At 38.2% G+C, this 144,179-nt stretch overlaps 3 long non-coding RNA genes across 43 annotated transcripts; 1 reads left to right on the forward strand and 2 right to left on the reverse strand.

The window, feature by feature from the left end:
• The first annotated feature begins 11,696 nt into the window (after positions 1–11,696).
• On the forward strand, positions 11,697–83,457 carry LOC149182346 (uncharacterized). 41 transcript variants are annotated; one of them, XR_016257094.1, is made up of 11 exons: positions 11,699–13,783; positions 13,915–14,017; positions 14,148–14,303; positions 15,350–15,502; positions 68,531–68,616; positions 68,902–69,277; positions 79,944–80,807; positions 80,959–81,685; positions 81,910–82,057; positions 82,277–82,373; positions 82,515–83,457. It is a non-coding gene; the product is annotated as an uncharacterized LOC149182346 (long non-coding RNA). The 41 variants fall into 41 exon arrangements; XR_016257077.1 differs by adding an exon at positions 78,020–78,332 and having other exon boundaries at positions 11,697–13,783; positions 81,910–83,457; XR_016257089.1 differs by adding an exon at positions 66,816–66,903 and having other exon boundaries at positions 11,698–13,783; positions 15,367–15,477; positions 81,910–83,457.
• A 54,894-nt stretch (positions 83,458–138,351) lies between these two features.
• Positions 138,352–140,887, reverse strand: LOC149182347 (uncharacterized). Its single transcript, XR_016257604.1, has 4 exons — positions 140,751–140,887; positions 139,072–139,203; positions 138,698–138,784; positions 138,352–138,483 (listed from the first exon to the last, which is right to left on the reverse strand). It is a non-coding gene; the product is annotated as an uncharacterized LOC149182347 (long non-coding RNA).
• Positions 140,888–141,281: 394 nt separating this feature from the next.
• LOC149182348 (uncharacterized) lies at positions 141,282–141,920 on the reverse strand. The gene is made up of 2 exons (XR_016257605.1): positions 141,515–141,920; positions 141,282–141,385 (listed from the first exon to the last, which is right to left on the reverse strand). It is a non-coding gene; the product is annotated as an uncharacterized LOC149182348 (long non-coding RNA).
• Positions 141,921–144,179: the final 2,259 nt, after the last annotated feature.

A 144,179-nucleotide genomic window follows, 5' to 3' on the forward strand; every position in this document is an offset into this window, starting at 1 on the left:
CCAATGCCAAAGTGCTCCAAGAAACTCTAAGTGTCCAAGAGTGAGAGAGAGAGAGGGAATAATGAGAGAGCTCCAAAAATCAACTGACAAAAGGTTACCAACTGATCCTCATAAACCTTTCTATGAATGAGGCCTCTATTTTCTTCATTTTCCTCCTCACATGCAACCTGTGATCTTTCACCTCCTTTCTCTCCTAATTTCCATTATTTTCATAAATAATTGTGCCAGAAAGGCCATTCTTCCTTTCCAAAGCCTTAGCCATTGCCTTTTCCAATTTCCTTAACCATAAACAACCAAATGAACACCCCCTAGGATGTCTTACCCAACATTCAACTTGGAAATAGTGTCCCATCAACCGTGGTTATTGTTTTTAACTTTTATTGTAATTTTCACCAGGGTTGTTACAGAACCCTCTGCCTTGGGGGACAACGTCCTCAGTGTTTAATCACACATATACCTCAACAAACCACTGGAAATAAGACATACCGCTCATGGAGCTTTATAACATAGCTTGATGCAGTATTTACAATGATCAACCCTGCTAAGTTCCAACCCAGATGACATCATAACAACATGATAACATAACCACATGATAACATAGTAACATGACAACATAATCATAATGACATGACACCCATACCGCTTATTGGATATTTATAACATAACTCATGACGATATTTACATCCATATACATATGTACACATAGCAACATCACCAAAATATATACCAAAACATATACCAAGACACCATATCAAAACATATACCAAAACAGCATATTAAAATTGCTTTGCCTCAACCGGAAAACAAGGATACATGGCCTGCATCTGATCCGTCATGTCCCATGTAGCTTCATCGGGCCCAAAGTGCTTCCATTGCGCCTTAACTTGCTCGATTTCTCAGTTCCAGAGCATGAGTACCTTTTTTCTGCAATATACACTGAGGCTCTGGCTGGAATTCTCCATCTGGTTCCACCTGCAATACAGGCCAGTCAATCACATGATCAACATCTTTAACATACTTTTTTAGAAATGATACATGGAAAACATCATGGAATTTCACTGTTGGAGGCAGTGCAAGTCGATAGGCTACTGGCCCAATCCTCTTAATGATATTGAAGGGTCCACAAAACCGTGGTGCCAACTTCGCACATGATCCAATTTGCAAGGAGCTCTTCTTCGATTTGATGCGCAAGTACACCTATCCCCAACTTGGAACTCGTTGAACAACCTGTTCTGATCTGCATAGCTCTTCTGCCTATCCTGTGCTGCCTTTAGATTCTTCTTTATAACCTGCATTTCTTATTCCATGTCAACCAACATATCTGGTCCAATCAACACCCTGTTAATAAGATCACTCCAACTGATAGGAGTATTGCAACTCCTCCCATACAGTGCCTTGAAAGGACTCATCCTCAATGATCTTGATAACCATTGTTGTATGCAAACTCAACCAAGGGTAGATACTCCTCCCACTTCCACTACATACTCCTCCCGCTTCCGCTATTGATGCATCACATACATCCTCAACATGTCCTCTAATATCCTGTTGACCCTCTCTGTCTGTCCATCTATCTGTGGATGATAAATTGTGTTGAAGACCAACTCTGTGCCCAAAACTGCAAACAACTCCTTCCAAAACTTGGAAGTGAACTTTGCATCCCTGTCTGACACAATTTTCTTCAGAACACCATGTAGCCTAACCACATCTCTGATGAATACCCGTGCCACATCGCTAGCTGAGAATGTAGACTTCACTGGAATGAAGTGTGCAACCTTTGTCAACCTGTCCACAACAACTATGATGGAATCATGTTGTCTCACTGTCCTCGGCAACCCTATGATGAAGTCCAAGGAAATAACCTCCCATTTCCATTCTTGAATGTCGATAAACTATAGCAGTCCACCTAGATGTTTAGACTCTGCCTTCATTCGTTGATAATCAAAACATCTAGCCACATACTCTGTTGCATTCCTCTTTAGATCCAGCCAATAATAAAATTTCTTCACTGCAGTCAATGTCTTTTGATAACCTGGGTGGCCTGAATACGGTTTCACATGAAACTCTCTCAAGATCACCTTCTTGAACTCACTCCTATCTGACACATATATCCTATCTCTGAATCTGACCAATCCATCCGCTGTAAGACAATAATCCATACCCTGTGCACTTGCACCTATACCTGTGTATGTACCTGTGTTGCCACATGTACCCATACCACTACATGTACATGCATGCACCTGTACTTGTACCTGTAGTATCGCATGTAATTGTACCAACACCATGCTGCAACCTGTGCACAATCTCCATATACCTAACATCCCGCTAACTTGCCTATAAGATCCTATCCTGTAAGTCTGTCCCATAGGAGCTCATAACTGCCAAGTGATTTACCTGTACCTACCTGCTGAGAGCATATGCCACCTTGTTCCCTTTTCCTTTAATGTACTTGATCTCAAAGTCAAACTCACTGATTGTGGCCAACCATCTATCCTGCTTAGTGTTCAGATTGGGATGGTTAAACAAATACCTCAACCCAATGTGATCACTCATCAGTACAAACCTCTTTCCAAGACGATAGTGTCTTCACATCTTCAATGCATGTATGATCGCTGCTAACTGAAGATCATGTGTCAAGTAGTTCTGCTCATGCTCATTCATCTTTCACGACTCATAGCATACCACCTTTCAATCCTGCATAAGGACTCCATCGAGTCCTCTCTTGCAAGCATTTGTGTGTACTACAAACTCTTTGTCCGGATCTACAATATGTAGCACTAGTGCATGTGCCAACAACTGCTTAAGCCGCTCAAAGCTAGCCTCACACTCCTCCGTCCATTCGAACTTCTTACCTTTCCTCTACAATGATGTGATAGGATAAGTAATATGTGAGAAGTTCCTGATTAACCTCCTATAGTAGCCTGCCAACCCCATGAAGGATCTCACCTCATCCACATTCTTAGGACCTACCCACTCCATGATGGCTCTTATCTTCTCTGGATCTATTGAAATTCCCTCTTTGGAGACAACATGCCCCAAGTAATGTACCTCAGTCTGAAATAAACTACACTTGTTGAGCTTATCATACAACTTATGCTCCCTCAACAACCTCAACATTACTGCTAAATGCTCGACATGCTCTTCCTCATTTTTAGAATATACGAGTGTATCATCAATGAACACAATAACAAACTTATTCAAATACAGACACAACACACTATTCATCAAGCACATAAATGTAGTTGGAGCATTAGTTAAGCCAAATGGAACTACAACAAACTCATAATGGCCATACATGGTCCGAAAAGTGGTCTTGTAAATGTCCTCCTCTTTGATGCATACCTAATGGTATCCAGATCTCAAGTCGATCTTAGAGAACACTTCTTCTCCCTTCAACCGATAGAACAAGTCATCAATCCTCGGTAATGGGTACCTATTCTTGAGAGTCACTTTGTTCAAGTGCCTATAGTCAATGCATAATATGAGAGTTCCATCTTTCTTCTTCACAAACAATACTGGTGCACCCAAAGGTGATACACTTAGCCTAATGTATCCCTTGTCCAACATTTCCTTCAACTGCAACTTTAGCTCGACTAACTCAAGTGTGCTCATCCTGTAAGGTACTTTTGATGCTGGAGTTTCCCTTGGCACTAACTCAATAAAAAATTATACCTCCCTATGAGGTGGCAACTTTGTAATGTCCTCAGGAAATACATCTTGAAACTGTTGTAAAACTGGGTACCTGCTCAACACATCGACATCCTAAACCTCCTTACCCTTGTCACTAGAAATGTGCACTGCAAATAATGTACACCCTTTCCTACGACTACGCTTTGCTTGCATAACTATCACCATCCTAACTGATGTGGCTTTCTTCTTACCCTGCAAGACTCTTGGTTCTTCATTGTCATCAACACACTCAATGGCTTTGTCACAACAACCTACATTGGTTCTATGAAAATACAACCAATCCATGCCCAACAACATACTATACAATCCCAACAGTAATACATTTAGATGTGTTGCAGTAGGCACACCAGTCAAATCAAATGCACAATCTCTTACCAAATTATGAATTCGCTTCTTTGTACCTGTATCCAACTACAATAATCAAGATTTTGCATGTAATTCCTTACTCAAACCATGCTTATCCACCATTCTAGTACTAACAAAACTATAATTAGATATAGAGTCAATCAAAATAGAAATAACTTGATCACAAATCTTACTGTCCATCTCAATGATAGATGCCCGGTGCTCTTCCTGTCTGTTGTCCACGACCGCATAAATATGACGAATGCTCTGCCCTACATCCCTAACAATCCACACATCATGTGCACTATATATCTTAGGCCTACCACCCTGATGTTGAAGACAATCTCTCCTAAGATGTTCCTCACCACATGTTCAACACTCCAACCGATCAGTGCCCTCACCCCTATGCTGCTGCAGCGATCGATGTCCCTGTCTATCTGCATTAAGCTTCTTTTGCGGTGCCATATTTTCCTTCCCATCTGCATTCTGAGGCGTTGTTCTCTTAGGCTACCTTTTCCTTTACCTTTGTCTTTCTCTTTTCTTCCTTGCTAAGATTCATTCTTACCTTTGATTGTTCATAACAATGCTTCAATTTCCCAATGACTTCCTCAAGTGACCGAGGCTCATCATACTCAATCTGATCTCTAAATTCTAATGGAAAACCACTGACAAATCGTTGAACTTTAGCCTTCTCATCAGTAAGATACGATACATACCTCAATAACTCTAGAAACTTGGTCATGTGCTCTTTGTCTGCCATTGACCCCATCTTTAGCTCATAGAATTTTGTGGCCTTATTGTCATAGTACCTTTCTGACAAATACTTCTTCCTGAAAAGCCTCTTGAATTCCCGCCAACCCATGTCATCAATCTTGATGTCTCTGACCTGCTTAACAACTTCCCACCAAATGTCTGCTTTACCTTTCAAGTTGAAGATAACTATTCTGGCCTTCATATTATCTGTGTACTCATGCAACTCAAAGAATTTGTTCATCTCAAGTATCCAAGCCTTTGCATCTTCTGATTTCTTCACATCTCCATCAAAAGTAGGCGGCTTTGTTGTCTTAAATTCATTTGGAAAGTATCCCCCATCATTCCTCCTATAAGGATGATAACGATGACGATCATGATGTCTATCAGAACTAGAACTAGAATAGTACCTGTACTTATTGCCCTTCCTATCCAAAGTGTCTAACGACCTGCCATCTCTCACCGTGTCAGATATATCTGACCTATGTCTACTGGGAGACCTACTGCCATATGCTCCATTAGTTTTGTCCTCCTGTACATGGTTGATTCGAAGAGACCCTTGTTGCTGCAATTTTGACAAACGCTGAAGAAGTATTGCATTAACATTTGCTTGCTTCTCTTGTGCCTGTATGATCCTGTCATTATTTGCCTTGTAAATCCCTATTTCTTCCTTCAAATTGCTCAATGTAACTGCCAAATTGGAAGAGTTCCCAATGCCATACTGCTCTTCGCATTCATTGGGACAGTCCTTGTAGTCAACCATCTTGCTAGCCATTTTATATTTCTTTCCTGCAATGCATAATATGTCAGATAAACCAAATCACAATAAATCAATGTACCTTAGTATAATTTGGGGAGGATACATTGTCTGAAATATCAACAAATCAACGTGATACATGTATAACATAAACATAACAACATATAGACATACACAAATAAATGCATCAACACATAAACATCATTCTAGTTAGGGTCCAGTCATCAATGCAAGGCCATATCAACAATGCATGTTATGACCTCATGCATGACAACAACCATTACTCCATTGTACACATTGCCACATGCACCCATCAATTGGCACAAACAATGCCTAATCAACTACACATACACATAAGCGATCAATTCTTGTAATCAACCTACAAGACTGATACATGTAATCAAACATACAAGAATGCAACCTAACATACAAGGATGTAATCAAGTGACATATAATCAACGTGTAAGCGACATGTAACAATATGTAACCCATCATATACTCATGACAAATTCATTCCACAAAATCAACATCAAGTTCCACATGACAACATCACTACAACCATGATCAACATCACGTAAATGCAACAAGCACATGGAATGCAAGTGTAAGAGACACACATGCAACTTACATGCATGCATGACCAACACACATTGCCAATCTAGTCTGAGGGGTGAACCATGCTCTGATACCACTCTGTAACACCCTTCTCCCACATCTACCCAAGTAACCAGCCAAACGGGGTAAACATGCAACGAGAGGCTACTATGATTGAATTCGACCTCATATGTGACCTTAAGGAAGTGGAATCGACGAAAACATAACACACAAACATTCAACATCAGCTTCAGGACCCTCAGGAACTAATCCAACACTGTAGACAACTTGTGCTTGGGTCCCACTAAGCTTTTGGACAATTTAAGCCTTATTCGCTCTCATGCTATAGGCATGACAACATCCAGAAATCCATAGTCCCTCTCACTGGCTTGTTTGCCAGCCTTTAGAGACTCATTTTGCCATTTTTGTGCCAGTGTCCCCGGGATTTGAGCCACTTTTTCAGGCCCATAGCCCAGGTCACTGCATAAAATGGAATGATAACTTAAGATCGGTAAATGAATAGGGAAACAATGATGTGAAAGCAATAAGTTAAAAAAGACCTTAACCAAACCCCTACTAGCCACGATAGGTATTTCGTCAAACATATCAACATGTAACCTACAGGTGTAAACAATATAATTAAGTGTAGGGATCTCATACTTATCTGAGAATCGCTATGAGCCTTTGTTCCCTCATGTCATTTGTTTCATTATCATCTATTAGGTCAAATATACATTATCCATTCATTTACAAGTTAAAACATGCTGAGATCCATACATAATTGTTGTCATAGAACATACATATAACTGGCATAATAACAACATAAATACCATAAATATATCAGCCATAAAAACCACATATACATTAGTACATTTACACATGAAGACCAAGGGAATGAATGTCTCATTAATGAATGCAATAAACCAACCAAAGATGGGACTACCATGTTCCACCCGACCATAGATTGGCTGAGCCAAGTCTCTCTTCAGCCAATCACCCCTGTGCCATATTCCAAGCATGAGCATGGGACTCATAGAACACACCAAAAACACCAAACAAACATGGATTCTATCGGAGTTCTCCACCTACACCGTGAGGAATTTGAGTGCCTCCCAGTCTCTCAGGATTTATCGTAATCCACAATCCGATCTAGGGATCACTAGGCCTTACACTGAGACACACTCTCTAGGCTTTATCGTACATCCCATCCCGGGACTACTAGGCACAACAGAGAGAAATCCAGCTCTTGGCTTTATCGTATATCCCGCCATTCATCGACAAGGATTCCTAGGCCCACCAAGGCACACAATCCTGGCTTTACCACAACCCAAAGTCTGGCTCAAGGGTTACTAGGCCAGGGGCTTTACCGTGATCCACATTCCGGTTCAGGGATAATTAGGCCATGTGTTTGTCATTTTAGAGATCCTCCACGCTTAGCGTCGAATCCATCCGGCCATCCCAGTTCAAACGAATATGAGAATCCATCTCATCAAAGTTATCAGGAAATGGCTAGGCTAGGTTGAAGAACACTGTGACACTTGGCGAAACCCATGTCACGATAGAAAAGAACCACATGCAAATAAATGCATGCCAAATCTAGTAAGGAAAATACACATGTAAGTCGATACCTGCAATGAAGCCTACTACAATTGCTTGATCCTACCTTTCCCTGCTTGATATTTGCTTCCTCTTGCCTTCTTTGCCTTTCTTTTTCCAATGCCAAAGTGCTCCAAGAAACTCTAAGCGTCTAAGAGTGAGAGAGAGAGAGAGACAGAGAGAGAATAATGAGAGAGCTCAAAAACTCAACTTACAAAAGGTTACCAACTGATCCTCAGAAGCCTTTTTATGAATGAGGCCTCTATTTTCTTCATTTTCCATTATTTTCCTTCATTTTCCTCCTCACATGCAACCTGTGACCTTTCACCTATTTTTTCTCCTAATTTCCATTATTTTCATAAATAATTGTGCCCAAAAGGCCATTTTGCCTTTCCAAAGCCTTAGCCATTGCCTTTGCCAATTTCCATCGCCATAAACAACCAAATGAACCACCCCTAGGATGTCTTGCCCAACATTCAACTTGGAATAAGTGTCCCATCAACCATGGTTATTGTTTTAACTTTTATTGCATGAAATTTTCACAAGGGCTGTTACAATTATTAGTATTTATTTCCAATGTTGTCCACTACAAAGTGAGAAGGGCTCATTATTGTTTTGAATAATGAATGATTCTGAGTTTGATTTCTAATTAAATTAAATTAGAAATCAAATATATATGCAATTTTTTTTTTTTAAATCCAACTAGATTCAAAACTAAACTTTGGTAAGGTGGATATTAGTTACAAGTGTCATGCTCATGTTCATTGCAAGAGAAAGTAGAAAAGCAAAAAGTCAATAGGCTCCCGCACGTGGTAGTCTTGAAAGTAAAAAGCAAAATAACCGAAATTCAAATTTAAAGCAATTCATAAATTAAAAACAAGTCATAAAATATGGAAGGATTACAGAGGGTCTTGCTTTGTTTATGTAGTGTCGATGGAGCTTGAAAAGCTTAAGAAAACCAAAAAAGTCGTGAAAAGTATCAAGCTCTAGAACACTGTTAAAACACTGAAAAAAATAATTAAGTTGGAATTTGGGGACGCACAAGTTGGAGGTCGGCCAAGCGGGCCACACCTCCGGTAGGCGTTGCCTCAACCTCTGATTGGCCGAACTAACATTCTGCACCACAGGTCAGGAGGTTGGGTGGGTTGGGGGTTGAAGCTGACCACGACCCAACGTTATCACGCTGAGGTGGAGGGCAAACCCTGACCTAGGTGGAAGGTTAGGGGTTGGGCCTCAAAATCAAAATTAGATTGTGTGTTGGTTGAAATGAGGCCGATCTTTGACTAGTCCAACTAGCTCACCAACACGTGGCCCTATCCTAGTGACGACGCTGCCAGTCAGTTGCCACTTGGGCCACTGGATGGTTGCCACGTGGAGGCCATGATGATGTGGCAAGGTGTCAAAGGGCCTATCTTTGAGGGGTTGTATCTTTCAATCTGTGAGTCAGATTGAGGCAAACCTTATATTGTTGGAATCGTCTTGATGAGATGGACACAACGATGTCATCTATTTGAAGTTCTAATGAAGCTGGAAAAAGTCAAATATTTAGGTCTCGTTCCCATAGTTGTACCTTAGGAGTTGGATCTGAGTAGTAACTAACTCCTTCTAACTCTGGTTGGGCCTGGGGTTAGGAGAGGGTGTCAAAGAAATTATTACCTTAATCCTCAAATAAGCAATGTGTATGAATAATATAATATGATGAATATATCTTCTATCTAAATTTCCCATTATTATAATATTAAAGACTATACTAGTATCTTATGTGGATTTTCATACAAGATAGACATCAACCTTATTACCTTAATCCTCAAACAAACAATAAGAATAACATAATGTGACAAATATCTCTTCAATCTAATTTTTCCATTATGATAATAGTAAGTTTTAGTAAAGACTCTACAAATGCCATACATTTGATTATAGTGAAAATAATAAGCATAAACAATGACAATATCTTATGAAAACGTTTTCTAATATTTAATTATACATAAACACCATCACCTCTACAAGCTATGACAATATTTTATATACAATTATGGCTCTTTTCCAAATTTTTATATAAATTTTGCCATTATGCACAACCTAAATATAAACATTATTACTTTAATTATGTGTAAGAATGAATGACATTATGACATTTCATTATTATACAATATTGTAAGTGTCTATATGAACGAATGTATGATATTTTAATGTCCCACTAGACTAAAAATCTTTTTCTTGTTCTTATTATGTAAATGCCATAGATTTCTTTAAATAAAAATAATAACAATCATAAACAAAACCTATGCACTTTTTTATTAGTTAAGTTTTATGTAAGTGAAGTCCTTTAAACAACTATTAAAATGGACAATATGGTGGGACATATCATCATATCTAAACTAATCATCCATATATATATAAAATAGACATTTTTTTTAAATAGTTAGTTACATCTATATATATTAGATATTTTTTTAAATAGTTAGTTACATATATTTATCATAAATTTTATCACATATAAATAAGAGTAATTTACATGGTTTTGTAAAATATGAATAATAAAAAAATATATAAATAATTAAAATTAATATGAATATAATTTTTTAATTTAATTAAAAAATTTATGCAAAATAACATTATGTATAAAGTAATAGATAATACTTAAATATATCTTTTATATCTAAAAGTTATTATATAATAATAGATAAAATGTAATTTTTTTTAATATATATTATAATAGATTATATATATATATGGTAAGTGATTATAACTTTTAAAAATCATATATCTACCTTCTAACTCATAAAAAACACATATATCCACTGCATTCTAACCCATCAAACTCATAAAAAAAACACATAATATCTATTGCATTCTAACCCATCAAATTCATAAAAAAAAGACATAATATGTACTGCATTCTAGCCCATCGAATAATTCTAACACATTAAATAAAAGTTGTCTTTAGTGCGACTTTTTGAAGATTCCGGTGACTGAATCCGTCAGAAAAAATTGAGCTGAAATTTTGATTTGTGTTATTTAAACTCCTTTTTTAACTGCATATTTGGATTCAGCACACTAAAAAACCCCTAAGACACTTTGATTGTGTGAATTACCCATGAAGATTGTGATTTCAATAAATTGCGGCCGGATTTTAGAGAAATTTGACCGGAAAAAGCCACCAGAAAAGCTTCCAAAAAGTCGCACTAAAGACTACACCTTAAATAAACAGTCACATTTGTTAAATTTGGGTGAAGAACAAGGCATAATCTTTATTGGCACTTGGCCATACTATAATTGCACTTTATTAAATTTTTGGTAATCGTTCCGAGGAAAAAAATATTCACGCTAGTTTAATTTTTGGTAATCGTTCCGAGGAAAAAAATATTCACGCTAGTTTACAATGATCCGTTTTAATATATAATTATATTATATTTTATTGTGTGAGGTTTTTAAAGATAATAAGGAAAATTATGTAGATAGCTAGTTCTGCAATAATTTACCTAGTAAAGAAAGTTTGTTTAAATATTGAAAATATTTATTGTAAAACTTCGCAAAATAAATCAAACCAAAAAAACAATCTATCTCATAAATTATTTTACGGTAAACATTAATTTTATTTTTCTTTCTTTCTATTTCCAATGTCATCAACTACAAAGTCAGAAGGGCTCATCCTAGTTTTGAATATGAATGATTCGGAGTTTAATTTCTAATTAAATTAAATTATAAATCAAATATATAAACAATTTCTTGAATTTTAAATAGGCAAAATTTTCAATATCCAGCTAGATTCAAAACTAAACTTTGGTAAGGTGGATTTCAGTTACAAGTGTCAGGGTCGGGAAAAAGCATAAAAGCAGAAAGCCAGGCGTGGCAGTCTTGAAAGCAAAAAGCAAAAAAACTGAAATTCAAATTTAAAGAAATTCGTAAATTCAAAAAGAATCATAAAATATGGAGGGTGTCGCATTATTTGTGTGCTGTCCTGTCCATGGAGCTGTCAGCTGGTGAGCTTTTATGATTCAGACGTGCTGCAAGATTGGCAAGAACGCAACACGAGAACGAGAATGTCTTGTCACGTTCCGCTAGAGGTTCAATCCGCCGCCGCTCGAGTACCGAGTGACATACATTTAAGAAGCGGAAGAGTACCAAGTCATATTTTATTCAATATATCAAAGGAAAAAAACCCTGCCGTCGCGAAGTGCAAGGCGGATGACTTAGGAGCTTTCAAGGTATCCATGGTCATGGAGGCTTTCTGGACTCGCAGAGCAAAGTTGATTCGAATTATTTTTGAAGCTTCTGCAGCTATTGTCAAGTAGATTTCAAGGTATTCATGGTCATGGAGGCTTTCTGGACTAGCAGAGCAAAGTTGATTTGATTTATTTTTGGAGGTTCTGTAGCTATTATCAAGTATTTGGATGGAGATTTCACGGTATCCATGGTCATGGAAGCTTTCTGGACTAGCTGACCTAAGTTGATTCGAATTATTTTTGAAGCTTCTGTAGCAATTATCAAGTAGATTTCAAGGTATTCATGGTCATGGAGGCTTTCTGGACTAGCAGAGCATAGTTGATTTGATTTATTTTTGGAGCTCCTGTAGCTATTATCAAGTATTTGGATGGAGATTTCACGGTATCCATGGTTATGGAGGCTTTCTGGACTCGCTGATCTAAGTTGATTCGAATTATTTTTGAAGCTTCTGTAGCAATTGTCAAGTATTTAGATGGAGTTTTCAAGGTAGCCATGGCTATCTAGGCTTTCGGGACTCTCAGAGTTGATTTGAATTATTTTTGAAGCTTCTGTAGCCTGTCCTAGCATTAGGTAGAAGCCTGGCCTCCGGTCATAGGTGGATGAAGCCCCTAAGAAATCTCTCTTTCCTCGCCTCCTGCCTGCCTATAGAAAGCGAAGCGGAGGTCTGTGGGAGTGCAAAAGATAGATGTCTGGGCAGGTGCGCTGTAGTTGTGTTCGACATCTGCCACATGCGATTTATTACGGTTAGTGCATACATTCTTTCTGTCTCCTTCCTTCTAAAGAAAGCTTGGTTGAGCGTTAAAGCATCTTTAGTGATCGTGGTCGTGCTTCTGTCTTTTGATATCGAGTAATTTATCCATCCGTAGCGAAGACAGTCGCGGAACGAACGCGATAAACCGCCCGGGACGCTTCTATCAACACCTAAGAATTCGATGGAGATGAGTGACTAACATCGGACTGATTTAAATACCTTGAACAGTTGTTTTGTTTTTGCTCTGTTTGGTTTTGTTTTTTCCTTTGCTTAATTTTCTTTTAAAGCTTTTTGCTGGCCTTCTTGTTTTTTTCCCTCTCACTGTTAATTTGTTGAGTTGTATTTTATGTGAGAATGGCTATGAGATTTTATGATTTGTTTGATAATTGTTGTTCCTGTTTGTTTGTTTTTTTGTTTATCCTTATATTTTTCTCATCTCTGATCATGTTATGGTTTATTCTTTGTTGGATTTTGGTGGTAATAACATTAGGGAAAGCCTTAAGAGCCTGTAAGCTTATGGTTGATATAGCGAGTGAAAATGAACGGACCTTGCTTTTTTTCCTCCTTCATCAAGGAGCTAAACAAAAGGCAAACGAGAGAAACGACGATAGATAGATTCTTTATAGCTGCTAGACAATCGGTAGGTTAACCTTGAGGTGGCTCCACCCTTTTCTGGTTCTGCTTGGTCCATTTTTTTTCTAGCTCTGCTTGGTCTGCGATCAATAGGGTTTTCCAAGAGACATGTTATCATCTCCTCCCTGTGGGGAGTGTTAACCGTTTGGAACCATGTTTTCGGATCAGGGCACAGAGCTAACCTCTGTCTTAGCTACTGAGCGAAGCGCAGGCCGATAACTGTGGAAGCCCTTTATAAATCATATAGTCAGGCGGCATGAGAATTCGTAAGTCTTCCAAACCAAAGTATATTTGTTTTGGACATGAGGAGACGGATAAAACCCGTAGGCGGAGTTCTTTGATTAGTAACGCGGATACCGAAGATTGAGTGTCATATCCGGGTGTATAATTCACAGAAGCAAGGTCAGTTCGAATAAAGACAGTACAAAAATGAAAAAGAGGTATGTTTGTTACATTTGCTGTACATTATCATATCATGTCTGTTTATAAATGTAGACTCATTTTTAATATTTGCTATTCGTTTATGCACTGATTGTAATACAACACTGATACTGATTACAATACAATGCAGGTGAAGGAAGGCGGAGAATGTGGAGGATCTTTCATGATAATAATATTTTTGTGAGAGAGGCAGGGCATTGTAGTAGAACCCAAAGGTAAAGACAGAGGCAGGGGTGAGTACTCTTTCTTACAAAATTTGTCTTATCTTTTGCTATCAAATCGTCCTTTTAACTTACTTAACCATGCATGCAATTATTCCTCCTGTTGGCTTTCGTGATTTTGTGATTTCTGGCTTTTGCGTAGGATTGCAGTTACTTGGGTGTTTCATGATCAATAAAGGCTCTACAAACCAACTCAAAATGGGAAGCTCCTTTCAAACATATTATCATGGCAGAACATCAGGACTATCTTCACTAGCATTGTATCATTGCACAGGCGCTTATAGCCGAGAAAATCAAGGTGCAGGGAATATCCTCTTCTTAACCTAGGATTAAAACCATAAAAATTTTCCAACGGCTTAAAATAGATATGGTTTAGGATTTCCTTTTGTATTTGGATCTTACTTGATGGCCATCAAATTGACAGTAATCACGACTATAAATTTATGTCAGAGGCAAACATCGTTGTAGGAGCATATTAATTCAATAATGCATTTCTTTCTAGGTCTTTCACCTAGACTGTAAAAGCACTTTTCACTTAACTTGCAAATTTAAGTATTTAGTAAGTATTCAAGGTCGTCTTTAGTATTTCCCATAAAATTTATTTGGTCTCTGTTTAACACGAGACAAAAGTTTTTCTGTCCCTCTTCAAAAGTTATCTGAAAATTTGTGGTAGTTGGTTAATATTTTTCATAATATTTAGGTTTCCTTCTGTAACATATTCATATGATATTCTAGGTTTTCATATAAAATCTCTTGTAGTTTCAGCTTTTTGTTTTTCATATGCAATTAAAATTTCTCATAAGAAATGAGATCTTCGTTTGATGATTTTGATATCACCTTGGATTTCCATATGTTATGCATTTTGTGAGAGACAAACATGGCAATTATTAATTTATGCACTATAGCTGCAAAAGTGTTGCAAAAATGTGGACAATGGAAGATGAATTATACATGTATTGTGTACAACCTAAAGGAGTCATGTCATATCAAATCAATGTCATAAGGTGTTCATTTGAAATAACTCATAAGATTTCTGATCACTGAATGGTAGTTTTCTTTGGTCTCTATTTAAAACTTCTTGCAAGCATTTTTAGGTCTTTCTTCAAGAGTTCTCGCAAGATCATTGGCTGTTATTTAAGAATTTTCATAATATTTTTGTTTCTTATGGACTTTCTCATAAGATTTTAGGTTTTTGTATTAAATTTATTTTAAAATTTCTCATAGATTTTAGGTTTTTGATTAGAGTTTCTCATAAGAATTTTGATAGGACTTCAGATTCTCTTACTTCTTGAATTTCTGTTTTATATTTTACGAGATAAATGATTATTGATTTATGTAATGTAGGTTCAACGCTTTTGAAGGTAGAAGATAGGTTATACATTAATTGTGTAGCTTCAACATGAAGGACGGCATATCAAATCAACCTGATTGATTAGCTAAGCAGTGGCCTCAAAACGACTCATTGCATGGAGGTTGCTTATACGATTCTCATTCCAGGTTTTTATTTATTTTTCTTCGAATGTTTACTGTGCTCAAAATAATATTCATGTTGAAATCCATGGCATAAAGTTTAAACATAACATATATTCATACTCTATTTATAGGAGCAAGTCATGAGCATATCTAATTGTTTGACCTACTAGTCTTAATTAACAGATGAGTTGTTAGTCTTTTCATCAGTTAATCTTATATAGCTGCCATACAGATGTCAACGAACCCAACTAACTAGAGGGTGTGATTTCATGTTGACATTAGATAGAGTCAAGTCTTTTATTATTTATTCTAACACTTCCCCTTCATGAAAAACTTGTATTATTTTATGGCTAGCTTGATACAATTATTTATCAATGTCCGTATAAACAAGCATATGTCCACTAGGCTATATGCGTTTCCAGCTGCTATACTTTCTATTTCTCTAGGAAAACTTTTCAACTATGTGGTTCATCAACATTTTAACTACCCATTGGAGTCATGTGTTTTTTAAATGTATCTTTGATAGTGGTTTTCTGAGAATATCTATTGACTGATCTGTTGAAGGACAATATTCTAACTTGATTCACTCCACTGAAACCTATTCTATCCATCCCAATTTGTTTTGTCCTCTCATGGAAAATTGGATTCTTTACCATCTTCAACACACTTTATTATCACACTATAGAATTGTAGAAGAAAGGTGCAGTTTTATAATTATACTTAAATGGTAAGAAGAAGATGGATTCACGTGCCATACATTCTCCATGATAGATCAGCCATAACCAAGAGCAAAAAACATAGCAAGAGGACTGAATTCTTTGTGGGGTCCTTGAGGCAAAGAATATATGGAAGCACTTGAAATGAGATTATTTTATAAATGAGGAAGTTAGTGTATATATACCACTTGAAGTAGACTAGGTTGGCCTTTACCCAAAATAGAATAAAATACAATGAAGTAAAATGGTGGGTTTAACAACCCACTGGTCAGTCCATTATGGACCTCAATTACCCACATAGTGGGCTAGCACGTGGCCACAAGTGAATATTAGCCACATATTCTCAACGGACCCTATGAAGGAGAGTAACCTTAAAGTGAATATAAAAACCACTATCCTTAGACCTCTTGAGCTGTACCAAAGTATAATGCAAATAAAGAGATTCACAACACAACCATCTGAGTAATTCAGGATTACTATTATTTGATCACTGTTTCAATTTGCATGTTGCACATTGACAAAACAATTATTTGAATACTTTGGGATTAACCTTATTGGCTTTTTTTGTTCCATTTCTTAAAATTTGAAATGTTCACATTTGCATGTTGTATAAATCCTCGTTTCTTTTTCTTTTCATGTCAGTATTGTCCTTGAGTTTGGACTAGATGTTCTATACCATCTGCTTAGTGTTAGTCTGAAGAGTCCATCTCAAAAGTTGTTGATTTTGTCAAAGAAACCCTATGTCCTAGGCTTCTTTCTTTTTTTGAGCCCAGCTGAACTAAGCCCCACTCAAACTTCTTTTACGTTGGTGGTTGATAAACTAAGATAACATCTTTAGTCCTTTTTAGTAGAGGATAATTGAAAAGTAAATAATCACTATAATCAATAAAAGCTTTCAAATATTGCATAAGATGATTAAAGGCATATTTGCATCTTCTCCTGGAAAATTAGTGATGTAGGCAACTTGACAACACACTGCTTCAAACATTTTACTGTTGTAGAAAGTAAGTTTAGAAAGGGAACTTGTGTTATTTTTATTAGTGGTGAAGGGTATGAAATAGTTTTTCCCTTATTTAAAAATAACATAAAATAGATGCATACCAAATGTGATACTCTTTCAGTGGAGATTGTGATATAAAATATAATACTGCACCCTTTTGGGCAATTTAGATGTTCATTGGAGATGGTGCCAAACTTTTTTGCAATGCCTTTCAACTTTCAAAGGAGAAAGCTCCTTGTATTATCTTTATACACGGGGTTGATGTGATTGGAACGAAGTGTTTTGACAGGTTTTTTATTCTTTTATTTGCTTCGTTTCCCTCGTGTTCTTGGTAAAGCAACATTGAAGTTTGTTATAGAGTGGGCATGGTCATTGGTAATGCATATCCTATAGAAAACTAATGACAAACCTAAATATGTATTTTCTCAAGTGTTTATGTCTGCTTTCTAACAGCTCTTTGACCCAAGTCATAATATTGAAAATAATTGTTGTTGTTCATGAAAATAATTGTTGAGGATTATTGGACTCTATTTGTTTAGTTGGATAATTGGATTACTCCTGGTTTGCAATGATATGTTTCTGTTAATAATTGCATTCGATGGTAGCATAATGTTTACGCAATTAAAATGAGAGAGAGAACCATTTAAGGACATGCTTCAAATTTTTGAAATCAAATATTTTATCTATGGAGTGAGTTAATATTCATACTCCCATAACTAGGAACTAATGAGATGCCTACTTAATTTAAAGTCATAATAAGCTGACTTTATTCCAAAATATACTTTCTGAGTTAACTGTGTAAAGCACTAGATATGACCTTTAACTATATTCTCAATGACCATATTATATACAACTGCTTGTTGCAAAATATGACCAACTTATCTTGAACAAGGTATAAGTAGGAAACTGATCAATGATAGAGTAATGTTCATAATTTTCCATTTTGATGTCTTTTCAATGCACAGTATATCTCTTTTTAATGCTATCACAACACAAGATAAAGTTGGTTGCAAAATTTATATCCAACATGGTTGATAACAACTACAAGTCATCTACTGTCTCTTCATCCATTCACTCATTAGCCGGATTGGAGTCAGCAATGGCTGAAAACTTCAGCCCTCTTACTATTTAGTATGATGCAAAATCTGATTTTTCCTCTAGTAACTACTTTTTTCTCTTTCTATGGCTCGGTAGTACAATATATGATTGTTGAAGACTCAGTCCCTTTGAGCTTGTCATGCACTTTAAGAGTCCTACTTGTCCACCACACCTATGGTTGAACTTCACTACTATTTACATTCATTTTGTGTTTAGAAATAGGGTATGTCAACAAAGGTTGAACACCTTAAGACAAACACACACAAATCAAAGATTAAAACACTAAGATTGACATGGTTAAATGCCTTAAATAGGGAAATAGTGCACAATGGGCGATTAAATAATTCAAAAAAATTCATATGACCCTTTTAGAAGAAATCATCAAGAAATGACCCTCCATGTCTTTTCGTAGAGGTCATGAACCAATTGAGTGTTAAGCCATGGAATTTTATAGAGGTCATGGACCAAGTTTGACTTAACCTATCTCTTAGTACCAAAATATCCTAACATCCCCCTCATTTGAACAACTCAGGATATGATTGAAGGATTTACAATAGTGACAAAGGAAGGAGGCAAGGTTTATGTCGCATGAATGACAACTTTGTGGAATTTGAACATAGACTATGGTTTAGGAGCTTGGATTTTAGGAAGGGATTTGTGAAAATGTTAGCAACTTGATCATCTATATGACAATAGAGCACTTCAAGGATACATTGTTGAAGAAGCTTCCAAAATGATTAGTATTTGTAGCTCAATGTGCTTGTTGTGTTGATGTTGAATTTGCTCTTTGTTAAGCTTTATGCCATTCTGAGAGTTGCACTAAAGCACGGTTTTATGTTGTTGCTTAAATAAAAAATTGAAAGGATTTGTGTAAGCCAAAGTTCATGATTTGTACGGACCATTGTTAAATACATTGCTTTTGTGGAAGAAAGAGAACGTACTTCAAGGATGCACTACATTTGGAGCTCACAAATGTAGTGCATTGTTTGGCAAGCTGAATGGCTCTCTTACTATGGCACCAGTGTGTGGTTGGACATGTTAAATCCAAACTCTGAAAGGATTTATGTAAGCCAAAGAGCTTCCTCACTTATAGGGACATGACTATTTGATGTGCTTTTGTGAAAGAAAGAGAGGGCATTTTGTTTTTTGCAATCCCAAGTGGTAGGTTTGGAACCAAGGTTGAAAACTTATCTTTTAGCAGACTCAAGGTCATCAGTGTTGCCAAACTAGTTGGACTATGTAAAACCAACCAACGATACAATGCTATATACCAAACCAAACTATACAATACGTGGGATAGTATTAAAATATCCTCTTTGTTTCTTTCAAATGGTTTTGTAGGAATTTTGCCTATATTGGATGAAGAAATCAACAATGAAGGAGATTTTGTTATTTTTTGGTTTCTTTGAGCGTTTCTCCTAGGAAGTGTTAAAATATATATTCCAACAACCTAGGTAAATTACTTCCCTATGATTTCCTCACTAAAAAAATAAGTTAAATTGAATTCTTTAGCTCATAGAATAAAATACATTTGTTTGAGATTTGACTTTGAAATAAAAAATCACCAGAACTATAGAAAGCCAATCTCCAAAATGCACACATACACTTTTAACCTTCAAATATCAACTTTTTATTAAAAATTACTCCAAGCTTACAAGGGCTACAAAGCTCATCTCCAAAATGCACACATACACTTTTTCCCTTCAAATATCAACTTTTTATTAAAAATTACTCCAAGCTTACAAGGGCTCTTGAATTGGGAAAATAACCCACTAAGAAAATATGAAAACTTCAACGAAAACTCGATTGATTTTGTGCAACTTATGGCCTGTACAACCCTACCATATATGGTTGAAAACCCTCTTGCTATCGTTGTTATCTGCACGGATTGGTATAGCCCATTATGGTTGCAACTTGCGGTGTACGGCTTGCATATGTCTGTACATCCTGTGTATGGTTTCATGGCCTGTGTATTGTTGTATGGTCCATGGGCTCCCTTTTGCCGCTGTACGACTTGTACGATCCTACCAAAACTTGTAATTGCTACCCAAATCTATGCCCGAAATTTGTATAACTGTCCCTCTCTTTCTTTGGGTTGTATGGCTTCCTGAAGTTGCCTCTGCACTGCAGCAATGGTTGAGAGTCATTCAAATCACTAATTTAATTAATTACATTTTGTTAGACTTTCCTAACTCAATAATTAAAAAGACTCTTCACTTTAATAAGTGAATTACAAAGGTAAGAAATGTCCTTTGTGGATGACTTCAACACGTCCGACACTAGACTTGTGAGGAAGTTTCTCTTTGATATTATAAACATCAACAATCCTTCTTAGTGAAGAAGGAACTTCTTGAGGAATGTACTTTCCCTTTGGTCTTGGCACAATGTCTTAGTCCTTCGAGCACAATATGGAAGAAATATGCGTAGTCCATCAAGCACCAGAAAAACATTACCATAGGGGTTTGAATATCTGCTATAAAATTGAACTAGGCTTCCCTTTTAGAGTCCAAGATTTGATACAATGTTAAAATCCATATTCCAACAATCGAGGTAAATAATTTAAATTGAATTCTTCAATTCATAGAATAAAATAGACTTGCTGGAAATTTAACTGGAAATAAAAAATTAGTGGAAGCATAGTGAACCAATTTTGAAAATGCAAACATAAATTTCTGCCCTTCAACTGTTAGTTTTTCTTTAAAAATGACTCCAAGTTTATAAGGGCTCCAAACTTGGGAAAATAGCCCCTTGAGAAAATATAAAAACTACAAGCTACACCCAAAACCTAACTGATTTGGTGCATTGTACGACCTGTACAACCCTACCAAATTTTGTTGAAAATCCCTCCTACTACTACTGTCACCTACATCGGATAGTACGATCTTGTATGACTGTGGCCTCTCTCCTTGCTGTACAAAGTGTAGGACCCACATACAATCTGCACGACTTGCATAGTGCTATACGTTCCACGAGCTTTCTCTGTCGCTGTATGACCTGTACAACCTTGCCAAAACTTCCAGCTGCTACCCAGATTTGTCCCCAAAATTTCTACAATCGTCCCTCTCTTTTGCTAGGTCATACAACCTTCTGAAGTTGCATTTGCATCCATTGTGTACAACCCCATCAATTTTTTGGAGCTGAATTAATATTCTTTTGTTGCAGCCTCCTAAAGTTGCCTTTGCACCTGCTGTGTATGTCCCCTTCAATTTTTTTTCTTTCAATAGAACATGTAGCATTTTCATTAATAAAGCTGGAAACGAGCTAGGTCCCTTATAGTCATGGAGAGCATGCTCTCATAATTGTTCAACAAATTAACAAGCAGAGAGACCCTATTGCTACCTGTGTTATTCACATACATACTCTTTACATATTTTATACTATAAACCTTCCAAAAACTCCATAATACACTACTGTTGACAAAACATAGATTTTAACAAGTATGAGACAATTGCTACCCTCAGCTTCTAGGGTTGACGTCTCCTAGAGCCTTGTCAGGAGGCATGACTGGTTCTTGGTTTGCGCCTGCCCCAGGATCTAGGCCACGATTTGTAGTGCCAACGACACCATCAACTTGAAGAGCAGAGCCATCACCGAAACCAGAAACTTCAGGGTGGCTGTCTCCACCTTTACTTCAATATTTTCTTCATTATGACTTAGGTTCACAATGTTTGTATTCAGGAGTTCCATGGTTTTGGAGCAATTCCATATCTGAGACCAAACAACTGAGCATACAATACTGCCATGTTTTGGTTGACTTCCTTCACAATTTCCTTGATAACTTGCTTACAGGAGCTATCAACCATATCCCCTATATTCCCACTGTGCCCATACTCCACAGCGTCACTGCTACTTCTATTGCTTGCTGAGGTCATTTTCTTGGCTATTCTCCCCTGCACTAGCAATATCCTATGGTTTATCGGCCTCAACCAGCAACTATAAATAAGCGCTTGGTCCTTTCCGACATTCCTTCCTATCTTATAGGCCATAAATAAATATCGTCTTTGCACCATGGCGAAGCCACTACCATCCATCTCCATCACCGCCGAATCTTGCTTGGTTCGAAATGCGATGGTACTAACCCTGCCCTCAGTTGAATCCATATTAAATATCTAGGCAAATAACCTAGGACTAAAAGGCCACAAGTTGTGGTTCATGGACTCCTTGCTCCCGTGTTCACACTTGTGAAATAACTTCCTATCAACCGCCCCCTCTCTCGATGCACTGCAGTGAAACTTCATAGTTCTCTCCATCTTAACTACCTGTTTATTCTTATGTAGTCTCGTACTCCAGTTATATTGCACAGATCTTGTGTTATTAAACAACATTATGGGATATGACATATATCGCATATATTGTTAATTCATATAGAACCTTGCTCTAACGTCGCACCAATGTTGGCTTGCATGTCTGCCAATTGGTTATTGGCTTGTTTTACATGGAAAATTTTGTAATTTTCAATTTTCTTTAAGAGATACATTATCCTTATAAGAATTGGAGAGGTTTTAGACTCAATGAGGTTCTCATGCTTGGCGAGGCTCAAACATTTTTGGATAATCACCAAAGTATCACCAGCAATGATTAGGTTTCTAATGCCCTTGGAGACACTGATTTTCAAGCCTTGCCAAAGAGAGAGAGCTTCTGCTTGATTGTTTGTGGCATTGCTGAGTACCCATGCGAACTTTAATTCAGTCTTTTCTTCAAGGTTTAAAAGCACCCCTCTCGCTCCAGCTTCCCTGGGGTTACCTTTCGAAGCTCCATCAAAATAGAGTTGGACCTGACCAATATTTCTTTGCCATTCAACAAAAACCTCCCGGATTAGTCTTATACAGAAGGAAGGGATGACATGAGATTTTGAACTTAGAGCTTGGGAATTGGAACTGGAAATTCTGAGCCACTCTTTTTCATTAGAAGTTAATTCGTTCACGTCCGAATCATCAAACCCCCTAGAGGAAATCACCTCGAAAAGAAGCATCATTCCTTTGATTGTTGTAGATTCTGGAACACAACATTTATCTTGAAAGATTGCTTGGTTTCGACAGAGCCAAATTGACCAGTGAAGATATTTGGGAATCGCCATCCAGCAACGCTTTGAGAGAGAATTCGAGGAGAAGGGGAATTTGTGCTTCCAATGTATGAACATCTCGTTCCAATCCTCAGCAATGGGAGGAGAGTATACCTAGGGCACTAAAGCGAACTTCCAGGTTTCCACAGAGAAAGGACATTGGCAAAAAAAGATGCTTGATAGTTTCCTCCATTTTACCCCATAACACACAGTTTGAGGTACCATGTATGTTCCTTTTCCTTAAGTTTTTTGCCATAAGGATTTTCTTGTGCACCATTTCCCAACAAAAGATATTGACCTTAGGAAGCCCATCCCTGTTCCAAGTCTTCCCACAGATTTTTGAGGGAGGGGGGGAGGACTTAATGAGAAGAGCGTAACCATCTTTGACTGTATATTTTTTACTCTTGCCTCCCAGCCATACCCGACTGTCCAATTTGCTTGTGATGATAGGCGCAAACCCATTTAGTCGATTGATCATGGAATGCCAATGATTCAACAAATGGATGGGCAGGTCCAAAGCCAACCACCCACACCACAAACCTTGGTCTTTGGTCGTCCCAGTAGGATATGTCCACAAGACGATTACAACCATGCTCTTCCATCCACTTAGAGAATTCCACAAACTCAGGACTGGAGACGAGGTTGGACAGGGGATCTTACCACAAGTGAATGCGTTTCCCATTCCCTGGCTGCCAACCAGATGTTCCATCATGAATGATGACGAAGCTTTACACAATATCCATATTTTTGAGCCTTTGCCTTCCCATAGTTCTTCTCTTGGTCTCATAAGATGATTTTTATGAAAATATTTTATTGTAAAAGCCTTTTTTCCACCACTCATTGGAGTCCGAGAGGAGTCTCCAAACCAATTTTCCCCCAAGAGCCAGGTTCATAAGTTCAAGGTCCTTGATTGCTAATCTACCTAAACTCTTTGTTTGTCTCACCAAATTCTAGTTGACAAGGTGGAATTTGTGGTCGTTACTTTTGCCCTCTTGCCATAAGAACATCCGAATTAGCCTGCTTATTTGTTGATTTATATTCTTTGGTGCTAAAAGACCATTTCCCAGGTACACCGGGAGAGAGGAAAGAACAAATTTGATGAGAATAACTCTCCCCACCAAGTTGAGCCACCTTACTCCCCAGGAATGCACTCTTTTCCTTTGTCCCCTTCAATTTCTAGGAACTGGGTTAATCTTCTTTTGTTGTTTATTTCATTAGACCTACACATTTAGTCAAAATCCTTATCACTTTCTTTGTGTCTCAACTGTGTTACTCTTAACACTCTTTATGGATCACAATGTTTTTTCCTTTCAGTTTGTCTTCTTTTATAGCATTGTGTTGAATCTCTTAACCCTAATCTCTAAAGTGATTGACAACTGAGATTAAATCTCATCCCATTGGAGATCAATGTTTGAGATTCTTCTAAATCACTAATGTAATGAAATTACAGTTTATTAGACTTTTCTAATGCAATAATTAAAATGACTGTTCACTTTAATAGAGTGAATTACAAAGGTAAGAATGGTCCTATGTGGATGAATTTCACACGTTTGATGCTAGACTTTTGCGGAAGTTCCTGTCTGATGTTACAAACATCAATATGACACTAGACTTGTGCGGAAGTTCCTGTCTGATGTTACAAATATTAATAGGAAGAGGGTGCATGAGTGTTAGAGGTCATTCCTTGTAGAATGGGTGTATTGTGCAGAAGATATCTTACACCCCTCTTAACAATTCCTTACACTATTGAGTTTGGCCTCTTACTTTTGGACATCTTACTTTATGACATTCTATGACATTTCACTGATTCCTTTTACACAATGAGGACAACTTTATTACAGATTCCTTACACCGTTATGGTACAGTTTTAATAGATTCCTTTCATGCAAAAATGTGTAAAGAGTTATAATTTGCAATGAAGATCTGTAACCACTTTTCCCTCTTGTGAAGTTTGATTAGACGAGGGAGGGTGCACTAATTGTTGAATTTCCACAACCTTGGGTCTAGGATAGAATCTTAAAATCTATGACGCTACCAAACCAAGAATCTCAACGATGCTACTTGGCACAACATAATATAAACAACAATGAATCACACATGCACATAATATGGACTACTTTTTACATTTTTCAACCCAACTTCGTTATATTAAACAGCATATAGTACAACATTCTAGGGCTCCTGTACCAGGGATAATGGCCCTCATACATCCACTAGTACAAGAATACAAATTGGGGCTTGGTGTCAGTCCATTGACAACCAATCTGCCCTCAACAAGATACTTTGACCATCTGGCTAATGAAGTCGACTCTCTCAGTTCCCCTTGGTTGTACCCTGGTACAAGAATACAAATTGGGGCTTGGTGTCAGTCCATCAACAACTAATCTGCCCTCAACAAGATACTTTGACCATTTGGCTGATGAAGTCGACTCTCTCAGCTCCCCTTGGTCATACCCTGTACTTGCTCGGTCCTGCGGCTTCTGATCTGCACCTCCTGCCTCTATCAATGTTCCAAGTCCATCTGGCCACTGAATCTTGACTATCGACCTGCTCACTAGTTGTGCCTTAGTCCATCAAGGCATCAACACATCGAGACTCTTGTCAAGTTGTTCACAGCTCCACTTGTGAACAACTCTCACCCACTACTGCTCCTCAGCTACTCAAGGACTTCAACCCACTATGGTCTTCCTACGCTTCATTGATGAAGACCAACATAGGGCACGAAGGGCTGCCACATATCACTGCAAGATGTCCATCTCCCAAAATGAACATGGGCTAGGAGGACTACCCATCTTCTGTTGTAGATGTCCTTCTCCACACGCAAGTCTCGGGCTCCACAAACTACTCTTCTGGTTCGTCAACCCTTGAGCTCAACAACTGCCACTCTAGCAACTATCTTTGTCCATCAAGGTGTTGCACACTGGGTTCCAACTTGGACACTATCACGCTGTCCTCTAGTAGACCATAAATGCCCAATCATGTCTGCACTTGGTCCACTCTCATGCTGCCCTCCTATAGTCCCCGAATGGCCAATCCATGCTGTAGCATTTGCACCTAGCTAGTGCATCCCCACACCTAGGAGACCCTTCTATTGGTTGCCAACAACCTTCTCCACATCTTCCCTTTTCTCTGCAATAGAGGAGCTATTGCACAAATCTAGGCTCCAAAATTCATTGTGAAACTGCCCATTGGTTAGGCCTTCTAACATGCCACGTCAGCCCTACCTCCTTGGCTTCCATAGTCTGTAACAAATCTGTCCACACTAGGACACCTACATCACTCCATAGCGGGATCTTCTCCTAGTTGGAGTTCCTTCATGCCAAGGCAACTCCAACAAATGGCTTCCAACAAACTGTAATGTAAACTGATCCAAATACTGGTCAAAACTTTGACCCAACACACCTCCAAACGCTGCTCCAAATCTACTTGCACACTGCTGTTTGTGACTGTTCTGGTTAGGGCACTTAGGGCACACTGCTACAGCCCTAAACTTCTCCAATAGTCCACAAATAGCTCCCTAGAAAACTGCGGTTTAGGCTGGGAGATACACTCCTCCACGCTGAAGGTAAGGGCTAAAACCAACCCTTCAAATAGCCCACGCAAGCCTTGCTGCTATAGTATGACCTGCGGCCTACCACACAACAGTTCTGTTGCAATACACTGCCCTCAAAACACTGCCACAGTCCATCCACAATCCTCCAAAACAGCCCCAAACAAACTTGTTTCTAGCCCTTAAGGCCTCGGCCTAGCAGCCAATAAATTCAGCCTCCAACAGCAATCTTCAGTCCCTGTTCTTGCCCTAGAACAGTCCTCCAACCCACGCTGCCCTAGTCTCCCTTGCTGCAGCCTCAAAACAGAGATCTCCATTCCTCCACGAGCTGTCCTCAAGGCATGCATTGCACGAAAGGATGAGAGAAATGACTCTCCATCACCCTCTATTTATACTAAAGAGAGGGGCTCCTTCCAACATCACTCTAGGGCTGTCCAACTTGTCAAGAGGCTTATTTAACCCAAGCTGACCTTGACGCATATGGTGTAAACCCACTCATGACATTCAAAAATTCATAACTCCTTAACGACAACTCGGAATCGGATGATTCTCGTTGTGTTAGAATCATCTTGCCGAGAGCTATCATCCTCATCCATCACATGTTGAAAAGAGATATCATCCTCATCCATCACATGTTGAAAATTCGTCATGGTTTTGGCCCACACATCTATAGGTGCAAAACCCTAGGCTTGGGTTCTAAGCTGACAAGCCTACTTGTGGCGCTTTGACCTCCAACCCTCGAACACTAGGGGTTGGAGTACCTTCCAAGCTACACAAATCAACACTAATTAGGGTTATATTTTCGTACATGTGAGAGGTACAAACATATAGTGGGAGTGTTGAGGCATGATAGAAGCCATTGTAGTCAGCCTTTGACAGCATTGTAATCCTTATATTTTGTTAATGAGAAGATAATGGTTTTTGTTACAGAATTCCAGCTTGTTGTCCATTATATTCATGCTGCAGAATTCTTACATCAGAGTTCCATCTTTCATAGGACTGATCTCATCTATTGATGTTGTGGCAAAACTTCTAACTCTTCCATTTAACACCTTTGTTTATACAGATCTAAAGCATTGTGTGATGTTTCAATCTCTCTGTTTTAATTGTAGGACAAATTCTTTGAGTGCAGAACTGTGTATCATGTGGATGCAAATTTACAACAGAGGTTAGGGTGAGTATGAGTCAAATATAAAAGTATACCAACTAATTGGTATACAAAGTGATGTCCACTCTGGGTAAGGTTTAAATGGCAGAAAATTTAAAAAGGCAAAGAAGATCACATCTATACTTGGGTTGGGAAAGATAATTCCCTTCATGGGTTTGCAAAACTTAGAAGACAAGAAAATAATTCAAGTGTCCTATGTCTGTCATGTCAAATTTCTTCTTGATGCTAAATTTCACATGGGTTATAAGCTTGGTGTCGCTATTTATAAGGTAATCAACGTAAATTCAACATATGATAATATGTTCCCTGACTTACTTGGTATAGATATTATGGTCTAAGTGACATCTAGAAGAGTCCTAAGTCTGTTATATCAAATTTCTTCTTGAGGCTAAATTTCACGTGGGCTATAAGTTTGGTGTCACTATTTATGAGTATAAGGTAATCAACATAAAGTAAACATATGATAATATGGTCTTTGACTCACTTGGTATAGATATTATGGTCTAAGTGGCATCTAGAAGAGCTGGAGTTTAGAAGGAATCTGTCCATTTTTTCATCCAAAGCTTGAGGAGCTTGCTTGAGGCCATAGAGGGATTTCTTGAGGCAGGGGACAAGACTTGAGTCACTCGAAAGAAATCTAGGAGGTTGGTCCACACGTTTGATGCTAGACTTGTGTGGAAGTTCCTGTCCGATGTTACAAACATCAATAGGACACTAGACCTGTGCAGAAGTTCCTTTCTGATGTTACAAACATCAATAGGACACTAGAGCTGTGCGGAAGTTCCTGTCTGATGTTACAAACATCAATAGGAAGAGGGTGCACGAGTGTTAGAGGTCATTCCTTGTAGAATGGGTGTATTGTGCAGGAGAGATTCCTTACACCCCTCTTAACAATTCCTTACACTAGTTTGGCATCTTACTTTTGGTCAATGTAAGGTTATGACATTCTATGACAGTTCACTGATTCCTTTTACACAATGAGGACAACTTTATTACATATTCCTTACACCGTTATGGTACAGTTTCGACAGATTCCTTTCATGCAAAAATGTGTAAGAGTTATAATTTGCAGCGAAGATCTGTAACCACTTTTCCCTCTTGTGAAGTTTGATTAGATGAGGGAGGGTGCACTAATTAGGGTTATATTTTCGTACATGTGAGAGGTGCAAACATATAGTGAGAGTGTTGAGGCTTGAGAGAAGCCATTGTAGTTCGTCTTTGACAGCACTGTAATCCTTATATTTTGTTAATGAGAAGATAATGGTTTCTGTTACAGAATTCCAGCTTGTTGTCCATTATATTTATGCTGCAGAATTCTTACATCAGAGTTCCATCTTTCATAGTACTGATCTCATCTATTGATGTTGTGGCAACACTTCTAACTGTTCCATTTAACACCTTTGTTTATACGGACCTAAGGCATTATGTGATGTTTCAGTCTCCTGTTTTAATTGTAGGACAAATTCTGAGTGCAGAACTGTGTATCATGTGGATGCAAATTTACAACAGAGGTTAGGGTGAGTATGAGTTAAATATAAAAGCCTACCAACTAATTGTTATACAAAGTGGTGTCCACTCTGGGTGATGTTTAAATGGTAGAAAATTTAAAGAGGCAAAGAAGATCACATCTATACTTGGGTTGGGAAAGATAAATCCCTTTATGGGTTTGCAAAACTTAGAAGACAAGAAAATAATGAAAGTGTCCTAAGTCTGTCATGTCAAATTTCTTCTTGAGGCTAAATTTCACATGGGTTATAAGCTTGGTGTTACTATTTATAAGGTAATCAACGTAAAGTAAACATATGATAATATGGTCTCTGACTTACTTGGTATAGATATTATGGTCTAAGTGACATCTAGAAGAGTCCCAAGTCTGTCATATCAAATTTCTTCTTGAGGCTAAATTTCGCATGGGTTATAAGCTTGGTGTCACTATTTATGAATATAAGGTAATCAACATGAAGTAAGCATATGAAAATATGGTCTCCGACTCACTTGGTATAGATATTGTGGTCTAAGTGGCATCTAGAAGAGCTGGAGTTAGAAGGAACTGTCCATTTTTTCATCCAAAGCTTGAGGAGCTTGCTCGAGGCCATAAAGGTATTTCTTGAGGCAGAGGACAAGACTTGAATCACTCTAAAGGAATCTCGGAGGTTGGTCCTCATGAAGTTTTTATTGTAAATTCCGTTTAAGAGAGTGGATTTAACGTTGATTTGATGGACCTCCCATCAATGTGATGTATCAAATGAGGGGAATAGAATTCATGTTGGCAACTGGGGAAAATGTTTTGTTGTAGCCAATGACTTATACCTGTGAAAAAACTTTAGCAACTGATTAGGCCTTGCATTCGTACACACTATCCTCTGCAACACACTTATTAGTGTAAACCCATTTGCATTTGGCAAGTTTTCTTCCTTTTGGAAGAGGGACTATATACCAAGTATCCTTTGCCATTGAGTAAGGAAATTATTCATTCATTGTTGCATCTTATTTCTGGATGGCCATAAATGTTTTTGGAATACGAGTCTCTAGAACTTGAGCCAAAAGAGACAAGGCTTGTTGGAACTATGAATGTGTTAGGTCTTGATAGGGAGGGTCATGGACTAGATTATTGCCTACTTTCTTATTTGTATGGATACATTGAGGGAGTTGTCGAGCTAGTGTAGGGTTGATAGACTCATTTGGAGGACGTGGAATTGGGTTTTCACTCTCACTGTGATCCATCATAGAAGAAAAAGGATTATAAGAAGAAAAAACGTCAGTATAAAAGAAGTAAAAGCATTTGTCAGAGGTGGCTCGTAGGTCGAAGATTGCACTAATATTAAATTAGGCATGCAGTTTGGCAGACTTAATCTTACTATCTCTTGTAACAATGACTTTTTATTGATTAGATACAAGAAGTTGATAACCTTTTTGAATTTTCATATTCTAAATAACCAATAAAAATGCACTTTTCAGTTTTAGGCTATAAAGTTTTTCTTTGCTCCCTAGGGATGTGTGCCTCAGTTTCATCGCTAAACATATGGAAGTGGATTACATCCTTTCTAATGATTCTCCATGCTTTGCTTGGTGCCATATTTTTAAAATCTCAAGTGAGAGTGCAATTACCTATGTAGTTGTCATAATTTATAGTCTCCAAAAATAAGGACTTACTATCTTCGATTGGAGCATGCAATTAGCTATTCAATCAGCTATTTCCTTCAAGTGTTGTTCTGGGATTTTCCAAATGATCGACCCATTGGGAGAGGAGGAAGGGCACTTGAATCTTAGGGGGGTGTTGAAATGGCAATGGGGCCTTTTGGTCATCAATGGGAATGATATTTGATGCATTAGGTCCATTAGATATTCTCTTTGTTAATGAGACCCATGCGAGTCCCCACTATTTCTCAATATTCTTGGGTTTCATTAGTTTTCTATTTGCAGTTAGGAGATGAAGTGCTCTGCTGGCATTTGAGGTTCAGATGGGATAGCTTGTTTAATTAGAGATTCTCTTCGAGGCAGTGTCACTATGGTAGCTACTGACAAGTTTGCAAGATTCACGTGGATTCAAATCAATGGTTTAATTCTTCTTTCCAAAGACATTTACTCTAAGTTTTCTACTTGTCCCCAACATTTTCTTATTTTGCCATTTATAGTGATTCTGTTTGGGACCCTTATCTAGACTTGTTAGCTGACATAATTCAATGCTTGTGATGGGTGATCTCATCCTCGTGGATATTTCAATTTGTGCACCACAGATCGCCAACTTCCTTTCCATGTCAGTCCTAATGCTAGATATTGGAAGGGTTCCAAGGTAACTAGATAATGCACACTGTCACCTCATGGAACCTCCCTGGACTTCACAGTAGTGCTTTCACACCACAGGGGAGAATCCCTCTGCAATCTCAAAGCAAACTGTGAGATTTAGGTACCTGGAATGCTGTTATACTGTATTATTTGCTTGCTGTAAATTGAAATAATAGACCTGTAAAACACTAAAACAGCAAACAGAATCAGAGATTTACCCCTAGGGACAAATTTCTATGTTGGGAAATGTGCAAGTCTGTGGATATGACACAGAAATCCTCCTTAGAAAGGACAGGTCTGTGTATGAGAATGTAAAAAACATAAATTTAAAGAATGGAAATTATAAATCATGATTGCAGTGCATTGAATTTTAGGTGTTATGGAGTTAGAAAATTGATTAAGAGGGAGTAATATCAAATGTTCATTGTTAACTGATCCATGGACTGAAGTAAATCGAAAGACATAATCATTAGTCATGTATGGCCGCCAAATAGATATTACTTTATTTCCAATGTTGCAAGTATAAAGTTTGGGGGAATATAAACTACATTTACAAGACTTCCAATGCGTGTCAAATCTCTTCTGCAGCACATTCTCACACATAGTTGAGGAATGGATTTACATGAACTAATTGGGAATAACTACCTTTCACTGAAAATTTATGGACCTTCACATTCACTCTAGTGATGATGGGGGTGTGGAGTTGAGAACTCAGGAGAAAACAATCACCAATAATAAGATCCAACCCTTCTCGTCATTACCCTTTTTGCCTTTATAGAGTAGGCCTAAATGTTTGCAAGGTAACATAGCTTTTCAAAATAGAATAAATCTTCCTAAATGTCAAAGAAGGCTCTTCAAAGGGGGTGTATGACTTCTAGAAGAGGAAGGTGCCACTTTAGTGTACTACATATTTTTTTACAGTTTGCATGTTATATTATTTGAAGTAGGGTGTCTAAATGTGCCATGGTTAAAATCGCTAAATTTATCTAGAAATCTTGCTCTATGGTATGCAAAATTATTTCCCTGAATCCTTTAAGAGAACTTGAGTTGTACACCTCTTAAATTTAAATTATCCCTAAAAATGAAGCTGCTAGGGTTTGTAAGTAGATGCCCTCTTCAACAAAGCCATCTTCATTGAATTTAGTGTACTTTTGTACTACATATCTTCTATAGTTTCATTTTATATTGTTTGAAGTAGGGTTTCTACATGTGCCATGGTTAAAATTGCTAAATTTATCTAGAAATCTTGCTCTATGGTATGCAAAATTATTTCCCTTGAATTCTTTAAGAGAAATCTAAGTTGTACATCTCGTAAATTTAAAATATCCCTAAAAAGGAAGCTGCTAGGGTTTGTATGTAGATGCCTTTGTCATCTCACCCTCTTCAACAAAGCCATCCTCGTTGAATTTGCGCTAGATGACTCCATTGCCTATTTAGATCAAGGCACAAGTCTAGGTGGTGGGGATCAAACCATTTACTTTTTCTAAATTCTCCCTCCTCTCATAAATTCTAGATATCCATGTTAGGGTTAGGGTTTCTATGAAATATTGCTAAAAAGGTAATTTTGTTTGACATATCATTGCTCTCTAAGTAGGAATTGTATTAAATAATTGTCTAACAGTAAAATGTAACATTTATTGCATGTTAAAACCCTATTTCTAGGACATGGTTTGCCCATCAAAACTCCATTGCAAAACTTGAACTCTGCATATCTAATCGATAGTCTTGATCGGTTGATCCTTTGTTGATTTATCATTGAAAGACTTTATTCTAGCTGTTGTATGACATTGCATGCCTTATTATTGAAAATGTTGTAAAACCCTAACTTGTAACATACCTATATTTTGTTTAATTGGTCCAAGGATAGAGTGCTTGAGCTTTGGTGAAGATCACATTAGCCCTCTAGGCTATGTCAATACGTTATCCTAATCATTAGACCTTACCTATCACCTTGAACTTTGGTTATTGAATATCCTTTAAGTGATCTATGGGGAACTCTCCCTTGTGGTTTTAATACCACTAAATAGCTAGAGAAAGGTTGTTGAGGTGACAATGGCAACCAATCTCTTGTTGCTTTGAGGTTTGGATTTGTCTAGTGAGGCTTTGCATTAGGCCCGCTAGATTTTATGGTGAAAATACCTATATGGCTACAGTACCGATGGGTTGTTAATGAAAAATGACAAACTTTGTAATGTTGAGTTCATCATGTATAATGTCGACAAACATATGATGGAAGTTGACACTTGGATTCATGTAGATGGATTTGGTGTTAATAGGTCCAAGATTGTGCTTTGTATCTAGAAGATACAACTTATGGAAAGCACTTTGTGCAACATGAGCCATTGATCTTGAACAAGCTCCTTTTGTTCTTAAATTCTAGCCACTTCACACACCTTTCATGGTGGGAGGTTACTGTGCTAGAATAGGTCATGAATAGTTAAACATTGCTCACTTTATACCATTTATACGACACCTCTTGGTAGCCCCTATCTCCTTAGTTAACCATGCCTTTCTTTCCTCTTCCCTCCTCGCTAATCCATCTCCTCTCCCTATCCCACTCTTGCTAGGGCAACCTTGAACTATTATTCTTTTAATGATGGGAACCCTTAGAACTTCCAAGAACACCTTCGTTAGTTATGATTACAAAATTAGACTAAAAGCCCTAAAAATAATATAAAATATAATTACAAGTTGGATAGGTCACAAGTAACGTAATTACAAGTTGGATAGGTCACAAGTTGACTCCTAAAGATAGCTAACTCAATGATAAAACATAAAAACAAACCTTTTTTAACCCACATGTGATGTAAAAGGCCTCCAAGGGTGACGTCATCCTCTAAAAGGTGCGTTTCTCATCAAAATGTGCCATTCATCATCAAACCATCCCAAAAAAAAGCAGTGTCCATCAAGGTGGTGTAATGCCAGGGGGATTTCTGTCATATCTTGGGGTACATCAACTCTTTGTCGTGCAATGATGCACTTGATGATCGAGGCCCATGACTTGGTGAAATCATTTAGGGTTGTCCTTACCATCTTTCATCTGTCAAAACCTCCCCAACTGTTGTAAGTTCATTAGAAACTTATGTGATTTTGTTGAGATTAGTGGTCATGTATATGATTTGGTCATCTTGGTGTTCTTGAGCTTCTCTCTCGACAACATCTTCCTGCTGGTGTTATTACTCTAGTATTGCTTTGTCAATGTAACTCACATCTCCCTTGTTGTATTCTTCTCGGATAGGTGAGTAATCACATGATCCTTCACCACATCGAAGATAATTCTCGTCCTTTTGGTTATAGGCAGCTAGTTTTGCAACATTTTTAGGCGGGGTGAGTTTGTTATCAACAAACTCCCACATGCCATTCTCCATCAGAATCAATGAAACCCTCACCTTCCAAGGGATGATGTTAGATGCACCCTCCAACTTGTCCTCAAACCTCAAATTGGTTGCTTCCATCTCCAAATTAGATGTTTTTTCTAAAAAAATTGCTACTGGAAATTTAGATTTTCTATTGTCGACGCTGCCCTATTCCTTGTTGCACTTGATAGCCCGTGAGCATTTCCTTCATGACTTGTGTATTTTTGGCTATCGACGGTGGTTAGCGGTTGTGCTGACCCACCTTTCCCTCACGACTTGTTGACGAATGAGCGGGTTGTTGGCTAGAAGTCCCTTTACTGTGTTGTCCCTACTCTAGGTGCTGATTTTGTATGTCTTTTCATTTTAGCTCTGTGCACGAGAACCCTCACGTTGTTTTCTTCGCAGGCTTGGTTGGTCCATGGAAAACTCAACATTATGACCCAAACACCATGTTGGAGAATGTAACTAGTTTCGGTCTTCATAATGTCTTTTTTAATTACGACATTGTATATATTTGTAAAAAGAGAAAAAGGAATATTGTTTTAATCATGGGTTTCATGCTCAAATTGATTTGTCATTAGGTCAAACATGTTCTTTAGGCTTCTAGGGTTTGTCAAGTCAAGAAAGTCTTTGTCATATGTATAAGAGCCATTTGGGGTATTTGTAACAAGAAAGAGAAATTATTTTGAATCTAGAAAGTCAATTTGACCTCCAAGGTCAAGTCGGCCCTACGTAGGAAAAGTCGGCCTAAAAGAGGCTTAGTTGACCTCATGAAGAGTGTATATATAGCATGAGTCTTCGACTTATTTTGAGTACTTCACAAGTTCGATCTGCAACAACAAGAGCGAAGGACTAGGAAACAAGAAGAAAGACGAAGTGAATGAAGAAGATCTGAAATCTAACCTATTTCTGCCCACACGTGCGAAAGTCTAGGGTTTTTGTGTGAGTTGCAGGGCTGAGAATTGCAGGCCAAAGCTGTAGACCTGAATTGAGGGCTGAAACTTTGATTAGCAAACTTTGAAGAGGTTGACCTTCGTTGACTTTGGAAAACTTTGTCTTGTTTGAAGAAGATCAGTTGGAGGGCTGACTTGGTGCTTAGAGGAGGTCTTGACTTTGGTCTTTGGGTCATGGATTTCTCATTTGATTTGATTTTATAAGAAAAGGAGATTCTTTTTGGGTTTTCCCCTTGGAGGGGTTTTTCCCTAGCTTGGAGCTTATCTTTTATGTCCATTGTCTTTTATGATCTTCATAGTTTATGCTCTTGATGTTTGATGTAAATAATCTAATAAAGAATAACAAGAATAACATAAGCTCACAAGATTTTATCAAGGATAAGGAGAATTGTTTAAATAACTGCCCTACTTGATTCTCCAACATGGTTTCAAAGCTAAGGTGAGAAGAAGGCAGCTTGAAGATCATTGTTGTTGGCAGAAGTGAAAGACATTCATTGAAGGGCATCATTTGCAAGAAGGACACAAGGAAAGACTCTTAGAAGAATTTAAGGAGGGACATAAGAGAAGGATACAAGGAAGTCTACAAAGAATCCAAAGGAACATTTTGAAGAAAGATTTCTACTCCATTAAAGGCTTTCTATCTTGAAAAAAAATATTGATCTCTCTCTCTTGGAAGGCTATCATTTTGAATACTCGTTGGAAGACATCTTTGTAGGAAACATCATACAAGGATAAGGAAGGCAAGGAAGCATCAAGAATCCTGGGAACATCATCCACTCTTTGGAGCAACTTGAAGACACTATTGTTGAAGGCATCCTAGAAGTCATAACTCTAGGGCATCTTTGAAGTCTTCTGAAAGATCTTGAAAGCATCAAGATAGTTGAAGGTATCATCAAGAAGGACACTTGTTTGACAAGTACCATATTGTTCTCCATGTCTTAGTATACAAATCAAATGACTTCGTTTTGCAAGGAAAGCAACAAGCTTGTTGGATCAACAAACTTCGTAGCATGGAAAAAGAGGATTGTTTTAGTGCTCACAGAAAATGAAGTCATGGAATATGTTCTTGGAGAAGACTCAACCATAAAAAGAAGACTCAAGAATTAGCAAGATACAAGAAGGGAGAAGTGAGGGCACAAAGGATTCTTATTGAATCCATAAAGGATCCTATCATTCCCTTTGTTGCTGATTTGAGTACATCTAAAGTTGTTTATGATAAGTTTTTGAAATTGTACCCTATAAGTACATTAGGTCAAAAAATATCCTTGAGGAATCAACTATATAAAACAAGATGTCAAAGAATGAAGATATGTCCACATCTTACGAAGATCTCACAATTGAGGGACTAGTTGCAAGGGCTTGGGGAAGTCATTTCTGATTTAGAGATGACCACTTGTATATTAAATGCTTTTCCACTTGAATGGAGCAGTTTTACAACTAGTGTCTTCTCAAGAAAAGATACTACTCCCTTTGATGAACTATGGGCTCTATTTTTCTTGAACAAACAATGATAAAGGCAAAAGGATGACATTGAATTGAATGAAAAGTCTCAAGCTGTATAAAGATCTTTGAATAAAAAAAGGCTTGACGGTCTACATCCACCAAGGACTCAAGTTGGGGACCACATGACGAGTCTCGGGGGGAACAAAGAATAAAAAGTCTCAATGGCTTCTTGTGCATGTTGTTGAGCACGGTTCCTGCCTTGAGGGCCTCGACCACCTCCTTCCCTCTAACTGCGCGCATATATTGCCTCAATGGCATATTGTGCGGAGGTGTCACTCTCTCAACTTTCACAGAATTGTAGATAGAGGAAGTTGAGACAGATCTAGCTAAATCAAACTTACTAATGAAAAAATGCAGACAATCCCTACGGTGTCAACACACACCTAAATAATACCTAGGTTGAAGAATAACTCACTCTATAGGTCTGAAAAAATTTCAAAATATCGACTCTAATCCACAACGAGGGAGCCGATATTGTATCCAAGCAAAAGATCCCAACAATTGAGGCGAATTAACCCACTTTCACACAAATTGACTAGGCAAAAAGGAGGAACAAGAAGGCCTTTGCCAGGGCATCCAGTAAAGTACCAAAGTTTTCGAACCAACTAATTATCGTGGCCTCCGACCTCCCACCACCCTGAGAGACTAGTACAATAAAAACTAGAGTAATGAGGCTAAACCACTTAGCGCCACACCAGTTGACAAAACGCGAGAGGAAATAGAAATACCATTATCAGAATGATCACGAACAATAGTGCTAGCGAATCCTGCTTCTTTCCACTAGCATGAGAATCCATCTCTTGCCAACAACTTTCGTCTAACAACCCCCCACTTTGCTGTATTCCACTCCTCCTCAACAACTCCCTTGAAGTTAACTTCCACCCTACCAAACTTGCTTTCACACAACTAGGCAATTTGCTGCAACCCTCAGACGACACACTCGTTTTCTCCTTGACAACAACATTGTTAGAATGTTCCTTAAATGGTTGAGGCACATCAATAATGGAAAAAACCTCGCATATTCCTTCTTGCAGCGGGGGTTCAAGTTTTTTTCCCTTGCTCAAACATTGGTGATCCTCCTCCTCTAAATGGACATCCTCTCGCCCTTTGCACCATATTAATTTTGCTTTAGGTGCTCGCTTACTTGTGCATGCATGGGGCGAGCCATGCCACCTCATTCATAAATTCCCATCTCCTCGACAGGGTGGCGAGCTCACCCCCCAGTCCACATCTTTGCCCCACTAGCCACCCCCATCTGGGATTAAGTAAATTAAAATATTAAGAAAATATATTTTTACAAAATCAAACAAAATGTAGTGAATACATATTACAAAATTATAGAAACCCATATTTATACAAAGAATGTATATACTATCTTAATTATTTCACATTTATTAAATAAATTAAAATATTAGAAATATAAAAAAATAATGCTTTTTACATAATAAAAAAAATAAATCAATAAACATGTTTCATTATAACAAACATCTATTCCATCCAATAATTTTTGATGTGTTTTAAAAATAGTTCAAAACACGTTTTAATGATCCAAAATGTAAAACATGCCAATTCCATTTACCATTGCATTTTAAAGTTTTTATATTATGTTAATTGTTTATCTCAAAATAATTATGTATTTTGTTTCCGCCCAAAATGAATGGTAAGTCGTGTCATTCTTAGAATTAGAATTTGATGACGTGTAATATTCCTATCAGAATATTTGGCTAAAATTTTCAACAATTTGTTCCAGAAACATACACCATAATAAAGCACAACATAAATAAAATTGCAAATGTAAACATAAGTAGAATTGCAACAACTTACCATAAACACGAGACATATGCAGTGAAACTCAACTTGATTTTATTAACTGGAAAATGATTACATGCTAATACAAATAGCTGGAAAATAGTTGAGATGAAGTCGAATGAGGTTATTGAATGAAATCTCCACAATAGTGAGTTGGGGTTTTTTTCAACACACCAAGAAACCCAAGGGTTTTCGTCCTATGGCTCTCTAAGCCTAAAAACCAAGTTCTGAGAACCTTTCCCAAAGAAAATACTCAAAATCCAAGATATTCCAAATGACTTGCTCCCCCTCCATTTTAAAGATTGGATGGATCTCTCTCCAACCTTTTATAAGCACTTTTATTCTATTATTTTATTTCCACTTTAGAATCTTTTATTTTATTTAAGTGACTTTTTAATTTAATTTTATTCCAATATTCCACCAAGTTTCGGGGATGAGGGAGCGGGGATACGCAGGAGCGGCTTATGCAAAAGCTCCCCACCAATTTTTAGGAAACGTGGGGGGACGTCGGCGTCTTAAAAATTTATAAATATAAAATATAAATCGATGAATCATATAACTGAAACTAATTTAAAACGAAAAGCATGATCATTGATATCATTATCATATAAATTATAATCATACATCATACATGTAATTTTGTAACTGTACAGTGTAATTACTAGTCTACTAACTTACTAACAATGCACAATGAAATAAATAATAAAATTTGAAATGTTTAAAGTTTTAAACTTTAAACTTTAAACCATATTGATGTTCGACTTCCAACTATGAACATTGAATATTGAATAATATAAAAGTAAAGTCTGATACATGAGCGACAACCTTCCCTTCAACGAAGGAGCAGACAAACACTGCTTGGCGATGGCAGCAGTGTTCAGTTCAACGAAGGAGCAAACAAAAAATGATATGTGAAATGAACATAATGTAAACCCTTCACGGTCGGTCAACAAATATTAAAAATTATGATTTTTTTTGTTTCATAAAAAAAATTTGCAATTTTTTTCTAGGGAAACGAGCCCTCAAGACCCCTTTCACCTAGGAAATGACCCCAATTGGAGGAAACAACCCCAAAAATGGACGAATCGACCCCTTTCAAGTTTCTTTGCATACCTTGTATTTTGGGAGCATGGGGAAATGTCCCCGGAGTCCCCGGAGCGCGAGGGAGCTAGGAAACTCAACCCCCAGGTGGGGGGACGTGACCTCGTGGAACACTGTTTTATTGAGTCACTTTTAATCTTAGAAAATGGTAAATCTGGCTCTATGATCTCTTTGGCCATTGAAAGTCATTTTTCATCATCCCATATTGTAGATCTCTTTATCCCGATTCCATCGAGCTATTACATTAAGGTGTTTCTCTAGATAATCGACTCCAAATAACACTTTTAGCGTATTCAAATAAAATATGCTTGAAATCACCTCGTTTTACGGGAATTGTCGGAATGCAACAAAACCAAGAACAAACTGTGCGAAAATGACCTTGATGATGAAATATAGCAAGCGAACCCTCTCGAACCCCATAAAACTCCTCCAAAACCCTCCAGGCCCACCGATGACTCAATCTTGCTCTTGTAACTTGGCTGACACAATCCATGGAAATCCATCTTAACTGCATCATAAGGGAAACCAAAAAAGGGATATTACAAATCCTCTCGCCCCAAGATTGCTTGCCCTCAAGCAATCCACATCTGCCAATTGTAAAGGTTACTAGGATCCCATATGAACCATTGTGTCACATCATGCCTTTGTGCCACCCAATTATCAATGGATCCCTCAATACTTGGATCCCAAACAAACCTTCGACTCAACTTGCCACCAATAGATCCACTTGGATCCTAATGCCACCTTGGCCATCCATCATTGCCCATGTCTAAGGGCTCCTGCTACGCTCTGCCCCTAACTATGGATGATGCTCCATAAATTATCCACTTAGTAGGATACCAACTCATCACTTCTCTCCAATCCATCCCTTGGCATGGATTTTGTGCATAAATACCCACACAAGAAACAATCTCACCATGTTGATGTTGCGCCATTTTGATTCTAATTGGGATGCTCCTAAACTGTTGGTTTGTCGCTTGGTCTTGGCCAACTTGAAAACCCTTTTGGAAGGCTCGTCTCGTCAACCCATAAGGTCCAACTAGAAAACCTTGCTCCTCTTTTTTACGATCACAGGGCTTTCTATCTCCTTCCAAAATGAGTGACCTCGGGCAAGAGAAGTTTGAACGATGACGAGTGCATCTACCTGGTAAGGTAGGATGTTGGCCCTTTTTCGCTAACGAAATGACTGGATTCTTTTCTCGAAATATGGAGAAGCGCTGGTGATCGGTTATAAATCCTTGGCCTCCTGATTTATCACTTCATTTCAATCCCTACCCTTAATGGCCCATGGATTTAGGAAGGGCACGACTTGGGAACCCATGATTGAGATAACTTGTCCCATCTATCCCTTTTACATACCACTTTCCATCATACATTACAAGCCCTTATACCATCTCCCTTTTTTGGGTCAATTGACCACTGGTTCATTGGGGTTTGGTTTCCACACATCCTCATACCTTGGGTAGGGCCTGGAAATGCGCCTTGGAAGGTTGATGTAGCTAAAAGAAAAAGAAAGATCATATAATGGCCACATGAAAAACAAAAGAAAAATCAAAATGCAAAATATGGTTGAGACTTGTAAATTAGCATGTGGGCAAAAGCCAAGCATGAGCTCTACTTGTTCTCATATGGCAATCACCTAGTTCCTGGGCCAATGTTGCCCTATCTCATAGAAGACAAGGAACCCTTGCATGTCCCAACCCTTGATGAATGATGAACTGCCCCATCTAAAGGGGGTAATGACTGCTATACATCATACAAAGCAAGCTCTCCTTCCTCGAGCTAAGAGCAATAATACAAGGAAAATTCAAGGAAAAAAAAAGGCAATATAGAGAGGTGGAAAAACAAAGGTCGGGGTAACTCATGCATCCACGATTGCTCCCTCACACCTATACACCCAGGATGAAATATTCTATCATAGTTGGTCCCTTCGACCATGGAACTTGGCCATGGAGTTCCTTCCTCCTTTGTTCCATCATTTTCATATGGCACTTGTCGATTGAAGGGTGAATTGAAGACATGTCACTTCCCTTTGGGGGTTGGGAACACCTAAAAGGATTGCCTATTAGCCACTCCTACCGAGGGAGGTAACACCATTACCCAACTAAGGCCCCAATTTTCGAAGGGAAGCCCAATATGAAGTGTTATTATGCCCATTTCTTTCAAGCTTGGTTCACTTAGATGCAATAATGATCAATGTACTTGATGATGGAAATTGCAACACTAGATATTGTGTGTAATTGGCAGGTGGTTCATTTATAGGTATGGCAACTTAATTGGGGTCTAGGTCCCTCTAGAGGGACATATTGACACCCACAAGTGATGCGTTGAGAGCCATTGGACTCTAGACAAATGTAGAGCATCATTCATAACCATCGACACCTTCAACACCCACAACTTCTGCACTTTTCCCTATATCATTCATGGGATGATGCACTTGGACCAGTTTGCCCCAACCTGCTTATGGTGTGGCAATTGATCCAGGGCCAAGATGAGGTTTATCTCACACTTTGAGACATGGGAGGGCTAGAACCATCTTCAGTGCCCTCAATGTTGGCGCAAAGGCAAAGATTTTACCACTTGGAGACCCATGAGACCCATCATTATGCCCCAAAGCCACTTTGAGGGACTAAAGGATGATTTGCAAACAAGGCTAGGGCCCAACCCCTCGGCCTTGATTTTAGAAGCTTTATTCACACATCATGGCACAAGCATGCCTCAACGCAATCCCTAGGAGGGCCTACTGCTAGATGACATCAACATTTTGGCCTTTCTATTGGAGATTTATCTTATTTGCACATTGGTTACTAGGTCGGCTTGTGACCTAGAGGCTTTGTTTCACATTATTTTATAATTTTGGGGGGCTTATAGGCCTAATTCGTGTTAGTAGTACATGTATAGATTGAAGATCATTTCATTTGATCTTCTCATCATCAACTTGTGAATTTAGACCTCTTTAGAGAACTCAAACTTGCTTCTTGTAGGTAAATTGGAGATCGTTGGATGCATTTTGATGTATGTAAGATGATTTTTGGTTATTCTTTGGAGCTATTCTTGGTCTATATTGCATGTTATCTTGTAAATCAATTTTATTTTTGAATATTTATTTCTTGAATGTCTAGTGCATGAAATTATTGATTCTAGGTTAATTTCATGCATTAGATTTTACCTCTTGGAGACCCATGAGACCCATCATTATGCCCCAAAGCCACTTTGAGGGGCTAAGGGATGATTTGCAAACAAGGCTAGGGCCCAACCCCTAGGCCTTGATTTTAGAAGCTTTATTCACACATCATGGCACAAGCATGCCTCAACGCATCCCTAGGAGGGCCTACATCTAGATGACATCAACATTTTGGCCTTTCTATTGGAGATTTATCTTATTTGCACATTGGTTACTAGGTTGGCCTATGACCTAGAGGCTTTGTTTCACACTATTTTATAATTTTGGGGGGCTTATAGGCGTAATTCGTGTTAGTAGTACATGTATATACTGAAGATCATTTCATTGATCTTCTCATCATCAACTTGTGAATTTAGGCCTCTTTAGAGAACTCAAACTTGCTTCTTGTGGGTAAATTGGAGATCATTGGATGCATTTTGACGTATGTAAGCTGATTTTTGGATATTCTTTGGAGCTATTCTTGGTATATATTGCATGTTATCTTGTAAATCAATTTTATTTTTGAACATTTATTTCTTGAATGTCTAATGCATGAAATTATTGATTATAGGTTAATTTTTGTGCCCTAATTTGTTGAAGATCAATTCATTGATATCTAGATAAATGTTGTGTGCATTGCTCATCATAACATGTAATGAATGTTCCTAGTGGTGAACTCCTTGTTGCTTTCCCATGAAACTCCATTGTCCCATTGAATGGGTGAATGCAAATTTCAGCCTCCTTAGGAACAAATTTGGCTTATCTTAAGCATCCTAGACTGCATACGCCCATTAGACAAGGCACTAGCCCAATTACTTTATGATCACCCTCAAAATTTATCCACTCTTCTCTCTCAAATCGGTCCTTTTAATTTTAGATTAGTCAACTAGGGCTTGGCGCAAAATTTTATAAGAGATTTTTGGTGGTAGGGTCTCCATAGGCCCATAGGACAAGGCACTAGTCCAATTACTTGGTGATCCACTGATCACCCTCAAAATTTATCCACTCTTCTTCTCTCTCAAAATCAGTGCTTTTAATTTTAGATTAGTCAACTAGGGCTTGGTGCAAAATTTTAGAGAAGGAGATTTTTGGTGGTTGGAGACCCTAACATCAAAAGGAGTGTCTTGGCTACAAGATCTCTCATTTTGGTGGGTATACACTTCAATTCCATCCATAAACTCTATAGCCCTATGTGTTTTCCCTAGTAGAGAAACCCTAGTTTTCTTTCCTCAACTTGAGGATTTCTTTAAAGGTTTCATGAGCCTTGACCTGGTCGAAATCAATCTCAAGGAACCTTTTCTTCTTGCCTTGACTCTTGAGAACTCCAACACTTGCCTAACCTATCAAACCCTATGCCTATGTATATCTTTCTAAGCCTTATTGTTGAAAGCATATTGCTTCCTAGTGAAGCCTTGAGCCAAATATTAAGTCTTTCTTAAGGAGATCGTAGTTGATCACCTTATTCTCCACCCTTAGAATACCTTTAATAGGTGATGTTATCCTACCAGGACTCCTCACATTTGTGAAAGTCCGCAAAGAGCAGGGGGTTTTGGCTGTGGTGACAGTAGGCCACTACCCCATCATTAGCACTTGGTTTAACTTTAGCCTTGTGGGGTTTCCGCTCCAAGACTTTCTAAATTTCGTCGTAACAAAACTAATTTGATCAAAGTTAGCTTGCTTTTCGTGTATTGTGAAAATTCTATTGCAGTTTTTTTGGTTATTATTCTCCTATCTTTTAGATTATTTGTCCCAACAAATTAATTTACTGCAAATATTGAATAAAACACAACTGCAAATTTCAAAAATTAAATAAACTATAAGAATTGAGAAAATCACACATAAAATGGGCACCAATAGTTTTGGACGAATTGTCCTTGGAAAAACCCAAAGGTGGGGAAAATCAGTTCTACAGATGAGGGTTTTATTAATCTTCAATGAATCTATAATTGAAATTTGACCGAATTTAGCTTGCCTTCTGTGTATTGTGAAAATTCTATTGCAGTCATTTTGGTTATTATTCTCCTTTCTTTTAGATTATTTTTCCCAACAAATTAATTTACTGCAAATACTGCATAAAACACAACTGCAAATTTCAACAATTAAATAAACTATAAGAATTGAGAAAATCACACATGAAATGGACACCAATATTTTTGGACAAATTGTCCCTGGAAAAACCCCAAGGTGGGGAAAACCAGTTCTGCAGATGAGGGTTTTATTAATCTTCAATGAATTTATAATTGAAACAATACATAAACTGCTTGCTGTAAATTATCAAAGCACCAACAAATTATTTTATTCAATTTTACAGGCAACTTCAACTGTGCCTTGACTTCTTGGAAGCTATTCGACCCCTTTGAATCAATTTGACCCTCCTATACGACCCAGAATTGATCCACACATGTGGCTTGGAGAATGCACTGACAACTCGCACTCCTTGGCAGAATAATTCAACCTCCACTCGAAAATTGATTTCTTTGGCAAACTCGGCTAATCCTTTGCAAATCGTTCACTTTGGCAAATCAACTTCTCTCTTTCAATTCACGCCACCTGGAGAAGCTCAACCTCTGTAGAATAGTTTGATCTCCCTCTATCATTAAGAAACTCGAAATCATTGTGAAGAAATTCTCTTCGACAAAATGATCTCAATGAAAACTGAACCTGCTGTTGGTGTTTTCCATGTTATCACTGTGCCCTTGCTCACTTGAATTGTGTCTCCAAGAGCCCCATCGATTTCCTCTTATAATTTCTCATTGACAAATCAACAACCACGATCTAATCTCAATCGATGGCTAAGATCATCTTGATCCCATCTAATCACTTTTCTAGAAGTCCCTAGAGTGAAAATGACTTGTCTCAATTAATACTGATTAATTAACCCATTTTTGTAAGTTAGTCTCAGGAAAATAATTGAAACTGGTTAATTAAATCTATTTAATAAATTTTGCCTTTATAAAATGAATTGGGCTTGGAGATAATTAATCCATTTGTGTTTCTAGCCTCATTGACACCACTTAAGACTAAAGCACTTGTCCGAGCTACATAAACTAACACTCGCTTTTAGCGAGGAAGGTGTTCTACACAACACCCATCTTATCTCTGAAGAAGATGAATGTTGCCTTCCCCAAGGCCTTCGTCAGGATGTTTGCTACTTGCTGATCTGTAGGTTTATATTGTAGCTAAACCATCCCCTGCTGTACGCAATCCCTGATGAAATGATACCTTATGTTTATATGCTTGGACCTATCATGACACCGAATTTTTGGAAGCCTGATGCAACTCTTATTGTCAAAGTGTATCATTGTCGTCTCTATCCTTGACCAAACAAGGCTACTAATACCTTTAGTAGCGAAATGGCCTCGCATGTCGCCATGCTAGCTGCTATGTACTCTGCTTCTGCAAAGCTCAATGCCACAGACTTTTGCTTCATGCTGTACCAGGAGACTGTAAGGACCACATCCAGACTATATACATATATATATATATATATATATATATATTTTTTTCACAGCAAAATGCAACTAGAAGAGAAACACATTAGGAATTCATTTCAAGAAACATATCATAACATTTACATACATTTAACTAAGACCAAAATAGTATTGCAACACATATGTACCGTTCACCAGAAGACGAGACTTCGTTTGCTTTGCTGTTGCTAGTATTCCCTTGTTGTCGGTCACCTCCGTGAATGAATGGCGATGTACTTGATCCGAATGCGATGACCCACCGGTTAACCTCCCAGCCTATTCCTTGGGTACTCTTCTTCCCCGCGGACCCCCGAGCTGCAATGGGGTTGTACAATGGAGAATTGCAATAGCTGGTAGAGGAGAGCACTCCTTGGCTCAAGAGTCCCCTCTCTAAAATCCTCTACCTCACCAAACTCACTATAGGATTGTAATCACTGCTTTGACATCATCTCATCCATCCAACAATAGGGTTCCCCAAAGTGTCTTCTCTCATGGCTTGCCCCTTCTTTTATAGGAGTCCTCATAGGTGACACTTGGCATGTCATGCATAATTAGTTTTTTTTTTTTTATTTTTTATAATTCAATAGCTTGATTATTCACCCACCCAAGTGTCACTCTCTCATCAAGGGTCTCCCAAAATTATTTACTTAAATTTTAATTTAAAATTAATATTTTCTTCACCTCAACAAGATTCCTATTTCTTCTCCTAGTTGCCTCTTTATCCCCTTTTTTATTCCTTGATTTGGGTTCATTACTAAAGTCAATTAATGAGTCAAGATTTGATCCCCTATCTATCCCCCTAATTTAACTCAAGTTATCTCTTAGATGGATTTTCTTATGTTGGTTGTTGCCGCATGGAGGTTCTCTACATTTCTCTAAACTTAATTTATTATTCTTATTTTAATTCACCTTCTTCTTTTCTTAATTAGGTTTAATTAGTTTAGGATTAATCTTTATCCTTACAATTATATCCCTCTTTCTCCTTTTACCTAATTAAACCACATAATCTACCTAGTATTTTCCAACATGGGAAGGGTAGAATTTTTAAGGTAATCTATTTTATTTCTTCCTATGATCCTCTTAACCCAAGTTTTATTTTTGATTTAATTACCTCGGTTTCTAACATCACTTACCCTTGATGTAAATTTACCTGGTTTTTATTTCTTGATTATATTTATTAATTTATTTATTTTTAATGATTCCAAGGTTTCAAGTTTGGGTCGTGCCCTTCAAGAACTTCCCTTGAAGCTCCAAGGGTGCCACGCCTAACAATTTATTTGTGATGTCAAGGGTGCAAAGTTGGTCGTGCCCTTCAAGAAAGTCCCTTGAAGTTCCAAGGGTGCCACGCCTAACATTTTATTTGTGATGCCAAGGGTGCCAGGTTGGTCGTGCCCTTCAAGAAATTCCCTTGAAGTTCCAAGGGTGCCACGCCACTTGCCCTTCAAGCATTCAGTGACTATGAGGGGAAAATATAGGTGCAACATCATAGACCGCTATCATCTCTTATGTTGCTTGCTATAGTGAGACTAATGGTGTCAGGGATCAAGGAATCCGCCTTGATGCGCGCCCCCCGGTAAAATCCTCATGAGCGACCCAACTTGGGGACCTGCCCTCATGGCATCGTGATTTTCAAAGCGAAGGTGTTTCAACCCTTCCAACCCAAGTCACGGCGGGAGTGCTAGTGGGTGAGATCAGGGACACTGTCCCACCCCTCCCATGTAGTTCCATCCACTTGTACAACCCCATCAACCATATGTGAGTCATTCGGCCAAGCAACTCATCTGTGCCTGCAACCGTTAACATATCATCATAATATAGATAAACATATATAGCAGGTTTCAAAATCGATTAGAATTTCAAAGATAAAATAATATAAATTTTCATCAAACCAGGTGTCGTCAACTCGTCATGTGCGAGTGCCTCTGGTGGTTTCTTGCCATACTCAATAATAACCAGTAACCAGGTTTTTCAGTGTTATTCATTGTCATAATAGCATTTTTACCATCACCTAGTCATTCACATCATTGTTCATTGTGAACCAGAACTAATGTAAGTAGCTAACATAGGGGATACCTCCATCATGGCTAGCATCATCATAACCTTAATGGAACCATACATATAGATCAAAGCTATCATCATTATAACATCAATAGAAACATGTCTATCCTTTACTACTATCACCATCATGATATCAATAGAGAGTACACAACCATTAATTATATCGTAATCATAATATTAATAGAGAACATACATAACCATCACATTCACTGATAATAGAGTCACGTTTCTGGATCCTCAGCCTGAGTTCCTCATAGACTAAAGTATGTAAGATAATGTCATAATAGAGTCAGGAAACTAGAGTGGGCACTACAGAGACAACTCCCGATCCCATGCTGAAGCAACACCTTGAAGTGATTTTCCTGTCCAATGTACTGTCTGCCCAGTATGCATCACTATAGCCCATCAACCTGATACCATCACCTTGAGTATATTTGATACCATACTCGATTGTACCTCGCAAATAATGCAACACTTGCTTTGCTGCTGCTTAGTCAGTTTCTATCTAGCGACTTCTAGAAAAGTGCTTTGATGAGGTCAACACGTGCTTTGCTCTTCCATTCAACCATGGATTGACTAAGAGAGTTTAATGCAAATGATATATTTGGATTTGTGTTTCAAATACACAAGAGAGCCAATTAATTGCCTATAGAGCGTGGGGTCCACATCCTTCTTCCTGGATGTATCTACCTTCCTCCAATTGGTGAGCATGGGTGTAGACATGGTGTAATCTTCCATCTTGAATCTCCTCAAGATCTCTATGCTGTATTTCCCTTGCCCAAGGAAAATCTTCCCATCTATCTATCACACCTCCATGCCTAGAAAGTAGTGCATGAGCCCCAAGTCTTTCATCTCTAACTTTATTGCCGTCCCTCTTGCATTCCTCTATGAGCCCCAATGAACATGTTAAGAGCAAGTCGTCCACATATAGGACAAGAATGAGTACCTCACCCCCAACCATCAAATAGTAGAGGTTTGCATCCGCCTCACTATTCACAAAGCCCGTCCCTTGCAAGTGTCTGTCTATGACCTCATACCACGCCTTGGGAGCCTGCACACGTGGGTCTCGCTGCCGTGTGCTACAAAGTCATCTGGTTCAATGTACACTTCCTCCTCCAACTCACCATTGAGGACACCATCTTGACATCCATTTGATGGATCTTCCATCCCATCTGTGCTACTAGTGAGATCACAACCTTGATAGAAGTATACCTGGCCACAGGAGCAAATGTCTCTTCATAGTCTATTCCCTGCTGAGAGAACCCCTTGGCCACTATCCTTTCCTTGTATTTCTTGATGTTGCCATCTCCATCATGTTTGATCTTGTAGATCCAACATGATCCAACCACTGCCTTGTCTGTCAGTCTAGGCACCACCTCCCAAACCTTGTTCTGCATGATTGAGGCATACTCCTCAACCATCGCATCCTGCCACCCCTGCTGTTGTGTGACCTCCTGATAGTTGGAAGGCTTGCTATCCACGATATGACTCACTAATTCCATGTAGCCAATGTACTTTTCTGGTTGTCTTCGCTCTCTCCAGCTCCTATGAGTCCCCACAAGCTTCTGAGCATCTCTGAGTGTTTGTTGAACCTCTTGGTTCCTCCTGCTTATTGTAGATGGTGATCTTGGACTTCCACATCCTCCTAAGGCATCTCTCGAACCTGATGAATCTGCTTCTCCACACTTTGTGAACTCTTTGGAACACCTGTACCTATACTCGTACTAGTAATAGTATGCGTACTATCCTGTCCCTGATTTTGCTGTTTTACCCTTGGAGTTTTTGCTAGTTGCTCACTCCGATCAATTGCTATTGGCAAATCTCTAGACCTCCAATATGCCTTGTCCTCCATGAATTGAACATCTCTCTTGACAATTATTTTCATGATCCCTAGAATAAAAATCTGTTATGCTTTAGAAGTCTCACTGTACCCAACAAAGTATCCCTTGTTTGCAGTCTGATCCAACTTCGAACGTATATCCCCTGGAATGTGACAATATGCTAAGCTGCCAAATATCTTGAAGGGCTGACATCTGGCTTCTTCCCATTAAACGCTTCCCTTGGTGTCATCTTACCCAACACCTTGTGTGGGACCCTGTTCTCAATATATACAGTTGTATTGCATGCCTTTGCTCATAAGTAATGTGGCATATCCTGATCATACAACATGGCCCTCACCGCTTTTGATATTGAACAATTTTTCCTCTCAACAACCCCATTCTGTTGTAGGTTGTAAGAAATCGTCCACTCTCCCTTGATGCCCTCATTGGTATAGAATGCCTCGAAAGCTTCCCCTGTGTACTCACCTCCATTATTTGACCAAAGAACTTTCACCTTCTTGCCTATTGAATTCTCCACAAGAGCTTTGAACGGAAGCGATTGAAGACCTCATCCTTGGTCTTCAAGAAGTATATCCAGGTCTTCTTGGAGTAGTCATCAATAAAGGTTACAAAGTTCTCGTGCCCTTTGAGAGACTTCATCAACATTGGGCCACATATATTAGAATGTACTAGATCAAGAACACCTTTGAATATGGTGTCACTCCTTTAAAAATATGGCATGGCGAATTTCCCCATCACAAATCCCTTACACACATCATTGTGCTCCATGCTCACCTCTGGAACACCTGCCATTATCTCTCAGAGCAACTTAAGTGCCTCTTGATGGATATGACCCATCCTCTTATTCCATAGCTCTCCCTGATCTCTAGGATTGCTGTTGCTCACTAATGCCTTTGAAGTATCCAACTGCAACCTGTAAAGTCTGTCGCTCTTGACTCCAATAACTATGGGTGACTTCGATTTGTGGTGCTTAATCAACACTTGTTGTCCTCTAAAGAGTACATTGTACCCCTTATCCTAAAGAATAGGCACAAAATCAAATTCATCCCCATTCGTGGCACATGCAACACATCATGGATGGGAATTGACTTGCCATACTCACTGAAATAGAACAATCCCTCTCCCAACTGGATTGCACTTGGACTTGTTCCCCATCTCAATCTGGAACCTAATGTCTTCCTTGTAGTTCGAGAATTACTCCCTAACTCCTATCATATGAAATGACACCCCGTTGTCTATGCACCATACACCCTGTGAGATCGAGCTAGTGAGGCAAGCTATGAGTGCGAACTCTTGTTCCATCCTACAAGAGAGCTCATCTACACTTGTTGAAGCTATCATCTTTTTCTTTCCCTTCTTTTCGCCTTTCTTCCTATGTGGGCAATTGCTGACATAGTGGCCAAACTCATGGAAACCATAGCACTTAACCTTTGAAACATCCTTCTTCTTCTTTTCTCCTTTGGGGCTAGGTGCTTTGCTAGAACCCTTCTTTGCTTTGCCTTTTCCCGCTAGAGCCAAGTTTTCTCATTTTTCCTCACTTTTCTGCGTCTCATGACTACTGCCACTGACAAGACTTTGTGTAAGCTCCTCTTGAGTGAAATCGCTCCGCAAATGATCCCAGCTCAGTAGGGTATCTCGTCCATTAATCCCTTGAACAAATACCCTCTGATAGTTCCTAACTCGTCCTTGACAAGTTAGACTCTGGTGAGGTAACTAACTACGCCTTCACCTTTGTTCATCCGGGTATTTCTCAGCTTCTCTTTGAGAATCAACTTTTTGTTCACGGTAGCATTCTAGAATAAATTTAGGATGGCATCCCACATCTTCTTTGTTGTATCCAAATCTCCGATATGTGGAACAATATGATGCTTAACCCTGTCTAGTATTATGTACCTCGCCTTGGCATCTTCCTTCTTGTATGCAAGAAGCTTTGCTGCATTTGCTGGCACAACTAAAACACTAGTCACATATTCTTTGAGACCATTCTCATCCAACAACAATAAAATGTTGGCTTTCTAACACCAAAGTTAGAAGCACCATCCAATCTATCTTGATCTCTCAATCCAGTTGAATGTGAAAATTCCTTGAATTGCAACAACTGGATATTATTCTCCTAAATTTAACAGTTTATTTGTCTTCCATAATTATTATTATGACAAATAACGAATAATTCACATTGAAATTATTCACAATAAAATTACGTTGCGGAAATATTAAATTGGAACTGAAAAATAGATGCACACAATGAAAATGACATCGTTATTTTTGGACAGTAGTCCTTAGAAACCCTGAAGGGAAAACCAATGCAACAAATGAGGGTTTTATTATTATGCAACCAAAATAGAGAATTACAACTGGATGCCCTACGACTATCCTTCGACACTTTATCTCAACTGGAAATGGACTAGAGATCTAAGATCTCCTTTGCAAATCAACTTGGTCTCCTTTGGCCCTGCTCGCTATCCTTCCCGACACTCGCTCTAGCTGCCTGAAATGCACATTGCTGATTGAATGAAATTCATACAACCTAGAAATTGCCTCCAGGTGAGCCGTCTTGCCTCTTTCTTCCTCTGGAAACCACTTGCTTTGCCTTTCTAGATTCGGTCTCTTACAACTGAAACAAGCTGATTTTGGCAACTCGCACTAGCAATTTGGGCAAGTCACATTGCTCTAGAGTCTGTATGGTCTCTTCAACAAATAAATTCGGCCTCCCTTTCCTAACTTTGAAACACGGGAAATCCTCCGAAGAATTTCTCCGGAAAGTCTCACTGTTGCAAACCCATACTACCTTCTTCTACCTTGCCTCCAACTTCACCTTGCTGAATACTGTGAACTAGGTAATTCGAACTGCTTTGCTCACTCGATGTGTCTTCTCGAAGGGATAAGTAGGTAGTTCGAATTGCAGTGCTCACTCGATGTGTCTTTTCCAATCCCTTCGACCTACTCTTATAATTTCCCGTTGGAGCTTCAACGACCAAGATCTAATTGTGATTGATGGCTCAGATCATCTTAGATTCCGTCAAATCACCTTTTCCAGAAGTTTCTAGAGCAAAATTGATTTTCTCAATTAATACCCATTAATTAATCAATTTTCCTAAGTTAGACTTAGGAACTTCTTAATTATTGATCATATAATTTAATTGAGAGATTTCTAAGTGCTTTCTCTTGAAACCTTTCTTGGGTTTTGGAGATCTTGTGTTCCTTAGCCTCTCTCACACCTTAGAGACTAGAACACTTGTCCAATGCTACCAAATCCATCAAAAGTTGACACTACCCTCATTGCCCTCTACTAGCCAAGTAGCCCTATTCTTCAGTGTCCACTCTATTTCTTCCTGTTCCAATAGCTTCATTTTTATTCTTTCTAAAGCTTTTAGACTAGTATTCTCCCTTTCTGTAGTGATTCCTTCCTTATTTGTTGCAGACAATTTCTTGATCTATTCCTTGGTCTCAATAAGATTTTGTTGAGCATTCTAGGCTTTTTTGTTTGCCCACTCTGCTATTATGTTTTAAACTTTCATCAAATTTATTGCAGATTCTCAAATAGTTGTCTCCCTTGTATTAGGTTCATATTTCTTCCGATTATAGGTGATCAAATTCCTGAAACATTATTCTTTCAGCAAATTATGGTTAAATTTGAAGGGTCTTGACTCTTTGGGATTAAATTGAGAAGAAACTTTTAAAAATAAGAGGATGATCACATGCTTGATGAAAAGACTAGAGCATGAATCACACATTCACTTGGTTCTTTTTCAAAGTTCTGCAGTGGCATCGGCCTTGAACTGAGCTTTTGAATGAGCTTCGTCACAACCATCATTCCCTTAGAGGGTGTTAAAATTTGACATGAAGGTTTCGTGCTTTACCATTTGGTGATTGAGCTGCAAATTGGGTGTTTTGAATACATTCTCATGAAAGCTTATAAATTCATCATAACGAGGACTAGTTTGATCCTCTTTATACCCCTAATGGCTCCCTTTGTTCTAGTGGAAGAACATTCGGTCACAATAGAGGCAGTTCCAATTGTTACAAGCCATGTACTGGAATACAGTGGATGGCCAAACTCTGCCTGATGCACTTGCTCTGTCAAGTGAATCCCATTGTCTTCTTCTGCATTCACTTGGGAAAATGAATCCTTGTCAACAAGTGTAGCCTTTTCAATTTCAACAAGAATGAAGTTATAATCCTTATTACTACTACCATATTCTTGCCACAAAATTTTTTCAATGATGCCAGCAGGGCTTCCCTCATTGGATACTTTTTAAAGCTTCAGGTTTGTTGAACATTTCTGTCATTTCCAGCTCATCTCTTACCGAAGTTCTGTCCTCGTCACAGTTTTCAAGGATCTGCTTACATTGTGGCCCACCATTATGGTGGGAATTTGCCCTTTAAACCTCATAAATCTGTTGTAGTTTTACTTCACCATCATTGTTATAAACATGCTTTTTCCATTTTATAGGCTGCTTGTTCTCAACCTTTTTTGTAACCTCAAGGTTTTGGCTTTCAATGTGTGCAGAATCAGCAACCTACAAAATGTTTGATACCACCTAAAAGGATGGTCATCCCCTTGATTACGATCTGGGCTACCATAATTTTGCCAAGAATTCTTGTCAAACTGGTTATGCTACAGTTCAGATTATTAATGCTTTCACATGTTCTAACCAACACTGAGTTGTAGTGGCTATCCTTTGGGGCAGCAAACAAAATTCCCTGTAAAATAAATCTTCTCCCGGAGTTGTGGTGTTTCCATAGATGATACGAACTGGAGAACAATTATCAACGTCACCCTTAGACACCTCAAAATTAGTAATATCCTCTCTATCACCATCACCCTTATACATCTCAAAATTAGTAATATCCTCAGTATCACCAAAATTGTGTAGCAATATCCCTACAACCAAGGTTGTGCACATTTAGGCTATGATAAATCCATATTTCTTCACACTTAGGACTCTTATCAGCTTGTTCCTTCTTATTTTCTACCTAGGCAAATTGACAAGTGGATGTGTCTTCACAAGTATGCTTAGTCCACATGCAACTATTTTCACCATGAGCTTCACTATCTCTATCACAATAAAGTCATTAAATGATTTCCAAGTAAGGCTTTTCTCTTCTGTGAGATGAGATGGACTCATGCAAATGACATGGGTCAACAACCTTGCTGTCATAAACTGGAGCAGTAAGCAAGTTTTCTCTGTGAAATGCGTACTCTTCAATAACTATAGTAGTGTTATCATCTTCAAAGTGTTCAGCAATGTCTTCATCTCTGATGAGATGAACTCATGCAAATGACATAGGTCAACAACCTTGCTGTTATAAACTGGAGAAGTAAACAAGTTTTTTTTGTGAAATGTTTACTCTTCAATAACTACAATAGTGTTGTCTTCTTCAAACTTTTCAGCAATGTCTTCATCTCTGTTGTTGTTGTGACAGAATTGCTGCTTTGGGACAACAGACACATCATCTTGTGGTTCAGTTTCTCCAAACGGCAGAATAAGAGCTTTCTCACTTATGGTGCTTATAGTAGTGTTATCATCTTCAAAATTTTCAGCATTGTCTTCATCTCTGATGAGATGAACTCATGCAAATGACGTAGGTCAACAACCTTGCTGTTATAAACTGGAGAAGTAAACAAGTTTTCTTTGTGAAATGTATACTCTTCAATAACTACAATAGTGTTGTCTTCTTCAAACTTTTCAGCAATGTCTTCATCTCCGTTGTTGTTGTGACAGAACTGCTGCTTTGGGACAACAGACACATCATCATGTGGTTCAGTTTCTCCAAAGGGCAGAATAAGAGCTTTCTCACTTATGGTGCTTCATCTTCATCGTCATACTTAGCAATGCCTTTATGACCTTCAAAGAAAGCAAGCTGGTCTTCCTCCTTTATTGGCGCCTTTATGACCTTCAAAGAAAGCAAGCTGGTCTTCCTCCTTTAGGAATGCCAATAGCTCTTCGTGTCTTCAAAACTTTGGCTATCTTATGCCCCAATCTTATATCCCAACACTTGAGAAAACATTCAATGAAGGTTGCCAATGAGGATATTATCTTTGGACTCCAAAAGTGTCTAATCCAATCATTATTCCCTTGTGCGAATGAATGAACAAAAAATCTCATCATGACATTTTCACGTCTTTCCTTGAATTTTCAACTATTTCTTATCAGTGTTGCGGGGGAGCGCCCCCCCAATCCCGCTCCCAATCCGTGCTCTGGGCGGGAGCACGTTCCCGTAAAAAATTTCTGCTCCCTCCTTATTGTCAGAGCGAATTAGGAAGCGATTGCTCCCGTCGCTCCGGGAGCGTTTTTTGTAGCCCGGGAGCGGTCTGGAGTGATCGCTCCCAACTGCTCCTGGGCTATAAAAAACGCTCCCGGTTGGTGAAAAAAATCATGCGGATCAAAAAAAGCCGCTGGAAAATAAAAAAAAGGCGTCGGTTTTGGGGAAAAAAGGGAGGGAATATAAATGAACCCTCCCTCCAATTAATTTCATTATTTTAGAAGAGAGTGAGAGTGAGAGCAAGAGGGGAGTAAGAGGATCAAGAGAGAGTGGGGCAAGAGAGAGCAAGTGAGAGTCAGCACAAGGGAGGGTGAGGAGCAAGAGAGAGTGAGGGGCAAGAGAGAGCAAGTGAGAGTGAGAGCAAGGAGCATGGTGCAAGGAGAGAGCAAGTGCCAAGGAGCAAGGTGCAAGGAGAGAGCAAGTGCCAAGGAGCAAGGAGCAAGAGAAATCAAGGAGGGGTGATTGGAGGCCAAAGAGGTAGGCTCTATTCTAGCAATTTTTTTTTTAATGTTCATTACTAAATAAATAAATAATTTTTTTTCTCCCATTCCCATTCCCATTCCATTTTTTTGCAGATTCAAACATCATGGTTATATTTCTTGGCATTTTCTTCTTCTTGGTTCTTTTTTTGGTTATTATGGTGTTGGAGAGTAGAAAAAGGAGGGTTGAAAATGAAGAAGGGGATGAAGAAGGGGGTCATAGTGGGTTTGATGAAAACTTCGGTGAGGAGGAGCTAGAGGAGAGTGAACATGAGTCAACTCAAAAAACTAAACAAGACCAAACTCCATTGTGGAAATATGTTAATAGGCCTGAAGCAAGGAAAGGGGGGTGGAACCACTAAATTTCATTGTCCCCATTGCAACAATAATTACACAGGTTCATACGCCCGTGCCAGAAAGCACCTCTGCGGGAAAAGGCCATGGGATGGAGATAAACAAATAGGAATCAAAACTTGTTTAGGTGTGTCAGCAGCAGATAGAGCCAAATACATAAGGGAAGAGGAGGAAGCCCAATACAAATCTAAAAATTCCAAGGGTTTCTTTGAACCAAGCTCACAGTCACATGCACAAAGAACTCCTTCAACATCCTCCCAAGGCAGTGGATATGGAGGCACAAGGTCACCATGTTTAAGGCGTAGAAGCATATCAAATTTTCTTGATGAAGGGTGTAGGAATGATGTGGATTCAGAAGTTTACAGGTTTCTCTATGCATGTGGGATACCATTCAATGTTCTTCGCTCATCTTATTGGCACAAAATGGTTTCTGCCATAAATGATGCCCCTAAAGGATACAAAAACCCTGGGTATGACAAGGCAAGAACCGTTAGACTTGATCATGAAAAAGCAAAAATATCACATTCTTTGAATAGAATGACAAGTTCTTGTACTGACCATGGGGTGTCCATTGTATTTGATGGATGGACAAATATAAAATGCAAGCCATTGATAAATGTTCTTGCTGTGTCTGTTAGTGGTGCCATCTTTCTTTTAGCATATGATTATTCAGACAAGTTCAAGACTGACATCAACATTGCAGAACCATTACTTGAAGAAATTGAGCGTATTGGGTCATACAATGTCATCCAAGTCATCACTGATAATGCTCCTAAATGTAAGGCAGTGGGAGAAATTATTGAGGATAAATACCCCAACATATTTTGGTCTGGGTGTTTGGTTCACACAATGAACCTTTTGATGCATGATATTGTTAAAAACAAAAACAAACAATACAAATGGATTGGTGATTTGTACAAGAGAGGCAAAGAAATGATAAAATTTATTACAAATCATAGCAATACCCATGGCCTTTTCCGCAGTCACTCAAGATTGGAGTTGTTGAAGATTGCGAGGACTAGATTTGGTAGCTATTACCTCACCTTCAAGCGCCTTTTGAAGGTAAGAGAGTCATTGGCTAGCATGGTATCAAGTCCACACTGGCAGGTATTAAAGGAAACGGCTACAAATGCACCTGATAGGCAAGGTTTTGAACAGGTGGAGGAGCCCGCTCTTGATGGTATGTTTTGGGCACGTGTGAGGCAAGTATTGGATTTCACCAAGCCCGTTTATCACATGATTCGGTTTGCAAATACAGATAAACCAGTCATTGGCGAGGTGTATGAGCAGATGGATACCATGTTGGGGCAAGTAAAAGATATTGTTCATAACAATGATACCAACTTGTATAAACTGATTCACGATTGTGTGTGTATATGGTGGGATGAACTTAATGTTCCACTACATTGCTTGGCGTATATCCTTACGCCAAAATACTACTTTGCATCTTGGTTGGGCCAACCTGCACCAGGGGGTGGGGTTAGGGTCAAACCCCATATAGATAAAGAGGTATCTACAAGATATTTTCAAGCATTAGAAAAGTTGATACCTGACAGGGAGGAATGTGCTAGTGTGCATCTTGAATTAGGCAGATACTTCAGTTACACTGGTTTGTTTGGTACCTTTCATGCAATGGAAGATAGAGACAGATTTGATGCTCTCACATGGTGGGAATCATATGGCGGCTAGGGACTTTTGCCAAAATTGGCAAAAAAATTCTCTCACAGGTTGTAAATACTTCTTCTGCAGAGAGGTGTTGGAGCACCTACAACTTCATACATAATGTCAAAAGAAACAGACTCAATGAAAACTGGGCAGAAAGCTTGGTTTATGTGCACTACAACTTGAGGTTGTTGAGTCATTACTGTGATCGGGCTTATGAGGATCCAACATATAGAGTTTGGGACAACCACCCAGAGGATAACCATGCCACCTCTACCATCCAGTAGCAATGCTCGAGTTCTGAGTCTTGTTCCTTTGTTGTCACCGCCTCCATCTACACCGTCACGTGGAGGGCATGTGCCTTCTGGTTTTGGTTGTCGGTCTGTGCAGGAGGAGACTCCTAGAAGACCACCACGACCTGCTCATACATCAGACTCTTCTCGTGGCAAGGGCCACATGAAGTAGTAGATAATAGATTTACAGTTTACTTGTCTTTTCTAGTTTCTATTAGTTTTCAACTTTTCATAATTATTGAGTCTTGACTCTTTCATATCATAATGATATTTTTGGTAAACAATATATGATTGTGACAATTTAAGTTTGAAGTTTGAAGTTGGCAATTATAACTCATTGGTAATTATTCTGAATTATGAATATGATGCTTCGTGAAAGTTGTCTCATTTCATTTCATAATTCATTTTATAACATTTCATTTCATGTTAGATATTATTTCTTTTAATGGTTAAACTTAGCTTACAAGTACAACTTTGGTGATCAATGATGATAAATGTTATATATTTAATTTTCAATTTTGAAAGCTTGAAGTTGAAACTTTAAGATGGATGCATCATGATTCACGAGACTCAATATGTTGTATGCTACTAACTTGTGGACGTGGTTGATGAAGATTATAACTTCTAGATGATTGATGTTATATGGTTCAATGATCAATCTATGTTTTTTTATATCTAATTCATCATTCTACATGTTTTTGTTGACATACATGTATCAAAATATAAAAAATATATATATTATATAAAAATTGCTCCGGGATTCGCTCCCAAACTGGGAGCTTTTGAAAATGTCGCTCCCGCACTTGTTTTCGCTCCCACTCCCCGCTTTCGCTTCCGCTCCCAGGTAACATTGTTTCTTATGAATGCCAAGACATATGGATAATGGGACACTAGCTAAAGAGGCATCATCAAATTTGGGAAGCCTCTCATCAAATTATAGGGAGGCCTATTTGGGTATCTCAACATGTTCTCAATGTTCAATGCAGGGGATAACACATGCAAATCCCAAGGAGCCATATTTCATCCATACAAATTCCAAACTGATAATAAATACAATTTATACCTTTTTAATTGTGGACTTGGCAAGGTGAGTTGTCAAATGCCTAGCCTCTCATCAAATTATAGGGAGGCCTATTTGGGTATCTCAACATGTTCTCAATGTTCAATGCAGGGGATAACACATGCAAATCCCAAGGAGCCATATTTCATCTATACGAATTCCAAACTGATAATAAATACAATTTATACCTTTTTAATTGTGGACTTGGCAAGGTGAGTTGTCAAATGCCTTCACAATGATGCTTATCTCACCTCACAAGCATCAAGTCTTCAAAGAACAAGGAGTTCGTTCTTCCAATAGAGTTCGCCTGGATGGAAAGATTTTCAAGATTGATTTTTATTCAATGTCGTGTTTTAGGAAATGGGCTTTATCCCCAACAAAGACGACAAAATCTCACACTTCCAGAGATAAAGTCCAAAAGTTCAAGTGTGGATTTATTGAGAAATCCATTAAGGCAACAACTTAGTGTTTTCTTAAATTGATTTCTCTTACGTTGACATTTTCTTGTGATGATTTCTCATTAGTTCTTTCAAATTATTATGTTCTTATTATCAAGACAAATGCCAAACAATGAAGATCACAAACAAAAAGGAGGACACAAGATGTAGGCACTTAGCCAGGGCAAAACCCTTCCTTGTGGGGAAAACCCAAAAATCTCTTCCCTTTTTCAAGAACCAAATCAAATGAGACAACCAAGACCCTTTGACCAAGACCAAGACTTTTCTCCATCCATCAAGTGAACCTCCTAAGTCAATCAGTCAAACACTAGCCCATTCCTTCATAGGGCAACACAAGTCTACTCCTAAACAAAAAACTTGTGAACAAGGTCTCTGCTCTGTCATTTTGAAGCTAATACTATACCTTCGAACCTACAATAACAAGGCTGCAACTTTTTCATACCCACAATAGATCAAAATCTTCATCCCTTTTACACGTGTGAGCTGGAATATTGTCTCCTATTTCGCTGTAGTTTTCCTTTCATTTTAGGGATTTCACATACCTTTTCTTCCATCTGCAACTTCAGGTTGAAACTTCCTTACATGGCCATCATACTAGGTCGAATGCTTGGCTATATAGTGGTTTGAATTTGCTCTTTGAGTCTGATATGAATAGTGGGTAGACTAACTTGATGGTGGAGGAGAAGATGACCCAATTACAAAAAAATAATTTCATTTTTTTGATACAAAATGCCTAATGAGGGTCTAGATCATAATGACAAGGACATAGACTCATGACTCAACCCTAGAAGCCTTCAATGGAGGCTTTGACCTAAAAATAAAGTAATAAAGCATGAAACCCATGCTAATAAATATTTTTTCTCTTATAATAAATTCTCTTCTTTCTTTTGATAAGTACATGACTCAAATACAATTATGAAGATCAATACCAGTTACATTATGAAGACCGCTACTAGTTACATTTCTCAACAGGATCTCGCGTACTCAATATGGGCCAATTGTCACCTCACCAACCCTCTTCTCACTTTTGGCCAACCCTCCTCCAGCTTAAGGGGTGGTTTGCCCTAGTAGAACTTAGGGAATATTATGGTCAAACCAAATCAAGACCCCCCTAAGGCTTCTCCTTTAGATACCACAAATCAAAGGATTGGACCATGTTGAAAAATGTAACTAAGTTCGATCTTCATAATGACATGTGTTATTGCGATTTTATGTAATTGATGCAAAGAAGAAAAATAAAATTATTATTGTAATGCTTGTCTCATGGGTTTCATGAGCAAGGAATTTTATTTTTAGTATGACTCCTATTATGAGTCCTTAGGATTGGTCATAAAGTCAAATATGAAGGACCCTTCTTGGGTATGTTACATTTTGTATGAGTCATTAAATCAGTATATAAGCCCTCCAAGACCAAGCACATAAAAACTCCTTCAAGTCGGCTACAAAATGGAGTAAATAACCTACTGAAAAAGACATGTCGGCTCAACTCTTTCAAGTCAGCTAATTATGAGCCCTTGATAAGTATATAAAGGGGAAGTTAGGGCTCAAAGGATTCTCATAGAATCCATCAAGGATCCCCTCATCCCATGTGTCTAAACTCGAAACTTCAAAAGAAATCTATGACATACTGGTAGAGTTGTATCCCGTAAGCACTATGGGAGAAGTCACCTCATTAAGGCAAGAACTCTATGTGAAAATTTGGAAGCCCTAAGTTTGTACTGCAACAACTGATTATGTTTCTCCTATTTGTTAATTACTGAACAAATTTTTTTACTGTTTCCTACAGTGAACACTGAAATGAATACATTGCAGTCTTCACTCATTAAATTAAATGCGGAAACAAGAAACTGAGCAAGAAAGAAATACACGACACATCTACACAGTTATTTTTGGACAAATATCCTCGGAAAAACCCAATGCGGGAAAACTGGTGTAGCAGCTAAGGGTTTTGATACTATGCAGTAGTAATTTCTGAATACAACCTCTGGATGCCCTCCTGGCAATCCAATATATATAATATCACTGACAGAGAGACAAGTGAGATTACCTCACACTATCACAGGAGACCTTGGTTGATCCTCATTCAGTGGCTGGATCAACCAAGGTCTCCTGTGATAGTGTGATGCCTTTGCGTTGTCTCTGCATAGCCACTACGTCAGCCCAACGTCACACTGTCTAGGGTCTGCGTCACTCTTCCCGCTTGATCGATTTGTCTTTGAGATTTTGACTCTGCTCTCCCGGTCTCACACCCTGGCTTCCAGTTACAAAAATTGATCCCTCTAGCAAATTTCAGATCTCCTCAAGGCTCTGCGCTACCTTTGTCTCAGCCTACGCTGCCTCTGCATGACCCTGCGTTAACCTCTTCTGGCTATGTGCTGCCTCTCCCAGATCTCTCTCTGCCTCCTCTGCTAGGTATTCCCGAATCAAGAGAAATCTCCAACTAGAACTATACCTGCCCCTCACTGCAAAAGATCACTTCAAATTCTCTTCCTGGCAACTGCTGTGCTTCAGAAATTTGATCTTTTGATTTCCACTCGACGTGTTCTCCAGGTGCCCATCAATGTCCTTCTTATAATCCTCTAGTTGAGAACCAACGACCCATATTAGATTCTAATCAATGGCTCAAATCATTTGGATTCAATCTCTGTCTTCTTATAGAAGGTTCACCCACAGTTAGATTAACACCCTTTAATTATTTTAATTTCCTAAGATTAGACCTAGGCACCCATTAAAAATAATTAATTATTTTAATAAAATTGTCTCTGGGTGGAATTTCCCAAAACGATTTCTAGGTATTGGAGAATGCACATGTCTATCCTCCCTGCAAATTTTGAGACTTAGAGCACATCCGATGCTACCAAAAATCAACATTCCCTCTTAGCGAGGAACGTGCTCTATTAATGCAACTTGCTGAAGCATCACTCTGACTCTGAAACATCTCCCTCTGCACTATTGATCGCTGACATCTTGTCCACCAACTACTGTGCAAATGCTGCATTTGTACTGTTATTGACAATGCCACTGCCAACACTGCATCCTTCTCCAACTGCTACTGCTATTGCATCCACAACAGAAAAGCATCCCAAATTATTGAATTGGTGTTCAACATGATGCATCTGTTGCTGGAGTTCTGATCGCTGCTATTCTCTACACTGACCCTTTGAAGCCTCTGCGCTGCTGCTGACTCGGCTCTGTGCCAACTGCACTGTTGTCAACTCTAGCTTTGCGCTACTCAGTCTCTGGAGCTCTTAGCCACTGTAACTGGCGTTGCGACACTCCTCTTTATCAACTGACCTAGTCCATCCTGCTACTATTGATCTAGGCTCTCGTAGCAAGGTATTGATCCGAGAGGTGGATTCCTCAAGGATCTTGTTGTCAACTCTAAATCTCTCCACCTCCCTCTTGGAGATTCCTGGGTTGTCATGGCGAACTCCTCCTTGATCTTCGCGGCTGCAACCTTCAGATCATGCTTCTCAGCCTTGTCCTTCTTCCTGAGAGGACACTTTGTAGCATAGTACCGAATTCATCACACCTGAAGCATTTAATCTTCGAGACGTCCTTCTTCTTTCTCTGCTGCTCCTGCTGCCCCTTGGATGCGAGGGCTGCATTCTCTTCCTCCTTGGGCTTCAATCCACTGCTGTTGTTCTCTTCAAGTTTACACTTGTCCAAGTCTCTCCTCAGCTCTTCTTGCTTAAGAGCTGCCCACATTCCATCCCAGTCTGGCAAAGTCTCCTTGCCCAAGACACTGTGGACAAGAACTTGCCACTCAGAAATTGAATTCAGGGCCAGTATTTCCTCCTCCATTATTGAGGAATTATAATATTTGGTTGTTGAACAAGATCTACTGTTTGATAATATTATGGATATGGATTTTTGTTTTAGTTTATTTGGTACATTGAGTGGGAAATTAAGCTATGTCCTAAAAACACCTGATCCCATAGGTGTAGTGGGTGAAGGCAAAGGCTGAGGTGTGGGAAAGTGCAAAGGGAGAATGTGAGTTCTCTTTTGGTTCTGGAATGTGAGTACAAAACTATATATAATTTGTTCTTTCTCATTGTAAACATGATGGTTATGTTCTCTTGTTACTTGTTTAGGTTTATGGTTATTGGTTTTTGAATAAGATGTATTTGCTGGGACAAGATTATTCTTAAGATTTTGGATAAGATATTTTATCTTTGTTTTGTAGTACTCAAAATATATTGTGTATTTAATATTTTTCATAATATTTTGTACTCTGCTTTATACTTTTCTATTTTTTGGTGTGCAGCGTTCCCTTGGTTGGCCATGGACATTTTTTGGAGTTGTAGAAGAGAGTTTGTCTCTAGTTTGTTATTTTATGTTTTGTTTTTATTATTTTTGTTGTTATTTTTAATTTTTAATTTTTAATTAATTTTTTAGTATCGTTATTTTTTTTAATATTGTTGGTGATGTCTTTTGCTTTTTTTGGGTTATTTGCTATTGTGGCTTTTATTTCTTTAGATTTGTGAGCTTGGCCATGCTAATTTATTGTTGTTGTTGTTGTTGTTTTTTTTTTTTTTTTAATTTCTTATAATTGTTTTGTGTCTTTTGTTTTTGTTTTGTTTATATTTTTATTTGGTGTACTGGGTCCGAAAATTAAGGAATTACCTTCACAACTAATAATACAACTTTAAGGCTAATGTGGAGTCTGTAGGTGTAATGGGCAAAGTCAAAAGAGGTATGTAAAAGGGGAATTTATTCGTTTGCTACTACGTAAGTATATGGTTTCATGCCTATTTTATTTTAAGTCATTTGTTGCTTCACCATTATATCATGTGTGTTTGTTGATATTTACTAGCAATACAGATTGAGAAAGGTGAATGAACATTGGTGAAACTACTGAATATTTTTTGTATGAGAGAGACACGAAGCACTATAGCAAAAGTGGAAGCAAAGGTAGAGGGTGAGTTATCTTTTGGTGCAAGATTGTATGTTCTAAAGTGAAATCTTCTTAGTTTTGATACAATGTTTGCCCATCCTCTTCGCTTATTTACCGTTTATGATTATGGGTTAATGATTTTTGGTCTTAGAATAAAATATAATTTTTATTTAAGTTAAATGCATCTTATATTATTTAGAGTTTACTTATTATTAAATGCAATTTAAATGTAGGAAACCGAAGGTTGATGAGCACTTAAACTTTGAAATATTTTTGCATAAGAGAGACTTGGAGAAGTGTGGGAAAGAGCAAAGGGAGAATGTGAGTTCTCCTTTGGTTTTGACATGGTTGTCTTCTTATTCAATACAATGGTTCTCTTCCCTCCATTATTAAGGAATTATAATATTTGGTTGTTGCACAAGATCTACTGTTGCATATAATATGATGGATATGTTATTTTATGGTTGGTTTATTTGGTGCATTAAATGGGAAATGAAGCTAGGTCCTAAAAACCTCTGATCGAAAAGGTGTTGTGGGTGAAGGCGAAGGTTGAGGTGATATGTATCCTTCCATGTATGTGCGAAAGCGTAGTTCTCCTTTGGTTGATCGAAAAGGTGTTGTGGGTGAAGGCGAAGGTTGAGGTGATATGTATCCTTCCATGTATGTGCGAAAGCGTAGTTCTCCTTTGGTTGTGGCATGGTTGTCGTCATGTTTCAATACAATGGTTCTCTTCCCTCCTCCATTATTGAGGAATTACAATATTTGGTTGTTGCACAAGATCTACTATTGCATAATATGATGGATAAGATGTACTTTTATGATTCTGGGTTTATGATTTTTGGTCTTAGAATAAGATGTACTTTTATTTAACTTAAATGCATCTTATATTATGTGAGATTTACTTATTTATCTAAACATAAGTAAATGAAGATTGAGGAGGAAAAAAGTAGGAGAAAAGGTAGACAGTGAGTTATCTTTTATGATTCTGGGTTTATGATTTTTGGTCTTAGAATAAGATGTACTTTTATTTAACTTAAATGCATCTTATATTATGCGAGATTTACTTATTTATCTAAACATAAGTAAATGAAGATTGAGGAGGAAAAAAGTAGGAGAAAAGGTAGACAGTGAGTTATCTTTTGGTGCATAACTCATGTATGATGTACCATGAAATCCTCCTTGTTCTGAGAGATACAGTGTTTCCACCTTCCTCACCAATTTAGGGTTTGTTATTTTTGGTCTTAGAATAAGATCTACTTTTATTTAAGTTAAATGCATCTTATATTATTTGGGATTTTACTTATTAATTAAATGCAATCTAAATGGTCCACATGGGGTAGCTCAAGCGGCAAGGGCCGTGGAAATGAAGTCTCACCGAACCGGAAGTCTTGGGTTCAAATCTTGGGCTACCCCTCCCCCGTAGAGGGGTACATAATGGACATGTAAATCGGAGAGTCCCGCCCCAGCTTACAAAAAAAAATGCAATCTAAATGTAGGAAAATGTTGAGGAGCACTTTGAAACTTTTGAGATATTTTTGCATAAGAGGGACTTGGAGAAATGTGGGAAAGTGCAAAGGGAGAATGTTAGTTTTCTTTTGGTCTTGGCATGGTTATCTTCTTGTTTAAATACAATGGTTCGTTTCCCTCTTCCATTATTGAGGAATTATAATATTTGGTTATTGCACAAGACACGCTGCATAATTTTATGGATATGGATTTTTGTTTTCGCTTATTTGGTATTTTGAGTGGGAAGTTAAGCTAGGTCCTAAAAACCCCTGATTCCATAGGTGTAGTGGTTGAAAGTGAAGGTTGAGGTGATATGTATCCTTCCATGTATGTGAGAAGGCGAAGGTTGAGGAGATATATATTGTTCCATGTCTGTTTATGTAAATTCAAGGGATCTTCCATTATTTGTGATTTATCTAATTATTGAGACAATGCAATGCAGGTAATGCAGTGTAGAAAGGATGCCTTAGTAAAGTGCTAAACTATCTTTGTGAGACATTATTGAGGAGTGTAGAGGCAAAAGTGGAGGTGAGTTTATTTTTGGTACAAAATCCATGTATAATTTGTTCTTTCTCATTGTAAACGGGATGGTTCTTTTCCCTCATTACCTTTTTATGATATTTATGTTTATGTTTATGATATTATGTATTTTCTGTGGCATAAGATTATTCCTAAGATTTTAGATCTTTGTCTAAGATTTTTGATAAGATATTTTATCTCTGTTTTGTAATACTTGCAATATTTTGTGTATTTAATATTTTTCATAATATTTTGTAGACTCTATTTAATATTTCTTTATTTTTTGGTGTGCAGGCTTCCTTTGGTTGGCCATGGACACTTCTGTCTCTAGTTTGTTATTTAGTTTTTTTTATTATTATTTTTGTTATTTGTTATTTGTTATTTTTTATTTTAATTTCTTAGTACCATTAACTTTATTTTAGGTACGGTTGTTGATGTTTTTTGCTTTTATTTTTGGTTATTTTCTATTGTGGATTTTATATTTTTACATTTGTGAGCATGGCCATGCTTTTTGCGGTTTATTTGGTTCAATGGGTCAGAAAATTAAGGAATACCTTAACAACCCATAATGCAGATATAAAGCTAATGTGGATTCCGTAGGTGTGATGGGCAAAGGCAAAGGAGGTCTGTAACAGGGGAATTTACTTGTTTATGGGCAAATACAAGAGAGGTATGCATGGTGGAATTTACTCGTTTGCTACTAGATAAGTATATGGTTTTATGCCAATTTTACTTGTGGTTTCATGCTTATTTTAATTTAAGTCATTTGTTGCTTCACCATTATATCATGTGTGTTTGTTGATATTTACATGCAATAAAGATTGAGAAAGGTGAACGAGCATTGGTGAAACATTGGTGAAACTACTGAATATATTTTTGTGAGAGAGACATGGGGCGCTATAGCAAAAGTAGAAGCAAAGGTAGAGGATGAGTTATCTTTTGGTGCAACACTGTATGTTCTTTAGTGAAATCCTCTTAGTTTTGATACAATGGTTGTCCATCCCCATCTCTTATTTAACGTTTATGATTATGGGTTTATGATTTTTGGTTTTAGAATAAGATGTACTTTTATTTAAGTTAAATGCTTCTTATATTATTTGGGATTTACTTATTTATATAAATGTAGGTAAACGAAAATTGAGGAGGAAATAAGTAGAAGTAAAGGGTGCAGAACTCATGTATGCTCGATCGTGAAATCCTCCTTGATTTGATAGATATAGTGGTTCTCCACCATCATCACCAATTTAGGGTTTGTTATTTTTGGTATTAGAATAAGATGAAAGTTGCTACAAGATGGTGGGGATGAGGAATATCACCTCACTGATGATGGCCCAATCAAGTTCAAGAACATAATTTATGTGCCAATGAAATAAAAGGCTCATAATGAAGGAGTTCCATGCCAAACCTTATTCAACCCATCAAGGGTACCAAAAGATCCTCATAACCATTAAAAAGTTCTATTGTTGGCCAAATTTGAAGAAAGAAGTGGTTGATTTTGTGGCCAAATGCATAGAATGCCAACAAGTAAGTGCTGAGGGCAAGCATCCAACAGGTTTGTTGCAACCCATTCCCATTCCAAAATGGAAATGGGAGGTAATATCCATGGATTTTATCATAGGTTTGCCTAGAACCTCCAAGCACAACATGATGCTATCATGATGGTGATTGACAAGTTGAGCAAGGTGGCACAAATTTTCATAAAAGAAATCATCAGACTGCATGGTATCCCCAAGAAAATTATTTCAAACTGAGAAGCTAAGTTCACTTCAAGATTTTGGAAGGAACTGTTTGCAAGTTTGGGGACCAAGTTGGCATTTAGTACAACATATCATCCACAATCAGACGAGCAGACGGAGAGGACAAATAGAATCCTCGAGGATATGTTGAGTATGTATGTAATGCATCAACCCAAGAAGTGGGAGGAGTACTTGTCACTTGTAGAGTTTGCATACAACAATGGATACCAAGAATCCATAAAAATGAGTCCATTTGAGGCATTGTATGGGAGGAGTTGCAATTCTCCTATCAGTGATCCAGTGAACATGGTCTGTATTGGGTTAATATGCTTAAGGAAATGGAGCAATAAATTCAGATTATCGAACATAATCTGAAGATGGCACAAGATAGGTAGAAAATCTATGCAGATCGGCATAGGGTGCATAAAGAGTTACAAGTTGGGGAACACATTTACTTGAGAATCAAACCCAAGAAGAGTTCCTTGAAGACCGGGTCATGTGCCAAGTTGGCACCATGATATTGTGGGCATATGAGATCCTTGAAAGGATTGGACTAGTGACCTATTGCCTGGCTTTACCTCCATTAGTTAAAGTTTATGATGTTTTCTATGTCTCTTTCTTTAAGAGATATGTGCAGGATTTTAATCATGTGATTGATTGGTTTGTGCTATAGGTGGAACTAGACGGCGAGTTTCAGCCAAAGCCATTGTGCATTCTAGACCAAAGGAATCTCATGCTCTGGAATCGAGCCATAGAGCAAGTCAAAGAGAAAGTCATAGTGTAGTGGAAGCACTTTGGGCTAGAGGAAACCACTTAGGAGATGACTAATACCATGAAGTCTATTTATCCATTTTTGTTTGTTGGTTGAAGCAAATGTATATATGACTTTAAATATTGTATAAAGCTCCATGAAACAATGTGTGTTTTATTTTGTTTTTGGTGTTGCATATGAGCAAAAGAACATTGAGGGCGGTGTTCCCTAAGGGGGGAGGGTTTTGTGACAACCCAACCCGAGTTTCCTCATGAAAATTTCAATGTAAATATTTGTACAAGAAAATTAAAATTGGGCTGAGTCAAGGGCTACGGATTCTAGAGCCGAGGAGGTTGCTTGCTTGGGGTAGTCAAGGGTTCCTTGTGCGAGAAATCTAAGTTGTTATGCCAGCCATTAAAGGCTGGTTGGTATGTTTAATGAATTGGTTTTTTTGAAGTTAATTTGTTTGCAAGAGAAGTACACAAGCCCATGTTGCCTTGGAGAACCAAGGCAACAAGGACAAAAATTAATGAAATTCAATGTGTTAGCGGTTAGGACAGTGATAGTCAAGCACTGCGTAAGAGAAGGAAAAGAAGGTAGTTCAACCTCATTGGTGGACTCACTTAAACACACACTTGAGGATTCATTCATTCATTCAACCAAATCCATCCAATTTCGAGCAACATTCTACAGAGAACAGAGTCGAAGAGAAGAGAAGATAGTGACAACAATTCGGTTGGCATGACTGGCATGAAGATGGTCTATCCCTGGTGAGGAACAATGCCCCTCGAGTCCCTGTAAAGCCAAAGGGTGGATATTGTCTTTCTCTGGATTCCCTTATGGTGTGGGTGGAGGATTGTGCCCTTGGACTCGTGGAGGGAGGACCTCTGAAGCCTTTCTTACTGTGATGTTTACAGTGGGTTTTGGATTCCCTATATGTTATTGGATGACTGAATCGCTGGTGGGTGGTGGAGGTCCTCTAGAGTCCTTGTTTTAGTGGGCAATTGGTGTTTTAATCCTTTGTGCAAGCCCCTCAGAGTCCGAAATCTGGCTCGGGGTTGATAGTTGCAAGTGAGCTTTGGCTACAACTATGTATGATTAGGTGGAGAGTCCTTGTCCCAGACTCAGATGCCCATGATAGATAAGATAAGTGTTCCTTCTTATACTTGCAACTTTAATGAATGAATGCCTCTTTTCTGGTTGAATGATGGTTGCATTAATCAAGGAATGCTTGTGATCATTTTGTTTACATCCCACTGTAATCTGGTTTGGAAATAGGGAACTTCGGTTAAAGACATTGATATCTATTTTACAGTGATAATTTGAAGGGAAGGAGACCCTGTTAAATGGTTCTTGTGACTGTGATTTCCTCTCAGTGCTCTGAATGCAAGGAGGCACACACACACACACACACACACACACACACACACTAGTGTCAGAGGCACTGAGTGTGTTTCTATTATGCTGTTGGTGTGGGTGAGCATTGGTAAGGGCATCACGACCTTCGTTCTCTGAAAGAAACATTCTCTTCACATCTCACATAGAATTCAAGAGGGATTGAAGAGATATGAAACTGGTGGCAAACCGTGTAATGGCGGGGTGCACCAACTCTTTGTTGTTGGTGAATCTTCTCATCAAGCTAAGCACATATGCATGATTATATATAAATTTTGTAATGCTTTTGGATGACTCAACAATATCTTTGACAAAGGAAATTTCCCCTATGTCCTGCAACATCAAATCAATACAGTGTGCAGCACAAGGTGTCCAAAATAAAGTAGGATGCCTGTCCATAAGCATCTTGCCAGCAACAACATAATTTGCAGCATTGTCCGTTTTGACTTGGACAACATTTTTTGCACTCACCTCCAAAATAAACACATCCAACAAATCACATAAAGTTCTTGCATCTTTGATTTGTGCAGATGCATCAACAGATTTGATAAACATAGTCCCCTTGGGACAACTAACCAAGAAGTTTATAAGGGTTCTCCCCTTTTGGTCAGTCTAACTATCTGACATCACAGTGACTATCTGACATCACAGTGCATCCTGTTTGTGCCCATGATTCCCTAAAATCCTCCAATCTTTTGGTGCAGTCAAGCTTTTCATTTTGAAGAATCTGGCCTCTCATGTCATGATAAGAAGGGATTTTGTACCCTGGGCCAACAATTGAAATAACATCAACAACAGGCTGGAAAAATGGATTATTCCTTATAATGCTGAAAGGAATATCACTCCAAAAGAGAAATTTTGCCAGCAACTTGTCAGCTTGTTCTTTCTCAGTTTTTTTTTTTAGCATTGAACTGATAGATGGCTGTGAACCAAGTGTGGTTCGAGGAACAAAAAATGATTAGGCAGCTACCGGGTTGGTTGATGCTACAGTAGAACCACTGCCACTTCCTTGTTCAGCTGACTTTTTTAGTTGCCTCTTCATTTCTGCTTTGGCCTCTCTAGTGTGGTCTAAAGTTTCATGGCTCTTCAGATGAGTTTAGGATTTGCCTCTGTGCAAGGCCCTACATCAAATCCAGGGATTTGTGCAAGGTGATACTTCAATCTGTACACCCCCTCGGACATATGGTGCCCACAAAACTTGCAAGACAAGTTTATTCTATCATTTGGAGCATCAAGTTCACCAAATTCCCAGAAAAGGTCCAATTTCCTTGGCATGTTTGATTTTGAACTTTGAAGTTAAAAGCTTGAATGGTGTTTCGGTGAACCTATGGGAAAATAAGGATTACAATTTAGTATTTACAAGTTACAAACTTACAATTTAGTATTTTACTATTTACATTGTACAAAAACTAAAAAAAAATTACATACAATTTAAGAAACCCCATTCCAAACCCAACCAAAAAAACTAAAAAAAAAATACATTGGACAAATGTCAAAAACCCCATTCCAAACCCAACTAAAAAAACAAAAAAAAAATTACATTGGACAAATGTCAAAAACCCTATTCCAAACCCAACCAAAAACATAGAAAAAAACAAAAACAAAGTTACACAACAACGAAAACACAACATTGGTGCCCATATCGGTTTTATGGAGATAATGTGTCTCCTCCTTAGCTCACTCTTCGATTTTCTCCTCCAGTTAGTTGATTCAGCTCTAAAATCTCCAAGTCTCCAAGTCTCCAAACCCTAGCGTGCCTTCTGTTGTCCAAATGACCAAAAAAAATCGTGTTTTTCCCTTTAAACACGTGCTGCCCGACGGGCCCGCAATTTTTACCGAAAAAATCGGGGCTTTTTTTATTTTTTATTTATTTTTAATTATGGCCCAATTTAATCGTGGTTTTGAAAAAATCGCGATAAAACGATAATATCGCGATTTTTTCCTGATTAGTGCAACACTGGTCCCAACCATCTTTTGCATTTTGTGATATTATTTTCTGTTGCATGTGGCCATGATATGCTTTTATCAAGCATATCATTTCTTTTAGCTGCATCAACCTTTGGGGCAACATTTCCAAGCTCAGCCCAAACATGGGGACAAGGGCAGTGGGTGTACCATAGCTTTGTGGAACCAGTGGTCATGTGGACCCAAAGAGGGAAGATGATGAAATAAGGAATGTAATGTGCAGAGGGGAGTGAAAAATGTGAAATGGGAAAATGGGACTGTGGTACCAAAATTTGGGTTTCCAAGTAGTAGTGCCCATCTTGAAGCTATAAGTCAATTGGGGAGATCCCATGGGACTAGGGTTGAGGATTAAATCCCCATTTAAGGTGAAGGAGCAAGACTATAGTTAAAACCCTTCCTTCTTCCAAGTCACCCAATAATCCGTACCCAATGTGCGCAAGGAAAAACAAGAATAAGCACCCGATTGCACAATGAAAAACATACCTTTAGGATTGGATGGACCACCTTCAAACATATGTTCTTGAAAAGTGGGCGAGGGCACATATGCCTGGCTCAGGAAGTGGAGATCAACTGGTACAATATATCGACTACACAAGTGGCTATCAGGGGCTGTTGGCTACTGGTTGAAGACAAATGTGGAAGACAATTTTTCCTGTTGGGTCATCCACTTGTGGTGGGTAACAATACCCACTATAATTTCTGAGTTTAATTGGTTTTCTGAGTGAGACATTTTATGAAACAATTTGAAGAAACGTTTTCTTATTGTGTCATCCAGTTGTGGTGGGTAACAATACCCACTGTAATTTATGAGTTTAATTGGTTTTCTGAGTGAGACATTTTATCAAACAGTTTGAAGTCATACTGCTGTACGTGCTCATTTCATAATTTGTGTCATAGTCCAATTATATAGTATGAAATTTGCTCATGAAAACACTTTTAAAACAACCACATATCATTCATGTAATAGCCATAAATTATTTAGATCACAATTGTGTGCAAATAAAGGAGCATCTTCAAATTTAATGACTGGAAATGAATTGATACATACAATATTTAGCCTCTAACTAAATACATATCAGAGTTTGCAAACTTGGAGAATGGTATAAAGGAACCTAATATATATATGTATATCGCTTCAGGAAAGCAACTCCCAATACAAGATCAATCTCTGTATAATATCAGCAGGTTGTGCAAGAGGATAAGGAATTGGTATACATGCACAAGAAACTCCAACAAGAGGATACCCACGAATCCTTTATATTTTATAGCAATCTTCAGCAGTGAGATGTCACTCGACCCACAAAACAGAACACAATCAATCCTCGATAAAATGAACTCGACCAGTAGAATGTAGAGAGGGTTTTGACCCAAACTATAACAAACTAGACCTCTTGGTAACCATAACTCGGATAGCCAAACATTAGTAACTTGTCCCCACAAATGATAAACTTGTTCAACAGAAGAAAGAAGGGAATCTCATCCCTTTCAGCAGAGAATTTGTACCACTAAAAGAACACTGTACTCGGCTCTTTATTAAATGATAAATATGCTGCCTTCCCCACAAAATATGACCAACAAGGAATGAGAGGTAGCTCGACCTTGGAATACAATGAACTTGGCCCTCATTACGTTGAGAACCTCACCCTCTTTAAAGGGTATGCCCAACCTCCCCAAGAGATGAGAGAAATCCCATATTAGAAAAATAAATCCACTGATAACTTTGAGGGTTTACTTCTTTGTGCAGGTACCTTGTCCTTTTAGAAATGCAATGGCGAAATCACGAAGTCTCTCCAAACCAAGTAGGGTGTATAGTTTCAACACCAAAGCTAGCAACGACGGTTAGGGTTTCCCAAACCCCAAGCTTCTTTGAAAAAGCTCTAAAAAAACTTATTTTTTCAAATTGCAAGTGATAGAACAAATTGCAAGTGAGAGAATGAGGAGAGACTCTTCACTTTTCTCTTTTTATAATTTTGTGATGGTCACTTTTGCTCACATTTTACCTTTTATAATCTCATAAAGTAGTAGGGTGTATAGTTTCAACACCAAAGCTAGCAATGATGGTGAGGGTTTCCCAAACCTTAAGCTTCTTTGAAAAAGCTCTCAAAAAACTTATTTTTTCAAATTGCAAGTGATAGAATGATGAGAGACTCCTCACTTTTATCTTTTTATAACTTTGTGATGGCCACTTTTGCTCACATTTTATCTTTTATAATCTCATAAAGTCACTTTAGAATTTTTTCACGTTATAAAATGAAAGTGACTTTTCATTAGCCGAGCATATGCCCCCATTTTCATTCTTTAAGCATTTATAATGTTTTTCCTGCTTGAATCATGTCTTTTTATTCTCTACCTTAGCCTACGAAAACTTATTAGGCTAGTGGATCATTTTCTTGTATCTCCTAAGCGGTTGGGGACATTACGAATCTCGAGACCAAGCCTTCTACTTAAAAGACTAGCAAAATTAATTGCTGGTTTTCGAATGCAAGGAACTCCTACATAAGGAAAACTAACAGATCCCGTAAGAGCTTCACTGAACTCAAATTGTGCGAAGGCAATGCTATAATGGGATGCGAACCGACCAAGTTTATCATCATCTGTTGCATCATGTATTGGCTTTCATGGCAGAATAGAGCCATTACAAATGACAGTATAACAAAAAACTCTTCCCAACGTCTCGATAACAAAAAATATTATTCCAATCAATCCATATTATGCTTCCCTCCAACCATTTATAACAAAGTTGAGCAAACTTAACAGTGAAATTTCTTGGGGAACAACATTAAAGTTCTGAAAACATTTATAATATGGTGCACAACCTTAACAATCAGGTTTCCCAAAATCACCATTTCATTTGTTTATCGTTGTTAGTTTGATTGTGTTCATATACTTTTGTTTCTAAGGTTTTGTGTTTATTCATTGTGAGTAGGCTATCTCTATTAAGCAACTTAACAGGAAATAAATGCTAGGAAAGAAGAAATTGTGGCAAAGCAGCATGGAAATATCTGTAGAAAAGGAACAATAAATGATGCAAACCAAGAGTAGTAGGAAGAGGAGTTGTTATGGTGTCGTAACCATCATTACAAGACCATGATCAAGGTCGAGCCTCAAGAAAGAAAATTTGCACTGAACATGAAATCTCCCTATATATCTTCAACCTTTTCGAGCAACACAGACCTGACGTGATACAAAATGGCATTGAATCACTTTGATAATAATAATCAAAAGATATCACATTGATATACCCACCCCAACTTGATCTCATGCAACTCGTTCATTCAATGGACACCCAAAATAGGATCCCACAACAATAACACACACTGGCTTATTTGGAAGTCTTTGAATAATGCCATGTCAAAAGACAATATTCTGAAAGATGTGTACCTTGCGAGTACTATTCTCCATTAGATATTTTTGGTCTTTAAATCTGCAAGAGTTGATGATGTACTCATGGACTCACATTTGCTAGGTTGCATTCACGGAGCGTTTCACCATTATTGCAAGTAGGACTGAATTCCATCCAGTTATCTATCTCTCCTGATAAACATCTCTTGTATGTAAATCGCAGGGATACAAAGATTCCAAGCCTTGACCATAGGCAAGGGTCCTCAGAAAAGCTTCTATTGTTGGTCTGGCTGATGAGCTCAATCGCCACTGGTTCTGTTAATGAATTCCTAGAGAAAACAACAGAGCTGAGCTTCAAAGAAGCCAAGCTGTTCGTTATTTCTCTGGAAAGCATATTGTGGGAAAGATTCAGAGAATTAAGGACTTCCGTAGAACAGAGGGTGGAGGGAATGACTCCTGTGAGCTATTGTATGCAAGATTAATGGAAGACAGAAACTTAGTGTCCAATCTGACCTGGTATGGGTCCTTCTCATAAGGTACAGTTCCAGTTAACGTCAATTTTTGTCAACCGCGAAGCATGTCCAATCTCTGCTGGCAAGTTTCCTGAGAATCCATTCCTTTGCAGATATAATCCAGACAAATTTCCTGCATTTGCAATTGCAGGAGCAATCTCCCCCTCAAAAGTGTTGAAGCTAAAATCCAGCATCGAAACATGTGGGAACTCCAATTTTCCCTGGGAATTCTCCCTTTCAGTTTAATCTTAGTCACATGAAAACACAACATACTCTGACAGTTTCCTCACGACTGAGGGATTTTCCATGTAGACAAGAATTTACTGAAACTTGCCTCCACTGCACAAATCTAGCGGAAGGGGGTCACTGAGCTTGTTCTGTGAGACATCAATCATGTTGAATTTAGATATAAAATCCAGCTTTGGGGGAAAGGGCCCTGTGAAAAATTATATAGAGCATGAATTAAGCAGACAAGCTTAAAAATAGCTTTTCATTTTCATATCTTGAGTTTTAGATTCAGATGGCAGAGTTGTTTTTTGGGCTGTTATTAAACCAGATTTGCAAGCAGAGGTTTAGATGCAGATGGTAGAGTTGTTTTTTGGGCTGTTGTTATCAAACTAGATTTGCAAGCCCAAAAATCAGAAATCGAAGCAGATTGAGTTTTTTCAGAGACTTCAAGCCCAAAAATCAGAAATTGAAGCACAACATAGCAGAAGGTTGTCATCAATCACAAACTCCTTTAAGGATTCTCTCAGTCTTCACTTAACATCCCTCCTTCCGTTCTGGAGGCATCATCATAATAAGGTTTAATGATTCTTGGATCTAATGTTACTAATAGAATCCTTACTGTGATAAATTGTCAATTTTTAGTGTTAATAGTTAATCGGTTGTGTTGCATGACAAAATTACCACATCAACATCTTCACAATTCCTTCTATCTTCATTTTTAACTTTAGTATTACATGTTGTCAGTCCATAGTCTTTTATTTTCATAAGCTCGGGACCTCTATTGGTTCTGGCACCAATCTCCAGATCGAGCATTCTTCTTAAGAGACTAGTAAAAATTTCTGCTAGATTTCCTATGAAGCAATTCCTACATCAGGAAAACTAACAGATCCCGTGGGAGATTCATTGAACCCAAGTTGTGCAAAGGAAATGCCATAATGGCATGCGAACCAACCAACTAAATTTATCATCATTAGTTTATCATGTATTGGCTTCCTCGGCAGTCTTTGAATAGAGCCATTTCAAAAGGAATCCTTACAGAGAACTCTTCCCAATGTTTGGATTACGAAAACTATTATTCCTCCACTCAACCATATTGTGCTTCCCTCCAATCATTTATAACAATGTTGATCAGACTTAACAATCAAGTTTCTTGGGGATCAACAGTAAAGTTCTGCTCCTCCACTCAACCCATGTTGTGCTTCCCTCCAACCATTTATAACAATGTTGATCAGTCTTAACAATCAAGTTTCTTGGTGATCAATAGGAAAGTTCTGCAAACATTTATGACAGAGTTGCACAACCTTAGAAATCATGTTTCCCGGAATCACTTTTTTATTTGTTTATCGTTGTCTGTTAAATTATTTTCATCTATTTTTGTTTTTAAGTATTTGTTCTTATTGTGCGCAGGGTATAGCTATTAAGCAGCTTGACAGACATGAATGAAATGCGAGGAAACAGAAAATTGTGCCAAATGGCAATGTATTATTAATGTAGCAAAATTGACAATTTCCAGAGCAGAGGGCAGCCCAGAGTCGAAAAAGAGATGGGAGTTGCGGTCTCATTTTGGTATTCACAATGTCATTAATATAAATAACCTCAAGCTGTATGGGCACCCTTACTGGAAGATGAAGTCTCCATGTGTCACGGGGCTTCTCTATCGTTTGGACCACTTTCCACTAGAACCACCTTCTACGGGATGGATCATTGGATTCGATGAATAGCAAGAAAGGTAGGGAGTTCCATTCTCCTGGAGTCAGCCCCGTTAAGCCAACCAGTGAATCCTACAAACGCACAGACTATAGCTTCAAGGAGATTGTCTGCTAAAATATCAATGAGAGTATTGATGGACTTCCATTCTCCTGGAATCAGTGCCCTCAAGCCAACCAGTGGATCCTACAAAGACACGGACTATAGCTGCAAGTAGATTATCTACTAAGATATTACAAAGGCACAGACTATAGCTGCAAGGAGATTGTCTACAAAGATACTAATGAGAGTATTGATGGACTTGCATTCTCCTGGAATCAGTGCCCTCAAGCCAACCAGTGGATCCTAAAAAGACACGGACTGTAGCTGCAAGTGGATTACCTACTAAGATATTAATGAGAATATTGGTGGACAGGATGCAGATACAAGATACATAGATACAGAGTATCCGAGAGCAGGGTTGTGGTGCCAGAACTAGATTAAGGGGCATTTCATCATGGAAGGAAGGTCTACCAATCTGCTGACAGCGACAACTGAGGTCCGTCGCAGTTACACCATTTGGAGGTATAACTCGGCCATGATAAATGTTGTCTTCCATAACAGTTCAAAGCACTGATATAGCATGAGTTAAAAATACTTAGAAATTGCTTTTTCATATCTTGACTTTTAGATGCAGATGGCTGAGTTCTTTTTTGGGCTGTTGTTATCAAACCAGATTTGCAAGAAGATTTTTAGACGCAGATGGCAGGGTTGTTTTTGGGCTGCTTTTATCAATTCAGATTTGAAAGCCGAAATCTGAAATTGAAGCACATCATAGTAGAAGGTCATCCTCAATTACAAATTCGGAGGATTCTCATAGTCTTTAAGCCGATAAATCAGAAATCAAAGCATACCATATCAGAATGTCCTCATCAATCAAAAAATTCTGGATTCTGTCTTCACATCCCTCCTTCAGTTCCAGTGGCATCATCATATTCAGGTTTAATGGTGTTCCAGATCAGAGAGTCCTGGATTCTCATAGTCTTCACACCCGTCCTTCTGTTGGTCCATACAATATGGGATCCCAATTGAATACTGTTTATCTTGGACAATCGATTGGATGTTGTAAATTGCACCATAAACAGCATTGTGCCCAGAACTGCAAAGTGTGCTGGTTTTGCTTTTACAATAAAAAACAACAGTCAGCAAGTCAGACTTGGCAGCTATTCTAACGGAGAGTACCCAATAACATTCTGGACTCGAAGATTTATACCAATGTGTTCAGACTGGTGATGAATACCAATGTGTTCAGACTTGGCAGCTCTTAAAAAAACAAGTCAGCGAGGCAGCAAGTCAGACTTGGCAGCTCTTCTAACGCAGAGCATCCAATAACATTTTGGACACGAAGATTTATACCAATGTTTTCAGACTTGTTCAGAGGTTTTTGGCATCTTTATTCTTGGGTAAAGCGGATCTCTATCCTATTTCCTCATTCTTTGTGTGTTCAGTGCTTCCTGCGTCACTATCTGATGTAGTGTTGTTGTTGTTAGATCTGAAAATATTACTTAAAAACTACCTAATTGATTTTCATATTCTGAGTTTTAGATGTAGTGTTGTTATTGTTAGATCTGAAAATATTACTTAAAAATTACTTCATTGATTTTCATATTCTGAGTTTTAGATGCAGATGGCAGAGTTGTCTTTTGGGCTGTTGTTATCAAATCAGATTGGCAAGCAGAGTTTTAGATGCCGCTGTCAGAGTTGTTTTTTGGGCCGCTTTTATCAAATAAGATTTGAAAGCCGAAATCAGAAATTGAAGCACATCATAGTAGAAGGTCGTTCTCAATTACAAACTCGGAGGATTCTCATAGTCTTTAAGCCAATAAATCAGAAATCGAAGCATACCATATCAGAATGTCATCATCAATAAAAAAAATTCTGGATTCTGTCTTTACATCCCTCCTTCAGTTCCAGTGGCATCATCATATTCAAGTTTAATGCTTCCAGATCAAGTTTAATGAATATGTCAATGTCTCTGCAACAATTTTAATCAGATTGATGCAATGTGCATATTTCTTGTCGACTCAAAGGGAGCTCTTTGGCAAAGTTATCTACCCTTTACTGAAGAGGTTTTGGCATCTGTATTCTTGGGTAAAGCGGATCTCTATCCTATTTCCTCATTCTTTGTGTGTTCAGTACTTCCTGCGTCCCTAGCTGCTGATAAAGTGTTAGTTGTTAGATCTGAAAAAATTACTTAAAAATTGCTTTTCATATCCCGAGTGTTAGATGCAGATGGCAGAGATGTTTTTGGGGCTGCTTTTATCAAATCAGAAATCAGAAATTGAATCACATCATAGTAGAAGGTCGTCATCAATTACAAACTCTAGGATTCTGATAGTGTTCCGACAAATCAGAAATCGAAGCATATCATAGCAGAATGTCATCGTCAATCAGAAAATTCTGGATTCTATCTTCACATCCATCCTTCAGTTATCAGGTTTAATGATTCCAGATAAGAATGTCCTGGATTCTCAGTCTTCACATCCCTCCTTCAGTTGGGGATTCTCATAGTCTTCAAGCCGACAAATCAGAAATCGCAGCATACCATAGCAGAATGTCATCAATCAGAAAATTCTGGATTCTGTCTTCACATTCCTCCTTCAGTTCCAGTGGCATCATCATATTCAGGCTTAATGATTCCAGATCAGGAAGTCCTGGATTCTCAGCCTTCACATCCCTCCTTCAGTTTGGGATTCTCATAGCCTTCAAGCCGATAAATCAGAAATCGAAGCATACCATAGCAGAAATTCTGGATTCTGTCTTCACATCCCTCCTTCAATTCCAGTGGCATCATCATATTCAGGTTTAATGATTCCTGGATGCTCAGTCTTCACATCACTACTTCAGTTGGTCCATACAATATGGGATCCCACAATATGGGATCCCAATTGAATATTGCCATCTTGGACAATCAATTGGATATTGTAAATTGCACCATAAACAACATTGCTCCCAGATCTGCAAAGTGTACTGGTTTTGCTTTTACAATAAGAAAGCAACAATCAGCAAGTCACGGGCAATATTGTCTTGGATCTAATCGCTTGCCAGTCTATATTCATACAATATGGGATCCCAATTGAATATTGCATATATTGGATATCACAAATTGCAAGATTATGAGCCCAAAACTGCAGAGTGTGCTGGTTTTGCTTTTGCAATAAAAGGGCGCTGAATTTATGGTATTTGAACTTTTGGTTCAAAAGTGTTATGGACCTTTATACATATTTCAAGGTGGGTCCATATGACATTAATGCGTTTGATTTCTAACAATTTCTTCTTAAAAATCGAAATGGATTTGATTAAATCCTCCTGTTTAGGAAGTTTGTGCAGATCCTTTGTTAAAAGATAGTGTTCCTGATTTATACTATAAATTTAAATGCATGCACTGAATACTCAGCAAGTCAAATTTATGGTATTTGAACTTGTTATGGACCTTTATACATATTTCAAGGTGGGTCCATATGACATTAATGCGTTTGATTTCTAACAATGTCTTCTTAAAAATCGAAATGGATTTGATTAAATCCTCGTGTTTAGGAAGTTTGTGCAGATCCTTTGTTAAAAGATAGTGTTCCTGATTTATACTATAAATTTAAATGCACATTTAAATGCACTGAATACTCAGCAAGTCAAATTTATGGTATTTGAACTTTAATTCAAAAGTGTTATGGAACTTTATACATATTTCAAGGTGGGTCTATATGACTTCATATTTAGGAAGTTTGTGCAGATCCTTTGTTAAAAGATAGTGTTCCTGAGTTATACAATAAATTTAAAAAGATAGTGTTCCTGAGTTATACAATAAATTTAAATGCACTGAATACTCAGCAAGTCAAATTTATGGTATTTGAACTTTAGTTCAAAAGTGTTATGAAACTTTATACATATTTCAATGTGGGTCTATATGACTTCAATGCAGTTTATTTCTAATCATGTTTTTTTTAATGCAGTTTATTTCTAATCATGTTTAATCATGTTGAATTAAATTTCTATGTTTAGACTCTTACATATTTAAATTTATATGATTTATTTATCGTATTTGAAGTTTCCTTGAACTTTATACATATTTCAAGGTGAGTCTATATGACTTCAATATCGTATTTGAAGTTTTCGTGAACTTTATACATATTTCAAGTGGGTCTATATGACTTCAATCAAGGTGGGTCTATATGACTTCAATGCATTTGACTTCAATCAAGGTGAGTCTATATGACTTCAATGCATTTGATTTCTACTCGTGTTTTTCTTAATACATTTTATTTCTAATCATGTTTTTGGTTTTAATGCATTTTATTTCTAATCATATTCAGTTAAATTTCTATGTAATATAGAATCTATGGTATTCGAAGTTTGGGTGACTTCCATGCATTTTATATCTAATCATGTTTTTCTTAAAAATCGAAATAGGTTTGAATTAAATTCCTATGTTTAGACTCTTACTTTTTTTAAAGAGCAAAACATAGGTTCTTACTTCTTTTTAAAGAGCAAGTATTGGTGACTTCAATGCATTTTATTTCTAATCATGTTTTTCTTAAAAATCGAAGTAGGTTTGAATTAAATTCCTATGTTCAAAGACTTCCTTCTTTTTAAAGAGTATTTGAAGTTTTGGTTTAACAATATTATTATCATTTTTTGGTTATGTGATTATATAAATTTCAAGGTGGCTCCATATGATTTCAATGCAATATAAAGTGCAATATTATTTGATTATACATATTTCAAGGTTGCTCTATATGGCTCCATATGATTTCAATGCAATATAAAGTTATTTGATTATACATATTTCAAGGTTGTTCTATATGGCTTCATATGATTTCAATGTGATATAAAGTTATTTGATTATACGTATTTCAAGGTTGCTCTATATGATTTCAATGAAATATAGAATTTATGTTATTTGCAATATAGAATTTATGAATATTCTGATGCAATATATAATTTATAGTACTTTATATTTCAATGCAATATAGAATTTATGGTATTTATTGACTATGTTATATTTCAATGCAATATAGAATTTATGGTATTTGTTATATTTCAATGCAATATAGAATTTATGGCATTTGAAATATAAAGTGATTTGATTATACATATTTCAAGGTTGCTCTATATGATTTCAATGCAGTATAGAATTTATGGTATTTGTTATACATATTTAAAGGTGCTCCATATGATTTCAATATAATATAGAATTTATGGTACTTGTTATACATATTTAAAGGTAGCTCCATATGATTTCAATGCAATATAAATATTTAAAGGTAGCTTCATAAGATTTCAATGCAATATAGAATTTATGGTACTTAAAGTTATATAACTTAACTTTATACATATTTGATTATACATATATACATATTTGATTATACATATTTCAAGGTGGGTGCATATGACTTCTATTGAATTTATAGAATTTATGGTATTTGAAGTTTTGGTTTAATAGTGTTATGCACTTTTATAGAATTTATGATATATGACTTCTATTGAATTTATAGAATTTATGGTATTTGAAGTTTTGGTTTAATAGTGTTATGCACTTTTATAGAATTTATGATATTTGAAGTTTTGGTTTAATAATGTTATGCACTTTTATACATATTTCAAAGTGGGTCCATTCATTTTATTTCTAATCATGTTTTTAGCTAATTAGCTTTTCTTAAAGTGATTATAGATATTTCAAAGTTGATCCATGTGGGTCCATTTTATTTCTAATCATGTTTTTAGCTAATTAGCTTTTCTTAAAGTGATTATATATATTTCAAAGTTGATCCATGCATTTTAGTGTTATGCACTTTTATACATATTTCAAAGTGGGTCCATTCATTTTATTTATAATCATGTTTTTCGCTAAGTAGCTTTTCTTAAAGCTTTATATATATATTTGATTATAGATATTTCAAAGTTGTTCCATGCATTTTATTTCTAATCATGTTTTTTTTTTGCTAATTATGTTTTTCTTAGAAATCGAAACAGTTTGGATTCAATGCATTTGATTTCTAATCTATGTTTTTTGTAAATTAAAAATCGAAATCGAAATGGATTTGAATTAAATTCCTATATTTAGACTCTTCTTTAAATATAAAATTTATAAAATGTATGGTATTTGAAATTTTTTCATAAATTAAAAATCGAAATGGGTTTGAATTAAATTCTTATTTCTTTAAATATAGAATGATTTCTTTAAATATAGAATGGTTTCTTTAATTGTTGCGACTTGTAGGAAAAAATGGTTAATGTCTTTCTTATTGAAAAACGTCGAACAACATAAGTGTTGACATTGATGATGCACACCTAGATATTAATGTTATTAATTCAATCTCCACCTGCCCTTAGTGGGTTCTCATGGAAGAAAACCACTGTGAGAATAAGAATGAAGCTCTCTTCACTTCATCTAAGTTTCTAGATCAAGCAACAACTTGCACAATTAATCATAGACAATGGAAACAAAAAGAACTTGCTTTCTCAACAATTGATTGAAAAAATTCAAATTTCTACCACTCATCCTCAACCATATCATTTTGGATGGATCCATGAAGCAATATTTACTTTATGTTTGTAGTGGTTTATCAGAGTTTCCATTAGACCATTCATTGATACAATTGATTGTGATGATACACCCTTCTATTGTTGAGATGTGATTTTTTCTGAGCCCTACCAATTTCACATAAAGACATAAAATTGTGGGTATTATAACTTCTACAAGCTCTGCAAGGAAAATAAGGTCTACAATGTCATCTCTTCTTTCCCTTATTTTGCATTTGCTAGAAGATAAGTTAATAACCATATAGATATCCACAAGCTCAAAATGTTTAATATGTTCTAATGTTCATCCTTGTTGGCATTCATCTACTTGCTTTATAGTACTCACACTTTTGCATGGAGATGTCTTCCTGAGCACCGAGTCCAACTCCAATCCTCAACTTACTTCATACCATGCCCTAGGTAGCATCTTCTCCATGGTGCACCTCCAACTAAGGATATGAAGGTCATATCTTTTGCATAGGTGTTTCTGCTACAAATGATTAACTTAATCTTATTAGGAGGACATTCTATAACTCAACATCATGTTGTTGTAATTATTCCATGTACTCTCATTTCAAAATCCATTCTTCTAATATCCAATTAGGTTATTTCTGTCACCTCAGTTCCTACAAACGATGATGTCTTTCATGAGAAAGATTGTAAGATCACGTCATCATGATGACATTTTCATATCCTATTTTAGGGATTAAATAATTGAACCAAATTAAAATAATCAAAGTGCCCTCACGCTATGACAATTTTCTCCTCTGATGAGCACTATGAGTTATTCTGTCATTTTTCTCCTCTCATAAGGACTATGAGTTATCTCTTAGATGTTGTTATCATAGAATACCAATTTGGATGGTAGGGCTGGGATTGTAGGATGTGGAAATATGCCCCATCCAATGGAGAATGTATCCACCTTTTACAACTAAACGTCAAAAGCTAACCCTTTTGCATAAAGTATACTTTAGGTTTTCTTTCTCGCATCGACACAAAGCTAAAACTCTTACCAATTTCCTTCTTGGATCTTCCCTCCTAAATATATTCCAAGATGCTAAGTTGCTCGTTTTTGCTCATAATCAAGAAACACCTAGTTTGACTGGCGAAGGGAAGAAGAAACATTGATTCTATCAATAGGAAATATTGCCATTTTGATAATGAATGTTGTCACGACTTGTTGGCCAAAAAGGTCAATGCCTTTCTTATTGAACAATATCGAACAATAGAAGTGATGACATCGATGATGCACACCTAGATATTAATGTTAATAATTCAACATCCATATACCCTTAGTGGGTTATCATGGTGGAAAAACTACTTTAAGAACAAGAATCAAGCTCTCTTCACTTAATAGTTTCTAGATCAAGCAACAACTTGCACAAGTAATTATAGACAATGTCTCCATTTGTGGGCCCTCTGTCGGTGGCTTGGTACAATGTGTTAAAGCTAAATGTTCATTTTGACTCTACACAAAGCATTACGCTCTTAGTTGAAGTATACTAAGGCCGCTAAATTGAAAAAATGAACATTTTCCAGGGACCGTTTAGTCCTATCCATTGTCTAGGCATTATTATGCCTAATCAAATTTGATATATACTCAACTATTAATACATAATGGCTTTAGCAAGTATGTTTATGCATGATTTGACTCATATGATATAATTTGAAGCCTATAACTATTTTCATGATGGGCAATTTTACCTTGTTGGTGCTTAGGTACATAATAGGAAGAGCATGTATCGTACTAGGAGTTTGTTTAGCCTATTCACTTACAAGTGAGAAAATTTGGCACAATAGACACTTTATATGATAGAGATGTTTGGTAGAATTCAATAAACTAGTGAAAGCTTCATACGAACATATCCTAGAGCTACTACAATTTTTTATATGTCTGCCCCCATATGTGGCGATTCTTTTTCCCCTGAGAGGAATTAGAGCACCTGTTTGGGATATGGTACAAAAAGGTCTTTTGAGTAAATGCAACCAATGAATATGGCATGTCGATTAGGAGATTCAACTAGTTTGGCTTCTCTTGTTGCCTATGATTTGAAGCCCTCATAAATGTTCCAAAACCAAGAGAGCATCTTAGTGAAGTATGTATAGGATGTGGACAATAAGTATTCCATCTTTCATGGCATTGTATCATGGTTTTGATGAGAAATCTAGCCTTGTTTTAAATGTCTAGGTATGACATCTTTTGAATTGGATTCTCAATTAATTTGTAGTATTGTAAAAATTGAAAATGTAAATTCTCGTCTTAGGATAATACTCCCTATTACTCAATGCTGACTCTTTCCATTTAATATTATATTACTATCAATGTTGATATTGATACTTGATGAGACGTGGTGAATAATATGATTTTAATGTTTTTGTGTTATGTATGTATATATGTATAAAATATGGTACAACCCTTTACCTAATCGTGCCATTGTCACTGCATTCCCATGAACAAGCCTTTGACACCTTAAAATGTACTTCTATCTGTTGCCTCAATTTTTTTTAATCCTTTCACATTTGTTTTATTATGCCAGTGTTTTACTCTTAATTTTCATCATTACTTTATAGAGTTCAAACATTTCGTTTTATGATATAGATATGTTGGAAATTAGGTATGGGATACAATTAACTCTTTGGCATTGTATTGGATAAAACTTCTTTTTTGTGTGTTCTGTCCACATTGATGGTTTGTTTGTAGATTTATGTTGTAGTCGTGAATATCATTATATAAGTTGTTAGGTTGAATTTTAGGTCCAAGATAAAAATAGGTGAAACATTGGATTTCCCCTTTGCACATTTATGCCTTTTTACTAATCTTTTTTATAGTTTAAGATATAGGCAACAATTAACTGTTTGGCATTGTGATAGATATAATTATTTTTTTTGCCATGTTTGCAATATACTTTTTTGGTTTGTTTCTAGGTCTATGATGTAGTTTTAAGATCAATATATTACTTTGTTGTTTAAGCTTCCAATCACTAAACTTGTTGAGATAGAAAATAGTGGAATTTAAAGATGCACGAAGAATAACAAAAATATGGGGATTCGAGAACCATATGGAGGAAGAATATTTGGATGATTGAATATCTTGCAAAAGACTAACACCTGTTGGAAAAAATGGAAAAAAACTATGGAAGCAGACATAAGGAAAAGAAATATTTATGGGAAGGTAAATATATAATAAGGAAATAGGAAACATGTGAGAATACAATTAATGCATATTAATTGAAGACCCTCTAGGCCATGCATGGGAAAGAGATCGATCGCTATAAGACAAATTAATGGATTTATGAGTTTTTCTATAAGAGAGATGTTTTCTTCTAACATCCCCCAACCACCCATCTTGTTGAGAAATCAAGAGGCTTACAATTTATATTAGATTTCTCTTTCCTTGATATTTTTTTATGAAGTGTGTTGGCCTTTTATTGATATTTATTATGTTATTCCATCAAACAATTACCAAAACGTAAACATGAAGATCACAAGAAAAATAATGAACACAGGATATAAGCTCCAAGCCAGGCCAAAACCCCTCCAAGGGGAAAATCGAGAAAGAATATTTTCTTATAGAATTAGATCAAAGTAAGATATCCAAGACTTCAACCTTCTAGATTCCAAGTCAAACACTCCTTCTACACAAAAAAAGTCATGAATAGCAGGAGACCAACAACAAATATTAAACAAGAGATATGATAAGGCAGAACTTCCAAAAACCCTTCTTCAATTTCAGACTCCCTCCTTCTTCTACGAAATTTCAGAACGAATCAAGAAAATTGTGTGTCGAAATGAGATCATATCACCCTATATTTATATTGTCCAAAGGGGTTTGAATAGGCATTCCTTTTTGGGTAGGGCCGACTTGACATATAGAGGCATTTTTAACCCAACATTACATATTTTCTCTTTTTCTTTACAAGAAGTCCAATGAGGATTTTGATTCAACAAATCCTATAAGCATGACGAACATTCTTAACTAATAAAAATTAATAATAATAATTTTTTTTCTTCTCTTTGCTTGTACATAAAATATACAATGACCTAAGTACATGGATCATTATGAATACCAAACCTAGTTACATTTTCCAACACTCCCTCTTAACTAGGTATGTATTCATTATTACATAATCGGTACAAGGATACTTCTCAAATTGAAATATTATCATAAGAAGAGTTATATTGATAAGCCATGTTGGGAGCACAATGTTGGGAGGCATACACATGGACACCATCATAGCCTCTCAAAACACATTCCCCGTTCGAATGTTCACAAGGTATTTCCTTCCAAAACTATTTTTATCTTCGATTCCCAATCCTTAAAAAATATCGTTCCTCATCGACCAATCTTACCTTGGATACGTTATCAGATCCTCAAAGAGTTTTATTCCATGGGACTGCTTCCTATCCTGGATTCCCAATCCTCTAGGAGTAATGATTACTAGATTCTTATCCAATATTCCATTCTCCCTCCCAATGCCATAAACTAGACATGTGGCAATTAATCATGGCCTAGTGTATGACACATATGAAGAATATGGTGTCCATCATCACTCTCTTTCAACTAGGGAGGAGATCCTTACTCCTCAAAAAATGGAGGAGATTTATTTCTCCCTCTCAATCAAGGAGACATCATCACCATCCTTAGCTGGTCGCATACATCATCTACTTGTTCTTCCATGGATATATAGTTGTAGATGCAAGGCCCCTTTCTCATGTATCATCATTACTGGGATTCAACCTTCTGAGATGTCAAATAATTTATGGAGCTAAATTATCTCACATTTCATCTTCATGATAGGGTTTCTTGGCTCTTAATAGCATCACATCATATCAAAATTCAACCTTTCAAGATCTTAACAATTATTATTAAAATGTTCATCTATCATCTTCAAGGAGCCGAGCTTCCTCACAACTTCTAACACATGTATTCTTTCTTCATAATAACTTTATTCCTCATATTCTTCAAAAAGTCATATCAAATTTCCAATATCAATTTTTCTCTCATGCTTATCCAAGTCATCAATAGTGCTATCCATAGAATCTATGTGTTCCATGATCAAACCACGTAGTTTAGATCCAACAAATTATATATTTCCATCCTTTGCATATACTATTGCAATATGCTTTTTCAGGGAGCCAAATCACATCTAAAATAAATCATCAGTATCAGCCTTGCCAAATCATAATGGCCTCAAGTCAAGGTGTCAAATTTTGTTACTTTCTCCCTCTGAGGTCAATAATCCCTTGCACAATCTATCTCATATTACAACATATTTCAACTTTATGCTCTTTAGCTTTCAATCATCAATTCGAACTAATCAGGAGGCTTCAATATCGTAACCATTAGGACCTTTATAGCTCTATCTTTCCTTCTTGTTGCTTCCCATCCGATAGCCTTCTTGATACATACATCAAACTACTCCTTCCTTCATAGTCTTCATGCTAAGCCACATTCCTTCAAGTATTTCATCTACTTATTCAAGCCTTACATAGAACTTAGCCTTGACATGTAACTTTGACTAGAAGACTTATAAAAGAAAAAGGAGACAAAATATAAAGACAATAGCATTAATAATAATCAAGGTGTCAAATACTTATCTCTGGAGAAAGGTTGACTCCATCTTACTCTTGGACCCCTTTTTATCAAATCCTGTTTTTCACATCATCATGATATAATATCTGGCAATATCTAGGTTCGTTTTCCTTTCAAAGCGGAAATTAGTTAGGGTTTCTATTTCTAGGGTTTATTCTTTCATTCCATACTTTTCTAGGGTTTACAAATCCTAGATACCAAGACCTGCCACTTACAAACTATAAAGTTGTACAACCACATAAAATAGTTAGATGCAAAACCCTATATTTTTAAGGTATTCAAGGTCTTGTTAGAAATAACATATTTTATACAAACCCTAGATTGATCAGAGTCATTAAGACTTGTCATTTTCAAAATTCTATAAGCATGTTGCAAAACCATAACAATTGACATGGTTTTTATCTTTAATGTCTCTAATTTATGCAGATTGTTTCTATGATCATTATCATGACCTATAAAATTATATAGGTCATAGAAAATTATAAGTACCTCCTTTGATTTTACCTTTCCTCTTTTGCAGAGACCTGGTCGTGTTCCTTGAATTGACATTTATCAACATCATTTATTTAGGTCAACTTCATTGATGAAGTAAGTCAGTAAGGGTTTCTGCCCTTCTTTTCTGTAAGTCATGTCAGCTTTAGAGATCTACCCATTGTCCACGGACCATGGGATTGTATAAAAAGAAGTTCTAGAAGAGTCTCTTAGTAGTTCATTTCAGTAGATCATGGATGAGTCATTGATGTAATGGGTCTGTGAGAGCTAAGAGCAAAGAATCTTAGCATAGGAAGAGGCTCTACAGCTGAGTGCATAGAGGCCTAGGGTAGAAGTTCGCAGCTGAGTGCGCCGACCCCTGCAGCTGTATGTGCAGGGAAGTTAGAGTCTGTTAGAGTCGGTCTTTTCAGTCCTCCTCAGAGATCAAAACTCTTTTTGCATTTCATTTTTAGGTGTCCCATTCTGCTCGATCACCTGCATTCCATTTAGGAGCATGCCATATTCTGACAGAAGGACCTAGTCCTCATGCCATGTCCTGCTGGCTTAACTCTGTTTATTAAAGTTCATTAAGACAGTCTTGAAATCATTTACAGTCTTGTTTTTATCACTTGGTAAGCAAAGAGTCAACTTGGTCATTAGGTCTAAGGTTTGCAAATTGTTGTTCTCAAAGTGCTGCAATAATACTTGCAGGCCAGAGGAAGGCTCAATAATTCACTCCAATGATGTTTTTGAGCAAGAGAAGATGAATTTTGGAAAACTGAGAGAGGTTTTTGTCCAAAATAGGCCAAGGAAGAAAAACCTCTTTCACTTTTTACACAGGTGTCATGGTTTTAGAGAAATGTTAAAAATACAATTGCCTCGGGAGAATTGATGCACCTCTAAAGTGACCTTGGGAAAATCAAGTTTTCTCCTAGCTTGGTTAGCCAAATGACTTGCTTGATGAGTAAAATGATAACTTGCTTGGAAAGGTGATTACACAGAGCAAACATGGCATATAGTTTTGCAGAAAATGGCATTGAACATATGCCTTACAGAAAACTAGAAAAATATCTCTATTTGATCACAATTTCTGCAAAATATTCATCGCTTGACTAAATTGGGACCATCTTGCAAAAAACCCATGTCTCGAAATTGAGAAATTCATCTTTGTTGCCCAAAAAATGAGCCCGAAAATCACCTATTGAAGATACTACGTTTTTAAATGAAGTATACAGTAAAAAATTTCTTTAACCATCAAATCCATTTTCTGTCCTCATATAACACATCAATGGTTAGCCATGACGAGAAGAAGAAGAAGAATGGCTGTGGCTTTGGGGATGAATGCCTAGGCATACTTTGGATCCTGAAAAAATAAAAAATGAGCCCGAAAATCACCTATTGAAGATACTACGTTTTTAAATGAAGTATGTAAAAAATTTCTTTAACCATCAAATCCATTTTCTGTCCTCATATAACACATCAATGGTTAGCCATGACGAGAAGAAGAAGAAGAATGGCTGTGGCTTTGGGGATGAATGCCTAGGCATACTTTGGATCCTGAAAAATAACCCTGTAGCTTCCACGAATGCAATTTGTCTCCTGCCATTTGTATCAATCTGCTTGACTAGATACCTGCAGGGATTCTTGAGATTGATCAACCAAAACAAGTGGCCGAAATGTATGGAAATGGGTTTGCTGATGTGGTGGCGGGAGTGCCAGATAACAACATTGTATTGGGGGAAAAGTAATGGCAGGAGGTTACTTTGGCGGAAGGGGGGTGGGGTCTTTAGGCATGAGGTGGCGGATAGGCAATAGAGGGGAAAGGATGGCATATGAGCGAATGGTGGGGACGGGGGAGTCCACATGGCAAGAGGTTAGTGGCGCGGGAGCAGCAAAGGTCAACGATCATAAATTAAAATTGCGATTAAATTAACTTAACAATTGATCTTAACACTAAACCTTAATCAACCATGTTTAAACACTGTGGTTAATTAATTTTATTTTTACTAATCTAATTCAACTGCGATTAAACTGTGTGGATGATTCATTCACTAACCTAAACTAATTTGATTTAATCCAGTCTAATCACGTTTAAACAATGTGATTAAACTAACTAATATACTTCTCCTAATTCAATGTGGCATTTAAACAAGATGCACACTTTATTGAAATTTTTCTAAGGTATTTTTTATATCCCCATTTCTTTTCTTTTCTATTTTTTCTTTAGAAATAAATTTGCAGAATGGAAGATTATTTACAACATCTCATATACAAAATTACAGCTACAATCAAGTCATCCTTTGATATATAGGACCCTAACAGTGGCTCCAATGGGGATGGCACCCTCCTTGTGAGGTGTCAAGAACGTTGCAACTCAATAGCCTTGATCCATTGGGAAAACTCTCTTTATTCTGCAACTGAATCTGATCCACCTGTTGTCAATCATAAATATGGGTAACAAATCGTTAGAAGCTTAGGGCCTTCTCTCCGGGCTTCAATTTATGATGTGAGCCACTGTCACTCTTGCAGTAGAATAGTAAAATGATATGTACAATGATTCTAAATGAAACTGATTTAAATTTGAGGAAAGTAGTATTTGAGAAGTCTACCATTGACAGGTCCACTAGGAAGTGCTTCTTCAATCAAGTCCTTCAAGAAAAATGCATTATTGCCTCTGAAAGCTTCATTTTATATGGCCCTTTCCACAAACTGTCGAACTTACCATGCTCGCCTTTGTCTTCATTCCTTGATTCCCACTTTAACTCTAGGTCACCTAATTGGAAATCATCTACTTTTGTTCTCATGTCATAGATGTTTTTGATGTTGTCTTGAACAAGTTGAGTTTTTTTATACACCTCTTCCCTAGATTGTTGCAATTGTATGGTCTGGTTAATCCTCCTATGTAATTCATTAGTTTCCACTTGTGATTCCTGTAACAATTTTAAAACAGGAATTTCCAGAGAAACTGGAAACACAACATCAAATCCATATATTAACTGGAATGGAGACATTCGAATAAACTTTTTGGTGCTAATTCGGTGAGCCCACAGGGAATTAATCAACTTTTTATGCCATAAATTTTTATTCTCCTGCAGTAGCTTTTTGATGATGTTGACTAAACTCTTGTTGGAGGACTCAACTAACACATTTCCTTGTGGGTAATAGGAAGTTGAATGTCCTAATATTATGTGGTATTTGTTACAAAAATCAACCATTTTCTTTGACTTAAAGGAAACAACATTGTTAGTGATAATCTTATGGGGGCATCCAAACCTAGACAGAATGTTACCTTCTAAAAATTGGATAATGATAGTATCTGTGGCTTGCCTGTTTGGGATAGACTAAATACACTTGGTAAAGTAATCAATGGCTGTTAAGATCCATCTATGTTGGCCTGAGGAGTTGGGATGGATTTCACCAATGAAATCTAGGCCCCACTTCTAAAAAGGAGTTTCAACTAAAATGGGTTTCAATGGTAAAGGCAAAAGTTTTCTCTTGCCTTCAAAGGTTTGACAGTGGTGGAAAGTGGTGACTTTCTTATGCTTGTCTACAAACAAGGTAGGTCAGTAAAGCCAGACCTTAGGATTTTGTTGGTTGTGGGTTTCTAATACAAATGGCCTCCACAATGTCCTTGATGAAACTCTTCCATGACCCTGTTTGCTTCATCTTTCAGTAAACAGTTTAGTAAAATAACTCCACCATATTTCCAATATACATTTTGATCTAAAATATAGAATTTCATAGCTTTAATTTTAAGAAACCTAGCTTTTGTTTTGGTTAAACCAGGAGGAGCTTGTAATTTTTGTAGTACAAAGATAATGCCGACATGCCATGGTGAAGTAACAAAGGTCTCAGACACCTATGGAGTCGCCATCTCTTCATGTTCATCTAGTGAAATAATATAATTGATATCCAATGCATGAAAATTGGACTCAACCATTATCTTTTCCAATCCCTGACCTTTGATGATCTTGGTTGGTTTAATCTCAATGTCATACTCTAGGATCACAAAAATCCATTTCCCTCTTCAGCGATCTAGGTTAGTCTGTGTGAGAATATCTTTTACCACAACACTTGGTAAAAATGCAATGATATGAGAATGTAGGATGTATACTATAAAATCCTTTAATGCCTTTACCAAAGAAAATGATTGTTTTTCCATAATGTTTTACTTTACAGATGCATCACTCAGAGCTCTGCTGAAAAAAGCTATGGGATGTTCATGGCCTTCATTGTTTTTCTGCAATAAAATAGTTGCAATAGTATGCTCAAATGCAAAAGAAAAAAGAATGAAATCCTTTGTAAAGTCAGGGCTTATCAAAACATGAGCAATAGTTAAAGCTATCTTTACTTCATTAAAGGATTTCTTGGTTTCTGTATTCCATTTTATTTCCATGTCTTTCTTTAACATATTTGTAATGGATCTTAAGATTTCAGCCAAGTTAGGAATACATCTTATGAGAAAATTTATCCTACCAATAAAGGATTGAACTTCTTTCTTGTTTCTGGGAGGGTCAATTTTTAGTATGGTTTCGACTCTGTTAGGATCAATTCTAATACCTTCTTTAGAAATGATATGACCTAGAAGTTTTCCCTCCTCTAAACCAAAAAGAATTTTCTTAGGGTTTAAGGAGATAACATATTTTCTGCACTTTTCAAAATCTCTTCTTAAATGGTGCAAGTGTTCTTCATCTGTTTTTGAAAACACAATTATATCATCTAGGTAAATCAAAATGAACTTGTCAATTTCATCAACAAAGGCTATCTCCATTGCTCTTTGGAAAGTGGCCCCAACATTCATCAGGCAAAAAGACATTTTTACATACATAAAAGTTCCCCATGGTGTTGTAATTGTTGTATTGAGTTGATCTTCAGGATGAATCAGAACGTGATTGTATCCTAAGAAGCCATCCAGCAGTGAGATTCTGTTGGAGCCAACTACCTTTTGTAGGATGTGATCCATTTTAGGAAGGGGATAATTATCTTTCAGAGAAACATTGTTAAGATTTCTAAAATATACACAACCTAATTTCACCTGTTTTCTTCCTAGTAGGTACTAGATTTGAGACGCATTTCGAAAATCTAAGGGGTATAATGATATTTGCATCAAAAAGTTTCTTGACTTCATTTTCTATCGAAGGAAGCAAAACTGGATTTATTCTCCTCAATTTCTATTTAAAAGGATTTTGATCTTCCCTGATGGGAATGGTGTGCTGAATGGTACTTGTATCATAATATTTTAAGTCTTCATTGCTGCAGGCAAACACATCAGAGAATTCTTTAAAAAGCTCAATATATTTTTGTTTTTCTTTAGGTGGTAAGGATTTAGACAGTTTGACAATTTTGGGGTTCTCTGCAGTTCTTATGTTACATTCATCTACCTCAGCTCATACTGGTTCTATTTTTGTCTTCTTGGCTACATCGTCAAAGTCAAGAATCTCTTCCAATGGTACCAATCCTCTTGGTAACACATTGTCCTTTAATTGCAGAACCTCAAGTTCTTCTTGATTATCATCTATTTCATTAACCACTATTTCTTTTTCATTTTCGTCTATATCATTTTCTATATCAATATTTACAGTCTCAAATTCATCTTTCATTTGTAAGAAGTTTTCTATTTGTTTATCGTTTTTTTTTTCTCGGCAACACTAACTAATCTATATTATTATATACAGGTAAACATTACATTCACAAAAGACTGGCTGCCCAGGGCCAACTGTGGCTCCTTGGGTGGCTCTATCAGACTCAGAATTCTCCCTCGCAGGGCAATATTTCCAGTTTAGACCAGTACACATGACACGGTGATGTTTCCATGTAATACCAAAACGGCCCACGCAGGGGCATCCCACAAAAGACGCATGACCCAGAAAGACTATAGTAGCCGCTAACATGACCCAGAACAGAAAGACTATAGTAGTCGCGAACATGACCCAGAACAGAAAGGAAACAAACAAAGACATAAGACATAAACCAGATACCAACCGAGACCTCGTACCAGACCTGAGAGTAGGAAGCAAATGCGAGGGAGTGCCGCTGGGAGTTACTCCTCTGGTTTTTCTTCAAGGATTCTGCACCAGCCTTGTCCCTCTGGGATGCCATCCCACACTGCCATGGGATCTTGCGCGGGGGCTGGCGGCGCTTGTTCTTGAGTTCGGGTGGGGGCTTGCTGAGGCTCCCTCTCTGAATTACCCTCTTCATTTGATGGCTCCCCCATTGGGCGCTTCCCCCTATTGCCCTCTGGACGTTCCTCAGCAGGGACCAGTTGCGATACTTCCTCATTCTCCTCAGGAATTTTGGTAAACAGAACTGAGATGTGTGCATTAATGCCAGCATTGTCCCTGGAGCTGCCCAGGGTAAAAATGACTGAGCCAAACGCTGGGAGCATGGGCACTCCATCATTGGAGCTGCCAGCCTCCAGAAACTGACTGACTGGAATTGGGGTAGCTCCCGCCCTTCTGTAACAATAGCAGCAGCAGCAGTGATGGTGAACATCCGCTGCAGGGGGACGTGAAGATTCACCACGCCCTGAGCCTCTTCTACACGGCATCCTTTCACGCAGTCGCACCATGGTGTCCGCAACTTCCTTATCTTGTTCCAGAGCAGAGGAGGGCCTGCTGTTACTGCGTTCCCTCCCAATTGATTGCCGTCCCCAAATTGGCTCGAGGCAGAGCTCAATTGAGCATAGACAAAGACCAGGAAAAACAAGCATGGAGCGAACCTCGTCCGAGCTCTCAGCATCAATATCACAGCATCTTCGCTTAGAGATCTGAGTAGCTTTCTCGGCGCTCTGAGCCCCGCACAACAACATTCCATCATTCTTAAACCCATTAACATTCCCTTGGAACTTGCCCGCATTGAATGCTCTCTGCAGGCTCGCCATCGCCTCCAGCGCCTTCATTAAGGCTACCATTATGCGTCTCCCGGCTTAATGTCTCGGTGGCGAGAGGCATTAAAGTCCTCTGATCATCACGTGGCAGCCCATGCTGGGCATGTGGCTCTCCATGTCCTAGCTCGATGACACCCGCATCCGGGGTTCTATTTGTTTATCGTTACCAAAAGCCTTCCAATATTTTACATTATCAAGGATAACTAGCATGTGTCTTACTTCTACCACATACTTCCTATTGGGATGAAAAGCCATTTTTCAAGTGCTGGTTGAAACAACCAAGGCTTCAGCTAAAATATTTTGGCCTATAGGAATAACAGACAAATCATATTCAGAAAAGCATTGCAAAAAATCTAAGCCTACATTTCTATATGTTCTTAGTCTAGGGTGTTTAGTAGTTGTTGTAGTGGCTACTACCACCCTCCAAAATTTTTCCTTAGCTTCATTTTGGAGCCTCCCTACCAACCATCCTCAGCAACATGTCTTGTACTGACAAGTAGTTATGCTTTAGTTGAGTTTCTGTGGCTTATCAGCTTGTGTCTGCTAGCTTGTTTGCCTTCCGCCCGCAAGCTGACATCATGTGACTTGGTCACTAATTGGCTATTGTTCTCACTTGAGGAATTGCACAAAAATAGAGGGAAACCAATCTTACCCTCTATAATTGTGTAGAGAATTAACACAACCTACTGCTCTCCAGAAATGCATAGAGCAAGTCGGCAACCTTACCTCTGAAACTTGCGCAGAGCAGCCCATCGATGGGCTTGCTCTCAAAATTTTTGCAAATCAGGCTGACAACCTTGACTTCAATCTAGAAATCATGTAGAGCCTGAGGGGCATCCAGAGCCACTCAACCTAGAAACTGTGCAGAAGTCATCCAGAGGCTTGCAGTCCGTTGCTTATGCTCCAAAGTTGACTGGTTCTCTCCGGGACTGAGAAATCTTGCTTTGCATGCATGGGCTGATTTTTCCCAAAAAAGAAAAAAAAAGAATGAAAATAATTCTTGGATTATAGGGATCCATTTTTAGCAGTTGGGGTTACATGCAAAAGGCGTTTTAGAAACCTCCTACCAAGTGTCGCTTTTTCCTAGATCTGTGTCATGCGCGTCATAAGCCTCGATCTTATCAAAACTATTTATTCGATGCTTCAGAGTTCATTCTTCACTTCGATCTCTGGCATCCCCCATCGCATATAGAAGCATTTGACACACTCAACTCAAATTTTTTCGGGTAAGTCCACTTTTCATGTCTTTTGTTTCTTTTCTGTCGCTTTTGTTGTTGTTGTTGTTGTGTGAGTGTTGTTTGCTTGGTTTTCTTGAACACTCGCTGTCGTTTAATGCATGTTAGCTTGTAGAAGCACTGTTTCAAGTTTTCCATTTCATCTCCTTGTTGTCGCATGCATGACTTTCTTTTTGCATTGACAGTCACCGTTGTGGCGACTCACTTCACACACTTACTTGTTTTCCCGTTTACTGAATCTTTCACTCACTGATTACATGCATGTTTACTCACTCATGTTTGTACTCAGCTTCGCACATGCATTTAGCCTTTACTGTTCTTCAGTTGCGCGTCGGCGGGTCTTGGCTGCCTTGGCCCAAACCTTGCCTTGCCCGGCTTGCATTGCACATTTATGAGAGTGAAGGCTCTGCCCTCTGCCCAAGAATTGTGTAGATCTTGCCTCACACTGGTCTCCTAGGATTTCTCTTCACAATTCTGAGAGGCGTGCCCTGTTGGCCCCTAGAATTGCACAGATGCAATTTTACCGGGTTACAGTCAAGCAGACTGAAACTGCGTATTGCACAATTTCAGTCCTCAGAAGGCAAAACTTGATTGTGCTCTGTGCAGTTTCAGCAGTCAGTCAGCTCACCGACTGTCCGGACTGTGTTCTAAACAGTTTTGGCAGTCAATCTCCCAGCGTTCCAGCGAAAATTGCACAAATCTTCCAGTCATCCACCCAAGTGTGTTACATCTCAATCCTCAAGTTGTTTTGGTTTTTCAACTGACATTGTTCTTTACATGAGTGTTGCTCTGTCTCCAGGTATCATAGGTGTTCATCTCTCTCAACAATATAGGTACAATGGCTTTTAAGAAAGCAGGGTCAAAGGACACCGATGTGGTCGAGCACGTGTCTATGAGCTTGCCCATCTATGAAGACACTAAGTTGTTCATAGACAAGGAGATCAAAATGAAATGGAAGGACATCAATGACATCTTTTTAGGCACATTTGAGGAGAATGTGGAGGACCGCAGGGTCTACGTCAACATACACAAGTTTGGCTTGTAGTGGATTGCATGCAGATATCCCGCGTTTCCATGCGCGAACATGATCCACTGGATTGTCTCGCGTACGTCTCCAGAGAGAATGGTGTTGAGTAGTGTCATTGGAACATAAATTTCTACCTTTAGGGCAAAGTAATTTCAAGCGATGTATAACTTGCCGCAGTCGGTGATCACGATGGATACACCCTTCACCAAACCAAACAACAGTGTAAACTCAAGAGACATCTTGAAGAGCTGGGTGAAAGAGTCATATAAGTTCATGATAACACCCAACCAAATGTACAAGACAAGGATACCGGGGAAGGATTATTAGGTCTTGGTCATCTTCACATGCCACATATACGGCCAAGAGAATACAGAAACATTCCCGCAGAGTTGGGTGATTGTGTTGGATTAGCTGGCGAATGAAGGAAGACATTTCAATTGGTCTGACGTGTTGGCTCTCCAGCTGAAGGAACAAGTAACAGAAGCCTAACATCCTCCCAAGGGTCAACAAGAAAATATTTTCATATCCGCTTACGTACTTGATGTAATTTGTGCTCGTCAACGGTTCCTAGGCTTAGGTTGGACATGGACAACTTTAGAAACCCCTGTGCACACCTATTGTAGGTTGTTCTTCGAATGCATCTTCCGTGGAGTTATCATAAAACTATCAGACCACTGCATCACCCCGGTGTACATGATGATATTTGAGAAGGATCCGCTTTGCCTGTTGCAGGCAACAATGAAGGCATTGATTGACATAAAAGATTGGTATGCCTCACCCCTTGGCATGTTCATACAGATGTACAACGTGGAGAAGGCTCAAAATGTTTTGCCGAAGTTTTCCATGGATAAGTTGGTCATGCAAGAAGTTGCATATCACATCTTGACAGGGTTGTTAGCAAGACTGCACAAGAAGAAGAAGGCACCTTGGCCCGATCTTCCTTTGCGGATCGGGTTGTATGGGATCTAGAATCTCAAGCATGATGAGGTCGAGACAGAGGAATTCAAGAGGTTCACCTTCCGCACCAGAAGTTTCAATCCATATGACCCGCATTGCTTAGTGAAAGACCAATGTGCAAAAGTGTATCATCCCTGGATCAACAGCAGCAGAGGGTAGCAGACCTGTGCTTGACAGAGGCAAGAGGAAGGTTATTGATAGCGCAGAGGCGGAGCAAAGTTGCAAGTTCAAAGAAGACCCACTTGTGTTAAGAGCAGCTTTGGATATTGAGGCAAAGAGGCGACAATGTGACAAAAGGATCGCGCAAAGGCAAAGGGAAAAGCAGAAGCTAGAGGAAGCAGAAAAGGAGTTGTAAGAGTTGAAGCAACAACTCAGGGAAGAACAAGAGCTGTGTAGAAGAGAGAAGGAAGCACAACATGAATAAGAACAATAGGAGGTGCAACATGCACATGTTGATGAAACTATGCCCATACATGTTATTGATTCATTCGAGCAGCCAACACATAGCAGATAGGGTGAGCAGTCGCAAGAGAAAGACTTTGCTCAGGAGATTGAATAGATGGATACGAATGTGGTTCAACTAGAGTTAGATCAAGACATTGACCTCATGCCTCAGAACCAAGAGGTAACTCCACCAACTTCACCAGATCTGGGAGTAGAGCAAGTCCTAAGTGGTCAAGGAGACACTGAAATCCTTGAGGACAATCTAGAAGTGAATGTGCAAAAAATATCTTTCGACGAGCGGCAACATAGAGTTGTGTAGTCGTGTAGAGTGCCATTAGGGGATTTTTGAGGTCTAAAATGGGCCTCCTAAGAAAAATGTGTAACCAAAATAAACTTTATAGAAACCAATAGGATTCAATATCATGATGTCAACTATGGGTGATGTTGAAATTAGCAACAAGAAATGCTAAATATAGAAGTGATAGATTTAGTACTGCTATAAATAGCATTTTGGGATACCTTCCTATTTTAGTTAGTCCTTGAACTAAAACAGAGAAGTAAAAATTCGAATTTGATCTTAGCAGTTTTTTGTAAAATAATTAATTAATTCACCTTGAGTTAATTAGTTGTAGATAGAAGTGATAAATTTAGTAATGCTATAAATAGCATTTTGGGATACCTTCCTATTTTAGTTAGTCCTTGAACTAAAACAGAGAAGTAAAAATTCGAATTTGATCTTAGCAGTTTTTTGTAAAATAATTAATTAATTCACCTTGAGTTAATTAGTTGTAGAAAATCAAGCATGAAGTCTATGTGGGGACATGCAACAATTTCTCCATTGATTGAGGAATTTATCCATCAGTTAAAGAATTGGCTCAGTTAACTGAGTCAAGTCCAGTTAGATTAATTCAAACAGTTTGTTGAATTAATTGTGAGTTTAGTTAGTTAATGCATGCATGCACATAACTACCGCACTTCAGATAACTAAATATTCTCTCATAAATAACTCATGCATGTCAGTTCAGACAGAAACCCAGTTGAGATCAGATGGAGGGACAATGTACTATCAGTTGCAGGAATATTCCATTGTGAATATCTCTTGCATGCAGAAGGAATTCATTCCTTGGAGATTGCACAGTTACTTCTTCAATTTAGTGAGTGTGATGAGGCCAATTCACACATGTGACATGATTGTACCCCAAGAAAAACTACGCAAGGAAATAGGAGGCTTGGAGGGCTGAGGGAAGGCATATCTAGGGCCTACTCAATCTGTGAGCTGTATTGTTTGATTGCAGAGAGAGCAGGATAGCTTGTGAGCTGATTCTTTTGGTAACTCGAACATATTTCCACTTGTATGATAATACAGAGATTGGGGTTTTAGGTTGAGGCTTTCCCCGGGTTATTTCTTTTGTGTTATGTGTGATTGATTTCTCATTCTCAGTTATATGTGTTCTCATTGATCTTGCTCATATTTGATTAAGCTTCCGCAAAGTTTGTTGCAGAATTAGATCTTGTATTTTGCTTTAGTATATTGCATAATCTGTTGATCTACAGTGGGAATTTTTACATGGTATCAGAGCAAAGGTGATCAAAGAGAATAGCAATATATAAGAAGGGAGAAGTTCGAAGTTTCAAGTTCCTGAATAGAGAAATCGAGTTCTTATAACATCTCAATTTCACCAATGGCGTTCAACGGTTTAAGACTTGAGTATGCCCTTGACGACAGCTCGAATTATATAGCCTGGAAGGATCGCATGGAAGCAGTATTAGAGGATAACGGTTTAAAGGAATTCATTGATCAAGAAGTCCCCAAGCCGACTGATGCTACAGAATTGACGAAATGTAAGAAATGTGTGGCTAGAGCAAGGAGAATCCTCCTAGAGGGAGTTCGAGACCACATTGTCTTGAGCCTCCATGGGAAGGAGACAATGTTTTCGATGTGGAAAACATTGAAAGATCTATATCAAAACAGCAGCGATCAGAAGAAGCTGGCACTGAAAGAAAAGATTTGGAAAATCAAGTGTGAAAAGGGCGACATGATCTCTGCATATTTGAACAAGCTCACCACCTGCAGGGATGAGCTTGGAAGTGTAGGGATCATGACCGTTGATGATGACATGGCGAGTCTTGCACTCCTCGATCTTCCTAAGAGTTGGCATAGCTACTAAGACTCGGTTAATGGAAGAGAAAAACTTCTAGATTGGGAACGACTTTGGTCGGATATGATGCAGGAGGAGATAAGAAGAAGCAACAAAGATGGATTCTCATCGAAGAAATATGATGAGGGAAATATAGCCTTAGCGAGTAAGGCGAGGAAAGGGAAAGGGAAGGCGTCCCATCCCATATCCGGTTTTTCCCATGGTGGGAAGAAGTTTGACAAATCAAAAGTGCGATGCTTTCATTGTCATGAAGTGGGCCATTATGCTACGAATTGTCAACAGAGGTAATCCAATAAGGGATCCTCGAAGGGATCTAATGGTGAGGCACTGGCCTCACAGTTTGAGTTGGATTTCTCTCTTATCTCATGCATGGTTTCATCCATTGTGGGATGTGTGTGGTACCTGGACAATGGAGCTTCATTCCACATGTTAGGTGATATGAATCTTTTCAGTACCTTGGAGGAGAAGGATCTACAGATGCGGATCGAGATGGGTGATGATGGAAAGTATCGTGTTTCAGGTGAAGGTACAGTTGTGTTTCAGAGGGAGCATGGAGCTCCCCTCACCCTGACTGATGTAAAGTATGTACCAGGTCTGAAGAAGAATCTTGTGTCTGTCGCTATGCTAGAAGATAAAGGCTATGATGTAGTCTTTAGTAAAGGAAAGGTATTCTTGAGGCATATCGGTACTGGACAGACCAAGCGAATTGGGATTCGAGTAAAGAATCTCTACAAGCTGGAGGTAGACGACTGTGCTGCATTGAGTTCCAAAGATGAGATGGTGTAGAGCCAAGATGTTGGTGAGATATGGCATAGAAGACTGGGCCACTTGCACCATGGAGACCTGAAGATCATGCAACAGATTTCTACCAGACTTCCCAAGGGAAAACTAGGGCAGACGAATACATGCAAAGGTTGTACCTTGGGAAAGTATGCAAAATCTTCCTTTCCAAATCGAGACAATAGAGCTGGAGCAATCCTGGAGCAAGTTCACTCAGATGTTTGTGGACCTTTCTCTACAGCCTCCACCGCTAAACAAAGGTACTATGTTATTTTTATTAATGATTTTTCTCGTAGATGCTGGATCTACTTTATGAAAAAGAAGGATCAGACCTTCTTGAGGTTTTGTGAGTTTAAAGCCTTGGCAGAGAAAGAATCTGGAAAGAAAATAAAAGCCTTGCATAGCGACAACGGTGGAGAGTATGTCTCCAACAATTTAAAGACTTTTGCGCTGCAGAAGGAATTAAAGGGGAATTGACGACACCCCATAACCCACAACAGAATGGGGTGGGCGAAAGGAAGAACAGATCGATTGTGGGAGCAACTCGAGCGATGTTGCATGAACAAAGCCTACCACTGCATTTGTGGGCTGAGGCATGCAATACAGCAATATACTTTCAGAACAGAAGCCTGCACCGTATACTGGGAATGAAGAAACCTATGGAAGCCTTTTTCGGGAAGCGACCAGATGTGAGTCACTTCCGAATCTTTGGATCATCAGTTTACTGTCATGTGACCAAAGATGCTCGGAAGAAGCTGGATCCAACAGCTGAGTTGGGAATACTTGTGTGGTACATAGATACAGCCCACAACTATCGAGTGTACCTGCCTACTAGTTAGAGGACAGTGGTAGGCAGGGATCTGAAGTTCTACGAGCAAAAATCCATGCGATTATCACTTGAGAGGGAGCTCAAGTTGCATGCAGAGGAGGAACTTTCAGTTCCTAAGGAGGAGGAGTCTCATATTGATGTGAAGTTGCCGCATGCAGAGGATCTAGGAGTGGAGACATCCACTCATGCTGAGACTTCCAGAGATGGGTGGAAATGCTCAAGGGAAGTTGACAGGTTGATGCTAGATGCACTGGAGAATGTGGGACAACCATCTTCTCAGCGCAGACAGAGGAGGTCGTGTTGGGTCCCTATAATACTAGTGATTACCCCATTACTATTGTAGTTATACCCCTTATTTATATTGTTGTGCCCCTATTACCCCCATATTGTTATTTCTGTGCCCCTTAGAATCCCTCTATTGTTATTTTTGTGTCTTTATATTATTATTGTTAGGTCGGCTGGATTATATTGTGACTCCTTAGACTCCTATATATAGAAAGGAGGTTTTGTCATTTGTATCATCCAAGAATTGTTCATTTATGTAATGTAAAGGAGGTTGCCCCCTCGAAGAGGCTGAATTCTAAGGCGTTGATCTTTCTTTTCTATCTTTTCTTGAGTTGGTTTCATAACATTTGGTATCAGAGCTTTGGATTCTAGGGTTTCGCTGCTCCAAACAGGTCATTGTGGCATTTTCGCTATAACTTTTTTTCTATGACGTTTCAGAAGTCGCAAAAAAAACCCATTTGAGAAGACATCGCGTTGAACCTTGGGTCCGAATTTCAGAGTATTTCGCGCGATATTTTCGGAGATATGATCTGAGGAAGTTGGTCTTTTTGCAGACTCCTGAATTACATTCAAAACAGGTGACCTGGGGAAAATCGTCATAACTTTCTTTCTGAGCATCAGATTGAAATTTCGTAAGAAGGTACAGAAAGAGGACGGACTGTAGTTTTCTTGTATATATGTTTCAGAGTCAAAGGTTGGAACAGTGACACGTGGCACTTCATACAAGTTCGCTCTACTGAACTAGTCTATAATCAGGTCACTGCGGGAGATTGTGCATAACTCTTTCTTGGAGAATCCAATTTGGATCAGACTAGTGGCATTGGAAAGAGGACATAGAAGGCTACTACAGGTCACAGTTTTAGAACTGGATGATTCGAAATTACAGAGATACATCAGATTCAATATCAGGCTTCTACAAAGTAAAAAAAGGGTGTGTAGTTTTTTTTTTAATTTTTGCATAAGTTTGGTTTGAAGGAATTCAAAGGGCATAGTAAAGCATTATTATCGGTAACTGATGCCCCGAGGAAAGAAAATGCAAACACCTAGTAAGGAACCTGAAAGCTCTAGCATGACTCATGAAGAAGAGGAAGAAATGCTACATGATATATCAAAATTACAAGAACAAGTGCAACAAATGTCACGCTCACAAAAGCTAACAGATGCTAAGATAAATGGCGTGGAATCTAAGATAAATGGCATGGAATCTAAGATAAAGGGCATGGAAGCTAAGATGGATGATCTGAAGACAGATTTGAGGACAGATTTGAAGACAGACATGGCAGATTTGAAGACAGATTTGACAAATTTTCTACAAGAAATACTTACTAATGGTGAAAAGGTTGTAAAGGAAACTCATGATGTGAACAAAAGAAATGTTAATCATGATTCCATAGACTCTAATGTTGGATCGAAGACCCACCATGTTCCAAAAATCGATATGAGGAAGTTTGATGGCAAGGATCCCGCCACATGGATATTACAGATGGAGCAGTTCTTCGATCTCAATAATGTGCAAAACACACAAAAGGTACGTATGGCAACTTTATATTTGGAACCAAATCAGTTTGTATGGTATCAATGGCTTTGCTCTCGTAAACAATTTATCACTTGGGCAATTTTTACGGAAGAATTGATAGCACATTATGAGGATACAAAAAGCAACACTTTTTTTAGCCAATTGATAAGTCTCAAACAAAAGGGTTCAATAATGGAGCACATTGAGGAGTTCCAAAAATTGAACATAAGGGTAAAAGATATTCCAGAGGAGCATAGGATTGATGTGTTCATAGGATCTTTAAAGGATAATATCCAACATGATGTGCGCCTTTGGGAACCTGATTCATTAGAGAAGGCATTCAGGTTAGCAAGAAAAATGGAAAGCAAAATTATGGCAACTAGGAAGCATACCATTCACAACTATAAAGACGGAAGTGTTGTTGCCCATAGTCTTCCACAACCTACAAGGTTGACACCACAACAATTGGAAGAAAAAAGAGCAAAAGGGCTTTGTTACAATTGTGATAGCAAATACACAAAAGGTCATAAGTGTGCTGAGAAGAAATTATTCTACATAGATTGTGAAGAGGAAGAAGAAAAGGAGCAAGAAAGGTCAAAAGAAGAGGATATATTCCAGGAACAAAGCCTAGATGAAGAACAAATAAATCCGACCATATCTTGTAATGCATTGGCGGGAATTACCACTCCTCAAACCATCAAGATAGAAGGACAAATCAAGAAGAAAAAGGTAATAGTGTTGATTGATTCAGGAAGCACCCACAATTTTATTCATTGTAGGGTAGCAAAAGAATTGAATTGCTTCCTATATCCAGCACCAGAGTGTCAAGTGATGATTGCAAATGGAGGAACAATAAATTGTTCTGGAAAGTGCCATAATATCAAGCTATCCATGGGAGAATATGTATTGACTAGCCCAATGCTTTCCATTCCAATGGGAGGTGCTGATGTTGTACTAGGAGTCCAATGGCTACAATCCTTGGGTACAATAGCTTTTAATTTTCAAGAACTTTTCATGAAATTTTTTGTGGAAGGAAAGGAAGTTGAATTAAGGGGTATTGCAGGGAAACCAGGAAAGATAATCAGCTCTAATGGCATGACAAAGCTTCTAAAAAAGGAGCAAAGAGGTGTAATTGCACAATTATGTTCGCTAGATGTTTCCACATTGGAATCATCTATTTCTCCAGATCTCCAAAAAGTCCTGGACAATCATTCCAAGGTATTTGAGACTCCCAAAGGTCTCCCACCTATGCGTGATCATGATCATGGTATTCATCTGATTCCAGGAAGTTTTCCTCCAAACATCAGGCCGTACAGATATCCATATGTCCAAAAAAGTGAAATTGAACGTATGGTTGCAGAAATGCTAGAGGCTGGTATAATTCAACCGAGTCAAAGTTCTTTCTCAGCTCCAGTAGTATTGGTGCACAAGAAGGATGGATCATGGCGCATGTGTCCAGATTATAGGGAGCTCAACAAGCTCACTATTAAAGATAAGTTCCCCATTCCTGTCATTGATGAATTACTGGATGAATTGCATGGATCAATTTACTTCACCAAGTTGGATCTTCGTTCGGGATATCATCAAATCAGAATGAAGATTGAAGACATTCCGAAAACGGCATTTAGAACTCATGAGGGTCATTATGAATTTTTGGTCATGCCTTTTGGCCTTACCAATGCACCTTCAACATTTCAAGGTTTGATGAATTCAATTTTCAAACCATTCCTTAGAAAATTTGTGTTGGTATTTTTTGATGATATACTAATCTACAACAAGTCTTGGAAGGATCATGTTGAACATGTTGACAAGGTGCTACAACTATTGGAGGAGAAACAATTATATGCAAAAAGATCCAAATGTTTCTTTGGAGTCCAGGAGGTGGAATATTTGGGTCATATTGTATCTCATGAAGGAGTTAAGGTAGACCCTAGCAAAATTAAAGCCATTAAGGAATGGAAAATCCCCACATCCATAAAGCATCTGCGAGGATTTCTTGGGTTGACAGGGTATTATCGCAAGTTCGTTAAGAATTATGGGAGAATAGCAGCACCTCTAACAACATTATTGAAGAAAGATTCATTTTCATGGACTCCGGAAGCAACAAAGGCCTTTAAACATCTTAAAGAGGCAATGTGCCAAGCACCAGTCTTAGCTACACCGGACTTCACAAAAACCTTTATTGTGGAATGTGATGCTTCAGGAAATGGAATTGGTGCTGTTCTAATGCACGATGAAAGACCCATTGCTTTTGAAAGTCGTCCAATCAAGGGAAAGTTTTTAAGCAAAGCTATTTATGAGAAGGAAATGTTGGCAATACTCCATGCACTTAAGAAATGGCGACCCTACCTAATGGGAAGACACTTCAAGGTAAAAACGGATCATGATAGCCTTAAATACTTTTTAGAACAAAGATTATCCTCTGAAGAGCAACAAAAGTGGGTCACAAAGATGTTGGGTTATGACTTTGAAATCATCTAAAAAAAAGGGAAGCAAAATGTGGTGGCAGATGCACTCTCAAGAAAGGATGAGGATATGGAAGCATTTTTGTGTGCCATTTCTATTATCCAACCAGATTGGATAAACGAAGCAAAGGAGGAATGGAAGAATGACGAAGAAGTGTGGGCACTTATTCGAAAGGTACAACAAGATTCCAGTACTTCTGATACATTTAGCTGGCAAAATGGTTCGCTATGGTACAAAGATCGCTTATACCTCTGTAAGAATTCCCAGCTAAAACAAAAGATTCTTATGGAATTGCACACTTCTCCCTTAGGAGGGCACTCAGGATTTTTAAAAACTTACCACAGGGTTAAGAAGGAATTTTTTTGGGATGGCCTTAAATCAGATATTCAAAAGTTTGTGGCGGAATGTTTGGTTTGCCAACAAAATAAAGTTGAAACAATTAAGACACCGGGTCTATTACAACCTTTTTCCAAGCCAACGTTGGGAGGAGGTTTCAATGGATTTTATCACAGGTTTACCCAAGTCTGAGGGAAAGAGTGTCATCATGGTGGTAATTGACAGACTTACCAAGTATGCACACTTTTGTGCATTATCACATCCATTTAAAGCCAGTACAGTTTCTACTGCATTTATGGAAACAGTTCAAAAGCTACATGGAAATCCAAAGATTATTGTAAGTGACAGAGATCCCATTTTCACTGGAAATTTTTGGACAGAATTATTTTCTTGTCTTGGTACTCAGTTAGCTCATAGCTCATCTTATCATCCTCAATCTGATGGGCAAACTGAGATAGTAAACAAATGTTTGGAAGGATATCTTCGTTGCTTTGTATCTGATAAACAGACACAATGGGTCAAATGGTTGCCTCTGGCTGAATGGTGGTATAACACTTCCTTCCATACAGCAACAAAAATGACCCCATTTATGGCACTTTATGGGTACCAACCACCATCAATCACATCATATTTAAGAGAAAATTCTAAGGTTCAGGCAGTGGAACATCACATCGAACATCAACAACAAGTCCTCCAACTCTTAAAGGATAACCTCGTGTTGGCACAAAATAGAATGAAACAACAGGCAGATCAACATCACAGTGAAAGAAGTTTTGATGTAGGTGATTGGGTATCCCTACGGCTACAACCATATAAGCAAATGTCCCTAAAGCAAGCTAATAAAGATAATAAATTATCACCAAAGTATTATGGTCCGTACAAGGTGTTGGAAAAGATTGGTACTATGGCATACAAATTGGAGCTTCCTGCAGCTTCTCGATTGCACCCAGTTTTCCATGTTTCATGTTTAAAGAAGGTTATAGGCGACAAGCTCCCAGTTCAAACAATATTGCCAGAACTTGACGAGGAAGGAAAAATTATATTGGAACCGGAAGCAGTCATAGAAACAAGAACTCGACAGCTACGAAATCGATCAATTTCAGAGTATCTTATCAAGTGGAAGAACTTATCCGCTGAAGATTCCACATGGGAGGATGAGAATTTTATGCAGAAGTATCCAGAACTGCTCAAGCGTTGAGGACAACACTTTTTTGAAGGAGAGGGGCATGTTGGGTCCCTATAATACTAGTGATTACCCCATTACTATTGTAGTTATACCCCTTATTTATATTGTTGTGCCCCTATTACCCCCATATTGTTATTTCTGTGCCCCTTAGAATCCCTCTATTGTTATTTTTGTGACTTTATATTATTATTGTTAGGTCGGCTGGATTATATTGTGACTCCTTAGACTCCTATATATAGAAAGGAGGTTTTGTCATTTGTATCATCCAAGAATTGTTCATTTATGTAATGTAAAGGAGGTTGCCCCCTCGAAGAGGCTGAATTCTAAGGCGTTGATCTTTCTTTTCTATCTTTTCTTGAGCTGGTTTCATAACAGGTCGCCTGAGCGATACACTGGGTACATGGCCCTGGTTGGGGAGTGTGTAGATACCGAACCTTCTTCATTCGAGGAGGCTATGCAGCAACCAGTCTGGGTTGATGCAATGGTAGAGGAGTACGACTCTATCATTCAAAATAGTGTGTGGGATGTTGTCCCAAGACCTCAGGACAAGTCAGTGGTGAGTTCCAGATGGATGTACAAGGTAAAGCAGGCAGCTGATGGCAGTGTTGAGAAACATAAGGCAAGCTTTGTTGCCTGAGGTTTCTCACAGGTCGAGGGGATCTACTACGATGAGACCTTTGCTCTTGTAGCAAGGTACTCATCTATAAGATAGATGTTGGCACTATCAACTCAGATGGGTTGGAAGCTCCATCAGATGGACGTGAAGACAACATTCCTCAATGGGAAGATTGAAAAGGAGGTGTACATTGAGCAGCTAGAGGATTTCGAGACCTTCGATCGTGAGACACATGTGTGTCAACTCAAAAGGGATTTGTATGGGCTGAAGCAAGCACCTCGTGCTTGGTACACCAGGATCGACTGCTATTTCACCGGGTTGGGCTTCACTAAGAGTGAAGTAGATGTGAACCTTTACCACATCATGGTAGAAGGTAAACCATTGATCATTGTTATTTATGTCGATGATATGATTTTGACAAGTGATGATCAGCTGATACAGTCTTGCAAGGAGGACCTTGCAGAGAGTTTGAAATGAAAGAAATGGGTCTTATGCACTACTTTCTAGGCATGGAGGTGTGGCAGAAAGATGGTGAAGTATTTATGTCTCAAGGAAAATAAGCCAATGAGGTACTCAGGCGCTTTCACATGGAGAAGTGCAAGCCCATGCAGACTCCTCTAGCTGGGAACTGGAGGAAGGAGGATGCTACTTCAGGTGAGGTAGTAGCTGCTACTGTTTATCGGCAGCTGGTGGGTTCACTTATGTATTTGGTGAACACATGACCCAACTTATCCTTTGCAGTGAACCAACTGAGTCAAGCTATGGTTCAACCTACCAAGCTCTTTTGGAAGGCAATGAAGCATGTGCTGAGATACCTCAGAGGCACATCTCAATTCGGATTGTGGTACAGACGGATAGAGGGAGTGAAGCTTCAAGGCTTCATAGATGTGGATTGGGCAGGGAGTCCATCAGACCGGAAGAGCACTTCTGGAGGAATCTTCAACCTTGGTTCAGCTGCGGTTTCCTGGTACAGTAGGAAACAGAGGTCAGTTGCACTTAGCTCAACAGAGGCTAAATACATGGATGCTAGTCAGGCTGCATGTGAGGCCATTTGGATGCGGAAAATTCTAGTGGGATTGTTTGGTCAGAGGATGGATCCAACCGTGATCTACTGCGATAATCAAAGTTGTATCAAACTCTCTGAGAATCCATTTTTTCATGACAGGTCCAAGCACATTGATATCTGGTATCACCATATTCGAGACTGTGTGGTTAAGAGGATCATGTTGCTGTATTTTTCGACCGAGGAATAGGATGCAGATATTTTGACTAAGGCATTGTCAAAATGCAAGTTCGAGTTCCACAGAGACAGGATTGGGGTTACCTTGGGCATGGGCCACTTCCCCCGCATGTTCAACACTTGTCGAATCTTCCGTGGATGAACTATGGATATTATCCTGGTGCCCTGCATGGTGATGCTTCCCTCCACCATAGTGAAGCTGCCCTCTCTGATGCGACATGATTGCCTATGCAATACAATTCCAAACTGATTGCGTGGAGGGAACCCCAAATTTCTCACCAAAGCTAAACGCTGTAGTGTAATCTAAGAACCCAAGGACCCAACACTGATGTTGGTCACCATACCCAATGTTGAGATGATCCCCAAGCTAAGAAGGGGTGACTACAATCGAGTCCAACCCCCAGAATATGCACCACATGCAAAGAAAGAAGTAGATTCCAAGAAGCTCAAACACCACAACCCCCAAGCCAAGACACCCAACAACGAGATGCCCACCAAGGACCAGTAAAGGATATCTAAAGAGTTGAGACTGAAACTAGAACTAGGCAAGTCAAAGGGAAGGTAAGCTAGAAAAGAACTCAAATGTGTAAATAACTCTTTAACATAAACCCTCCACCATAGACACAGAGGACCCTTAAAAGGTGCTACAAAGATATTAATACCCACATTTCCTCCGCCACCAGCCCAATTCCACACACCAAGAAGAAAACAAAGTTGCGCTCGAAATCTAAATGCCACTGAAACAAGAAATACAACAAAGAAACAAAAATAAAAAGAGAGGATTACCTGCAATGCACAAGTGCCTAGGGTAGAAGGGTAACTGCACCACAAGTTGTAGCCAGTGTTCCCAAATTCTAGAAAAAGCCCACGGTAGAAACGTGAAACTCCAATCAATTTCACTCCAGGGTCCCAAATGAAAGTCTGGGAGCCGAACCTAAAACAAGTTGCTGCATGACGAGTTACCACTTTGTTTTGCTAGCTGAACCGACTTCAGGGCGAGTGTGCATGATTTTCCTGCTTTGAGAGAGCGTCAGATCTTCCCTTCATGATGATCATCTGTTGTAGTCTTTGCATTTCTTGATCTAGAGAATTTTGTGCTTGGAAGATATTTCCAAAAGTAAGTTGATTCCATTGCTTGATATTTTTTTTATATTTTTGAGTTTTTTTTGGAATTGATACATTTTGGATTTAAGAGATCTGTGGTTTGTGTCTTTTGAATCAGTGATCGGAGAATCCACAGTATGAACATTTTTACACCAACGTTGGTGTAAAAATGTTCATACTGTGGATTCTCCGATCACTGATTCAAAAAAATTGATACATTTTTGAGCCATCCAGGGGTTTGAAACTTTTCCAAACTGCATTTATCAGGTTGTTGAAGTCTGGATGCGTCAACCAGAATGCTTCAAAGCGGAAAGGTCGCCGTGTAGTATTACCTGGTCTTTTCCATTGGAGCGATATTGGCCAGTGATCTGAACGTGTGAGAGGTAAGATCGAGGCTGAGAAGTCTCCTCCAAGATGGATTGCATTGTCAGAAAGCAAAAATCTGTCCAATCGAGAGGCAATTTGATGTGTGCTTGCTTGTTTGTTATTCCAAGTGTAGATTCCATTATTAAATGGCATATCTATGAGCCAATTGTTTTGGATGAAGTTTTTTAAATGAATAGTTTCATTATCCAGTTTGGTCCTGCCTCCTATTTTTTCTTCCAGTTTTGTGATCATATTGAAATCTCCTCCCATAATCCAGAGTGGATGAGTTCTGTTGGAGTTGATCAAAGATAAAGTATTTAATATGTCTATCTTATGCATTGCCTCCTAGGGGAAGTAGACATTAGTTAGGTGACCATGCACATTTGTCCCTGTAATATGAAAAGTGGCCTGGATGAAGTGCTTACTCACATGAATGTTTGTAAGCGTGATAGCTCGTTCGTCCCAGACTATTGCTAGACCGCTTGAAGATTCTAAGGAATCCACTGCTACTGCTTGACTGTCTGGCCATGCTTTTGCCAGGGTTTGACCCGGTGTGGTAGAGTTGCATTTAGTTTATTGCATGAAGAAGACTTGGGGTTTCTCCTGCTAAATTATGTTTTTTTATCAATCTGTATTTCCCTGGGCTATTTAGCCCTCGAATATTCCATGAGGTGAGTGTTACACAACAATTTGTCACCGTTTGTCACCGTCCCTGTTACCCCTCACCCACATACTGGAGGACTCATTCCGGGACCTGTGAGAAGTGACATGACCTGAAACCACTTGCATCATATTCCTCTTAGTATGAGCTTCATTTGCCCTGAAGACATCTCCTGCAAAATCCTCATGAAAATAACTCTTTTTACATCAGCGCGGGTTCACAGTTCACTGCCCGCGCCAATGAGGGAAATCCTCTATAAAGGGCGCGCCATTGGCGCTCTGTCCCAGAGTCGAACTCGCGCCAACAGAATTGAGTAAAGTTTTCAACGACCAAACTCCCGAAGGTTCTCTTTAACCCATTCACCAACTGAATCTATGTTGAGCTAGGATGGTTTGGCTTTGAATCTCCATAGAAGGGAAAGTGGTTTGCCACCTTTCATGGAAGTTTCCAAGTGATAAAGCCAATCCCATGAATAATGTGGTTGATCCTATCTCTTTCCCTCTCTATCTATAAAAGCTTGCCTCTATGCCTTGAGCAAGCTAGTTGGAGTGGTAGTTAGAATTACAATAGCCTTCTTTGCACTCATAAGGCAAAATCTAAGTAAGGAGATTCTTGTCACCCAAAGAGAGAGAGGCTTGTCCCTCATCCCAACAAGCTTTGCAAGACTTGTGTAGCTGACTACCCAGCCAAAGGAGGATTTGACGTCAGAACAATGGTTGTATTATTCTTTGTTATTTATTAATAATAGATGACTATCATTATGGTTCCACTCTCATTGCTTTATGTTTGATGTTGAGTTATATCTTTTCTCACCGATATATAATTGCATCTACTAGATTTTACGCTTGTTTTCGTGTTGTTCTTTGCATGTGCAGGTATCCTATCACGGAGATCGTGCGGATCGTGACCGACCAGAGCAAAGGAACGAAGGCGACATCTCTTCGACGAACACTAGCGTTGGAATCCAAGTAGGTTCTCACCATCTACTTTGTATTTGCAGTTAGGAACTTGCGTGATAGCATTGTGTGATTGTTGCTAGACCCGGTCTGGGCTAGTAGGGATCGTGTCTGTCCGCAGAGAGGATTTACCTCCACAACAATTTGGCGACTCCGCTGGGGAGATCTTGTTGTTTGATTTGTAAACTTTAGACGGAGCCTGAAGCACGGCCAGGTAGCCTTCGAAACGCTATGGCTTTGCATTAGCGAAGTAGATCAACGCCACTTCAGTCAATCTCCGGTTTGGTTTACGAACTAAACAACTTGGAGTTTGTCTTGTCTCTTTGGTTTTTCTTGTTTTGATTGCTTAGATAGCTTTCTGGGTCAAATTTCTTGCTGTTTCTTGCTTCCTGGTTTGCCTAGATACTGTTCTCAAGCCCTGGGTCACCTGCTTTTGTTTTGATTTAAGTTAACTTGATTAGCGCGCTTTTTAGCCAAAAAGTCGCGCTATTGGTGCAAGTTGCTCAAAGACAACCCGCGCCAATCCTATAAAGGCGCGAGTTGCAGCCTGACAGTCGCGCCAGGCCTGTCAACTTTTCAAGTTCGCTTGTCCTTAAGCCCTCTGAGCTTGGATTTGTGTCTAGCTGTCTTTTTTTCAATTACTGGAGTGTGTTTGGTCCTGATTTGACTGGTTTTAGACCTTCATCATTCGGGTGTTTGCTTTTTTCTATCGGTTTCACATCTTAGCCCTAGGGCATCTAGTGGCATTGTGCGTCGAGCCTCCCGAAGGTGTTTTGTGTTCTCTGATCGTCCGGTCAACATTGTGGTTATTCCTTTGCATTCGCTCAGTAGTTGTCAAAGTTTTTTTTGTTATGCAAGTGATTTGTTTCTTTATCGCCTGGGTTTCACTTGGCTTCATTTGAGCTTGGATCACATAGCTCATAAGAGGCCTTTGTATTTTCTTTTTGGTTTGAAGGACTGTTTTGGTGTTTTTGGGATCCGTTTGTGTTCTCATTGAGTGAAATTGGTCTTTTGCTCGGTGTTACTTTCTCTCAAAATTCATTTTGTGCACTTTTCCATTGAAAAGGAAAACGAATAATCTTTGTTGCGTTACATTAGTTAATTGAAAGTAGAAGCTTTTCATTGATTTAGTGGTTTAAAACAAAAGAAAAGTTTCGTTTATTTGTCATTAGCTGCATCAAAGTGATTCGTGCTTGTTTGTGGTCATTTTGTTTGAAAAATCCTTAACTCTCTTGTAGTTAGCATTCATCGAACGAAATGATATTCTTTGGCATGTAGTTTGCATTTAGGAAATTGTGAGAGATTACATACGGTAGGACCTGAAACTGAAACTTAATCAAAGATCAACCATAAAATGAACTGAATGAACTTAAAAACGCATTGGAACATAACGCTCACTAAGTAGAGGTCTAGGCTAGAGACGTGCTCTGGCGTCATTAAATCTAGTCACTGTTGTTTCACACTACGGTTGGGTGATTCCTCCTTTTGTGACTCGATAGTGGTCTAGCACGGACTTGAGCTCCCACGTACCGTCGCGTATATAGGGGAGACTCCACTAGGTTATCATCCTTGATCCATAGGAAGCCGTGTCTGCCGCCTTACAAGCCGTAACGCACCGAACACAACATTCGGGAAGATTGATTGCAGTACGGAAAGTCCTTGGTTTTCATACGATTGCCAAGGTGTATAAGCAGTTTTACGGATTGTCTGGTAAACCCTTTGCCTAGTTTCTCCAGAGTAGTCACTTTTGATCCTTTTGAGACTCCTTAAACGAAAAGGCTCACTTGAGCAGTTTGTCACTTTGGGCTCATAAAACATTCGAAGGCGACTAGAGTCACCTTTTTGTCCTTTTCTCGACTCTTAAAATATGAAAAGGTCAAGTTGTGTCTTTGCGTCTTAAAATTCATTTGGCCACGATAAACATTACCTGGTTAGATCTTGTGTGCGTTAGTTTGAGTAGGGTCTTTTATCGTTAGAATCCCTTAGGTTTGTTTGAAGTTTGTCATCCTGGCTGAACCGTCGACTCCCGTTCCAAGTGATCAAGGCTCTCCATCTTCCGCTGCTCCTGAGGTACCGGTTGTGAGTGATACTCTTCCTGTTATCCCGAGTATCCAACCGATCAACTCTCGCACTCCGGAAGACGAGGGTTACGAAGTTCATTGGAACCCCATCTGGGAGCCTGACGACGACGATATCCTGTTACCCCACCTGGTGTTTCGTCTTCAATGTCTACCTCCCACATGGATGAGACATCTCCTAGCATGAGTGAGACACCTGTGGTGTCGAATATCGACACTCCCATCCCAGCTACTTCTCCACTCCCCCCACGCTATCAGTCGTTGAGGGACAGGGTAGCTGCCAGGACTTCTGCTTCGACCATGTGGGATCCTCATGTTACTCCCACCACGGGACCTTTTTTTCACAACCCCATACTACACCTGTTACTTCAGTTCCGAAGAATCCAACTGTTTGTGTAGCACATTCAACTCCGGTCGTTAGTGCCGTAACAACGTCGTCATCTTTGAACACTGGTGCTGGTCCCCATCACGGTCAAGTGAGTAGTGGCCAGCCGGAACTCTCGCCTAGAGTTGTCCACCCTGCACAAAGTGCTCCATCCTCTTCTGGTCCCGTTCCAGGAGGAGGGCCGTATGATGCTTCTGGACAAGCTGTTCAGGATCCGAATGCGCAAGGTCCGTTATTTTATTATGATTCTACCGGTCAATACCTTCAACTATCTCAACCCTTGCCTACTCAACCTATGGTTGAGGTTTCGGTACCGTTATCCATTACTTGGGACCCTAACACTCACTCTTTTCATGGAGGCCAAGCAATGCCTGGACAGCTTCAGGGACCACCTAACCAAGGCCAGCCATCTTATCTGCAAACCCCCCAGGGGCAGCAATATTATGGCCAGTCTTACCCAGGACAATCTAGGGGCCTACAAGGACAACCCTATCAGGGACAACCTTTGGCCGCTGGCAGTCCGTCCTTCACCCATCTGACTCAACCTTCAGGTTATCCGGGGCAACCCGGTACCCAACAAGGTTACCCGTCTGGACAACCAGGACAACCTTATATTCAACAAGGCCAACCTGGTATTCAGCAGGGTTATCCCTCTGGACAAACCAGACAAACTTACATTCCACAAGGTCAACCGGCAGTCCAACAGGGGTATCCTTCTGGGCAAAGGGGGAAACCTTACATACAGCAAGGCCAACCCACTGCCCAGTCTAGTCATCCTTCTGGGCAAGGGGGGCAACCTTACTTACAGAAGGGCCAACCCACTGCCCAGCCTACTCATCCTTCTGGGCAAACGGGCCAGCTCTCCGCACAGCAAGGCCAACCCACTGCCCAGCTCAGTCATCCTTCTGGACAGGCTAGCCAACCTCAAGGTCAACCGGCCGTCCAGTCCACTCAACCGTCTGTCCCGCAAGGACGACCCTTGGTTGTTCAAGGACAACCTGGTACCCAGCAGACATATCCCTCTGGGCAACCAGGCCCGTCCCAAACCCAACCAAGCCAACCTTCCGGCCAGATGGTCCAAGCCCTGCCTGTTCAAGGACATTCTTCTGGGATCCAGACTCAACTTGGTTATCAAATGCAAGGTGGGCCACGACCCCAACCTTCGTACCAAGCGCAACCTTCTTATCAGGCCCAGTATGGAGCTCAGCAAATGTATGGCTACCAGCGACCCCAGGGGCAAACTCAATTTACCCCTTACCAAAATTATCAACAAATGCAGGTTACTCCTTATCAAAATTATCAGCAACAGTACGTTGCACCTGCAGGTCAAGTTGCTAATCCATGGGGAGCTGGGGGGCAGACCCAGGGTCAACTGTCTGCACATGGACAGAACCCCTACGGGCAAAATCCCTATGGGCAAGGCCCCTTCGGGCCAGGCCCATCCGGACAAAGTCCATGGGGGCAACCACCACCTGGTTGGAACCTTGGTACTACCTCTCTTCCACAGCCACAGATGTCCTTTAACCCTCAGTTTCCTTTCTTAGCGACGTTGGAACTTCCGGATGTGTCCAAGTTGACGAATGATCCCATTCTTCATAATCCATATTGGCCACCAGTTCCGACTAAAATACCCGGTGATTGCCCAAAATTCGATGGCAAAGCTGGTGAAGACCCTCAAGCCCATGTCATGACCTATCACCTTTGGTGCTCATCGAATTCATGGCTTGATGACTCCATCCGACTTCGCCTCTTTCAAAGAACTCTCACCGGCTCAGCCGCTAAGTGGTATATTGAGCTGAATCGCGGAACATTTCAAGATTTCAACTCGCTGGCTATGGCTTTCCTAACTCATTTTCAGTTACCCATTCGGTATGAGACAGGGACACATCTCCTTACGTCTCTTAAACAGGACACGGCTACGCATATATCCGATCATATACATGAATGGAGACGACGTCGTCGCTTGATCAAATTTTGGATTCCTGATCAACTCCTGACCGATTGGTTCACGACTTCCTTTGTCCCTGCGATCGCGCGAGACATCGCCATGGGAGCTTGTGTAACTGAAGAGCAAGCTATCGCGCGTGCTCAGTACCTTGACTTAGTATACTCTCAGTCAGGTACTTTATATGATTATTTGCCAGACGCCCCGAGACCCGGACAATCCAAAGCTCCGCCAAAACCATCTGTTGACGGAGTTATTGGCTCTGTAAACTCGTCATCAAAGAAATCGCCCACGAACCCTGGGAATAAAAAACAGAACGCTTCTAATGGAAATACTTCTCAGGGCCAATCTAATTCTGGAAGTACCTCCGAGGTTAACGCCGTTCAGTCCACCGCGGCGGATAAATCCTCGAAAGGGAAGAAGAAAGGGAAAGCTAAGAATAAGACTGAACAGCCCAAACAGGACTCCCCTAAAAATCCAACCGAGGAAGGAGCCAAACGAAAACCTAAGTATCCTTGTCTTATCTGTGATGAGGATCACTACACTAAAGACTGCCCGAGGCGGTCCGAAGTTAGTCGGTTATTGAAAGGTGCTCCTGGGACCCCTTGTGCTTAAGGAACCTTTCCCTTCTCAGCAAACTCAAATGGTGGCAGACCCATCTCAACCCTCTTCCTCATTTGGCTCTCAAGTATTTATGGCTGGGACAATTCCCATCCATGTTACTACTCGAGCAAAAGAATATCCCTCTCCTGCCGGGAAAGAGCCGGAGGTCCCCTCCAGCGCTCCTCCGTCTAGTTCTGGTCCTCTCCACATCGAAAGGCCCAGCGCTGAGACGATCCCTCGACCCCCTCCGAAAGGTGTACTCCGGAAGTCGTCTTACAACCCTAATGCTCGTGCTGCCCAGCACTATAGCATTGTTGAGGACTTAGCTCAGGCTCCGTCTGCTATGTCCGCTCTAGAAGTCCTCCAGAGCTGCCCCTCCCAGAGGAAGTCCTTGCTATCGGCTATCGGTGGCATAGACCCGGCTGATTCGGATTTGATTTCTTTCGATATCGAGGGCTTTACACCGAGACTGCCCCACCAAGTCGCTTTCCTTATACAGGTCATCATCAATGGCAAAACAATTCATCGTACAGTCATTGATGAAGGTGCCTCAACTTGCATCATGTCTGTTGCTTGCTGGAAGGCTATTGGTTCTCCTACGTTAAGTCAGTCTCCTACGACGTTAGAAGCCTTTGATGGAAGAGAGTCTCGTCCTTATGGTATCCTCCAACGCTTGCCCATCTCCCTGGAAGGAAAGACGGTAGAAGTGGAGGTAGAAGTCGTTGACACTAATCTCACCTATAATCTCCTCCTCGGACGTAGCTGGACATATGCCATGCAAGCCGTGGCCTCCTCCCTTTTCCGTGTCATTCGTTTCCCTCATCAGGGGAAGATTGTCACGGTGGACAAGCTCTCCTTCTTCGCCTCTTCTTCTGAAGGTAATGTGCCATTTGTGGAGCATACCTCTAAATCATTCGAGAGTGTGGGAGCCGGACTTTTTAAAGATCCCGCTCTAATGGGTGTCTTTCCCCTTCCACCTCCGAATCTCGCCCCTATCAACATGATCTCTGTGCGTTCTGATCCGTGGGTCCTTCCTCCCGCTAATCAGGAAGAATCCTGGGGCGATATGATGCCGTTGAGTCCTGCCGAACTCAACTACGTCGAAGTTGTCGCTGTATCGACTCCCCCTGCTGAACCTGCTCTTCCGGGCAGTGTTCCCGATTCATATGTTCATTTCCCTTAGCTAGGAGATGATGCTACTTCGGATCCATTAAAGGAAATATTTCCTTCCGATGAAGCCATCATAGAGACCATGTCTCTTGAGCAAGCTAGTTGGAGTGATAGTTAGAATTACAATAGCCCCAGGAGTTTAAGAGTTTGAAGCTGCAAGAGCCTTCTTTGCACTCATAAGGCAAAATCTAAGTAAGGAGATTCTTGTCACCCAAAGAGAGAGAGGTTTGTCCCTCATCCCAACAATATTTGCAAGACTTGTGTAGCTGACTACCCAGCCAAAGGAGGATTTGACGTTAGAACAATGGTTGTATTCTTCTTTGTTATTTATTAATAATAGATGACTATCATTATGGTTCCACTCTCATTGCTTTATGTTTGATGTTGAGTTATATCTTTTCTGACCGATATATAATTGCATCTACTAGATTTTACTCTTGTTTTCGTGTTGTTCTTTGCATGTGCAGGTATCCTATCACGGAGATCGTGCGGATCGTGACCGGCCAGAGCAAAGGAACGAAGACGACATCTCTTCGACGAACACTAGCGTTGGAATCCAAGTAGGTTCTCACCATCTACTTTGTATTTGCAGTTAGGAACTTGCGTGATAGCATTGTGTGATTGTTGCTAGACCCGGTCTGGGCTAGTAGGGATCGTCTCTGTCCGCAGAGAGGATTTACCTCCACAACAGTGAGCTTCATGATTCATTATTGGGAAGGGGATTGTAATACTTTGTAATCTTGGAATATCTTCTCGATTCCACCAACATTTCCCCAATGCGGATGGTTCTTTGAAGATCTGTTTTCCTTCCTCTTTTTTTGTTTTCTTTAGGAATGTTTTTGCCATCCCATTGACTTCCAGGCTGAATGCCTAGGGTTCTTTGTTGGCGTGCTCTGGAAAGGATGACTTCCAAGTTTTCCAGTTGTCTTTCTGGGATCTTGTCATATTCCTTTTTCTTGCAAGCTTGTTCTAATCCAAGGATGTCTAGATATCTGATGTCTATGCTCTTAGGCTCCTCTTCCATGTGCTAAGCTTCGCTCCTTTCCTCTACTATTTCGGTTACAGTTGTGGTTTCTGGTTGCACATTGTCGATGTCCATGCCTTGAGATTTCCCTTCCGGAGTCAAATTGGGTGAGGAGGTAATGAGATCTATGGATTGCTTAGGCTTTTGGGGCTTCTTTGAGCTGGTGGGAATGAATTGTGATGTTAGCTTGGGCGCCTCCTCAGAGTGTGAGGGATTCTCAAAGTCATTTAGATCATGCTGGGCTAAGGTCTCAAAGCTATTGCTAGTGGATGTCATGGAAGTATTGGCGGAGGGTTTTTTAGGGTTTGAAATGGTTTTTTTGTGGTTGCTAACCTTGGTAAATCCATCTGAGTCAGTTTTATCTGGGGTAGTAGAGGTTGGGGTTTTTAGATTTGATGGACAATCACGAAAGAGATGGCCAAGGGCATGGCATTTTCTGCATTAAAATGGAACATGCTCATAATCTATTGGTTGAATTCATTCAAAATCGTCATGATATAAACTTACGACATCTGGAAGAACCTTGCTTAGATGCATATAAACACAGATTCGGGCGTAGGAAGTATATCTTCGGAGTTTTGTCTCCTCCGCAGTTTTGATGAATTCCCCTAGACCATTTCCAATATCTTGCAGTGAATCTTCATCCCAGTACTCCAATGGAAGGGAATAGAGGCAGATCTAAACTGGTGCCCAGCTTAGATCTTCTTTGTCTGGGTTGAATGTTTCAATCTAGTCAAGGAGATACAGGCCCGTTGCATTAAAAAAGTATGGTCTGCCATCGAGGACTCCGTTTCGATCTTCTATGCAATTGAAAATTGCCGTAAAGAAACCCTTAGGCCCCAACTGCAGGGTAATGTGCCCTTTTGGTTTCCATTTGGCTGTGATCCATCAATGCAAAGCCTTCTCTATAGGTCAGAAGCCTATAAATTTCCCTATTAAGGCATGATCCTTCATGTACTGGATTTGGGTATTGATTCGTTGACTTGGGAGCTCAATCTTAGGTCTTTCAGTTGCAACAGGCTTACAGGTAGCTGATGTTGCGTTGGGAGCCGCATTTCTGTCCGTATTATCTGTCTGTATAGCAGGTCTCGTTCCCTTTTATTCCTGGGCATTTTTCTGGTATCTTTCGTCTGCATCTGAATGTTTTCACCGTCGTTGGGGGGAGGCGCCGTATCCTCCCCCTGGGGGATGTCCATGATTAGTGCACTATTCCTTGTGCACTTAGTGCACCTGACGCCTTCTGAAAGAGGCTGAACTATATACCTGAAGCTTACCAAATGGGAACATTTATGAGGCCATGACCACCAGAGGAGACCTCTGCTTGAAGAAACCGGAAACACTACATTGATGCCTGAAAAAACCAGAACAAATGAACCATGGAGAGTGCGCGCCATCCTGATAACTTCCATCTGTGTACCTCGAGCTCGGGCCTTCATTAATGCTGATTAATTACCTGCCTCGAACCGCCTTACCCTGCTTAATTGCTTGCCAGTTGCCGGCTCCGCATGCTCCAGCATTAACATCTATTAAAGACACCCGCATCCGGGTAAGACCTTGTTAAACATTAGTTGCAATTAATTATATAATTTTAGAATTAAAAAAATATCATGAAATTAAAAAAAATATAGATAAAAATTAAATTTAAACTCTTTATGAATAATATTATCATATATGTCAAATAAATTTTTTGTTGTTTTTGTTTAAAGTTCGTCTTTATATTATATGGCCTTTGGGTGTGGAGGTCTCGACAAGTCTCAGTGGGTTGGACTCTGAAAATTGCTGGGGTATTTGGCTCTCCTGGACTGTTCAATATGCGACCTTCCTCGCGTCGTGGGCTCTCCTCCCCCCTACCAAACTAGTCTCTGCGAGTTGCGGGGACCAGGTGAGGCATTAGGGGAGTTTTGAGGTCTAAAATGGACCTACTAAGGAAATTATAAAATAATAGTGGAAATAATAAAATAAGATTAGATTACATCATCAAAGTTTAGAGGGAGAATATATATATATATATATATATATATATATATATATATATATATATATATATATATATATATATATATATATTTATTTATTTTATTTTTATTTATTTATTTTTATTATTAATTTTTTTTTCAACCTCTTATTTTCAACTTATCTCTCTGTGGGTTTACTCAAATTTGGAGTGGAAACACTCATTGGGTGCAAAATTTTATTCCTCATCCAAGGAGTACCCATGTTGCATACTTTCGATGGATTGTACAACACAAAAAATGAGAAATACATGAAAAATGTGATTACAATCACGCGTTTTCATGTATTTCTCATTTTTTATGAGGCAAGGTCCACCAAAAGTATGCAACATGGGTACTCCTTGGATGAGGAATTAAATTTTGTCTCCAACGATTACTCCGTTTCAAAATTTTAGTAAAAACCTAGGGAGATAAGTTGAAAATACGAGTTGAAAAAGTAGTTTTATTATTTTTTAATATTTTTACATTTTTACTCTGAAAATGCTGAATCATCCCCCATGCTTGACATCATCATATTGAATCTTATTAGTTCTTATAAAGTTTATTTTTGTTGTACATTTTTCTTAAGAGGATCATTTTAAACCTCAAAATTCCCCTAATGCTTGCTCCTTTAGAAGATTCGGCAATGGTGCCATTCGGGACGCGTCAGGGTGGCAACACTGTTGGTCGCTCATGGATATTGACTGTTGGAATGTGTGGCAGTCATGGTGACAGAAAGAAGGTTTCTCATGGAGGTGGAGGTGGGAGGTCTTAGTAACCTCAGTGAAGTGGTGGTGTGCGATGAGGTGGAATGACTAGTTGAGGGTCTAGTCGGCGTGTAGCTCCCAACCCACAGGTAATTCAACATTATTGTCAGGAGAATTGCTGGGAACTAATTGAATCTCTGCTAGATCGGGTGGAATCGGCTAAACGGGTTTGAAGGGAGGAGCATGTTGAGTTGGTGACCACCTTGGAAAGGATCCACTACTTCCTTTGCCAGTTCAGAGAGCGAGTCGTGGTGGTGTGGCGAGGCCAAAACCACCTTGCGGAAAAAGTGGAAAAGCTAGAGACTTGGTCATCGCACTTCGAAGGACATGTCTAGTGAAACTTCTGGCCTCCACCACCTTTAAGAATTACCCTGGATAACCCAACTTCCATTATGTCGGATGGCTAGTATGCTATCAAGTGTTTTCTATGTTTTTTATGTCTTTTGGTGCCTTTGGCCTTTTCATTTATGGACATTGTCCTTAGCCTCATTTTTGTATTTTTGTCGCTTGCTACAAACATTGGTCAACAAACCTAGTCGAGGTGAGACCACCTGCATTTTTCTCTACTGGATGTACATCTTTTTAACAATATGAATAAAATATCGACTTACAAAAAAATGGTTTGTCTTTATATTACTAATGCAAGGAGTTACAAAGAGGTAGTCCATAAGTTATGGGCTGCCTAGTTGGGAGAATGACCCAATAACACAGTTTGAGTTGTTTTATATTGGTAATGTATTTCTTATCAACATGTCATATACTGTGAAAGAGTAATTGTAGCTAAATCTGTTATATCAAGGATTAAAAAAGTGTTGACTCAGATCAGCTTGACCTTCTAGGCCACAACAAAAATTAACATAGTTTGCCATGCTTAAACTAATACAGTAGGTAAAGACATAAGATAACTTGGAGATCACAACGAGTTGATTTGTAGGATGGAGTCATGAATGCTAGAACTGCCAAGAGTTTCCAAGAATTTTCGTTTCAAAGTGCTACCACCGCACTCATACGCTCCAAGAGCTCTACCTTCGTATTCAGGAAAATTGATGAGGAGCAACAATCTAGGCACAAACGACTAAGCACTGACATTAAGTTTAGGCATCACAAACAATGTTCCAACTGAATCCATCCATTCCATCTGTTGTATGGGATTGGTCTGCATCCATGTTTTGAGCAACATTGCTCACTAGGTGATCCCATCTGATTGTCCAAAAGAGTGTTGACAAATTTGAACCCACGAACTCTCAATAGTAGAGGTTCTTTAACGATAGGGACTTGACTGATCAAACTAACCATCAAAGCTAAAATTAAGGCTATTAGATATTATTAAAATGATTATTTTTTAATAATTAATAAATTATAAAATTAAAATTAATTAAATTCTTTTAATAGTTACTAAATTATAGAATTAAAGTCAATTAATTTAATATATATATATATATTATGGAATTAAAAAAATAATTAATTCAATGTAAAAATATATATTTATTTAATTAATAAAAAATTATGAAAATTATTTATACATATTATTAACGTTAAAAATATTAAAAATATTTAAATTTAGATTAGATATCAAAACATACCATCATATCCCCGGATGCGGCTGGCACCATCACCCTTAATGCTTCTCATGCAGAGAATTAAAGTCCGGTACTGCCAGCTGCAAAGCAGTGTGGCTTCCCGAGACTTAACCTTATGCGAGCAGGAGGAAGGTATTAATGCAGGATCGTTTAGCAGATTTTCATTAATGGATTGCGCTGATCGACGCAACATTCTCTCAGTTATAATCATGTTGTTCCTTAGCGGTTTTATCATGCCTTATGCTCAGTCGGTCGGCAACGGAACCTGGTTAGCGGAGGTTGTTGGTGATGCACTGATTTTGGTTCACCGCCGCGAGCTCCAGGCCAACATTATCAAGGGTAAGTTCTCCCCTGTTCTGGATTTACGCACTGGTTGTATTGTGTTGTCGTCTGTGAGTTCTGTTGGGCATCCCTCTCACCTCAACCAACTCTGTTCTGTCGTCTCTCCTCTCTATAATTTCTCTGCGCCCTACCACCTGTCTATCATTATGGTTCGTTCAGGTAAGAGGCATCGTTCAGGGGGGCGTCGTGACAGCCGCTTGCATCCCTCGGCCAGTCACGCTATGGAAACTACGCCGGAACCCATCAACCCCCCCCGTCCACGAAGCTGGGCCATCATTAAGCTCTGGTCGTAAGCCTATTCCGTAAAGTGCCTTCCAAACCACGCACTTTAAATTTCAAAGTAATTTGAATAGGCCCCTTATTACTGCTCACATCACCATTATTCTTTTGGAAGAGGAAAATCAGGTCTCCCCTCTGGCCTGCATTGCTCCTGATCCTTCCCAAAGCAGTGAGCATTCCACGGACAAAGACAGCCTGGAGAACTGGAAAAATGAGAAGTCTGGACAGGAGGAATTTCTCAAAAATCTTCCTCCCCTTGAAGATACAGGACCTGCTGCTGAGGAAGGGACTCAAGGTGAAGCAAGCCATTCCATGGCAATCCCTAGCAGCGATTTGGGTGGCAATGAAAGTCTGAGAACCGGCGGTGCAGGTCTGGCTGAGGAGAAGAATCATGGCATGACAAAGGAGGGGTAGCGCCACCTGGTACTGCCTCTTTATTTTTTGTTTCGGCTACTGTTTTAGGCTCACAGTCAGGTTTCAGCGCTCATGACCTACTGTTTTTGGCTTCCAGCTGGGGATTTGGTGATACATTTTGTGCTAGTTTGCATAGATTTTGTGTTTCTGTGGCTCAGTTCTCTTTCTCAGCTAAATATGTCACTCTCTATGTCTTTTATCTGGGTTCTTGATCATTGTAACTGGTCTCCCCAGCTTCTGTTTGTAAGGGGGCAGTTCTGTTCTGTTGAGCGCTCTCAAACTATGTTTCCTGAGGCCTCGACACTATGTAAAAATATTTTGCCTTACAGTTAATAGAATTTAGTATTTGCAGAGAAAAAAAAAAAACATACCATCATATTATATATATATATATATATATATATATAGAGAGAGAGAGAGAGAGAGAGAGAGAGAGAATTAATATTATTTCTCTAAATTATGAAATTAAAAAAGTTATAATTTTATTAAATTATAATAACAAGATAATAAATATTATTTTTAATATTGATTAAATAAAAAATAATAATCAAATAAATATTTATAATTTAGTTATTTATATATAATTGAAATTATATAAATTTTATTAAAATAATTTTATTTTTATTTTTTTTAAATATTTTTTAATTGCAATTCTTGAAATTCATTTCATTAATATAGTACAAAGGACGTGACATTTCATACAACAAATAGAGAGAGTGCACATAAAGACAACTCCACAAGATGGTAAGAAACAAAATGAGACCTTTCTAATGAACACTAAATTATACAACATATTGTCCATTTTTAAAGTGACATAAACACGATACTTCCATAAACGAGACACACTAAAGGAGCGAACCAATAATGTAAAAGTAACCACAAGTACATGTAGATCTGGAGGAGAAGAACACACATGAAATGCTTCTTATAGCACCCTCAAGTATGAGCCTCCCTCGCCATAAGATCTGTAATTGGATGGTCATCAACATACTCATATATCCAAAGCGACTAATACCAAAAATACCAAAACCAATACTTAAACTGACATAAAAAATTTCATGAATGACATGGACATGACTAATAAAAAATGAATAACACTGAAGATACCTTAAATTTATAGAAATATAATTCAAATTTCTCCATGACAATGCAATCCCAAAACATGCACCAGTAATCTTCACACTAATCTGATTAACCAAACCAAGTTGAAAGCGCCATAATGAAACCATACCTCGAGATGGATGACCAAAATTGAAGCAAAAAGAAGAAGACCAACAAAAGTTAATATTAATTAGAGAAGATAATTGTCAAGTATTGTGCATTGTCCATTGGAGGGTTAGTGTGATCACCAAGCAGGTCAGTGAGGTCACCTAAAGCTGAATCCGACACAAGAAAACTTTCAACCTTGGTTAATAACGAATCCATAATATAAACATAATTGTTTATTCATGAGCATATGTTTGGTGTCTTCAAGTGAAAAAAATACATTATAATTCTCGAACTACTTATCCCTAAAAATTAAATGCAACAAGGTATCCATTTGTTGGTGAAGAGATAAGAAACTCAAGAAATGAAACCTGAGTTTCCTGAATCTACCAGGAATAGGGACCCTAGTAATATCTTCATTAGCAATATTTGAATCTGAGTGATATGGATGCTCAATAGACTCTAACTCCAACAAGAGAATTTCCTTTCTCACTTCTAAGGGAATCACATTGAAAAAAGTCTCAACTGAATCATAAGCAAAAGAACGAATACATTTATGCTCAACAATACCCAAGTCGCCCCTTGTGCTCAACATTCTCTCGCGAGGAGGCATAACCATAATGACAAAATAACAAATAGGACCACTCAGAGACCCTCTACCCGTGAAGCAAGATGAAGAACAAAACGTCGATCTTGAAACCCTGACTAAAATATTAGCAGGTCGTGACCCACTAGCCACAACAGAGGACTAAACCCCAACAAATTACCAAATTCCCCACAACAAAAGACATAAAACATTATAATCTCCAATACCTTATTAGAGAGATTGATACAAACAAAGGACAAGAGAAAACTCAACACTCTGACCCAGAGGAAGGGTGAATCCAATGCTTAAAAAACTCAAAAACACTAGCACGGCGAAAGCAAATACTACCATATATAAACTCTACTTTGCAAAGCTGAAGGATAACGATAAAGAGGTACATATGCAACCAATGAAAACAACCTAGAGCAAAGACACCCTAATTGATAAAACAATGACCTATGTAGAGATAATAAGCTCCCAACCTTTGACATAATTCAGAACCAAAAAATGGGACAGAAGTACCTCCAAACTTGCTACCAAAGGCCTAGATTCAAATCGAAGTAGAAACCCAGACTTTGCAACCACACAACAATAAACAAAACACAACGTGGACTCATTGAATAAAAAACCCAAACAATACATCCATGCAACAAGAAACAACACACAACAACCACAAAAGTATCCAAAGGAGGTCGAGGATAACTCCTCACCTCCAATCCCACAGTTCATGTACTTTGGCCACCCCAGTGTCATTTAACATGCATTTAAACTGATGAGGCTGATATCATTCAAACCCAAAACCATCAAATGGTGACTGCCATGCCTTCCCCAAATTGTGACACATGTTATCTATTTTGCGTTTCATACAACAAAACTCCCTATCTACCCACATAACAACACCATCGGAGAAAATAAATTATAAAATTAAAAAAAATATTAATAAAAATGTAACATGAAAACTATTTATATATTTTTAAATTTTTTATATTAATATATTTTAATATTCTAAAAATTATTATTTATGAAAAAAAATTATAAATAAACTTTAATATATTAAACATTGAAATAGTATATTAATAAAATATGAATTTTATTTTAAAATTTTAGATTTAAATGAGTTTTTAAAACTTACCATATTAAAATTAAATTAATATACATAGATGAAATAAAAAAAATTATAAAATAATAATAATATATATTTATAATGATAATAATTAAATAATTTTTTATAATAATATTTGTAAATTTTATTTAATAATAATAATTTTTTTTTTATAAATTTATAAAATAATAATGGAATAAATATTTATTATATTAATAATTAATTAAATATTTATAGCAATAATAGCTAAATAATTTTTTTAATAATATTTTCTAATTGTATTTAATAATAATAATAATTTATAGTTTTAAAACTCACAATATTAGAATTAAGATATTTTTTTTTTTAATTTATAATATATATATATATATATATATATTTAATGAAATAATAATAATATATATTTATAATGATAATAATTAAATAATTTTTTAGAATAATATTTTCTAAATTTATTTAATAATAATAAATATAATAATATTTTATAATTTTATTTAATAATAATAAGGGGTTAAATATTATTTTTAGTAACAATGAAATAATACTTATAATCCCCGGATGCGGGTGTTATTGCTGTCATAAATGGCTCTGATGCCAACTGTTAATACCGCGTACTGCATGCTGCAGAGCAGCAGGGCTCCCTAGACCTTCACCTTAAGTAAAATGGATGATCAACAGTTCGACGGAAACGGTGGTGTCTGCGCATTTATGGTTTACTTGGTTCGAAGCATGGCAAGGATGGTTATATTCATTACCACCCGGCTCTTCCGTCTCATGGTGTGTTTCAATTATTCTGGCTCTAAGTTCTAGTCCGCGAAAACTCCAGGAAGTAAGAGGGTCCTCTTTCTCAGAGGCGCGCCTCGCAGGTTTCAGGCACGTCTCAGGGGTAAGCAGCTCACTCATCCTTCTCTGGCTCACACATTTTGTTTTTCAATTGCTCTCTCTGTTGTTTCTGTTGTTTCCGTAGCCCTTCCTTTGCTCTTCAATATGGTCCGACAAGGGGGCAGGAAGAGACCCAAAGGAAATCTCGGTGATGGCTCTCGGCCTTCTGCCAGTAGCTCTGATAACCCTAATCACTCACCTGCTAATCCCCCTCCTTCTCAGGCGAATGTGCAACCCTCTAGCTCTGTACGTAGGCCTATCCCAAACAGTGCTTTTCAGACCACCCATTTTAAATTATAGAGCAACCTCAATAGACCTCTGATCTCTGCCCATATCACCTTAATTCTCTCCGAAGAAGAAAACCAGATTCATCCTCTGGCATGTATCGCTCCGAAACCCTCTCAGAGCAGCGAGCAACAGTTGACCATGGGTAGCCCGGAGAAAGCTCTGGTGGATCAGCCAGGCCATATTGACAGCCAAGAATTACTCTGCCCCATGTAGATATTTACCCTCATGAGGGGGATGAAGCTCTGAATGACTCTAATCGCCCAATTTCGATCCCTGAGGACGATAAGGTCGGCAATGAAGTTCTGTGTTTGGCTAGTGACCGTCCAGCAGAAGAGAAGACTTCTGGCGGGGGCAAGGAAGACTAAGGCCACGCGGCAATGTTCTGGTTCATTTTGCTTTTTGTCTGTCAAGCAGATGACTGTTTCCAAGTTTCATTGATAACACACATGGCTCAATTCCGTCAGCTTGAAGTTTTCGCTCAGTTCCAGGGCAGAGGCAATGTTTTACAGACGGACTTGCAATGGCTACTCGCTTCTATGCTCTCATGCACAATCTTTCTTATCTACTGGTCCTTATCTGACATGTTTTTCTGTTATGAAGTTTTTTGTAGCACCTGTGCTCAGAATCCTTCCATTCTGAGGCGAACTTGCTGTGTACAGAGGCCTCGATTACTTGTAAAAATATTTTTATTTTAAGTTAATAGATATTAGTCTTTGCCGAGAAAAAAAATAATACTTATAATAATAATAATTAAATAAATATTTATAAAAATATTTTATCTGGCTTGAAAATCATAATAATAATTATCAGATATATGTATTTTAATTTTTTATAATTTTATTAAATAATAATTAATTAAATGCATATATATATGTTTGTGTGTGTGGGGAAAGATTAAATATATTTGTAATATTTATTATATTATAATTTGATTAATTTTAATATACTTTTAAAAATTATTTTATATATTGATATGCTAAGATAATATAAATAATTTAGTTATTTTTAAATAAATGACGAAGTTAATTATAGATATAAGGGAAAATTATATTGATTATTTAAAATTGGTGATTTATTATTATTTAAAATTTAATAAATAAAAGTATATAAATAATAGTTTCTTTATATTTAAAAGGAACTTCACTTGGCTTCGAGAATTTTGTGATATAAATTCTCTACTAACTAGGCCAACCACGTGAAGGTGGAAGTTCATTTGGCCCCTCCCCCTCACTCCTAATTTATGGTTATACTACTATTTCACTCATCACTCCCCCAACCCCACCTCCTATGTGATTTCCCTATGCAATACATTAAAGTTCATTTGAGCTACCCCCTCACTTATAGTTTATATAATATTACTATTTCACTCAACACTCTCCCAATCCCCCCATTTAATTTCTTGTGCAATAAATTTAAATTGAAAATAGACATCAAATTTTAATCATTACAAAAATATTATTGCAAATACAAAAAGATGCCATATCAAATTTTTCTCATTCTCACACATTCCAAGCATATACCAATTTACAATCAACAACCATCATTACATTAAAAAATATTATAGATATGCAAGCATCACATCAAATTTTCATCATTCCATTAAAAAACATATAGATACACAAGTACTCAAACATCATATCAGATTTTCATCATTACATTCAAAAACATTGTAAATACACAAACATATAAACATTCCTTTAGATTTTATTACACACAAGATTGTAAATACACAAACAAACACAATAAGAAAAAACATACAATCAAGAATACAAACACATAATAAAAAATGCCTACAATCAAGAGTACACAACACACATACAATGAAGAGTACAAACATAGAATCAAGAGTACAATTCAAATTTTAATCATTGCAAACAAGATTATAAGAACAAAAGAAATACAAACACACAATAAATACGCAAACATAACAAACATTACAAACACGCAATTATTCAAACATCAAAAGCATTGCAAATAATCAAGAGTACAATTCAAGTTTTAATCATTACAAACAAGATTGTAAGTACAAAAACAATACAAACACACAAGCATTACAAATACACAAACATTCAAACATCAAAAGCATTGCAAATACACAAGCATACAAACATCCCATCAAATTTCTTATTACACACACAAAATTATAAATACTACAAACATTGCATATCAAATTTTGATCATCATACACACAAGATTGTAAATATCCAAACATACAAAATTAATGTAGATACTAAATCAAGCCATATGCTAAAGAAAATCCACACACATTTCAAAGTACATATCAAACATGTCATCCACATTCATTGTAAATGCATAACTATGCAAATGAATCCCAAACAACAACCATTGTCATACACAATCACAAATACACATCAAATAATGAATATCACAAAAAGCATTGTAAACACACAAAGATACAAACATTAGATATCAAGCCTTGGCCATCCCACACATTGTAAACACACAAAGATACAAACATTAGATATCATGTCTTGGCCATCCCACACATTGTAAGCACACAAAGATACAAACATTGCATATCAAACTTTGTTCATCACACACAAAAATATACACATCAAATAATGAACATCACAAAACGCATTGTAAACACACAAAGGTACAAACATTAGATATCATGTCTTGGCCATCCCACACATTGTAAGCACACAAAGATACAAACATTGCATATCAAATTTTGGTCATCACACACAAAAATATACACATCAAATAATGAACATCACAAAAAACATTGTAAACACACAAAGATACAAACATTGCATATCAAATTTTGGTCATCACACACAAAAATATACACATCAAATAATGAACATCACAAAAAGCATTGTAAACACACAAAGATACAAACATTAGATATCATGCCTTGGCCATCTCACACATTGTAAACACACAAAGATACAAACATTGCATATCAAATTTTGGTCATCACACACAAAAATATACACATAAAATAATGAACATCACTAAAAGCATTGTAAACACACAAAGATACAAACATTGCATATCAAATTTTGGTCATCCCACACAAAAATATACACATCAAATAATGAACATTACTAAAAGCATTGTAAACACACAAAGATACAAACATTAGATATCATGTCTTGGCCATCCCACACATTGTAAGCACACAAAGATACAAACATTGAATATCAAATTTTGGTTATCACACAAAAATATACACATCAAATAATGAACATCACAAAAAGCATTGTAAACACACAAAGATACAAACATTAGATATCATGTCTTGGTCATCCCACACATTGTACGCACGCATAGATACAAACATTGCATATCAAATTTGGGTCATCACACACAAAAATATACACATCAAATAATGAACATCACAAAAAGCATTCTAAACACACAAAGATACAAATATTAGATATCAAGTCTTGGCCATCCCACACATTGTAAACACACAAAGATACAAACATTGCATATCAAATTTTGGACATTAGAAATTCATTGTAAACGCAATCGTATAAATGAAACTCAAAAAACAATCATTCCACAAAATTCTACATGTAAATTCAAGTAACAAAAAAACACGTCAATCAATCTATGCATTAAAAGATTTTAGTTTGCAATCTATTAAACTAAAAGTATCTAGTTCTAAAATAAGTAAATGAAAAAGTAAGGCGGAGAGAAGGACACAAACCCTTGAGGACGGCCATGGTCCATCCTCAAGAGCAACGAGAAAGGGCTTTTAGCCCTTTCAAACAAAATAATACTTTTATTATAATGATAATGTTCTTAGAGTAATTACAAAATAAAGATGAAAAATAAATCACTACTAGTTTAATTTGGGTCATAATAACATAATGAATTCATATCTTCTGTCATGACATGTAGATAGTTCATCTATCCTATCATGCTTGTATTTTTTTCAGGCTCTTAAATCATCTGCAAAAAACACAACAATTATTAAAATTTAGTGGTCATCTATTGGTTATCTATAAAGTAGAATTTTTTTTTGAATTAAATTTAATATTTTAAGCAAAGGGACTAACCCCTAATTTGATAACTTGCTAAGTGAATGCAAAGGTTAGAACATAGAGATATGATGAAATTAAAGGCAATGAATAAATTGAAAGTTGATATAAAGGTTTGAATTAACCTTTGCACCATTTGCACTATGGTGTATCTTTTTCTGCAACAACGGTGATATATCTATGCAATACAAGCCATCATACTCGCAGATAGCCTACAACTCATTGGGCATATTCATCCAATTAATTAAAATACATAATCAATCAAACATTCCCAGCACAACATGGAGTTTGACGTTTTGAAAGCTGAGAGTAAATAAAAGTAAAAAACACAACATGGAGTTTGACGGTTTTGAAAGCTGAGAGTAAATAAAAGTAAAAATATAGAAGTAAGAGGAAATGTATTTAATACAACATACATATATTGAAGGATCATACAAGAAATTAAATGAATCTGAACATTCTTTTTTTCATTAAATATGTATTTAAAAAAATTGCTTACCTTTGACGGAAGAAATTAAATGGTTTCCTTTTTTCCATGCGCTTAGATTCAATGTTATTGGGAGAAGGGACGCTGCTGCACTGTGAGGAATGATCTGGGAGAAGGGACGCTGCTGCATTGGGAGAACGGACGCTGCAGTGGGAGAACAGAACAACCATGAATTTGGCATATAATATATATAGTCTATTTGGCAACACAAAAACCATCAATTTGGCATATAATGGTGTACAAATTCTTACGAAATTCCAAATGTATCCACCAATTTTTTGTTTTTATTTTTTATAATGGCAAGATATCCACCAAACACTGAGTGGGAACAATTGAATTTTATATGAATATAACAATAATGACAAACACACACCGAAGAATGAATGAGAGTGATCGATCACAACTCAAAACCTTTTTTGAAAACAAGCACTAGGAGACGAAATACAAAACAACTAGTCCAACATATTATTCACTGTCACTGTATATGCATCCAAAATAATAGGCAAAGTTTCTGTTGGCAGACTATTCTAAGGCATGTAAACTAACAAAGATGAGTAAATTTCTTACAAATGCAACCCCTACCAAAAGGCAAAGTTCCCTAGAAACTTTGGAGTAGAGTTGGAGTTCCGTGGTCTAGACTAGAATCTCTATAAATAGCTGTTAGCAAATCCAAGCACCCAAACCCAAGAAATCAATAAAACTGCGAATCTGGAAAAATAGAAAACACTGGTGGTGCCAAAACCAGTTTAATCAAACTTCTCCAAATATAATGAATAATTAATTTAGCATTTATGTTGTATTTCAAGTTCCCAAAACCACTGTAATTCAAGTTCTCCGGATATAATGAATAATTTAGCAAATTTTGTTAGCTTTATTATAAAAAGCCAGAAGGAAGCTTTTGGATTATGGGAGGAATGATTATGGTTTTGACTTTGAGGTTTCAAAAATTGATTCAAGTCATTTTAGGAGGATTGTTCAGGTCAATTGCAAATAATTGTGAACAAATCCAAGCACCCAAGTCCAAGAAATCAATAATTGCAAATAACTGTTAAGCAAATCCAACCACCCAAGCCCAAAAAATCAATAACTGCAAATTTGGACAAATAGAAAACACTCTTGGACCGAAGCCCAAAAAATCAATAACTGCAAATTTGGACAAATAGAAAACACTCTTGGACCGACACCAATAAAGGCCATCTTAGGATTTTTCATCTCTATTTGGTGCTGCTCACATCTAACACCAAATAAATTATGGTTATGCCGATTATGAGAAACCTCGGCCCAGGTTTATGATATATCCTTAGCTATAGTATGCAAGGGCAAGGAGATGAGTTTCAAGGATGTTCTGAGACAGAACCCAAGTTCCCAAATATTTTTCAAATTAGAAGATATATGGTCAAATGGAGTTTGACCATTTTAGATTTTGGAAGGTTGGAGTAGGAGAATCAACGTTTTATTCACAGCAATACATAAATTTATTATCAGAATCATGACATCATCACAGCCATGACTATAAATTCATCATAAATGAATGAATTATCTTACAAGAAAGTACAGTGAAATCTGAACATTCTCTTTATCACACATATATGTATGCATTTCTGATAAAATCCCCTATTCTCCTTGGTGCAATCGACAATGACACCCAACAAAATTAACATAGTCCGTCAAGAAAATGCTTACAGGCTTACCTCTGAGAGATGAATCCACATAGACATGATATTTGCAAGGGGCATTGCTCAATCCCTTTTTCTTTGCCCTTAGATTCTCCTCAAAAACGATTCTGTGCAACGAGGGATTTATGTTGCCGCCTCAGCATGGATGCAGATGATCTAATTTAAAAAACCAAAGGAAACCGCCTCAGCATGGATTCAAAGGATTTAAAAAACCAAAGGAAACCGCCTCAGCATGGATTCAAAGGATTTAATTAAAAAAACCAAGAAACATGGATTCAGAGGACTTAATTTAAGAAACCAAGAAACCGCCTCACATCGATGCACACTGACTGCAATCTGGGATCAGCATAGGATTCCTGTGGAATATGAATATGAAACCGCCTCAGCATGGATGCACAAGATTTAATTTAAAAAACCGAAAAACATGGATTCAGAGGATCTAAATTAAAAAATCAAGAAACCGCTCACCATGGATGCAGAGGATCACCAAGAAACCGCAGGCTCTGAGGAATTTCTCCTCCAGAATAATGCTCCCAGTGGCCAGTATTTGACGATGGCCGCCGCCCAGATCCATATTGGCAGGCCCTGTTTCTCTCCATTTCTGTGCAATTAAGGATCTATACTGCCGCCTCACCAAGAATGCGGAAAATCTAATTTAAAAAACCATACAACTCTGAACATCAAGTTACCGGAATTAAATTTCTAAAATCAAATCGATTCCTCTCTCGTTCACCTAATTTTATTTGCAGCCCACAACCCATAATCAGAGTGATCTATACCAGAATGCTTCATTTAACTGTGATCGGATGCCTCAGTTAATTGTGATCCCTGGGCAGAGTTCGGATGCCTCATTTAACTGTCATCCCTGGGCAAAGTTGTCTTGATTCAGTAATTGATAGCACGCCTCTGCCTCTGCCTCTGCCTCTATGAAAACACAAGCACGCCTCTGCCTCCAGCTCTCAGAGAATACAACCACACCACACAGACAGACACACCTAACAACAGAGACCAGACCACATTCATACACACACAACACATGGAGCTCCAAACATACAGACGCACGAGACTAGACCACACAATGCAGAAACTCTGAGAGGAGGAGGAGCAGCACAACAATGCCAATCCAATGCCAATATGAATCCAAAAATTAAATCGAATTAAAGCAATCAAGAACTTGAACCGTTGAGATAACCCGTTTGATAAGCAGCACCCTTTATCTCGCGCACTCTGCAACGGACGGCTCGGATTATTCTCCAGCTTTTTTCACAACAAAAGCACAATCCCTCTCAGCTCAGCAATATAAGCACACCCATCTCTCGCACTCTGCAAACAATCATCCCGACAGAAATAGTAAAAAACATAATCCCTGTCATCCCAACAGAAATAGTAATAAAAACATAATCCATGTAAGAAATAGTAATAAAAGCATAATCACTGTAATTGAAGCAAAAAAAAAAAAAGTAATAAAAGCACAATTCATGCAATCAAATTAAAAATAGAAGCATGCAGATATAGAAGAAAGCTCAAAACCCTTTTTCATGTCATCACAATGATATTTTCATGTCTTAATTTAGGAATTAACTAATGAACTTAATTTAGGAATTAAATAATGAACTTAATTAAAATAATTAGAGAGCACTCTCACCCTTGCCTTAGTTTTTTCCTTTGATAAGCACTATGAGTTATCCTATGTCATTTTTCTCCTCTAATAAGCAGCACTATGTGTTGCCTCTTAGACGCTGCTATCACAGATTGCCAATTCTGAAGGGAGGGTTGGGATTGCAAGATGTGGAAGGATACCCCACCCAATGGAGGATGTAGCCACCTTTTACAACTAAACAACAAAAGCAAACCCTTTTGCATAAAGTATACTTTAGGTTTGCTTTCTCACAACAATGCAAAGCTCAAACTCTTCCCAATTTCCTTCTTGGAACATCCCTCCTAAATATCTTCCAAGACGCTAAGCTGCTCGCTATTGCTCACAATCAAGAAACACTTTGGTTGTGAAGGGGCGAAGAAACATCGATTCTATCATTGGAGGTATTGTCATTTTGATAATGAATGTTGCGACTTGTAGGAAAAAATGGTTAATGTCTTTCTTATTGAAAAACGTCGAACAACATAAGTGTTGACATTGATGATGCACACCTAGATATTAATGTTAATAATTCAACCTCCACCTGCCCTTAGTGGGTTCTCATGGAAGAAAACCACTGTGAGAATAAGAATGAAGCTCTCTTCACTTCATCTAAGTTTCTAGATCAAGCAACAACTTGCACAATTAATCATAGACAATGGAAACAAAAAGAACTTGCTTTCTCAACAATTGATTGAAAAAATTCAAATTTCTACCACTCATCCCCAACCATATCATTTTGGATGCATCCATGAAGCAATATTTACTTTATGTTTGTAGTGGTTTATCAAATTTTCCATTAGACCATTCATTGATACAATTGATTGTGATGATACACCCTTCTATTGTTGAGATGTGATTTTTTCTGAGCCCTACCAATTTCACATAAAGACATAAAATTGTGGGTATTATAACTTCTACAAGCTCTGCAAGGAAAATAAGGTCTACAATGTCATCTCTTCTTTCCCTTATTTTGCATTTGCTAGAAGATAAGTTAATAACCATATATATATCCACAAGCTCAAAATTTTTAATATGTTCTAATGTTCATCCTTGTTGGCATTCATCTACTTGCTTTATAGTACTCACACTTTTGCATGGAGATGTCTTCCTGAGCATCGAGTCCAACTCCAATCCTCAACTTACTTCATACCATGCCCTAGTTAGCATCTTCTCCATGGTGCACCTCCAACTAAGGATATGAAGGTCATATCTTTTGCATAGGTGTTTCTGCTACAAATGATTAGCTTAATCTTATTAGGAGGACATTCTATAACTCAGCATCATGTTGTTGTAATTATTCCATGTACTCTCATTTCAAAATCCATTCTTCTAATATCCAATTAGGTTATTTCTGTCACCTCAGTTCCTACAAACGATGATGTCTTTAATGAGAAAGATTGTAAGATCACGTCATCATGATGACATTTTCATATCCTATTTTAGGGATTAAATAATTGTACCAAATTAAAATAATCAAAGTGCCCTCACGCTATGACAATTTTCTCCTCTGATGAGCACTATGAGTTATTCTATGTCAATTTTCTCCTCTCATAAGGACTATGAGTTATCTCTTAGATGTTGTTATCATAGAATACCAATTTGGATGGTAGGGCTGGGATTGTAGGATGTGGAAATATGCCCCATCCAATGGAGAATGTATCCACCTTTTACAACTAAACATCAAAAGCTAACCCTTTTGCATAAAGTATACTTTAGGTTTTCTTTCTCACATCGACACAAAGCTAAAACTCTTACCAATTTCCTTCTTGGATCTTCCCTCCTAAATATATTCCAAGATGCTAAGT

This window comes from Pinus tabuliformis, chromosome 3_2 (genome assembly GCF_031772625.1).
Source record: "Pinus tabuliformis cultivar Carrire ecotype Pingquan chromosome 3_2, CPIR1, whole genome shotgun sequence".
Lineage (NCBI taxonomy): Eukaryota > Viridiplantae > Streptophyta > Pinopsida > Pinales > Pinaceae > Pinus > Pinus tabuliformis.